At 36.3% G+C, this 121,896-nt stretch overlaps 1 protein-coding gene across 6 annotated transcripts; it reads left to right on the top strand.

Annotated features, from left to right (window-relative positions):
• The first annotated feature begins 681 nt into the window (after window positions 1-681).
• TINAG (tubulointerstitial nephritis antigen) lies at window positions 682-95,841 on the top strand. 6 transcript variants are annotated; one of them, XM_032650362.1, is made up of 11 exons: window positions 682-729; window positions 1,416-1,724; window positions 9,879-9,942; window positions 10,558-10,647; window positions 16,600-16,714; window positions 34,949-35,072; window positions 38,595-38,745; window positions 41,030-41,210; window positions 42,717-42,762; window positions 58,224-58,347; window positions 61,450-62,782. In XM_032650362.1, the coding sequence occupies exons 1-11, from the start codon at window positions 711-713 to the stop codon at window positions 61,730-61,732; spliced, it is 1,506 nt and encodes a 501-aa protein (XP_032506253.1). In that variant the 5' UTR covers window positions 682-710; the 3' UTR covers window positions 61,733-62,782. The 6 variants fall into 6 exon arrangements, with proteins under 6 accessions (XP_032506253.1, XP_032506255.1, XP_032506256.1 ...); XM_032650364.1 differs by lacking the exon at window positions 682-729 and adding an exon at window positions 733-808; XM_032650365.1 differs by lacking the exons at window positions 682-729; window positions 61,450-62,782 and adding exons at window positions 80,191-80,236; window positions 95,203-95,841 and having other exon boundaries at window positions 1,262-1,724.
• The last annotated feature ends 26,055 nt before the right edge of the window (window positions 95,842-121,896 follow it).

Genomic DNA, 121,896 nt, shown 5'->3' with positions numbered 1-121,896 from the left:
GTCAATGGGAATCGATGTTAGTGATGGTCGGTGGGACTGGAGACAGTATTTTGCAGTAGTTTAGTGACGCAGCTGGTGGCAAGGAAGTGGAGCCAGCAGTTTGGGGATTGGAGAGACAGTGGGATTATGGGAATTGACACCATGATGATGTAAAAGTAAAATGACAAAAGATAAAGAGACTTGCACTGGTTTATAGCCTGAGAGGAAGGTGCCAGAAGAAAGGGAAACAATGAAAATAGAAGTGTGAGTCAAATAATTTACAGAGCAAAGTTGGGGAACAAGTTTGAATGGTTGGCAATATGGATTAACCTTGGAGAGGAAGGCACTCATTTTATAGGAAAATAACTGAGGACCAGAGAAGAAAATTGTGAGCCCAAGATCATAAAGCCAATTCAGCAGTAAGCTCAGGGACAAGAGTCCAGGTTTTCTGATCATCAAGAGAAGTCCTTTCCTCTAGGCAACCTGGCCACTCTTGCTGAATCATCGTCTGCTGGTTATTTATCCACAACCCAAAGGGAGTTATTATAGTTAATGAATAAATACGGTATAGCAAACTGCACAGCTTTACAGAAACACGAAAGACATCTTGACATTTGAGTTTCCTTCACAACTGCCCCCTACCCGCACCCCCCCGCCCAAGCTCTTTAGCACACAGGATTGACTTTTCTTGACTATAAACTGCTTTTCAGATACTGCCGATTCCTGCATTGATGTCAAGTAGAGATTCAGGTAGAGAAAACTAAGGTCACCATCAGGGAATTTCTAGCTGAATTAGCCTCCACTAAGCCTTGAAATCAAAATGCTTCTGGTAGGTGACTGGGGTACACATGGAAAAATCAAGCCAGTGTGTGACTGGGCATATGTTATTGTTATGACAGATCCTAGCAGACAACCTCAGGAGAGACTGGATTTTAGTTGCAGTGCAAGTAGGTGATGAAAATTTGTTTTTGACTTTTGAATTCCCTACACTTTGCCATAATTTGGGTCATGTGTATTCCAGAGAGGTTTTTTGATTTAAGAATCTAGATTATTTTGGAAGCAAGCAATATTCAATATATCATCTATACCTAAGAGTTTTAGGTATTTATTTTCATGGCGATGAACATTTTTTCTCATTATATTAAATATAAAATTTAAACGTTGGAGGAATGACAATGGTCTATTTCTAACACTTACCTTATCTTGAGCAAACATTGAAATTCTTGATTAATGTTTAACTACAAGAAATACACTCAGTTCAAGTAAAGGATCAGTTTCAGGATTCAGGCTGAGTTGTCTTGATGATTAGAATTCAGGCTCTAAGGAGAAGCCCCAAGGCCAAGGATATTGAATATAATAGCAAGTGGGAGCCACACCTGACCTCTGGAGAATGTGGACTGGATATAAGATTTTAATCCTTTCTTATCTCACCACAGAAATTTGGATGGAGAGACAGTATTTATCTCAAAGAGAAGTGCACCGAGGAGCTAATTTCACTAGGAATCACACCATTTTGGAAGGTACTCGATTCAAAAGAGCCATTTTCACAGGGCAATACTGTAGAAGTTTTGGTTGTTGTGAAGACAGAGATGATGTCTGTGTGACTCAGTTCTATGAGACAAATGCACTGTGTTACTGTGATAAATTCTGTGAAAGGGAGAATTCTGATTGCTGTCCTGATTACAAGTCATTTTGCCGTGAAAAGAAGGAATGGCCTCCTCACACAAAGCCTTGGTATCCAGAAGGTAGGCTTTGGGAATGTGTTCAAACGTTATTCTGGTTCATAACAAGATCTGTCCAACTTTCTTTTTCTTTCTCTTTCTCTTTCCTCCCTCCCTCCCTCCCTCCCTCCCTCCCTTCCTTCCTCCCTTCCTTTTTTAAGTTGAAATGAAAAATGAATATTTCGATCACCAGAATAAATTTCTCAGGATTGTTAACGTGCTTTGGTTTAGATGCCGGGTACACACATCAGACTAGAGCCTTCAGGAAAGTTCTGCTGTGACAGCCACGAAGGCTGGTCTAGATTCTGTTCTGAATACTCACTCAACTTATATGAAAGTTACTTAAAATTCTTTATTTCTCTTTTTTTGTAAAATGTATTGACAAGAAAAATATCGCTCACGCTTTTTTGAGTGTAACCTCTTAGAGAATCTCATCAAGTTCACAAGCCTGATCCTCTGCAGATTTATGTAACAGTTTACTTACTATTTCATGAGACTATTGGACCTTGTAGCATTAGAACCTATGTTATAGCAATGTCATTTAAACCAGCGCAAAGGCAAAATGAAGTTGGCCACCCTCTCTGCCTAAGTAATACCAAATAGAGTCACGATGTGTGTTTTTGTTTTGTTTCATTTTGCCAATCTGTTTCATTTTGCCAAGCTTTTATTAAAAACAAGAGTGCTCCATATAAGGTAGTTTTAAAAGTCTAAGACTGAGCAAATAAATACAAATAATTCATAAGGAGAATGGTGGTATTTCCTGTATTGGTCTAATTATTGTAAAATGGCTATAGAATCTGAGCAATCGATTTATCCAAAATTTGCCAAAAACACAAAATAAAATTCTATTGCTCCACTTATACAGGCAGAAGTGCAGGTTTCCTCGGAGCTATGTCACATGACTTTAAATGGGTGATGGTGAGTGGGGATTACAATTAGAAGACAATGTAGGATAAGCTAGGATTTGGTATCCTTCTAGCAAGGTCCAGATGCTGACTGTTGCCTTCATTCTCAGTAATGTCATCTTGTTTGTAAAATTGAGGAAGTACTCCTTAAAACGCACACATATTATAAGCTTTTAGGTATAGGATGGATAAACAAGGTCCTACTGTATAGTACAGGGAATTATATTCAATGTTCTGTGATAAGCCATATGGAAAAGAATATGAAAAAGAATATATATATGCATAACTGAATCACTTTGCTGTACAGCAGAAATTAACACAACATTGTAAATCAACTAATTTCAATTTAAAAAAATAATGCCAGGCCTTTGTCTTTACCAGTAAACAGTTCAGCAAACATTTATTTCACCCTAAAAAGTGGCAGATAGTCTCTTAGAAATGGCAGACCTAGCCATTCATCAAAAAAATATTCATTGACTACCTCCACCAGGCCAGTCATTGTGCTTTTGCTGGGGGCAACCATGGGGAAGAAAAAAGACAAGACATTAACCTCATGGAAGTGACAGTCAAGTTATATGTGGGGGTTATAAGATATTTAACAAATTCACCGTACAAGCGCAAATTGTGTTAAATTCTCCGAAGGAAACGCTTAGGGTGCGGTGAGAAAGTATGCCAGAATATAACATTAACATGTAAAATAATGCATAACATTAGCTTGGGTGGGAGACTTGAGGAGTGAGGTGACCTGAAGAAGGGCCAACAGAATGGGATCTGGGAGCCAGGAGCTTGGTGCTGCCTAGGAATTGGATGGAGGCCACCACTTCCAGAGAGTCATGATCAGTGGAGGGTTGGGGGTGACATAAGATGAGGTTTGAGAGGTGAGTAGAGGTCAGATTTTACCAGGATTTATAGGCCACATCAAGAGTTTAGGATTTTATCCTGTTATGAGAACTCATTGAGAGATGTTAAGTATGAATAGGGTCAGCTTCCTGGAAGTTGAGGATAAATATTATGGATCAGCTGTGGTGCTTTTGATGTGATGAAACGTATTTGAGCTTTTCTTATTTGAATCATGTAACCCATTTGGAAAAGAAATTGCTGCTTCTTCAATGTCCATTTTTGCTTGAAAGCTAGGATTTTGCTAAGACTTTAATTTAGGGTCATGTTTTAGGTAGAACTTATGTTCCCAGCATAGTTTTTATTCCATTCATGATGGAGGGAAGCAATTCATCAGTTTATTTAGTAGCAAATGTTCACAGTAAACTATATTTGCACTCATGAAGGTGATTTTTTTCTTTTGTTTTATCTTCCTTATGAAAGTAGCTGGTTAAAAGAAAATAGCACTACACAATATTTAAAAATTGTACAAAATTAACTAAAATAAATAGAAAATGATATACTATTTATACTATATTTTTTTGCCATATAAAGAGACTTTCCTCTGAGATGCTAGTAAAGCATCACTGACTTGTTAAATATTTTTCAGTCATTCACTGATTTATTAAATTTTTTCAGTTATCTACTTGCATGGTATTGTCTAGTTCATTCACTAATTTATTAAATATTTTTCAAGTATCTAGTTACACGTTATTGTCTAGTCTCTTATACTGCATTTCTTTTTCAACCTGGGACTTAAAACTATGTATATTATATTAAGGTTTAAAAATATAAATGTGTCAAAAAATAAATAAATAGATATGTACCTTTTGTGTAAATTGGTTTGTACATGTGAGTAAACATCTTCCTTCTGGGTTTTGTCCCATCTCTGCTGGTTACTTCCAGTCATTGGAGGATTTCAAATGTCAGATACAGAAAACAAGTGATAGAGTTTGAAACAGAACCAGAGTGGTTTTTCCAGACAGAATCTCTTGTAGCAGATCTTAATAAAAGAGTCTAGTGGACCATGTGCTGTGAACAGACCTAAGCTAATTTGATTACACACAACTCTTATGTTCACATTGGTAAAAAATGGATGTAAACCACTGACACATTTGAATTGAATGAGGATTATTTATCCCTTCATGACCTCCTTAACCACATTACAATGAAGATAAATCACAGTCCAAATTCTGCCGTGCATACTGTTGCAAAAATATATACTGGTAAGGAGATATACACTAATCCATAAACCTCTGTAAGCTCCATGAAGTCTCAGGTCCCCATCCTGTTAGATGTTCCCACATCTACCTTGCTTGAAAAATTTACTGGAGTTTTCCCATGTGATAATATTACAGAGGGTGTCAGGTTATGATAAATCCTCCTACCCAGTGGCTGGACACAGGACCTTGTAAAGGTCAATCCTAGGGCACCAGGTCTAAGAGTGAAGGCTTTTGACCTTAAGAGATACATAAAAACTGTGGAGTATGAGAGTGGGATGTGATTTTTAAGTGTTTTAGCTAATCTACATCAATTTATTGCTGTTAATTTAACCGATAAAAGCTGATTACTTATATCCATTATGCTGATTAATAAGCCACTAATTTTGCCAGTGAAAGCCCATTTCTGATACTCATTATACTGCTCCTCTAGTGTTCATTAAAAGATGGATAATGGAACCCCTTGTAGCAGCTTACCTGGAGTCTGGCCTTTCAGGATCAGTGTTACTGACCGCCCCTGGGATGCTGACTCCTGATTAGGGCAGGCAACTCCCTTCCCTGAAGTGACATTGAGACCAGCACATTTATTAGAACACTTTATGATGAAGATATTTTAAAATGTTACATCATATTGTCATCTTTTCTCAAATCAAGAGATGGATTTCACTTTCCAAATATCTGATTTGCCACATTTTTGTATTAATGGCTGTTAAAGTTGCAAAACTCCTTTAATTTCAACAACCATTACTATCATCTCTCTATCATCTATCTATCTATCTATCTATCTATCTATCTATCTATCTATCTATCATGTCAAGGTGTAATCAGTTTGATTAACTCACTCTGAAGTGCTTTATACATTTTTCCTTGAGGAAATAAAGCCACCAGGAATTTTCTCATCTCTCCATCATCATAATTTTCAAAGTACCCCCATATTGGTTACTGTTTCCATGGAGTAGATTCCTCCTCTTGAGCTCTAAATCCCACTGTCTCTTTTGTGTGTGTGTGTATGTGTGTGTGTGTGTGTGTGTGTGTGTGTGTGTGTGTGTGAATATATCATTTATTCAAATGATGTATGGACACTGTATTAGTTTCCTATTGCTATGACAAATTGTCACAACACAAAATAATTATTTTACAGTTCTGGAAGCTGGAAGTTTGAAATGGGTCTCACTGGAAGAAAGTCAAGCTGTCAGCAGGGCTGCATTCCTTCTGGAGGGTCTAGGGGAGAATCCCTCTCCTTGCCTTTTCCAGTTTCTAGAGGCTGTCTGAATTTCTTGGCTCATGTCTCCTTCCTCACTCTTTTTTTTTTTTTTAACATCTTTATTGGAGTATAATTGCTTTACAATGGTGTATTAACTTCTGCTTTATAACAAAGTGAATCAGTTATACATATACATATGTTCTCATATCTCTTCCCTCTTGCGTCTCCCTCCTTCCCACCCTTCCTATCCCACCCCTCCAGGTGGTCACAAAGCATAGAGCTGATCTCCCTGTGCTATGCAGCTGCCTCCCACTAGCTATCTATTTTATGTTTGGTAGTGTATATATGTCCATGCCACTCTCTCACTTTGTCACAGCTTACCCTTCCCCCTCCCCATATTCTCAAGTGCATTCTCTAGTAGGTCTGTGTCTTTGTTCCCACTGTCTCTTATCTTTTCAAAATCTCCATCCTTACAATTGTCCCTCCCTCCCTCCCTCCCTCCCTCTCCTCTTCTCTCCTCTCTCCTCTCCCTCTTTCTCTCCTAAAGCATCGTTTCTCCCTTTCTCTCCTGGATCAATCAATTTACAAAACTACTGATTTACAAAAAAATTTTTTTTAACTCCCCCAATTTTTCTGCTACCTTTAAACATCAATCATGTTCTCAAATTAGCATTTTAAAAGAAATATTTTTCATTCAAAGCTAGTAGAATCCAAAAGAGGATTCAGGCATTGCTTGGGAGATGGTGCTAGACAGCATCAAAGGTTAATTTCTAACCCTGACTCTGTTTCCATGATGAGGTGGTACCTAACATGGGAACCAAAGTTACAGTCTATGCACTAGGGTGACACAGAATAACTCATTCATTCAACTGCTGGTGAATATAAATTGGTAAAATCATTCTGAAAAGAAAAAAAAAATGACGATATGAATTAAATGCCTTAAAGATGTCCAAACATCAATTTGGACCCAGAATTTCCACTTCTAGGGACTTTCCCCAAGGAAATAACTAAGAAAGTGAGCAAACATCATTTACAAGATATTCTCTTGCAGGAGGTTAGTAGGTAGTTGTAACTCCCAACTTTGAAAAAGCCCTCCCTCAACTCCATGTCCTTAACCAACGATTACCCCATTTCCTTCTTTCCTTTAATGGCAAAAATATCTGAAGGAAACATTTCACTTCCTGATTCCAAGCCTCTCATCAGCTCATTCTTACAAGATCTTGTTTCCTGCTACTTTACTACTGAGCTCTGTCTTGGCAGGGTTATTGAAGACTTCCATGTTTCCAAATGCAATATTAAGATGTCTGTTCTTTTCTTGATCCCTCAGTGGTACTCTGTGTAGGTGACCACTTTTGCTTGTTTGGAATACTTTCTTCTCTTACTTTTCAAGACTCTACCCTCAACTGAATTCCCTTCTTCCTCATAGGTCACTCCTTCCCTGTTTCCTCTTCCGAATGTTAGCTACAGAGTTTGAGCTCAGTCCTGGACGTCTTTCTCTTACCTACAAACCCTCTCTCAAGCAGCCTCTTATGTAGTCTCAAGGCTTTAAAGATATGTATGTTGCTGGCTCTCAAATTCATTCTCCAATCATGACTTAACTCTGAATTTCCATTACTACTCTACTTGATATTCTCCATTAGGATGGCTAACCTAGACTTAATCTAAATCTAAAATATGCAAAACAGAACTCTTGCTTTCTTGCCGTAAGCCTGTTCCTTATTTCAATATTAGCTTCACTGCCTCTCTATGGTTCAGGCCAAAATCCTACTGAGACATCCTTGATTCCTCTTTTTCCTCATTCTCCAAACTCAATCCAAGAGCTAGTCCCATTTGCTTTGCCTCCAAATTATGTTCATCCACTTCTCTCCATCCTCATCAGTATCATGGAAAGCCTTTAGCCAGCAGAACAGGAGTGATGAGGACAAAGATTATGGAAGAGAGATTTTGGGTAAGGTCTTATAGGTCATTGTAAGAAGTTTGGTCTTATTTTAAATTTGATGGGGAATAACTTGAGGATTTTAAGCAAGGAGTGACACAATGTAGATTTTAAAAGATCTCTCTAAATGCTATTCAGGGGATGAGCGATACACTGGAGTGGGGAAGAGTGGAGGAAGGGAGTGGACTGAGTTTCTGTATTGTGTAGAAGTTGATGCTTCACTTTGTTAGCACCTTGGCCAAACTCAGATGAACAGATTATGGTGTTTGTTCAAGAGGCCAACTCTCAAGTGAGATTACAGCAAACGTTGTTTCTTATAGTCAACTCTGACTTGATATTAAGGAGGGAAGACCAAGAAATGGAACTTTTGCTAACACTAGACATAGTATTAATGATCTTGGGTGGGAACGGTGATAAAATTCTCTTTACTTCAAAATTAATAGCTGGGGGACAGGTTAGAGAAGGGACATCCTGTTTTTCATTAGGACCTTTGTGATTTCTCGTCCCTTTATCTATATAACTGGTATGCTGGACAAGCAACATTCATTGGTTTTGATTAAAAACCAGGTTTGATAACATATATATGTATAACTGAATCACTTTGCTGTACAGCAGAAATTAACCCAACATTGTAAATCAACTATACTTCAGTATAAATTTTTAAAAATCAGCTTTGATTTTGCCCCTCATCTCCTTTAGAACTAGTCAAAGAAGTACTTCCCTTGACTTTGAATAAAACTTGAATTGTTACATGAATTTTCTGTTGCTTTCCTAGGTAGTAAAAATTCCGGGGTCTTTGTAAGTTACAAACATAGAAATTCATTTACAAAAAGTGTTTAATCCTGGGTAGTAATTGAAACTCTGAACTTGATTTAAAGTTAAATCTTTCCCCTCCCCTGTGGTCCAGGAGAGAGGTGGTTTCCTTCTCTCTTCTTGTGAGAGTGGAATGTCAAAAATCCATGGAAAAGAGGTGGATAGATGCAAATACAAGGAGATTTTTAGATTCATTAAGCAAAAGATTGAACTGTGAGAACACAGTGCATGCCGAAGAGGAGCATTTGTAAAATATTTCCTGTGAAACAATTTTTGGAAAAATCGGAGGATAGCTAATTTGTAAGTGTCTTTTGTGACATTGTGGCTGGTGGTTAAGCCAGGTCCCTTGGAATGCTTTCTAAACATGTAGATTTCCTCCTATGATTGTATGAATAAAAAGTTAGAATTCATTTTATTTAACTGAGGGCCATTGTTGTGATCTATCAGTGACATGTCTCCGTCAAAAAAGTTTTCACATGACAAAGGAGCGAATTTTTCTACTTTTGCTAATTCAGCATGAATTTAAATTTGTGTAAGTTATATTTTCAAAAGGGATTTAATTTGTAGCCAGGGTATTATTTTCACCGTATCTTACTGATTGGTTTTCATATAATGATAATTCACCATTCATCTCTTTGGAGTAGTTTATAGAGTCTGGTAAAATAGCAATGAGTTTTGGTTAATGGTTGAGAAACATTTGGACTTGGAACACAAAGGACTACAACCGTATAAACTTTTCTCCTGATCTAAATTTTGAAGAAAAAGTAGAGTTTATCTTTGTAAGGTGGATTCACTGAAATAGCTTTATATTTTGGTCCAACACTTTGAGCTCTTTCCTCTAAGCATATGTAATTAATCATATTTACATATGAGAGTTGATTAGATTTTTAAGATAAGAAATTCCATAAATTAATTCAAACACTGTTTTACTGCTTACTTACTTGAATACATTATTTTTTTGAGTGTGTTTAGTGATCAATACCTCAGTAATCTAGTTATTATGCTTTACAAATCCTCTCAGTTGGAACAAATACACAATGTAAAGATAGAAGCTTATGGAACAAGCCCATAAGAATTTGATATACAAACCTTGACACAAACCCTATGTGGATTTCCTTCAGATGGGCACCAAATTTTTTTGCATATTTGAAAAAACTAAATACAATTTTAATTTACTTATTATTCAATTTAGAATTTTGATTTGTTTACATGGTATGTTGACAGGTTGCCACAGAGATGGTCAACGTTATGAAGAAGGATCAGTAATTAAAGAAAACTGCAATTCCTGGTAATGAATTTAAGTGGCACAAAACTGTCTGTGTATGTTTTCCTCAAAGGAACATTTGTGAAACAAAGCATATATTTAAATACAGATAGAATCATAAGTCATAAGATATCACATACCCATAGTTTTTATAAGCATATTTAATTTTAATAAATGTTTAAAAGCTAATCATGAATATTTCTTTTAACGTTTGAGTTTGGTGTTTGTGACAGTGGCCTGCTTTCACAAACCTCTTAATTTTAAACATTCTGATATACTACAGGAAAATCACGTGTTCTTGAACACAGTAACTATATATAAAACAAAGCTGCCTTGAAATTGATTATCCTGCAAAAAATTTACAATTACAAATGTGTCGAATCTACTGTCTCCATTGTCTTATGTTTTCAAACGTCAATGACTGGGTGATCATTTCATTTATTAATTGCCTGAAGTGGAAGATACTGAGTGGTAGCTAATGCACGTGTTGTGATTTACTTTTGCCAAGAATTAAAGTCATATGGTTAACATTAGTCAAAAATATCTTTTATGCCTTAAAAAGGTGCAACTCTGGTTACTGATTTTATAAGTATACTCCCTAAAGACCAGGCCACTTTCATAACTTTTGTATCTTTACAGCACATGCTCAGGACAGCAATGGAAATGTTCCCAGCATGTATGCCTTGTTCAACCAGGATTAATTGAACATGTCAATAAAGGAGACTATGGGTGAGAGAAATCTTGCTTTCTAGGCTTTTTGGCACCTCCCCCCCTCATTGCCCCTCAGGTTTCAAACAATGTGTTTCCTATCATTTCCTTCTAAAAATGATCATTCTTTCAAAAACAAAAAAAAGAGTGGGTGAGAAATGGGGAGGGTGGTAGAACGGCATGTGAAATTGGAATGAACAGAGGTGAACATTAAATGATTAAAAATTAAAAGGCACAAAGAGGAAATATAGAGCATGTTCTTAAATTGTTTAGGAAGGAGCAGTGTCAAGGTGTGAGTGAGGCTAGTAGGGGGAGCTTTAGTTTAAATAAGTATTCAGGCAAAATCAGGAAGTAGGCAAACAGGTTCATTCATGTTCATCATCTTTCCTTCCAGTGCTGCCCTGATCCAGCCAATCATATGCTCATCTAACCTGGGTAGACTCCGACCTTCAGAAAGTAGTATTTTATCTCGATGATCCCCCAAACGACCAGTCCATCTAGACAGCGTCATCGACATGACTGATATCTAGCCAATTTCACTCACGGCTGAGTAAAAAGACTGGTTGAGCCATTTTACTTTGCTAATAAACAGAAGCTTGAACTGATTGACACTTAAAGGAAGTAACTGTTTGATGCTGTCTGATAGATTAATAAATTAAGTCACTTTTCCACTTACATAGAGGGAATTAGGTGTAGGTGCTGACACTGGCTTTCTTTACTGAACTGAAGGGAGAAGGGATGGGCCAGCTGTTTTCTGCTTCAGGATTTCTCCACTGTCACTGATCAAATTTCTATACACCCTTGAAAACATTTTCTACCTTCAGGAAAAGATTTCACGTGAGAAGACCTACTGTCAAGCAACTATAAAAGTGAAGTCATCCTGAAATGCATTTTTAAAACATAGACATATCACTTCTTGCTACACCTAAGACATATGTTTCCCAGGACAGTGGGGACACTAATTTTCGATGCACCCAGAGTATTTTCTTGGAAGACACAAAAGACACTTGGAAGTCACATTTGTTGATATTAATATTCTTAAACCATTCTCAACTCCTCTGTGTGTATGTGTTTTGACAATATTTTAGGTGATAATATGATGACATTTTAAGTATTTCTAGGGAAAAACAATTATTTTCTATGGCTAAGTGATATTTAAATCATTAAAAGGACATGAGAGTATGTGTCATCATGAGAGATTATCTGAATCAGGTTCCTAAAAGGATTCAAATGCTTGAGCTAACAAGCACACACTTCCAAGAAGCCAAGATAAGCAGCCAAGCTTTCCACTGTCACAGTACCCAGGAGAAACCACAGTCTAAAGCAATGTGGAAAGAAAGTCACATAAGAGTACAGATCCAGGGCTTCCCTGGTGGCGCAGTGGTTGAGAGTCTGCCTGCCAATGCAGGGGACACGGGTTCGTGCCCCGGTCTGGGAAGATCCCACATGCCGCGGAGCGGCTGGGCCTGTGAACCATGGTCGCTGAGCCTGCGCGTCTGGAGCCTGTGCTCCGCAACGGGAGAGGCCACAGCGGTGAGAGGCCCGCGTACCGCAAAAAAAAAAAAAAAAAAAAAAAAGAGTACAGATCTGGTGGGAATGCTGCCTTCCTTGGAAGGAAGAATTTTCTTTCCATCATTTGTTTATTCTGAGAGTACTCTAGGTCAATTTAAGAGGCACAGGATTTGCCTTTTAGTAGCAAACATAGATGACTTGAAGAAAAAAAAAGGTAAAGTAAAATTGCAGCAAAAGAAAATATACTCAGATCAAAGAAAAAAGTTAAGTAAAAGAGACAAAGTATGAAGAAAAGGAGTAAAACTAAAATTATTTATCAGGGAACAACAGGAGGGAGTGTAGAAAGTCCTTGAATTTAAAAGAAAGTTCTAGGGCTTCCCTGGTGGCGCAGTGGTTTAGAGTCCGCCTGCCGATGCAGGGGACACGGGTTCGTGCCCTGGTTCGGGAAGATCCCACATGCCGCGGAGTGGCTGGGCCCGTGAGCCATGGCCGCTGAGCCTGCGCATCCGGAGCCTGTGCTCCGCAACGGGGAGAGGCCACAGCAGTGAGAGGCCCGCATAACGCAAAAAAAAAAAGAAAGTTCTAATTCTCAGATATTCACTGTTCCTGATGTTCAAGTTGTTTTCATGTATGAAAACAGAGTCATATTATAGCATTCAATGTCTATTTTAAGCGCTTTTGAAAGTAGCCTACATACAAATATATACAGCCTTTGCTTTAAAACATTTATTTCTGGCATCTTGGTAGTATTTAGATCCAAATCTTTATTCATTCTGCATAGCCCACTTCCGTGCTTATTTATTCCCTATATTATGTTGTAATGCAATTAATATTAACAAAACATGTGTTTCCCTTTTGGCACTACTGAGGATACAAATAAATAATTTCTTAGAGGAATTTACAATCTAGCTGAGGAATCCACATATCATAACTCTGTAAAAGGATTTCTAGTGATAGGGCAGTTATAAGTGGCAAATTAGTAGCACAAATAATAATCAGCAAGTTAGTGGAACAAAGGGAGAGAGAGAACAGTCTCAGTTTATCTGATGCTGTGAAACAAACCACTTCAGAATTTAGCGCCCTGAAAGCACAAGCTTTTTATTTGTTCATACTGGCAATTTGGGATGGACTTAGCTGAGGCTTTTTTCCTGGTCTCTCCTGGGGTTACTCATGTGTCCACAGACATCTAGGGCCTCAGCTGGGGCTGCATTGTCCAGGTGGCCCCCTGCCCATGTCTGGTGGTTGGTGCTGGTTGTTGGGGGGCCCATGTGTCTCCAGCAGGACAGCCTTGGTTTCTTCACATAATGACAGTGTTCAAGCAGGACATGAGTGGAGGATGGAAATGGCTCAAGTGAGGCCAAAGCTTGAAATTTGCACATTGTCAATCTCACTGCATTCTACTGGACAAAGCAAGTTACCAGGCCAGCTCACATTCAACGGTTGGAAAAATGGACTCCATCTCTTGATGGAAAGAGCTACAAAGAATTTGTACCCATTTTTAATCCATCCTATCTCTAACCCTGATTTTTCTTATGAACTCAAAGTCTATAGACTATCTATTGAATAAGTTGACTCTGATTTCTCAAAGTCAAAAATAACCCAAACCAAAAGGACTAACCTTTTGACTTGTCCTTGGTTACTGGCATCCCCCGCTACCATGTCAACTAAGCCAGAAAATCTGAAGTTAGTTTGAGGCTTCTTTCCTCTTCACTCTCAGTCACTAGACTCTTGTAATCCCCACAAAGTTTACTTTAGAAATGTATTTCCTTTATTCTTATGCTATATTCTAGTGCATTTCTTTATCAAGCCTAGTTTGAAATGACCTGACTTTACTCTGTTTCCAGTCTGACTAAATTCCAACCAATTCTTTATACTTTCATGGTTATCCTTCTGAAACAAAGCTTTGATTCTGCCACTCAGGTTCTTAAAAAGTCTTCAGTGACACTCCATTGCTTTAGAATATAATTTTACTCCTCAGCATAAATAACAATCTGTTCCAAATGCTTTACTGCCTCATCTTTTACACTCTTTCCAGCCCCTGTCTCTCTGCTCGCTCTCAGAGTTTAAGTGTTCTACTTATCTGCTATTCCCTAAATGTTATTCCAAATTTCAAACCTGCTTTGCTCCAGAGTTGCCTTTATTTAGAATAAATTATCTATTTCCTCACATCTGGCTGTCTAATTCATTCTCATCCTTCCAGGCTGAGCACTAAAAAGTCACTTTCTGTAAAAAAATTCTTCTAACTCCTTCAGGAAGAGTTATGTTTCAGTCCTCTACTCTGATCAGATTTTGACCTACCGCTAATAAATTATACATACTGAAGTCATTTCTCTTTTGTAGGCTTTTTTAGAGTATGAGCTTTCTGAAGGTAGAGAAATTTATTTCTGTGTCCCCAGTGTTTACTGAAGAATGTGATAGATAAATTAAGAATGTTCAGGAAATGCTAACTTGGGTTAAAAGGAAAGTGATGACAGACATAGAGGACAGACTGGTTGTTGCCAAGGGAGAGGTGGGGTAGGAGAAGGATGGATTGGGAGTTTGGGACTAGCAGATGCAAACTAGTATATATAGGATGGATAAACAGCAAGGTCCTACTGTATAGCACAGGAACTATATTCAATATCCTGTGATAAAGCATAATGGAAAAGAATATGAAAGAGAATATATATATATGGATATATAACTGAATCACTTTGCTGTACAGCAGAAATTAACACAACATTGTAAATCAACTATACTTCAATTAAAAAAAGAATTGATGAGCCTAGGTCAAAAAGGATGATGCAGAGCAGTGGTGCTATTCATGCTTTTCTGAGCATAAATTATAGTAAATCATACATGTAACTTTATGACCTAGTACACACACACACACACACACACACACGCATACTTGTACATATACTTAAATGTATATAAATAGTACTTACCCTCACTCTGTCCTATAAACTCTAATATTTCCTATTGTTTCTCTTATATTCTATTTTATCTTTTAAAATACTGATCCCTATTCACTAAATTGAATGATTAATTAAATGGCCCCAAAATGTCTCAATGTTTGAAAACTACTAGTGTAGGGCACCAAAAACATATTTTACTGTTGCGTGATTTTGCCTAAGGCTGATCCTGGTGGTCTCTTAAATAAACCTGCAATGTCTAATATATTCAAAAGTTTCTTTATTGAAATTCCCTGAATGATGGAGATCACATTTAAAAATTGTGGCTCAAAGTTGCTTCAAGTTTTATGAACTAACAGATCTTGTAAAAGAAAAGAATTAACTTGCCAGGCATATTATTTTATTTTATTATTATTTTTTTTTGCGGTACGTGGGCCTTTCACTGTTGTGGCCTCTCCCGTCGCGGAGCACAGGCTCCGGACGCGCAGGCTCAGCAGACGTGGCTCACGGGCCCAGCCACTCCACAGCATGTGAGATCTTCGTGGACCGGGGCACGAACCCGTGTCCTCTGCATCACCAGGCGGACTCTCAACCACTGCGCCACCAGGGAAGCCCACCAGGCTTGTTACTGAAAATTGAGTCATATCTTCAATCATTCATAAGAGCCTTTCACACTGTAAACAATTTTGGTGATAAACACAACATGATAGAGTTTAGATTTGCCTTAAGTACTGAAAATATATTGTCCTTAAGTTGTAGCTAATTCAAACAAACAATGATTAAATTACTTTCATTTTTCTCATTTTTCATCTCCTATCATCTCTTAAGGAATTGTTATCTTGAAATCTCATCATTAGGTTTTGAAAATAAAGCTTACTTTTTTATGTAAGGGCACAAAATATGTCTAAAAAAAAGGTACTTTTTTGTTATCTAATTTTACATCAGTTGAATTTATATTATATTAATAATGACTAATATTATTGAGCATTTACCACAAATTAACTCATTTAATATATAATAGAATATTTCAATAAAATGTTTCAATAAAATTAATTAGTGTTGCTGTAATCTTTTTAAGTATAACTATTTTATCCTCAATTTTTCATGGATACTTGTTTTTACATGGTCAGCTTCTTTTCAAATCTAAATTATAAATAAAACAGATTTCCCAATTTAACCTATAAGTACATTTCTGAACATTCAAGCTTCTTTCTAAAATACATTTAATGACATTTAGAAGAAACTGCATATATTGGCCTTATTATCACTAAAATCCCTTTACTGTATGTGGAGATTCAATATTCTTAAATTTAGTCTATATTAATGCAGCCTTAGGTTCCTCATTTGAGACACTAAAATAATTGATATAGATCTACTTTAAGAAGAGTGATATGCTTCCCTATTAATCAATAATGCATCATTAATATAATGAATATCTAGCTTTCAGTAACAGTTCCAATTTTGTCAGATTTGTTTCTATATAATTTCAGAAATATAAATGAACATGCAATGATAAAAGTGACATCATGTAACCTGTACCCATGTTTCTCTTTCATTTGTAAGGCAGATGGACAGCCCAGAACTACAGCCAGTTCTGGGGAATGACTTTGGAGGAGGGTTTCAAATATCGCCTTGGCACCATGCCACCCAGCCCCTTGCTTCTGAGTATGAATGAAGTGGCAGTAAGTATCCTCTCTGTTTGACTCCTGTATGTGTGTGTGTGTATAAGTGTGTTCATAGGTGCATATAAAGCAATTTTAAATAACTAAAATAGTGAGTTTAGTGCTTTCCGAGATAATTTTGTCATATAAATTAAAAAAAACCTTTCCCCAAAATGGTTGTTACATACCCCCCAAATTTTCATGTGGACTTTGAAATTTCACTAATACTAATTAGATATAGTTTCCTCTCTTCAGGAATGATTGTGCTCATTTACATTGCTAATCATTGCAGAGAAATTCATGTTTCTGATGATTGGCTTGTCGGTGACCCAATGCTTAAGCAAGTCATTAGTTGTCTTTAATTTTCTTTTTCTAAGTAAACTTAGTTATTTTGTGAATTCATCAAAACAGAGTTTTGACAGCTCTTGGGTACTCCATTATGAAATGAAGATAAAATAAATGCCAGTAACTGCAGACAGGTATGCTATGATGACTAGCAGAAGTTTATCCTCAAAAATCCTCACATTTTCCATTTAAAGAACACCTTCAAATTTCCCTGATGAGCTGGCAAACTCCTTCATGAAATTGCCATGTTTCATAACACCCTCATGTTTCTAATACTATTGTATTGGTTTTCCCTTTCATTTTCAAGTGGTGTTATCTTCTGATAATATGTACCTTGCATAAAGAATCTTCCACCTGTCTAGTTATCACAGATGTCTAACTTAGAGCTGCAGTTTTACCATCCCATTTGTGGTGTCTCTCAGTTGAGATTTTTATTGTATTCAAGGCCTGCTACAAATGCCCAAGGCATTTGTATCATTTTTTTTTTTTTGTTCAGATTCCACATATAAGTGATATCATATGATATTTGTCTTTCTCTGTCTGACTTACTTCAAAAACAAACTTTTGGTTACCAAAGGGGAAGGGTGGGAGGGAGGAATAAATTAGGAGTTTGGGATTAACATATACACACTACTATATACAAAAATAGATTGTCAACAAAGACCTACTGTATAGCACAGGGAACTATACTCAGTATTCTGTAATAACCTATATGGGAAAGAATCTGAAAAAGAATGGGTATGTGTATATGGATAAATGAATCACTTTGCTGTATACCTGAAACTAACACAGCACTGTAAATTAACTATACTCCAATATAAACTAAAAATTAAATTTAAAAAAATGTCCAGGGCAGAGAGGGGTTCCCTGGCTGCTGGAGAACTGGCTCTTCCCTCTGCAATGAAGGTGTCAGGTCCTGGCTGCCCGGAAGCTCTCAGCATCTCAGAGCAAGCAGGGCTGTTATTTATGCTGTTGGATGAGTTGTAAATCCACAAGTTCCTCATTAAATGTTCAATGCGCTTAGCTTTCAAAAGATGTAATCCCCTGACTTATTATTCCAGTTCAAATTCCAGTAGCAGGACTTGCTAAATTATAACTAGTATCAGAAAAGATCATAATAGCTGCCATGTATTGAGTAGTTGTGCCCCAATCACTCTTATCAGCACTTTCATACATTATCTCATCTAATTCCCAGCTTGATGTAGTGGGTACTGTAATTCTCCACATTTTAAAGACAAGAACATTGACACAGAGAGAGGCCAAGTCACATGGAGATGGAGAGGAGAGAAAAGCCACCATAGAATTACTTAAATGGCAGAGTCAGGACTTTAAAAGATCTGCCCCCAAACGGTTCCTAGACTTCTGGTATAATCAGTTAGCTTTGGCCAGTTCAGGTTCAAAACAGCAAAAAGTCTTTTAATCTTGGAGCCGGAACTAACTTTATGAAATGATCAGCTTAGATATATTTTTGGATTTTTTCCACAATCATTGAGACATAACATCTTTAGAGGTGTGGCTCATATTCATAGCTTTTATTGACTTACTTATAAGATCAATTGGAAAAGAGTTATTTTTTCTGGCTGTTTACTTTTTCAATTTTGTCCTTATCTATCTGGAAAAAAGGAGACAGAAGTGTTTAGGAAAATAATAAATTCACCCTCTTTATAAGGATTACTCTTTCTCTTGCTTTTAGTGAAGGTCCCAGTTAGCCAAATACTCATTTGGGTGTCAATATACATTTTTTCTTGATTCTTTCTAACATTTCCTTTTGAAGCTCTATTTTTTTTTGCAATTTAGAGTATTTTATATTATAGAGAAAATGAGGTATGTTTCTTTCCCAGGTTGCCACTCACTGTAGCATAGAAAAAGGCAATCTAATTCTAAATCATTTATTGGCTCCTAGGGATTTGTTTGCATAAAAGTGACTATGGTGATATTTAAATGAAAAATCTTAATGACTAGTACTCTGGGAGAATTTAAATTACCTAGTGCTATGAATTAATGTAATAAAGTAGCTAAGTAATTCCAGGAAAGCAATAAGGAAAATTTGGCTGATCTGTAAGACTTCTGCTACACACAAGGACATAGCTTCCCATTTCTAAGGCACAGTAGCTTCAGGGCTGAGGTCCTTTCAAAAAGTTTGTGAGTGTTTCCCTGGTGGCGCAGTGGTTGAGAGTCCGCCTGCCGATGCAGGGGACGCGGGTTCGTGCCCCGGTCCGGGAAGATCCCACATGACGCGAAGCGGCTGGGGCCGTGAGCCATGGCCGCTGAGCCTGCGCGTCCGGAGCCTGTGCTCCGCAGCGGGAGAGGCCACAACAGTGAGAGGCCCGCGTACAGCAAAAAAAAAAAAAAGTTTCTGAGTGTTGGAGTTGTCCTTATACCTGGTCAGAAGATATCAGAAAATCAGAAATACAACAAGAACTTCAATGAAGAATGTGGGGTCTATATGAACTAAGTTAAACTGGTAGCCACAGGAAGAGCTTAAAAAATAGATTAATTCTTTGCCTGGTGACTACATAGAAAATACCCTCAATACATCAAATTGCCTCTGAAGAGTGAAAATGAATTCTTTTGTGTGGGTATGCTTCTGGATAACTCCCTCCCCCCCAACTGTCCCCCAATTTTTTAAAATACCATTTTCAACATAGGATGGTATATATATATACACTTAGGGTAGGCAGTTGCCAACAGTGGGAATGATTTTTCTGAGAAAATTCACTGCATCCCCAGCCTAAAACACCTCCCTTTCCTTGAGCCCATTACCTGGATGAGAACAGAGATTCACCAAATTCTTTATCTTGGGTAGGAAAGATGAGCCATGAGTCATTCCCAGTTCCTGGGAAAGCTCTCCTTTAGCTGGTTCCCTGGCTACCTTGCTTGACTTCAGTCACTAGTCCCATAATGTGTCTGCTGAACGTACATTAGAAGAATATCAACAGGTCTTATACAAAGAGTTCCATGATTATATAAATATGAAAAAATCTGTTTAATCTGGATGAATTAGTTCAATTCAAATGATTTTTTGTGGAGTGTGATTCATAATAATGAGGAATAGAAATATGTTGATCATGGGAGGTTAGAAAAAACTAACTTAAGGATTTTGGGAGCCTTTCCTGGATGGCAATCCTATGTGAAGGCAGACAAAAGGAAACAAAAACTTACTGTTTTCTCTGGGTACAAGCAGACTGGATGAGAGGAAGTGAGAAAAAGGGAAAGAAAGAAGGCCAAGAGGGTCCTGCCTAGACCATGCAGCTTATTGTTTTCTATGAAGATTCTCTTCACCCACTTTAAAATTATGTCTAGTGTCAGGTCAAAAATGCCAGCTGACCAATCTTTGCCTAACTTTTCCCTAAAAGCGTTTTCTTGAGATTGTTCAAAGCAATGTCTTGATTGGACAGCTCTGTTCCAAATTGTTGTACACTAAATATGTTAAGAATGATTAGACGATTCTCTGTCAGTCCATTGAGACTGTGTATTTGCTTGCATAGATTCACAACGGGACTGATGTAGCTCCCTACAGGAACTTTAAATACTGCCACTTGAGCCTTTTGTCTCCTTATGGTACAAAACAGGTGATTACACGGTTAAAATCTTATTTCAATATTTCTCAACATTTGTGCCATGGACCACCAATCCTGCAAGATTTGGAATAAAGGTGTCCTATCTGTGGTCAAATACACTTGTGAAATGGTGTATTGTATCTTTCTTCCGAAGAGGCACACTATTCACTAGTATATTGAGGACACTAAGAACTCTTCCTCCAATGACCTTTTTTCCACCCCGTGTTTCCTAAACTCATGACATCAGAGAACCTTTTCTTCTTTGTTTGTTTATAATGACTGTTAATACTTCCCAAGATTTAGATTCCACAGAACACACTTTAGGAGCTGCTAACATAAGCTAAAATATTGAAAGAAAAGTGCTGGAGAGAGCAGAAGTATATTCAGGGCTAAAACAGAACTTAATGCCTCAGAAAGAAAACAATTATTATGACTGTATGCAAAATTGGCATGGGCTGAGGTCCTTTGGAGCCAGCAGAAGCATCACAGTTGAAGTCTGTTAATAGGCACATGTAGGCAGTGCGTTTAGTCACGTGGCCCCATTTCACATACCGAGATGGACATGAGATCTGCATCCTGTGTGCTTGGCTCTTAGTCTGGCTGAAATGATGGCAGCAGTGGTACCCAGTTCACAGGGCTGTAAGAAGTCCATGAAATGATGAATAAGGAGTATTTTAGCACACAGACTGTATAGTAGAGCATTAATGAAATGTTATTATATAATATACAAAGTGGTTCTTTCTCCCTCGGATTAAGCTTGGGAAACTAGCAAGTTTCTGAAATAGGTAAATTTTGTAAGAGCTAAATTACCCAGAACTTAATCATTTGGAGGATTTTCTTTCATAAAGAAAGGTGTAGCTCTGGGTTTATTGGCCCTGACAGAGATTATATATTTTTGATAACCTGAAAGTTCTACTATGCTCCTAAATCAAATCAAATCAAATCATGTCAAATCAAATCTAATCAAAGCAACCGTTCTGTACCTGATTATTTTTCCAGGAATTTAAATTTGGGAGATAACTTCAAGAGGCTTCCCTGTGTTATATTATATTATAAATATTGCAAACATTTTGAATAAAACATACTATTTTCAAACAGAGATAGGGAAATTCAGAGTTCATTTTTTTACTTGGCTTAGTTAAAAAATATGTTTTTAGTAGTTTTGTTGTTCATTTCCCAGGGAGAACAATAAAGTTAACAAAGCTATCACAGATAAATATCACATCTTAGGTGGAGCTATCAATATTTAGAAATTATTAAAACATTAAGAAGGCTGGTATAGCATTTAAAACCTGTAGCTTTACTATATTATACAGTATCAGATTGATGTATGTAAAAATGTTCTAAATTTTTTTTTGTCAGCCTCATAGTTTACTAGTACATCTTTTCTCAGTCACCCAATACAGAAGATTTTAGTGTGTCTAAGTTGGCATTACCAACAAAGAAAAAATAACATCTTTTTCTATTGTTTTTTGGAAGTTAAAGTAAAATTGTATTTTATGTGTTATGTAATAACTTTTAAAACCAATGATCATTGAGACGAGAAAGGGAAATTTATTTCATTGTCTGGATACTTTATCATTATTTAGATAAGACATGGTATTTGATTGACTGGATCTATTTCTCTAGGAAGAATTTGTTTTTTTCTCTCTGAAATATATTTTAGTGATAGTAAGTACTGAGGGATGAAAGGTACCTTTGGAAAAAATCAGAGTGACTACTACCAGTTTTTGTTTTTACCTCTCATAGGTTATTGAAATTTTTTATTTGATTAGTTTTAATTTAATTATGTAATTAAAATTTAATTTAATTAACTAACCTACCTGAACAAACATCTACTTAATATCAATAATGTGTGTCACCCGTGTAAAGCATCTTGTAGAAACCAAAACACTGATTAGAAAAGTGAAAAACACAGTTCTATAGTTATATTCTTAATATATTATTGAACAAAAATGACTATTCTTTTCCATAAAATTGATGTTTAGCTCCACACATATGAACATGAGGCAAATGGCGTCAGGCTTTTATAATAATTGTATAGCATAGAGTAGGTGCCACTGATGCTGCAAAAGAGCATCACAGCCAGATGTTATGGTGGATTCTGTTTAAGTACATACTTCACTCAGCTCATTTCAGAATCTCCTCTGCTCAGTGGGTAAAGAACCAGGGACAGAATGATTTGTCTCTGAATTAAGAGTCTTAAAATTCAAATAGCATTGAAGCATTTCCTCATGTCTCCTCCAGGCTCTCTCCTTTCTTTCTCTCCTTCTCCAAATAGAACCTCAAACCCTTCAGCAAAGTTTAGGAAATACGCACTGTCCTCACTCCTTATCCAGCTGAACTTGTGGCAGAATGAATGTCTCATCTGTCAAATCAGTTTCCGAGTTGTCAGTTTATTTTCTTTACTAAGGTTTGATGCATAGCACTGTGATGTAATTGAGCATGACTTGACCAATGCCATGGGGCTGAATTGATCACTGCAGGACATATCTTCAAAAAGAAATGTGAAGATTCATTTTTTCCCTTCTCTGGGAACAAAAATTTGGGGCTGTTAAAAGGTAGATTCCTGAGGTGATTTGGTGTGTTGATATAGGGAGCCTGCGTGTTGATATCTGTTCACCAGTGCCGAATAGAAATGCAGAGACAGAGTTTTGGGTGAAGTAGAAAAGAATAGCTTCATTGCTTTGTCAGGCAAAGGGGGCCACAGCGGGCTAATGCCCTCAAAACCGTGTGTCCCGCCCTGGAGGGGGCAGTGAGGAGTCTTACAGTGTTCAAGAAGCAGGGCGTGGTCAGTTTGTAGACATTCTTCTCATTGGTTGGTGGTGAGGTAATTGGGAGTCAGCATTATCAACCTTCCAGCTCCAACCGGTCTGCAGTCTAAGTGCTTGTGGGCAGCATACAGTTAACTTCTTCCACGTGGTAAGGGTTTCAGTATCTGCAAAACAGCTCAAAGGACATGGCTCAGAATATTATCTCTAGTCCTTGAGAAAGAACTAAAGGTCCTTGACTTAGTTTAATGGTTAAAGTATTCTTATTTTGTCTTACTTGACTGTTTCCGTTTCTTTCTGCATTTTCTCACCTCTCTGATTAAATTTATTCTTTGACTAAAGTTTTTCTAGAGACAAAAGGCAGGCAGAGGACATGGGTGTGGGTCTATTTTGGAAGGCCTCATATTGTCTGGCTTGGTTACATGGACTCTCCAAATTTGGGTCTATCTAGTTCATACTGTGGTTCTTGCCAAAGTGCGTTCCATGAAACACTAGTCCTCTGATCAGCTTCACAATAAAACTGATGTGAAATCAAAGGAAAGTAAGTAAAATACTTTGCATTGGGTCATGCACATTAAAAATCACAAACATTATTTTCATTTCTTAGAGACTCTCAGCAGCACTTAGGTAGTTTATAAAAACTACTGCATTGAGGACAAAAATCTATTTAATTGTTAAAAACAGTTTCTCAGAACTGTTTGATTAATCAGCTCCTCCTTTTGTAATTATCTATTACAATTTCTCAGAACTAGTGTTCTAATGAAGTCGTTTTAGGAAATATCAGTTCATCAATCTCCAGAGGCATATTTTCTTCACTTTTTTACAACTCTAAAATTGGGAGGCTTCTTACATTTGATGATGTCCTGGGTTCAATGAAATATGGTATTGCCCTACTATAGCATCTTTTTTTTTTTTTCTTTTGGGAATGATTTCTTTTTTATTTCTTTTTTATTTTTAACATCTTTATTGGAATATAATTGCTTTACAATGGTGTGTTAGTTTCTGCTTTATAACAAAGTGAATCAGTTATACATATATGTATGTTCCCATACTCTTCCCTCTTGTGTCTCCCTCCCTCCCACCCTCCCTATCCAACCCCTCTAGGTGGTCACAAAGCACCGAGCTGATCTCCCTGTGCTATGTGGCTGCTTCCCACTAGCTATCTATTTTACGTTTGGTAGTGTATATATGTCCATGCCACTCTCTCACTTTGTAACAGCTTACCCTTCCCCCTCCCCATATCCTCAAGTCCATTCTCTAGTAGGTCTGTGTCTTTATTCCTGTCTTACCCCTAGGCTCTTCATGACATTTTTTTTTGAATTCCATATATATGTGTTAGCATACGGTATTTGTCTTTCTCCTTCTGACTTACATCACTCTGTATGACAGAATCTAGGTCCATCCACCTCATTACAAATAGCTCAATTTCATTTCTTTTCATGGCTGAGTAATATTCCATTGTATATATGTGCCACATCTTCTTTATCCATTCATCCGATGATGGACCCTTAGGTTGTTTTCATCTCCTGGCTATTGTAGATAGAGCTGCAATGAACATTTTGGTACATGACTCTTTTTGAATTATGGTTTTCTCAGGGTATATGCCCAGTACTGGGTTTGCTGGGTCATATGGCAGTTCTATTTGTAGTTTTTTAAGGAATCTCCCTACTGTTCTCCATAGTGGCTGTACCAATTCACATTCCCACCAGCAGTGCAAGAGTGTTCCCTTTTCTCCACACCCTCTCCAGCATTTATGGTTTCTAGATTTTATGATGATGCCATTCTGACAGGTGTGAGATGATATCACATTGCAGTTTTGATATGCATTGCCCTAATGATTAATGATGTTGAGCATTCTTTCATGTGTTTGTTGGCAGTTTGTATACCTTCTTTGGAGAAATGTCTATTTAGGTCTTCAGCCCATTTTTGGATTGGGTTGTTTGTTTTTTTGTTATTGAGCTGCATGAGCTGCTTGTAAATTTTGGAGATTAATCCTTTGTCAGTTGCTTCATTTGCAAATATTTTTTCCCATTCTGAGGGTTGTCTTTTGGATTTGTTTATGGTTTCCTGTGCTGTGCAAAAGCTTTGTAGTTTCATTAGGTCCCATTTGTTTATTTTTGTTTTTATTTCCATTTCTCTAGGAGGTGGGTCAAAAAGGATCTTGCTGTGATTTATGTCATAGAGTGTCCTGCCTATGTTTTTCTCTAAGAGTTTGATAGTTTCTGGCCTTACATTTAGGTCTTTAATCCATTTTGAGCTTATTTTTGTGTATGGTGTTAGGGAGGGATCTAATCTCATATTTTTTCATGTACCTGTCCAGTTTTCCCAGCACCACTTATTGAAGAGGCTGTCCATTCTCTACTGTACATTCCTGCCTCCTTTATCAAAGACAAGGTGACCATATGTGCGTGGGTTTATCTCTGGGCTTTCTATCCTGTTCCATTGATCTATATTTCTGTTTTTGTGCCAGTACCATACTGTCTTGATTACTGTAGCTTTGCAGTGTAGTCTGAAGTCAGGGAGCCTGATTCCTCCAGCTCCTTTTTCCTTCTCAAGATTGCTTTGGCTATTCGGGGTCTTTTGTGTTTCCATACAAATTATGAAATTTTTTGTTCTAGTTCTGTGAAAAATGCCAGTGATAGTTTGATAGGGATTGCATTGAATCTGTAGATTGCTTTGGGTAGTAGAGTCATTTTCACAATGTTGATTCTTCCAATCCAAGAACATGGTATATCTCTCCATCTATTTGTATCACCTTTAATTACTTTCATCAGTGTCTTATAATTTTCTGCATACAGGTCTTTTGTCTCCTTAGGTAGGTTTATTCCTAGATATTTTATTCTTTTTGTTGCATTGGTAAATGGGAGTGTTTTCTTGATTTCAATTTCAGATTTTTCATCATTAGTGTATAGGAATGCCAGAGATTTCTGTGCATGAATTTTGTATCCTGCTACTTTACCAAATTCATTGATTAGTAGTTTTCTGGTAGCATCTTTAGGATTCTCTATGTATAGTATCATGTCATCTGCAAACAGTGACAGCTTTACATCTTATTTTCCGATTTGGATTCATTTATTTTCTTTTCTTCTCTGATTGCTGTCGCTAAAACTTCCAAAACTATGTTGAATAAGAGTGGTGAGAATGGGCAACCTTATCTTCTTCCTGATCTTAGTGGAAATGCTTTCAGTTTTTCACCATTGAGGATGATGTTGGCTGTGGGTTTGTCATATATGGCCTTTATTATGTTGAGGAAAGTTCCCTCTATGCCTACTTCCTGGAGGGTTTTTATCATAAATGCGCATTGAATTTTGTCAAAAGCTTTCTTTACATCTATTGAGATGACCATATGGTTTTTCTCCTTCAATTAGTTAATACGGTGTATTACATTGATTGATTTGCGTATATTGAAGAAGCCTTCCATTCCTGGGATAAACCCCACTTGATCATAGTGTATGATTCTTTTAATGTGCTGTTGGATTCTGTTTGCTAGTATTTTGTTGAGGATTTCTGCAACTATGTTCATCAGTGATATTGGCCTGTAGTTTTCTTTCTTTGTTACATCTTTTGTTTTGATATCAGAGTGATGGTGGCCTCGTAGAATGAGTTTGAGTGTGTTCCTCCCTCTGCTATATTTTGGAAGAGTTTGAGAAATATAGTTGTTAGCTCTTCTCTAAATGTTTGATAGAATTCGCCTGTGAAGCCATCTGGTCCTGGACTTTTGTTTGTTGGAAGATTTTTAATCACAGTTTCAATTTCGGTGCGTGTGATTGGTCTGTTCATATTTTCTATTTCTTCCTGATTCAGTCTTGGCATGTTGTGCATTTCTAAGAATTTGTCCATTTCTTCCAGGTTGTCCATTTTGTTGGCATAGAGTTGCTTGTAGTAATCTCTCATGATCCTTTGTATTTCTGCAGTGTCAGTTGTTACTTCTCCTTTCAATTTCTAATTCTATTGATTTGAGTCTTCTCCCTTTTTTTCTTGATGAGTCTAGCTAATGGTTTATCAATTTTGTTTATCTTCTCAAACAACCAGCTTTTAGTTTTATTGATCTTTGCTATCATTTCCTTCATTTCTTTTTCATTTTTTTCTGATCTGACCTTTATGATTTCTTTCCTTCTGTTAACTTTGGGGTTTTTTTTTGTTCTTCTTTCTCTAATTCCTTTAGGTGCAAGGTTAGGTTGTTTATTCGAGATGTTTCCTGTTTCTTAAGGTAGGATTGTATTGCTATAAACTTCGCTCTTAGAACTGCTTTTGCTGCATCTCATAGGTTTTGGGTTGTCTTGTCTCCATTGTCATTTGTTTCTAGGTATTTCTTGATTTCCTCTTTGATTTCTTCAGTGATCACTTGGTTATTAAGTCGTGTATGGTTTAGCCTCCATGTGTTTGTATTTTTTACAGATCTTTTCCTGTAATTGATATCTAGTCTCATAGCGTTGTGGTCAGAAAAGATACTTGATACAATTTCAATTTTCTTAAATTTACCAAGGCTTGATTTGTGACCCAAGATATGATCTATCCTGGAGAATGTTCCATGAGTACTTGAGAATAAAGTGTATTCTGCTGTTTTTGGATGGAATGTCCTATAAATATCAATTAAGTCCTTCTTGTTTAATGTATCATTTAAAGCTTGTGTTTCCTTATTTATTTTCATTTTGGAAGATCTTTCCATGGGTGAAAGTGGGGTTTTAAAGTCCCCTACTATGAATGTGTTACTGTCGATTTTCCCTTTCATGGCTGTTAGTATTTGCCTTATGTATTGAGGTGCTCCTATGTTGGGTGCATAAATATTTACAATTGTTATATCTTCTTCTTGGATTGATCCCTTGATCATTATGTGGTGTCCTTCTTTGTCTCTTCTAATAGCCTTTATTTTAAAGTCTATTTTTTCTGATATGAGAATTGCTACTCCAGCTTTCTTTTGGTTTCCATTTGCATGGAATATCTTTTTCCATCCCCTCACTTTCAGTCTGTATGTGTCTCTAGGTCTGAAGTGGGTCTCTTGTAGACATCATATATATGGGTCTTTTTTTGGTATCCATTCAGCCAATCTGTGTCTTTTGGTGGGAGCATTTAATCCATTTACATTTAAGGTAATTATTGATATGTATGTTCCTATTCCCATTTTCTTAATTGTTTTGTGTTTGTTATTGTAGGTCTTTTCCTTCTCTTGTGTTTCTTGCCTAGAGAAGATCCTTTAGCATTTTTTGTAAAGGTGGTTTTGTGGTGCTGAACTCTCTTAGATTTTGCTTGTTTGTAAAGGTTTTAATTTCTCCATCAAATCTGAAAGAGATCCTTGCTGGGTAGAGTAAACTTGGTTGTAGGTTTTTCTCCTTCATTACTTTAAATATGTCCTGCCAGTCCCTCTGGCTTGCAGAGTTTCTGCTGAAAGGTCAGCTGTTAACCTTATGGGGATTCCCTTGTGTGTTATTTGTTGTTTTCCCCTTGCTGCTTTTAATATGTTTTCTTTGAAGTTAATTTTTGACAGTTTGATTAATATGTGTCTTGGCATGTTTCTCCTTGGATTCATCCTGTATGGGACTCTGTGCTTCCTGGACTTGATTAACTATTTCCTTTCCCATATTAGGGAAGTTTTCAACTATAATCTCTTCAAATATTTTCTCAGTCCCTTTCTTTTTCTCTTCTTCTTCTGGAACCCCTATAATTCGAATGTTGGTGCGTTTAATATTGTCTCAGAGGTCTCTGAGACTGTCCTCAGTTCTTTTCATTCTTTTTTCTTTATTCTGCTCTGCAGTGGTTATTTCCACTATTCTATCTTCCAGGTCACTTATCCGTTCTTCTACCTCAGTTATTCTGCTATTGATCTCTTCTAGAGTATTTTTAATTTCATTTATTGTATTTTTCATCATTGCTTCTTTCATCTTTAGTTCTTCTAGGTTGTTGTTAAACGTTTTTTGCATTTTCTCTATTCTATTTCCAAGATATTGGATCATCTTTACTATCATTATTCTGAATTATTTTTCAGGTAGACTGCCTATTTCCTCTTCATTTGTTAGGTCTGGTGGGTTTTTATCTTGCTTCTTCATCTGCTGTGTGTTTTTCTGTCTTCTCATTTTGCTTATCGTATTGTGTTTGGGGTCTCCTTTTTGCAGGCTGCAGGTTCATAGTTCCCGTTGTTTTTGGTGTCTGTCCCCAGTGGCTAAGGTTGGTTCAGTGGGTTGTGTAGGCTTCCTGGTGGAGGGGGCTAGTGCCTGTGTTCTTGTGGATGAGACTGGATCTTGTCTTTCTGGTAGGCAGGTCCATGTCTGGTGGTGTGTTTTGAGGTGTCTGTGGACTTATTATGATTTTAGGCAGTCTCTCTGCTAATGGGTGGGGTTGTGTTCCTGTCTTGCTAGTTGTTTGGCATAGGGTGTCCAGCACTGTAGCTTGCTGGTCGTTGAGTGAGGCTGGGTGTTGGTGTTGAGATGGAGATCTCTGGGTGATTTTTGCCGTTTGATATTATGTGGTGCTGGGAGGTCTCTTGTGGACCAGTGTCCTGAAGTTAGCTCTCCCACCTCAGAGGCACAACACTGACTCCTGGCTGCAGCACCAAGAGCCTTTCATCCACATGGCTCAGAAAAAAGGGAGAAAAAGTATAAAGAAAGAAAGAAAGAAAGAGGATAAAAAAAATATAAAATAAAGTAAGGTAAAATAAAATAAAGTTATTAAAATGAAAAAATAATTACTCAGAAAGAAATTTTTTTAAAAAGTAGAAGACAAAACAAAACAAAACAAAACAAAAAACGGACAGATAGAACCCTAGGACAAATGGTGAAAGAAAAGCTATACAGACAAAATCTCACCCAGAAGCATACACATACACACTCACAAAAAGGGGAAAAGGGGAAAAAATCATAAATCTTGCTCTCAAAGTCCACCTCCTCAATTTGGGATGATTTCTTGTCTATTCAGGTATTCTACAGATGCAGTGTATATCAAGTTGATTGTGGAGATTTAATCCGCTGCTCCTGAGACTGCTGGGAGAGATTTCCCTGTCTCTTCTTTGTTCGCACAACTCCCGGGGTTCAGCTTTGGATTTGGCCCCGCCTCTGCGTGTAGGTCACTGGAGGGCGTCTGTTCTTCTCAGACAGGATGGGGTTAAAGGAGCCGCTGATTTGGGGCTCCGGCTCACTCAGGCCAGGGGGAGGGAGGTGTACGGAATGCAGGGCGAGCCTGCAGCGGCAAAGGCCTGGCAATCTCTCCACTTTGCCTTCCGCACCCCTGTGGCTGTGCTCTCCTCCACGGCTCCGAAGCTCCCCCCCTCTGCTATCCGCAGTCTCCACCCGCGAAGGGGTTTCTAGTGTGTGGAAACCTTTCCTCCTTCACGGCTCCCTCCCACTGGTGCAGGTCCTGTCCCTATTCTTTTGTCTCTGTTTATTCTTTTTTCTTTTGCCCTACCCAGGTACGTGGGGAGTTTCTTGCCTTTTGGGAGGTCTGAGGTCTTCTGCCAGCGTTCAGTAGGTGTTCTGTAGGAATTGTTCCACGTGTAGACGTATTTCTGATGTATTTGTGGGGAGGAAGGTGATCTCTATGTCTTACTCTTCCACCATCTTCCCCCTCTCTCCTACCATAGCATCTTTAATGTCAGTTCTGCATGCTGTTTTAGCTTTGATTGGGCTCATCAGAGAGTGACAAAAGTCCAAAATGATAGTGACTTAAATAGAAATTGATTTCTTACCAACAAAACTGGAGGTGGATGTTAGAATTGCACTCCTTGGTGTTGGATACCCAGGCTTCTTCCTCCTTGTTCTATTTTCCAGAGCCTTTATATCCGAGGTCATATAATGGTTCAAGAAGCTGCTGCATGTCCATCTATACCCAAATTACTGCCAACAGGAAAATTTTTAAAAAGATCAATAAAAAGGAGTAAAATCAAGTGCCAAACGTCTCTTAAGGAAGAGTTCTCAGAAGCTGCCAGTGACACTTGTACTTACACTCCATGGGTCAGAATTTAGTAATGTGGCCACACCTGGGATCCAAGGCAGACCAGGAAATATAGTCATTTTTCTGAGCTTGCAGGTACTGAGCTAAAATTATCACTACAAATAAAAGGAAAACCTATTCAAACCAGGAGCCCTGGAGAACTGGCACCACCAGCCATAGCGTGGTCACTGATTATTGATATGTACAAGAAATTAGATTGTTAAAAAAACAGTAACTAGCAAATTATCAAAGCATAACTCTTTCAGAGTTAAGACATCAAGGCAAATATTATTGAAGATGAAAAATTCATTTTGCTGTTAACAATGAAAAAGTTAGCCTTTTCCCCACCAATATCAAGTACCTTAGAAGACATTTCTTAGTATGTATGGCCACTGACCTTGGATTGTGAAGGTCAGAAGAGAATGATGTTCTCTGTTGCCTTCTTCTGATTCTCAGGTCACTCATTATCCAAGTTTAAGAGGGAGTAAATGCAACTAGGGATGAAGGGAGTGATTCACTGAGTAGATATTGTGTAGATATGGGCATTTTTTTTTTTTGTGGTACGCAGGCCTCTCACTGTTGTGGCCTCTCCCATTGCAGAGCACAGGCTCCGGACACGCAGGCTCAGTGACCATGACTCATGGGCCTAGCCACTCCGTGGCATGTGGGATCTTCCCAGACCTGGGCACAAACCCGTGTCCTCTGCATTGGCAGGCGGACTCTCAACCACTGTGCCACCAGGGAAGCCCCTATATGGGCTTTTAATAAGAATGTCCTGAATGTCCAGAATTTGATTGGTTTGCTCTCAAGCTGTTCTGTGACTAAGTTTCCATTACTTTTAGAGATTTTGATTCGATTAAAATGCACGAATTATTATAAAAAATTCTCCAGTGTTCACCATTGAATTTAATTCTTACATTTATTCACAGTATCTTTAATATCTAAATTGAAACATTAAAGCAGGGAGACTATTCAAGTTTGACTAGTATTAATTTTGAAATAGAATTAGATTATGACTGAAATTTTTCAACGGAAATAATTTAAAATGCCCATATTTAATAGTGTAAAACTTTTTAAAATTAAATTTCTATCTTAAGCCAATATCATTTTGGAATTTTTGTCTCTGTCAGCTGACTCGCTTGACATTTTTGCTTTATGAAGCTATCCTTTGACCAAAAAAAAAAAAAAAAATCATTTATTGAAGCCAGACTTCTATTACCAATTCCTAAAAGCTGTTATTCTGTGGTGTTTACTTTTATTTATAAGCCCTTAAAAACACTCTTACTTTATAAGGGAATGAAATAATTATGGAGTAATGAGATGTAAAATTTGCCCTGAGCTTATTATATCAGATCATCTGGTATCATAAGGTAAATAAAATTGCAAGGTAATATGTGCTTACTGGGCCTCAAATCCTATGGGTTTATTTTTAGGAAACACAATATTAATTAATTGGTAAAAATCATGACAGAGCCAACAGGTGAGCTTCATGAATTGACCTGGTTTAGTGGGTTGGTAAATATGTTTTCAATGAATATGGCACTTTTCCTGTTGTTTTTCTATTGCCTAATCTTATGGAGAAGGATTATCCATTCATAGATTTTTATTTTTAAACAATAAATCATAAGAAAACAAGTGCATGCTGTCATTATAGTTTAATTTAATGTGCCTTTGGGAGGAAAATGATATTTTAAAGTGATTAAATCTACCAGTTAGATATGTATCTCCTCAGTATTATCAGATATTTATGGAATACCTCCATGTGCAAAGTTCTCTGGTCAACTTTGGAATGGGGACATCAGATTCTGAATAGCTTAATCCTGATGAGGTCTGTCTGAAGTCATAGTTATCTCTTTACTGCTTCCACAGAGCAGAACGGAAATATCCTAGTTCTGCTATTAAATTAGAATTATAAAGTAATAAATTAAAATAACAGTGACACTCTAGCTATTTTTCTGGAACATGAGGCAACTTAATGCTATAAATTCCTAAAAGCACACTGATTAGCCAATAATAATACAATTGGAAAATATGAGTAATGTATAGGGTACGTGTATCTCTGTCCCAGGTAGAAAGGCTCCTTTGGAGAATTAGTCTATGTTTCTGAAACTATCTACTCAGAGCAGTAAATTTATTCTGCTCCAATTCTATGGCCAATCTGATGGCACAGGAATCTAAAATCACCTGAATTTCTATGATACTGTTCTTTAAGTTCTCATGTAGATACCCTACCATGATCTGCTTAAAGATCTGGCACTTTTCTTCTATCACCTAAATAGCAGTGTTTTTAGTAATGAAACTCAGGATTTAATCACTTTCTTATCATATGATAATAGTTTTTTGAGTCAAAACTGAACTCTTTCACTGAAATTCGAATTTATAAATATTTTGGATGGATATCTTTTCAAGCAGAAGTGTACATTTTAAATTTTCCTTTATTCTCTTAAGTTGTTTTATACTTGTCAGAAGTAATTTTGCAGGGCAAGATATTGGATCAGTAGCCTGACTTGTTCAATGAACAATCATAAAAATTTTCAGTAGACATTTTACTTCTGTTGCAAAGTATCCATTTATTTCTGATAAAGTGGCTAAATGATGACTGAAACACAGTGTTAAGAAATCTAATATCTGGGTCTGGTCTCAGGGGTATTTCTTATTTAAGTGAGAGGACTTAGTATGTCATTTAACTTTTAGAGGTTTGTTTCCTCATTCGTAAAATAGAGTAAATAATATTTTCCCTGATTATATCACATAACGCTATTGAGAAAATAAAACACTTTAAAAACGTTAAAGCACTCTCAAAAATTATGTGTGTGTGAATGTATGTGTAGGCATAAGTGATAGAAAATTAAGAAACACATCCTTATTTTGTTGGAATACTGATTATTTATGGAAGTAAAACTTAGTCTTTAGGAGTTTGAAAGAAAAAAACCAGGTTATAGGGCTTTAGACTTTCTTTGAGTGACATGAACAGAGCAAGGTCCATAGGTTTAATTTGCCTTCTTGGAAAGAGAGCAGCTGAAACTGTCAGGACCTAACATAGACTCTGAAGACATCTTGGCATTCATTGTATGTTTGACATTACATGATTTCTGAAGTTCTTTTTATTCTTCAAGGATTTTATAGCTATCCATCAATTTATCCCAGTTTTGTTTCCCAATAGCTGGTACAAAATTGGTGTTTCTTGGGGCTCCAAGTGAGTTAATGCATATTTGTCACAAATGCATTGTTTCCAAATTAATTTCACATCCGAAGTGCACACACTCTCCAATGTAGGAGGGATATAAAAGTAAACATTGTTTATGAGGCCAAATTTAAATAACATCATGTGGTCTTCCACAGGGATGACCAAAACTCTGATTCAAGATGACAGAAACAATGGCCGAAATTATTGCACCATATGGTACCACATTCTATGTTTGTTCTTACGATTTTGTACTATATATATTATGATTCCCCACATTGAATTGCCATTTTTAAACATAGAGTGAAATAGATATCTTACACAAATAACTCTTTTCAGGGATGTCATTCAGAAAATTGAATGTACAAAATAAAAAACAGTGACAAACATTTTAAAAGGGCATGGTGTTTTCTCATAATGGTTTTTGGAATATATTTGAAAAACGCTGACACCTCTGCCTCTACTTCTTCTTTAGGCTTCTTTACCTGAAACAACTGATCTTCCAGAATTCTTTATTGCTTCTTACAAATGGCCTGGATGGACCCATGGCCCATTGGATCAAAAAAATTGTGCTGCATCCTGGGCTTTTTCTACTGCAAGTAATAAAATCATTTTAATTACTTCCTTATAAATCTCCCTTTGACTCTAGATCTTGACATAGTCATTAAAAGGGTTTTTAATGTAGAATAGTTAAATATTAACATTTGGTCAATTTAAAATCTTACTCTGGCCAGAGAAAGCAGCCTGAAAATGATATAAAAATATGTTTTTACTCTGAAAATTGGCGTTTATTTTTAGCATCTAATTTTAAATAGAGAGTAGATCAAAAGAGCAGCAAAGAAGTTACCAAAATTTATTTGTTCTTTGAGAGTTAAGGCCAGATAATAAGAGTATAAAGTTCCTCTTTACCTATAGTACCATCTGTAATCCTAATATGCATATCACACAGACATATAATTCTTATGTTCTTTTTTCTTGATAAGATCTGCAAGAATATATTTAATTATTAAACTAGTAGATTTGATGTAAAGTAAGAATTCAGAACTAGTAGTAATGGATTAAATGGGTTTTATCTCATTTTAGATAAAAGCAACTATGTAGATTCTGACTCTAAAGTGATATAGTTGATCTTCTAATAAGAGTAGTTTCCAAATTAGGGTTGCTGTTGCTTCCACTGTGTGAGGAATACATACCTCTGTTGCAGCAACTTTCATATATTTTCACAAGTCCAGTAAATCGATATTCAGGTTAATCCCAAGATTTGGTCTCCAAATTATCCTCAAAAGCGTGTTGGTTGTATTACAGCAATTAAGCCTAATATGACATTGATTGTCTACTATCAAAGATCAGTTTCATAAAACTGTGGTCTAGGCTTAAAAATAATTCCAAAAGAGTGCTCAAAAGACTAAGTACTGAAAGCATCATGAAATAAGTTCATAAGCTCTGGAGGGTTGCACTCCTTGGCACAGAGGAGTGCTGATCTTTTGTCTAAATATCATCACTTCATAGCATGAGCTAGTTCGTTCTAGAAAAGATACATTTGGCTGAACTCACTTCTGGAGCATCTCCATCTGTAACGTCTACACTAATGCCTACTCCCCAAGTATAAATGTTCTCTTGACCTCTTTGAGCCCTATTCTAGTTGGGTGGGGACAGATTTAATCATATAAATCATTTGTCATTTTATGTTCATGTGCTTAATGTATTACACCTCTTAGGGGTTATATAAGAATTTTACTTTAAGTTAGACCAGTATTTCTGAACATGTCTTAATAAAGACATTGGTGGTAAAATACTGAAAGTAATTTACTAGGCTGATTTGGCCTGTGTACTCTGGTATCCCCAGGTCACAGCCCCATAGATGGCCTCAGCACAGGGCTAAGTCTGGATTTGTCCCTCTACCTAACAGATGACACAGTTTTGTATCCTGTGTATTCAATACATCAAATCAGGCTGATGCTATTTTTTTTTAATGTGTTAAGTAAAGAAGAGAATATTCTAGGGTCTCTTAAAAACCTAGAAAATTGTCAGGAAGTTGTAGTTAAAATAAGAAAAGTCTTTCAAAGAAGCTAAAAACTATAAAATGGGATAAATACAATTTAAAAATATACACACATATAAAAATATTGTTATGCAGCCAAATACAACTCAAGCAAGATGTCAGAAGTTAATAGGTGAAGGAGTTTGAAATGGTGAGGGCAATACATACTGCAGAGCAAACTTGGAGACAGAATAAAATAAGCAGGGAAAATAATAGTGTGAGTCTTGGAGGTAAAGCCCAATGAAAGTTTTCAGAGAGAGAGTGGAAAGCAATTTGCTGAACTGAGTCATTCTTAAATCTTCTGACCTTTTCCAAGTATTTCAAGTGAATTTGGATTAAACCTTCACTGAGATTCAGAAATGTCTGTAAAAAAGCAATGTATTGAAGATAATCACAATTTAAACCCTCATCCTTTAGTTGAAATCTACAGCTTCATGGGGCTGGAGGGGATGTTAGAGGTCCCCTTTTCCAAGGCTTTGGTTTTGTAAAAGAGGCACAAAGAGGGGAAGTGACCTGAACAAAGTGAAAGGCGAGAAGTCTCGGAAGTGATCCCAGAAGCCAGGCTTCTGACTCCTTCGGTATTATTTGTGAAAGTCTTTTCTGAAACAAGAATAGTTACACTAACATTTAAAAAATATACTTGATTCTGAACGCTTGTACTGAAAGTTGAAGCATCAAAGAATTTCTATTTTCTTTTATGAAACAGGGAATTATTTTCTTGAGACTAAGAGAGATGGTGGTACAATGGCATTTGCTCTTATGAAATGTACCTAGCACAAAATAGATGGGAATTGAGAAGGAAGTAGGAGGATATAGATTCAACACACACTGAGTGTCTAAAATGTGCCAGCAATTACACTATAGAATTGTACATATGCTGTAGTTACATAAAAAACATGTATATGCAGAAATACATATGTAAAGGAATTATTTTTAAATGAATTATTTTAGAATAATTCTAAACTAGCATCTTGAGGGGTTTCAGTACACAGATAATTTTGATGAATGAAAACAATAACTTCTGAGAAAAGTGCATAGATAGAAGGAAGGTTATGACTTTGTTGCCTTTCATCAAAAGTAAGAGATTAAGAACAAGACTATATCAGGTCTCCAACAACAACAAAAAATCTGTACGAGAATATCACTGACTCCAATTTTCTTGTGATCTCAACACACATATTATCATGGTAGCATGATCAAAATGCTCACATAGTAGTTTTCTGCCACTGGTTGATTAATTTCCCTAGTCTATTATTCTATGAGGACAGTATGATGACTCTTTTGGTTTTTGTTCATTGTTGCAATTTCTACTGCTTAGTCCTGTGCCTGTCACCTAGTAGGTGGTCAACAAATGTGTGTTGGGGAAAGGAACAAACTGATTAACAACAACCATGCTAGGGAATTATTTAAACAAATAGAGGGTTCAATCACAAAAGGTATATATATATAAAACAAGGTGAATTCCACGTCTACTAAGATAAGATTAGGATCATAATGTTCAAGAAAATTGTAAGCATAAAAATGTGCTATGTAGCTTTTTGATAGTTTATAATGTAGATTCATGTTAGTCTCAATTAGTTTAAAAAACAAAGATTTAATTTATTCCAATACATCAGATTAACATGGATGAATTTCCAATTAATATTTCTATGATCAGTTTTTCTGATTTCCTGAGTTTAGTTACATTCACTTCAAAAATATATTTTAAGCCATGATTATATGTTTTAGGTACAGGAGATATAAATGTAAGATATAGCTCTTGCCCTCAAGGAGTTTCACTTGGCAAATTTCTTAATGAAAAATTCAGAAGTATATAGAACATGAAAGGAACAAGGAACTAGAGAAGTCTGTGAAGTTGGTAAGACAATGAAGCAATGCCAAAACTGGACAAAAACTGTAACTGAAATGATGACACAGTTGAATTTGTTGGAATACACAGACATGTTCATCACATTTAGCCTTGATTTTTAGTTACATTAAGTTTCCAAGACTAGCTTAAGATTCAAACAAAAAGCGCTATGTAAATTCTTGGCAATACCATGTGTCACTTGACTATTAATCAATATTCTCTTTGAAACAGGTGTAGCAGCTGACCGCATAGCGATTCAGTCCAAAGGTCGATACACAGCCAACCTATCCCCTCAGAATTTGATCTCTTGCTGTGGCAAGAACCACTATGGATGCAACAGTGGAAGCATCGATAGGGCTTGGTGGTACCTGAGAAAACGTGGGTAAATAGCTGCCCAACACATGTCTCTAGGATTATTAAGAGTGTGGCTTAGGTTAGAATAAGAAAACATATATATTAAAGTTTTCCAAAAAATTTACAAATATATATGCTGCATCTACATAAACACATGGATTATATTTAAATATATACTATATTTGGTATCTATTGAGATTATAAGCTATTGGAAACAATTGTTTGAAGAATGTATATATTTCTAGCTAAATTAATGAAGAGTCAAGTAAGCATTGTCTTCTTGTGGCTCTGACCCAAATGGTTCTACTGAGTCGCCACGGAGGGAGGAGAGTAGTTGATATTGCTGATACCTCTCTTGAGAACTTTAGTTCCCCAAGTAGATGAATAGATAATCCCAGGTAAGAATTAGGTTAAGAATCAGAGGAATAACATAAAAACATCCTGTATAGTTGCCACAACTCATGAACATCATTGTCACTATCCATCCCATCTGATGAGAAGAGGCAGGTTGCATTTCTTTATGCTTATGTAGTCTGATACTCACACAGCATCCTCGTGTCACCTATAAGAACTAATCTACTTAAAAGCTGAGATATCTCTCTAAGGAAACTGCAGCTGATAACTAGTAGTAGACGTATGTGCTGCCCCTGTGTTCTTTCCTCCTCCACTGAGTGATCTTTGTCTGCTACAGAGAAGTTAGGTGCTATGAGAGAGTGGGTGTTAGGAATTTTATATAAAGTCCTTTAAAAGGTTTTTCTTATGTTTTGCCTAATAAGATGGTGTTTAGAATGGACAACTTGGGCTAATACCTTCCTGGTGTAGTAGTGCTTGGTTGGCCTCTGTTTTGTACTATAATAAAAATTAAAGCCTTTTAGGAGCTTAAAAATATAACAGCATGAGAGTCAGTGAAATCTTATTGTATTAGTCTGGTCAGGTTAACATAACAAAATGTCATAGACTGTGTGGCCTGAACAACAGGCACTTGTTTCCCACAGTTCTGGAGACTGAGAAGCCCAAGACTGGGGTGTTAGTTCAGTTCCTGGTGAGAACCCTCCTCCTGGCTTGTCTTCTCGTCATGTCCTCATCTGGCAGAGAGAGAGCTCTAGTGTCTTTTCCTGTTATAAGGGCACTGATCCCAGCATGAGGGCCCCACCCTTATGACTTCATTTAAAGCTAATTTTCTCTCAAAGACCCCCATCTCCTCATACCATCACATGGCAGTTAGGGCTTCAACACATGAATTTGGGCTGACACACTTCAATCCATAGTCCTCATTATCCCCAAGTTGAGACCTTTTTTGGAAATGGCTTTGTTTTCATTGTGCTCCTTTGTTCAGATTCTCTTACTTTGTTGAACACTTGAATTTTCTTGAGGCAATTCTACCAGATAATTCCATGGCCAGCTCAACATTGACTATCCATAAAATCAATTCCATTGTTTTATTTTCCTTACTACCTGCTTCTATATTCAATGAATTATGTTAGATTTGGATCCAAATAATTTGTACTTTTCAATGTTCAATTTCAAAATAAGAAATCAAAATTATTTTATTGTTTGTATAATGTATATATCTCATAACTTTCTACCTTATTAACTTTAATACTATATTAGTATATACAATTCCTTCTAAAGTATCATGAACTACAGACACATAATAATTGAAGTCTTATGAGCAGGTGTTTATAACTTAATAAAAATGTAAAAAAAAACCCTTAATTCTAAAACTTACATAATTTATCAGAATATTACATCTGAGTATGATAAAGTTCATTCTCTTTCACATTAAATTTGGCTCTTCTACATTATCATTATAGATGCAGACTTAAGGAGTCCTTCCCCTATTAATATTACCACAGATTTAATTGATGAACAATTTTCATCTTTGGAAAATTCTATTCAGTAGATAAATTTATTTATTATAATGGATTTAAGCAAGATTTTAAAATATTAAAAAAATGATATAAATGAACTTATTTATAAAACAGAAACAGACTCACAGATTTAGAGAAGGAATTTATGGTTACCGGCGGAAAGGGGTACAGGGGAGGGATATATTGGGAGTTTGGGATTGACATGTACACACTGCTATATTTAAAATAAAATGCCTTTCCATGAAAAAAAATTATAATGAAGAAATAGGAATGGAGTGGGGAATAGTTAATATGATTGAATGACTATGTTCAATGTCATTAAACTTGCATGTACGTAGCCAGAATAATTTACAAATGTTTTATTCAGTAAAATTGCATATAGATAGGTAATTATGGCATTTTCCTAAGTATTATTTTGACATCTTTGCTTATTCCTCATAGACTGGTATCCCATGCATGCTATCCACTTTTCAAGGATCAAAATGCTACCAATAATGGCTGTGCCATGACAAGTAGGTCTGATGGACGGGGAAAGCGACATGCCACCAAGCCCTGTCCCAACAGCATCGAGAAATCCAATAGGATCTACCAATGTTCTCCTCCATACAGGGTCTCTTCCAATGTAAGTCTGAATCGCAAGAATTAGAAAGGGTTAACTTTCTCAAAAATATATACTACTGTCATTAAAACTATTTAAAAACTAGTATATTCTAAAATAATGCTATGCTTTCAGGTATAATTTTTGATATTCTTAAGATGTCTATTAATGACCTCCAATTTGGGTATAATTTTTGATCTTTGTAGTATTAGCAGTCCAAATGATTGCCTTAAATTCAAAAATGCCCATGGAAATAAAGTTTTATAATTTTATGTATATATATGTATATATATACATACATATATATATATAAATACTTGACAGATAAAGGCTACAGCAAAACCTTTTTCACTGACTTTTTTGTGATAGTAGCTCATTTTATCAATCTTTTGCCTTACTCCACAGAATAATTGAAATGGACAGTCATAATGGAAAAAAAGATTCTCTTGGATTCCAGTTTATCATGTTAAAAGCCTAGGAAAAGTGTACTCCATTGTATCAGTATCACCAAGACATTCTCATTTTCAGAATATTTGAAACTTCAATGGCTTCCAGATACCTATAGAATACAGTTTGACATTCTTACCATGACATACAGGGCTTCATGATTTGGTTCTGACGTACTGCTTTCACAGATTCATTTCCCACCAGGTTCTAACCCACCCCCCCACCTGCCCATAATGCTCCTGGTAAGTTGACCTGCTGTCTGCTCCCCAGATGCACCATGACCTTCATGCTTCTCTACTTAGCCAGGTGATGATTCCTCTCACCCAAATGGTTATCCCACCTACTTCCATGTCAAGGAAGTAGGTCAAAACTTCATCTTCTTTGAGAAGATTTTCCTTGACTCCTAGGCAGAACCAATGTCCCTTTCTTGTTTGCATCCATGGCACTTTGTGCTTGTCTCTGTAATAAAACTTAGTATCTCATAATGCAATTAGTTTTGTTAGTGCCTGTCTATTCCACCAAAATGCAAATATCTTCAGGACAGAGGCAAGGTCAATATTTTTTTCTGTCCTAGTTTCTTGTCTTTACTCTGATCAATGTGCTCACATTTATATGAATAAATGAATGAATGACCTGCCTCTTTCCTAAGGGTTGCATTACACAGGGGACAACAACAGAGAAATATTTGTATGCTAAAACTGAGGAACCTCACTATCTTCTGGGATCGCTTTTGTGATCCTAAGAATGGAGATGACACTAATCTCTACTGATAAACAGAGTTTTAACTGAATTATTTTTCCTTTGTGACCATAAACATCTTTGTATTTTTCTTCATTCCAAAATTATTGTCAGTGGTAAGAGTCATTGAAACGTGTGTGTGTCTTGTCTTTAGCAAGTTCATCAATGTGGCAATTCACATGTGAGTATTTCAAAAGGTGATTAAGAGTAAACTGCAAGTGGTCAAGGCACACTGGGTTGCATAATTCCTAAACTGATTGTACAGTACCTAACATTACACACCAAACAATAGGTTTAGTGTGCTCTGATAACAGAAATGGTGCTCACTGATTTTTTTTCTTCCAGGAAACTGAGATAATGAAAGAAATCATGCAAAATGGACCAGTTCAAGGTAAGCTTGGATGAAATATGGTTGTGTCTTATTTATTCCTTTAATAAACAACATTATTACATTTTATCTCCTGTATAAAGAGCTTAATAAATGATAGAAATTTTTAACTTTTAGATTACTCTTAAGAATTCAGTGGTTGTAAGACCAAAGTAATTATAGGAGATCCACTCACCTAATAACCTAATTAGTTGACCTTTTATTTGAAGAAGATAAACTCATTCATACATTGAATTCTTAAACGAATGTTAATGACACATTGGATGAAAGTCTGCTAAGTGTATCCAAAGTGGTCATGGATCCAAAAGACATTCGAACAGGAAATACTAACTGATAGAGTTCATTTAATTGTTTACTTATATTTAGGACTCATACATAATGTTAGAAATTTCCTCACTTCGGTTTAAGTGGATTAAGTAATGGATTGAAAAAAAAATCAAGGTTTAGCAGTAGAAACAAAGTGGACACTTTAATTTTTCTATAAACTCAAAAGAAATCGAATAAGCCAGTATAATTTTTGTGTTTTATAACATGCATTCCATTTTGATCAATTTTGTAAATGTGTTATGTATGGTAAACTAACAGTAAGTAAGGAAATAATATACTGACTTTCTGTCCATTGATTTTGATATGAAGATATTATTTCTGATACATAGTTCCTCTGCTTACCTATTTGATTTGATTTTGCACCAATGGCATGAATAAAAATAGGTTCACAGTGTATATTTTCTATGCTAAACGTTGCCTTGAAATTCTTGGAAAAACAAAACCAGTGAGGCCTAAAATAGAAATTCAGGGTGTGAATACTGAAAGGCCCATAATATAGTATCAATGCAGTGGAATTGGTAAATAAATAAATTAAAGAATTTGGTTAAACATAACAAAATTAAATTGAAAACATCTGATATATACCCAAGGAGCTATTGGCCAAAATGTATTTTTGTTTTTCTGAATGCTGGCCTAATTAGTATTGGTTCAACATTTGCAGGAACCACAGATTTTAAAACTGTGATGGAAAGATTTTTATTGATCTTTATCATCACTTAACATTTATTGGAAAACCAAAACTTACTCTAATCATGCCCTGAATTTAACTTTTAAAATCCTGGAACAATACACAAAAACTGAAACAAATAAAGAGAATTTTTTTTCCTCCTTACAGTTGTGTAATTTTTGAAAGCTGGTAAAATAACAGGGAAATTCATGTGTAATTTAAATATATGCTTCGTTAAGTGGAGTTTGTGTGACAAATTTGAAGGAACACAGGCATTTGAAGTCAAGGCTGAATTTGAAATTCCAGTTTTGACATTTTCAACTTAAATGACTTTGGTCAAGTTATTTAAACCTCTCTGAATTTACAATCGTGATATTACTGTTTCAAGTTTCTCTCTCTCTCTTTCTTTTAATCAGTCAAAAGAAACTTGCATCATAATGATTTAAAATTGAGAACACCTTAGGTTTATTTTATGGTCAAATATATAAGTGTTCATGAATTTTACATAATGAATCAAAAATAAAGAAATAAAATTTGTAAATAATAATGTTGAAATTCAGATTATTCAACATCTATGTAACAAATGTTTGCTGAGAACCTCCCTCCTGCCAACCTGAGCCAGGATCATGAGATAGAGCTCACCATCCTACCCTCAGGTGTGTCATAATTCTGTGTAATAAGTTTGCTGCTATTCTCCAGAAGTATAATTGCACTACAGTAGTTTATGTACTTATATGTTGATGGGTTCATCAAGTCTATTTTGGTGTCAGACTCAAGGAAGGATCTGTCTTCAAGTTAATTGTCATGGTGTCTCACTCATGTTTCTTTTGTTTACAGTGGTATTTTTCCACATTGAAGAGTATATTTTATTCACAGTGCTTAGAATTGAGAAAAGCTAATGGAGTCAATGATTCTATGGAAGAGAAAACCAATAGCAATATTTCACACTTTTATAAATGCTGGTTGCTTCATCTTGCTGTCAATGCAACATAGTTGTCTACATATTTTTGCCTGGGCTAATGTACAGGACTTTCTCCTGCTTGGTACAAAAGAATGTAAAAGGCAATAGAATTCTGAATAAATAATACCATGTGCACTCTTCTGAAATCTATAGAATTAAACATAAGTTTATGTACTGGAAAGAGAACAAAAGAAAAGATCTGCATAGCGTACAGTTATATAAATTTTTGAAATCCTATGGAAAGGTGTTTTAAAGTAAATAAAGAAGATTTAACCTCTTTTGAGAATATTTAGACAGCAACAGAAAAGGCATGAAACATTAATAAATGAAATAAAAAATGGAATCAAAAGTAATATTTGACTTTGGAAGAGAAGCTTCATTTTAGTATCTATCAAAAATTTTCTTATTTTATTTAAAATGTACATCAAACTAAGACAAGCATTGTGCACAGTTGTCAAGGTATACTTAACTAGCCCAACTAAAAATATTTTCAATTCAAGTCTTTGAAAGGAGAAGTTTAAAGTGTTCACCCTGAATTGCCCAAGCCCTTCAATAAAACAGCACACAATACAGAAAAAAATAATCTAGGTGAGGGAAGGAAGGAGAGTTTTATAAAGTATAAGCTCTTTCTTTCTAAGCAATACACTATTGGCTTAGTTCTTCAGAGCTGGAGGGATGCAATCTTGTCAGAGTATTCTTTTGCCAAGGGTTTGCTTTTTATTCAAACTCACCAAGGAAAGTTTTGTATTCACTTCCAAGGATGAAGAACAATTATTTTACACCCTGTTTGCTAGGTTCACCCTTTGCTGCTACTTAATTGGAATTTAAAGAGACTTGTGGAGAAGCCCAAGAAGCCCAAGAAATAGTGATCATCAGTCAAGGGTAGTGGGCTTCTTGCAAGGTCTCAGTTCCTGGTAATTGTGCTTCTGTCAATTAAAAATAGATGGCGGGTGGTTCAAGATGGCAGAGTAGAAGGACATGCTCTCACTCCCTCTTGTGAGAACACCAGAATCACAACTAACTGCTGAACAATCATCAACAGGAAGACACTGGAATTCACCAGAAAAGATACCCCACATCCAAAGACAAAGAAGAAGACACAATGAGATGGTAGGAGAGGCACAATCACAATAAAAGCAAATCCCATAACTGCTGGGTGGGTGACTCACAAAGTGGGGAACACTTATACTACAGAAGTGCACACACTGGAGTGAAGGTTCTGAGCCTCACGTCAAGCTTCCCAACCTGGGGTTCCAGAAATGGGAGGAGGAATTCCTAGAGAATCAGACTTTGAAGGCTAGTGGGATTTGACTGCAGGACTTCGACAGGACCTGGGGGAAACAGAGACTCTACTCTTGGAGGACACACATAAAGTAGTGTGTGCATCAGGACCCAGCGAAAGGAGAAGTGACCCTGGGGGAGACTGAACCAGAACTACCTGCTAATGTTGGAGGGTCTCCTGCAGAGGTGGGGGTGGCTCTGTCTCACCATGAGGGCAAGGACAATGGCAGCAGAAGTTCTGGAAGTACTCCTTAGCATGAGCCCTCACAGAGTCTGCCATTAGCCCCAAAAAAGAGCCCGGGTAGGCTCCAGTATTGGGTTGCCTCGAGCCAAACAAACAACAGGGAGGGAAACCAGCCCCACCCATGAGCAGTCAAGTGGATTAAGGTTTTACTAAGCTCTCACCAACAGAGAAACAGCCAGCTCTACCCACCACCAGTCCTTCCTATCAGGAAACATGCACAAGACTCTTAGATAGCCTCATCCAACAGAGAGCAGACAGCAGAAGCAAGAAGAACTACAATCCTGTAGCCTGTGGAGTAAAAACCACATTCACAGAAAGATAGACAGGATGTAAAGGCAGAGGACTATGTACCAGATGAAGGAACAAGATAAAACCCCATAAAAACAACTATATGAAGTGGAGATAAGCAATCTTCCAGAAAAAGAATTCAGAATAATGATAGTGAAGATGATCCAGGACCTCGGAAAAAGAATGGAGGCAAAGATGGAGAAGATGCAAGAAATGTTAAACAAAGATCTAGAAGAATAAAGAACAAACAAACAAAAATGGACAATACAATAACTGAAATGAAAAATACACTAGAAAGAATCAATAGCAGAATAACTGAGGCAGAAGAATGGATAAGTGACCTGAAAGACAGAATGGTGGAATTCACTGCTGTGGAACAAAATAAAGAAAAAAGAATGAAAAGAAATGAAGACAGCCTAAGAGACCTCTGGGACAACATTAAACGCAACAACATTAGCATTATAAGGTTCCCAGAAAGAGAATAGAGAGAGAAAGCTCCCAAGAAAATATTTGAAGAGCTTATAGTTTAAAATTTCCCTAACATGGGAAAGAAAAGAGCCATCCAAGTCTGGGAAGTTCAGAGAGTCCCATGCAGGATAAACTAAAGGAGAAACACGCTGAGACACATAATAATCAAATTGGCAAAACTTAAAGGCAAAGAAAAATTATTGAAAGCAGCAAGGGAAAAACAACAAATAACATATAAGGGAATTCCCATACGGTTAGCAGCTGATTTCTCAGCAGAAACTCTTCAAGTCAGAAGGGAGTGGCATGACGTACATAAAGTGATGAAAGGGAAGAACTTACAAACACGATTACTCTACCTGGCAAGGATCTCATTCAGATTCAATGGAGAAATCAAAAGCTTTACAGACAAGAAAAGCTAAGGCAATTCAGCACCATCAAACCAGCTCTACAACAAATGCTAAAGGAACTTCTCTAAGTGGGAAACACAACAGAAGAAAAGGACCTACAAAAACAAACCCAAAACAATTAAGAAAATGGTAATAGGAACATACATATTGATAATTACCTTAAACGTGAAAGGGTTAAATGCTCCATCCAAAAGACACAAGCTTGCTGAATGGATACAAAAACAAGACCCATATATATGTTATCTACAAGAGACCCACTTCAGACTTAGGGACACATACAGACTGAAAGTGAGGGGATGGAAAAATATATTCCCTGCAAATGGAAGTCAAAAGAAAGCTGTAGTAGCAATACTCAGATAAAATAGACTTTAAAATAAAGAATATTACAAGGGACAAGGAAGGACACTACATAATGATCAAGGGATCAATCCAAGAAGAAGATATAAAAATTATAAATATATATGCACGCAACATAGGAGCACCTCAATAAATAAGGCAACTGCTAACAGATATAAAAGAGGAAATTGACAGTAACACAATAATAGTGGGGGGCTTTAACACCTCACTTACACCAATGGACAGATCATCCAAACGGAAAATTAATAAGGAAACACAAGCTTTAAATGACACAATAGACCAGATGGATTTAATTCATATTTATAGGACATTCCATCCAAAAACAGCAGGTTACACTTTCTTCTCAAGTGCGTACGGAACATTCTCCAGGATAGACCACATCTTGGGTCATAAATCAAGCCTCAGTAAATTTAAGAAAATTGAAATCATATCAAGCATCTTTTATGACCACAATGTTATGAGATTAGAAATCAATGACAGGGGAAAAAATGTAAAAAACACAAACACATGGAGGCTAAACAATACGTTACTAAATAACCAAAAGATCACTGAAGAAATCAAAGAGGAAATTGAAAAATACCTAGAGACAAATGACAATGGAAACACGATGATCCAAAACTTTAGGGATGCAGCAAAAACAGTTCTAAAAGGGAAGTTATACCTATACAATCCTACCTCAAGAAACAAGAAAAATCTCAAATAAACAACCTAACATTACACCTAAAGGAACTAGAGAAAGAAGAATAAACAAAGCGCAAAGTTAGCAGAAGGAAAGGAATCATAAAGATCAGAGCAGAAATAAATGAAATAGAAACAAAGAAAACAAAAGCAAAGATCAATAAAACTAAAAGCTTATTCTTTGAGAAGATAAACAAAATTGATAAACTTTTAGCCAGACTCACCAAGAAAAAGAGGGAGAGGATTCAAATCAATAAAACTGGAAATGAAAAAGGAGAAGTTACAACAGACACTGCAGAAATACAGAGCATTCTAAGAGACTACTACAAGCAACTCTATGCCAATAAAATGGACAACCAGGAAGAAATGGACAAATTCTAGAAAGGTATAACCTTCCAAGACTGAACCAGGAAGAAATAGAAAATATGAACAGATCAATCACAAGTAATGAAATTGAAACTATGATTAAAAATCTTCCAACAAACAAAAGTCCAGGACCAGATGGCTGCAAAGGTGAATTCTATCAAACATTTAGAGGAGAGCTAACACCCATCCTCCTCAAACTCTTCCAAAAAATTCCAGAGGAAGGAACACTCTCAAACTTATTCTATGAGGCCGCCATCACCCTGATACCAAAACCAGACAAAGATACTATAAAAAAAGAAAATTACAGACCAATGTCACTTATGAATATAGATGCATAAATCCTCAACAAAATACTTGCAAACAGAATCCAACCACATATTAAAAGGATTATACACCATGGTCAAGTGGGATTTATCCCAGGGATGCGATTCTTCAATATACGCAAATCAATCAATGTAATATGCATATTAACAAATTGAAGAATAAAAACCATATTATCATCTCAGTAGATGCAGAAAAAGCTTTTGACAAAGTTCAGCAACATTTATGATAAAAACTCTCTAGAAAGTGGGCATAGAGGAAACCTACCTCAACATAATAAAGGCCATATATGGCAAACCCACAGCGAGCATCATACTCAATGGTGAAAAATTGAAAGCATTTCTTCTAAGATTAGGAACAAGACAAGAATGTCCACTCTCACCACTATTATTCAACATAGTTTTGGAAGTCCTAGCCATGGCAATCAGAGAAGAAAAAGAAATGAAAGGAATACAAATTGGAAAAGAAGAAGTAAAGTGTCACTGTTTGCAGATGACATGGTAGTATACATAGAGAATCCTAAAGATGCCACAGAAAACTACTAGAGCTAATCAATGAATTTGGTAAGGTTGCAGGATACAAAATTAATGCACAAAAATCTCTTGCATTCCTATATATTAATGATGAAAAATGTGAAAGAGAAATTAAGGAAACACTCCCATTTACCATTGCAACAAAAGAATAAAATACGTAGGAATAAACCACCTAGGGAGACAAAATACCTGTATGCAGAAAACTATAAGACACTGCCTAAAGAATTTAAAGTTGATACCAGTAGATGGAGAGATATACGATATTCGTGGTTTGGAAGAATGAATATTGTGAAAATGACTATACTACCCAAAGCAATCTACAGATTCAATGCAATCCCTATCAAATTACCAAAGGCATTTTTTTTTACAGAACTTGAACAGAAAATTTAAAATTTGTATGGAGAAACAAAAGATCCCAAATAGCCAATGCAGTCTTGAGAGAAAAAAAGCAGAGCTAGAGAAATCAGACTCCCTGACTTCAGACTATAGTACAAAGCTACATTAATCAAGACAATATGGTACTGGCACAAAAACAGAATATAGATCAATGGAACAGGATTGAAAGCCCAGAGATAAACCCATGCACCAAGGTCAACTAATCTATTACAAAGTAGGCAAGGATATACAATGGAGAAAAGACAGTCTCTTCAATAAGTGGTGCTGGGAAAACTGGACAGCTACATGTAAAAGAATGAAGTTAGAGTACTCCTTAGCACCATATACAAAAATAAACTCAAAATGGATTCAAGACCTAAATGTAAGATGAGACACTATAAAACTCTTAGAGGAAAACATAGGAAGAACACTCTTTGACATAAATCACAGCAAGATATTTTTTGATCCACCTGCCAGAGTAATGGAAATAAAACCAAAAATAAACAAATGAGACCTAATGAAACTTAAAAGCTTTTTGCACAACGAAGGAAAACATAAACAAGATGAAAAGACAACCCTCAGAATGGGAGATAATGTTTGCAAACGAATCAATGGACAAAGGATTAATATCCAAAATATATAAACAGCACATGCAGCTCAATATTTAAAAAGAAAACCTAATCCAAAAATGGGCAGAAGACCTAAATAGACATTTTCTCCAAAGAAGACATACAGATGGCCTGAAGCACATGAAAAGTTGCTCAACATCACTAATTATTAGAGAAATGCAAATCAAAATTACAATTAGGTATCACCTCACACCGGTTAGAAAAGGCATCATTGGAAAACCTACAAACAACAAATGCTGGAGAGGGTGTGGAGAAAAGGGAACCCTCTTGCACTGTTGGTGGGAAGGTAAATTGATACAGCCACTATGGAGAACAGTATGAAGGTTGCTTAAAAAACTAAAATAGAATTACCATATGACCCAGCACCCAGAGAAAACTGTAGTTCAAAAAGACACATACACCCCAATGTTCATTGCCGCACTATTTACAATAGCCAGGTCATGAAAGCAACCTAAATGCCCATTGACAGATGAATGGATAAAGAAGATGTTGTAAATATATAGAATGGAATATTACTCAGCCATAAAAAGGAACGAAATTTGGTCATTTGTTGAGACTTGGATGGATCTAGAGACTGTCATACAGAGTGAAGTAAGTTAGAAAGAGAAAAACAAATATCATATATTAACGCATATATGTGGAACTTAGAAAAATTGTACAGATGAACTGGTTTGCAGGGCAGAAATTGAGACACAGATGTAGAGAACAAACATATGGACACCAAGGGTGGGAAAGCCGTGGAGGGTGGGGTGTGTGTGATTAATTGGGTGATTGGGATTGAGATGTATACACTGATGTGTATAAAATTGATGACTAATAAGAACCTGCTATATAAAAAAATAAATAAAAGAAAATTCAAAATAAAATAAAATGTGTGCAAGAGGAAAAAAAAATGATGGTGGGGTGAGGAGTCAAGGTGGTGGTGTGGGAAGATGCAGAGTTAGTGTCTCCTCACAACTAGTGTCTCGTCGTAACTAGTCTGCCGGTCACTGGTCAGGGATTCTGACCCCCAGGGAGATGGGAGGACTTCCAAAATGAACCGGTAGGACGTAGGGGGACCGTAGGTGGAGGAGAAATAGAGGCCAGACAAGATCAGCCTGCCTGAGGCCAGAGAGATCAGGAGAAGCAGGTGGGATGGACTCTCTGGGAAGAGCGGGAGAGGAGCTGAGGGCAATCACCTGGTCCATTTGGGTAGTGAAGCCTGCTGAGTTCTGAATCCGCTTCCCCCACCCCCATCCAAAGCCCCATCCAGGCCTCTTGGAGATCAGGAGAGTCAGGTGAGAAAGGCCCTGCAGGGGAAGAAGAGGACAATTGCCTGGCCCACTTGGGCATGGGGAGCCTGCTGAGCTCCTTGCCCAGTCCCTTTCCCTCGAAACTCCCCTTCCCTCACCCTCCCCCACCAGCTGGGGGCATAGGAGGGAGGCTGGGGAGATCAGGAGAGGCAGGCGGGAGGGGCCCTTCCAGACCCCAGATCAGAGGAGCAGGAGAGGAGAGGAGAGCATTTGTCCTGCCCTCTCGAGCCCAGGAAGCCTGCTAGCACCCCAGGTCAGGTTCCCTCCCCCGAGACTGTACTGGGTAGCATGCCTGGGCCCCTTTTTTTCCTTGAACATAAGCCCCACCCCCCACATCTCCCAGGGCCTTTTCCAGCCCTGTAGGTCTTGAGCATTGGCCCCGCCCAATACCCAAACCTCACCCTTGCTTAGGCCACACTTTCCACAGCCAAGGCCTTTCTCCCCCCACCAGTTTTTGTTTTTCCATTCCCTCCTCCTCTTTTTTTTTATTGTGGTACTGATGTAACTTCCAATTATTGATTCATCTATATTTTTATTTTAAAGTTTTTCAAACATACCTATTGTTTCCGATTGTAATTTTATACTTTGTTATTTCTCTTGCTCTCTCTTTTTTTTTTTTTTTTTTTGCCACACCACACAACTTGCAGGATCTTGTTTTATGACCCTGTGGTTGGGGAGAAGCTCCTGTGGTGGGAGCTCCAAGTCTGAACTACTGGACTAACAGAGAACCTCTGATCCCAGGGAATATTCATTGGAGAGAGTTCTCACAGAGTACCTCATTTCAGCACCAAGACCCAGCTCTACCCAACAGCCTAGAAACTCCAGTGCTGGAAGCTTCAGACCAAATAGGCAGTAAGACAGAAACACAATCACACTCATTAAAAAAAAAAAAAGAAAAAAAATTAGATGGCAAAAAAATATGTCACAGATGAAGGAGCAAGGTAAAAACCTATAAGACCAAGTAAATGAAGAGAAATAGGCAATCTACCTGAAAAATAATTCAAAGTAATGATAATAAAGACGATCCAGAATCTCAGAAATAGAATGGAAGCATGGATTGAGAAAATACAAGAAATGCTTAACAAAGATCTAGAAGAACTAATGAACAAACAAACAAATGTGAACAACACAATAACTGAAATGAAAAATACACCAGAAGGAATCAATAATAGAACAATGGAGGCAGAAGAACAAATAAGTGAGCTGGAAGACAAAATGGTGGAAATAACTGCCAAGGAGCAGAATAAAGTAAAAAGAATGAAGACAAGCTCAGAGACCTCTGGGACAACACTAAATGCACTGACATTTGAATTATAGGGGTCCCAGAAGAAGAGAAAAAGAAAGGGTCTGAGAAAATATTTGAAGAGATTATACTGGAAAACTTCCTTAACATGGGAAAGGAAATAGTCACCCAAGTCCAGGAAGCACACAGAGTTACATAAAGGATAAACCCTAGGAAAAACACAGCAAGACATACATTAATCAAACTAGCAAAAATTAAATTCCAAGAAAAAATATTAAAAATGACAAGGGAAAAACAAAAATTAACATACAAAGGAATCCCCATAAGGATAACAGCTGATTTTTCAGTGGAAACTCTGCAGGCCAGAAGGGAGTGGCAAGATATACTTAAAGTGATGAAAGAGAAAAATCTACAACCAAGATTACTCTATCCAGCAAGGGTCTCCTTCAGATTTGATAGAGAAGTCAAAAGCTTTTCAGACAAACAAAAGCTAAGAGAATTCAGCACCATCAAACCAGCTTTACAATAAATGATAAAGAAACTTCTCTAAGCAGAAAACACAAGAGAAGAAAAATACCCACAAAAACAAACCCCAAACAATGAAGAAAATTGTAATAGTAACATACATACCGATAATAACCTTGAATGTAAATGGATTAAATGTCCCAACCAAAAGACACAGACGGGCTGAAGGGATACAAAAACAAAACCCATATATATGCTGTCTACAAGAGACCCACTGCAGACCTAGGAACACATACAGACTGAAAGTGAAGGGATGGAAAAAGATATTCCATGCAAATGGAAATCAAAAGAAAGCTGGAATAGCAACACTCATATCAGATAAAATAGAGTTTAAAATAAAGACTGTTACAAGAGATAAGGAGGGAAACTACATAATGATCAAAGGATCAATCCAAGAAGATATAACAATTATAAATATTTATGCACCCAACATAGGAGCACCCCAATGCATAAGGCAAATGCTAACAACCATGAAAGAAGAAATCGACAGTAACACAATAATAGTAGGGGGCATTAACACCCCACTTACACCAATGGACAGATCATCCAAACAGAAAATAAATAAGGAAACACAAGCTTTAAATGACACAATAGACCAGATAGAACTAATAGATATTTATAGAACATTCCACTCAAAAGTGTCAGAATACACTTTCTTCTCAAGTGAACATGGAACATTCTCCAAGATGGATCATATCTTGGGTCAAAACTCAAGCCTCAGAAAATTTAAGAAAATTGAAATCATATCAAGCATCTTTTCTGACTACAACTTTATGAGATTGGAAATCAATTGCAGGAAAAAAACTGTAAAAAAACCAAATACCTGGAGGCTAAATAGTGCACTACTAAATAACCAAGAGATCACTGAAGAAATCAAAGAAGAAATTTTAAAAATACATAGAAACAAATGACAATGAAAACATGATGACCCAAAACCTATGGGACGCAGCAAAAGCAGTTCTATGAGGGAAGTTTATAGCAATTCAATCTCACCTCAAGAAACAAGAAAAATCACAAATAAACAATGTAACCCTACACTTAAAACAACTAGGGAAAGAAGAACAAAGAAAATCCAAAGTCAAGAGAAGGGAAGAACAGAGATCAGAGCAAAAATAAATGAAATAGAAACAAAGAAAACAATAGCAAAGATCAATAAAACTAAAAGCTCGTTCTTTGAGAAGATAAACAAAATTGATAGACCCTTAGCCAGACTCATTAAGAAAAAAAGGGAGAGGATGCAAATCAATAAAATTAGAAATGAAAAAGGGGAAATCACTACTGACACTGTAGAAATCAAAGGATTATAAGAGACTACTATAAAGAACTATATGCCAATAAAATGGACAACCATGGAGAAATGGACAAGTTCTTGGAAAGATACAATTTTCCAAGACTGAACCAGGAAGAATTAGAAAATATAAACAGACCAATAACAAGTAATGAAATTGAAACCATAATTAAAAATCTTCCAACAAACAAAAATCCAAGACCAGATGGCTTCACAGGCAAATTCTATCAAATATTTAGGGATGAGCTAACAGTGACACTTCTCAAACTCTTCCAAAAAATTGCACAGGGAGAACCACTCCCAAGTCCATTCAATGAAGCCACCATCACCCTGACACTAAAACCAGAAGAAGATATCACAAAAAAGAAAATTATAGACCAATATCACTGATGAACATAGATGCAAAAATCCTCAACAAAATACTAGCAAACAGAATCCAACAGCACATTAAAAGGATCATACACCATGATCAAGTGGAATTTATCCCTGGGATGCAAGGATTCTTCAATAGACACAAGTCAATCAATGTGATACACCACATTAACAAATTAAGGAATAAAAACCATATGATCATCTCAATAGATGCAGAAAAAGCTTTTGACTAAATTCAATACCATTTATGATAAAAACTCTCTAGAAAGTGAGCATAGAGGGAACCTACCTCAACATAATAAAGGCCATATATGGCAAACCCACAGTGAGCATCATACTCAATGGTGAAAAACTGAAAGTATTTCCACTAGGATCAGGAACAAGCCAAGGATGTCCACTCTCACCACTATTATTCAACATAGTTTTGGAAGTCCCAGCCATGGCAATCAGAGAAGAAAAAGAAATAAAAGGAATACAAATTGGAAAAGAGGAATTAAAACTGTCACTATTTGCTGATGACATGATACTATACAGAGAAAATCCTAAAGATGCCCCCAGAAAACTACTAGAACTAATCAATGAATTTGGTAAGGTTGCAGGATACAAAATTAATGCACAGAAATCTCTGCCATTCCTATACACCAACAATGAAAAATCAGAAAGAGAAATTAGGGAAACACTCCCATTTACCATTGCAACAGAAAGAATAAAATACCTAGGAATAAACCTGCTTAAGGAGGCAAAAGACTTGTACTCAGAAAACTATAGAACATTGATGAAAGAAATCAAAGATGACATAAACAGATGGAGAAATATACCATGTTCTTGGATTGGAGGAATCAATATTGTGAAAATGACTATACTACCCAAAGCAATCTACAGATTCAATGCAATCCTTATCAAAGTACCAATGGCATTCTTCACAGAATTAGAACAAAAAAATCTTACAATTCATATGGAAACAGAAAAGACCACAAATTGCCAAAGCAATCTTGACAAAGAAAAACGGAGCTGGAGGAATCAGGCTCTCTGACTTCAAACTATACCACAAAGCTACAGTAATCAAGACAATATGGTACTGGCTGAAAAACATAAATATAGATCAATGGTACAGGATAGACTGCCCAAAGATAAACCCACACACATATGGACACCTAATTTATGACAAAGGAGGCAAGAACATACAATGGAGAAAAGACAGCCTATTCAATAAGTGGTGCTGGGAAAACTGGACAGCTACATGTAAAAGAATGAAATTAGAACACCACCTAACACCATACACAAAAATAAACTCCAAATGGATTAAAGACTTAAATGTAAGACTGGACACTATAAAACTTTTAGAGGAAAACAGGAAAAACCCTCTTTGACATAAACCACAGCAAGATCTTTTTTGACCCACCTCCTAGAGTAATGGAAATAAAAACAAAAATAAACAAATGGAACGTCATTAAACTTAAAAGCTTTTGCACAGCAAAGGAAACCATAAACAAGACAAAAAGAAAAACGTCAGAATGGGAGAAAATATTTGCAACTGAGGCAACTGGCAAAAGATTAATTTCCAAAATATACAAACAGCTCATGGAGCTCAATATCAAAAAACCAAACAATCCAGTTAAAAAGTGGGCAGAAGACTTACATAGACATTTCACCAAGGAAGACATACAGATATCCATGAGGCACATGAAAAGATGCTAATCACTAATTATTAGAGAAATGCAAATCAAAACTACAATGAGGTATCATCTCACACCAGTCAGAATGGCCATTATCAAAAAAGCTAGAAAGAATAAGTGCTGGAATGAGTGTGGTGAAAAGGGAACACTCCTACACTGTTGGTGGGAATGTAAATTGATACAACCACTATGGTAAACAGTATGGGGGTTCCTTAAAAAAGTAAAAATAGAACTACCATATGACCAGCAATCTCACTGCTGGGTATATACCCTGAGTAAACCATAATTCAAAAGGAGACATGCACCACAATGTTCATTGCAGCACTATTTACAATGGCTAAGACATGGAGCCAACATAGATGTCCATCAACAGATGAATGGATGAAGAAGATGTGGCACATATATACAAAGGAATATTATTCAGCCATAAAAAGAAATGAAATTGAGTTATTTGTAGTGAGGTGGATGGACCTAGAGTCTGTCATACAAAGTGAAGTAAGTCAGAAAGAGAAAAACAAATACTGTATGGTAATACATATATATGGAATCTAAAAAAAAAAAAAAATGGTACTGACGAACTTAGTTGTAGGACAGGGACAAAGAGGTAGACATAGAGAATGGACTTGATGACATGGGGTGGGAGGGCAAAGCTGGGGTGAAGTGAGAGTAGCATCGACATATATACACTACTGAATATAAAATAGTTGGCTGGTGGGAAGTAGCAGCATAGCACAGGGAGATCAGCTCAGTGCTTTGCCATGACTTAGAGGGGTGGGATAGGGAGGATGGAAGGGAGGGTCAAGAGGGAGGGCATATGGAGACATGTGTATGTATATGGCTGATACAATTTTTTTGTGCAACAGAAACTAACATGGTATTGTGAAGCAATTATACTCCAACAAAGATTTATTAAAAAAATAGATGGCATTCTAAAAGTATAATGTGACCTTAAGTAATATTCTAAGTAGCTAAAAGTTATTTTTATAAGAGAACAAGAAAATATTGCAGCCAATTAAGTAGGAAAGAAAATTAGGCTGAATTGCAAAATTCCTTCTTAGATTCTACCCCTGGCAATTTTCTCATTGACTGTTCTGTGAGAATTTCTGGAAGTGTTTAAAGATAATGGTTTAAAACTGTGTCATTTATCCTGTTGTGTTGTATTTTAGCCATAATGCAAGTCCATGAGGATTTCTTTAATTATAAGAAAGGGATATATAGACATGTTACCGGCACAAATGAAGAATCAGAAAAATATCAAAAGCTTCATACACATGCAGTCAAACTCACTGGGTAAGTCACTTTCTTAAAAATCTTCATTGAATGCTTTTGGAAAATAAAACTGAAAATAAGAGTATGTAGTGTGCATTTAGGTTCTGGAGTTCCTCTTGGTATGAGAGCTTCTCATACAAATTAAAAATTATAAAAGGATTGACATTAGTTTAGTCAGTATTTTAAAGTCTGGTGGAAAAGTAACTCAATATTTTGGGAAAGGTAATTCTGTCTCTCACTTACTTGGGAATCCATCCTAAGAATCTGTTCTATGGGTAAGGGACATTGATTACTGGAATAGATTCTGCATATGGAATAATCGAGGAAAGGGTACAAAACCACGGTGTATCAGGGTTTGGGGAGAAGGTTTTGGATGGAATAACAAATGGTAGAGATTAAGCAAGAAGAGAGGGTAGGGTCACCTTTCATTCAATGTAAGATTACTTTTTATATTTATGTGAGAATTGTAGAAATGAAATTTATCAAATTTGTAGGTCAAATACATTCAGCTCTGCAAGAGCAAGAAAGAGGTTCAAAATTTGGTTGCATTTCAAGAGTAAGTCATCTCACAAATAGACATTACTCAGAGAGTGTTGTCCTTGGGGACCACTTTTTCAATCTCATTCTGACTGTGCCCGGTCTCCAAGCTTTCCCATGTCTCATTCCACTTCAGATGAAATGCTTACTGTCCCACTCTTCAGGTGATGATCTCAAAAATTTTCCTTTTATCTTGAATCACCAATAATGTGACCTTGTGCTCTTACCTTGCATTGTATTTCACCAAAGAAATTCAAACAATCAGGAAACAGCTCCCAGCATCACACACTCTTCCCATAAGTACTCCTCCCTTTCTTCCCACTTTTCACAGTTGAACCTTCTCTGATCCTATCTAAACCCCTCTTGCTATAGTGTAGACCTCAACCTCTCTCCATATTCAAGAATATTCAGAGGCAATTTTCCCGTTTTCTTCTCTGTAATCAATTTTATTTTTCCCACCATACAAATGTGCCATTATTTCTCAGATATTATGAAAAACAAACAAAACAACAAAAAAATTTTCTCTCCTCTTCACTTCCTCTACATTCCTTTTATGTTCTTTCCATACAGTAAATTCTTAGCGAGACTCGTCTGTACTCACTTTCTTCACTTTTTCTCTGCCCATTTTTTCTTAAACCTCTCCAGTCATTTTTTTTTACTTTCTTCCTCCTCTTCACAACAGTACCTGGGTCAAGGTTCTCAGCGACATCCCCATTGTTATATTCATCTGTCAGAATACACACCTACCTGTCCTCTCCTTCTGGATTTTCCTCACTGCCATGACTTTTCAAGGTTCTTTGCTCTTCTTTTTCCTTTTTCTGTACTTCCATACTGCATGTTGGAGAGCCCCAGACTGAGGTCTTAGTCCCTTCTCCCCTCACTTATTTCCTGGTGAAGTCATCGGTCTCTGAGCTCATCCTGGCTTTGAGTCCCATCGAACCCTGACACTGGTTGAATTTATATCTCCAGCCCAGACCTGATCCTGACCTCCAGACTCATCCATTCCAAGGTCTCCTGGACACCTCCACCTGGGTACCTAGTGGATGGCTCACATTCAGTGCTTCCAGAACGGAACCCCTGATCTCCCCCTTTACGCTTACTACACAGCATCTACCGTCTCCTTCTTAGCTGATGACCATACCATCCTTCCATGTGCTCTCACTGGAAACCTTAGAATCATCCTTTATTCTCCTTGCCACTCACTCTTAAGATGTTGGAAACTCCGTTGGTTCTTTTAACTTATATCCAGAATCCAACCACTTTTCACCATCTAAATTATCTCCACCCTTGCCTGAACCACCATTACCCATCATTTTGTACATGGGTTACTGGAGAAGCTTCTAACAGCTCCTTTTGCATTTAAGTTTGCTCTGGACAGTCTATTCTCAACAGAGAAATTAGTGTGTTCTTTTAGAGCATTAATCAGATTTCATCACTCCTTTGATCAGAACCCTACAATAGAAAGTAAGAAAGTGATCTGATCTCAATTTCTGTTCACCTGTACCTTGTTCTTCCTGATCTCCTGCTCCATTATGTTTCAGACACCCACACCCAGAGTCTTTCCCTGTGCCTACACTGATCCTGTATCAGACATCTGATTCCTTAGTGTCTGTGTCTCCATCTAGTCTTTGCACAGATCTCATCTTCTCAGCGTGGCATCCCTGACTGTCCTATTTACTACTGCCACCTGACTTCTGCTTCAGCACCTCTGATCCCCCTCACCTGATCTATTTAAAATTGTTTCCATAACAATGATCACTTTCTAACATACTAATTTAATTAGCTTTTGATGATTGTGTATTGTCTGTCTCCCTTACTAGAACGAAGCTCCTTGAGAGCAGGTGTCTATATTATTGGCTGAAGTAGCCAAAGCATACAATTCTGGTCCTTCATACACCTCATGCTTCTTCTATTCAAATAATGAATTTTTTTTTTTTAGCATACTCTATACTAGTTCTAGCCCGATACTCATCTTTCAATGAGGCAGTTGCTCAGCTTCAATTGATTTGTAATTCTTGGACCCACACTCATCTGATCAACTCTGCCCCTATTTCTCAGCCCAGAGAGCTTTGTGGGACTCAAAATAAACGCCCTCCAGTGGCCTTTGCTGCTATGTGCTACCCTTTGCCTTTCCTTTTTGCTTCACCTTCATCTTTCAACCATTGCCCCTGGTGGCTTGGCCAGGACTTGGGCAGCCCAGTGGGCTCCCAGTGTGACTTCTTCTTCAGCTGATCCCCCCAGGGTAGGATGGGGAGGGACTGACAGTCTGTTCACCTAGCCTTGCTCATGGCTTTTGCTATAAACAGCTTGAGGGAGTAGTTCTGGATTGTCCCACATACTTTTAAAGGGAAAAAATTCCTATTCAGGTCTAGAGGGGGAGGGAGAGGGTTGCGGTGAGTCTTGTTCTCAGAATCTACTTTTGCTTTGATACAGAACAAAATGTGATTTTTTCCATTATTCCTCAAAGTTGTTTATTGTTTTTTGGGGGGTGGATTGTGGCTGTTTGCCTGGTTTACTAAAGATAGAAAGAAGGTACTACTGAGGTTTTAAAACTTGTTTCGTTTTATTTTGTTTTCCCCTTCTTAGCTGTTCAGTGACTTTTCAGGAAGGCAAATGGAATAAGAATGCCTTTGTACTGCCACTGGAACTGGGAATTCAGTGCCACCTGAGTTCTGTTTTCCTTCAGTTTGAAAGTTATATTTCTTCTAAACCCCTCCTTCCTATGTATGTTTCATTATCAATTGTTGTTTTCTCTAGTAATATCCATGATTTGGAAAAAATTTTTCCCACACACTTGGTAATTGAAATAATTTTTCCTATCATTCAGAGAACTCTGGAAATGGCAACATTGATGTGGTGCCTTCCTTGATTTATCAGAACTGATCCTTTATCATCTCTATCATGTATTTAAACACGCTGGTCATGTTTTCTTCATTCTACTTCTAAATTTATTCATGTTGAGGTTGAACAAATTATGAATGTGTTTCTATTTAATCACTCTGCACTGTTTGTATATTTTCTGTGTACAGTGTGTCAGTTGCAGTAATGTGTTCACTTTTATAAACTCTTAGAAGATTGAGACATTTATAAAATTACCTCACATGTGTGACAATTAACAAGGTTAATTCTGCTAGTAGGCAAGCAACTTCTGGAGAATTTGTTTATTTTTCAGAAATATTTTAGGTCCCCTAGGCATTGTTAAATGCCCTGGAGCAGTAGATTTTAATTCATTTCTCTATTAGTAATTCCTGATTTGGTAATTACTGTATTTAGAAAATGAATGCATCAGTGAATTAGAGAGGAATCAAATAGCCCAAGTAAGTTAATGTTCCTTATCAGAGAGCTTAATGTACTTCATAGAAGTACTTTACAAATTTATCGCAACAAATTCTATTTGCTGTCCATTCTGTTAAAGGCAAAGTTATTAGATTTAACTTACTTGAACAAATAAATTTAAACTTCTATTGAATGCTCATCACTGGGGAATACAAGGAGGACTAATATATAGTCCTGCTCTTAAGGAGTTTAGGGAATAACATAGAGACATTCACAACTGCTTCTGGCATATATTTCCATACATATAGGGTTTTACATATATAAAACACAGAATAGTGATAGGTAGATATACATTTGTAATGCCTTTCTTTGTTCCTCATAATTTTAGTTCACTCCTCTCTCTTCTCTTTCCATAACCTCTGTCTACCCCCGTTATGGATACTGAAGTCATAAAAGCATTTAATTGAATTAAAAATGCCAGATGTTTTGAAACATGGCATTATTTTATATACCAATAATAAGAATAAAATATTACCAATTATACTAAACAACTCCATTGATTGTTAGATTGATTTCAATTTTTGAGATGCTAAAATGTGGGGAAAAAAGAGTGTCATATAATAAAAAAATATGATATATAAGATTTTCATCGTGGCCAATGTTCTTTATGTTATGGTTCTATTCCACATCTCTTTATACATTGCAGTTCATCTTGTGTCCCTGTCCACCAAATGTTCTGAGCTTTCTTGAAACCCTCACTCGGAAGTTTATAAAGAAATGCATTAAAGCCATTTACTTTTGTATATGATTCCAGGAATTACCACTATGACAAATGAAAAAAAAAAAATACTAGCAGTCAGACATTTTAGAAAATTAAGGGAAATAATGGGGATAAATCACTGTCAATCCTGCTTGTATCACAGAATTTTATTGAGGATTGAGTCTATCTTTACAGAAGAGAACAATAAAATCATTTTAGGACATATTTTTGCCATCATTCGATAATGTTTTATGTGAAAGTTTATTTATTCAGCAAACATTTATTGAGTACCTCTATCTTCCAGATGTGGTTTTAGAAGTAGGGATACATCAGGAAACAAAATAGACACAGATCCTGGTCTTCATCAAATTTATATTCTACAAATTGATATATAGCTGTTAGGCAAATACAATAGTATTTTATAAAAGGCCAGAGTTTTGGTGCTAAAGTTTGGGTGTGTGTGTCTGGTGTCAAAAATATCAAATTTTTAATGCATAAGTATTGAGTAGTGACTCAGAGAGAGAGAAGACAAACAACTGGGAAATGGAGGCCAAAAGGAAAGTAAACATTAAAACAGTCTGAGAAGAACAGAGGAAAGAATAACAAAAATGTTTTCAAGTAGATTATGAATGAGAATTGCAGTTTTTTTTTTTTTTTTTTTTTTTGCAGTACGTGGGCCTCTCACTGTTGTGGCCTCTCCCGTTGTGGAGCACAGGCTCCGCACGTGCAGGCTCAGCGGCCAGGGCTCACGGGCCCAGCCGCTCCGCGGCATGTGGGATCTTCCCGGACCGGGGCACGAACCCGCGTCCCCTGCATCGGCAGGCGGACTCTCAACCACTGCGCCACCAGGGAAGCCCTGCAGTTTTTTTTAATTAAACCAAACACCCCAAAATAAATTTAAAATGTTGCAAAGTGATAGAAACTGGGCATGTTTCCAATAAATGACTGTGAAGACATTTATTTGGTTTGAGTAAATCATTAAGGATTCAAGTCAGAGATTTCTGTAAACTGTGATGCAAACCCATAATGTGACTTAAAATTGGGCACAAATAGAATGAATTATATATTTCTCTTTTCTATATATTCAACAAAAATTCAAAGAAAACCCATGTTGTTCCTGGTGCTGTGCTGAGTAGTAGGCATGGTGAGAAAAAAAAAAAGTCCTTGCCGTCACAGTGCAACTAGATATTAACCCAAAACACACAAAAATGTAAAGTTATGCCACATTTCAAAAAGGCAAGGTAGAAAGTGGTAAGAGGATGTTTAATACTTGATCTAGGGACTTCCCGGGTGGTGCAGTGGGTAAGACTCTGTGCTCCCAATGCAGGGGGCCCAGGTTTGATCCCTGGTCAGGGAACTAGACCCCACACGCATGCTGCAACTGAGTTCACATACCACAACCAAGGAGCCCACATGCCACAACTAAGGAGCCTGCCTAACACAATTAAGACGTGGTACAACCAAATAAATATAAATAAATAAATAAAAGAAAAAAAGTACTTGATCTAGACTTGAGGATCCACCAAATGTCCTTGAGGAAGAAAAGTATGAGCTGAGATTTATAGGTTGCTTAGCAGCAGGCAAAGGGAGCAGCTTGTGTAAAGGCCCTGTGGTCAGAAGGATACAAAACACTATATGAATGTAAAGAATGCTGTGTTTGCTGAATCTTGGAAGGCAAGGACTTGTAGACCAGTTTACAGAATTTAGTCAAGGATGTTAAGTATTTCACTAAGGATCTTAAGAGCAAAGGGAAGCCACTGAAGAGATTTAAATAGGAAAGTGGCATGATCTTTCTTTGTATTTTTTAAAAGATTGCTTTAACTATAAAGAATGTGATATAAAAGGCAAATGGTGGTAATTCTAGTAGAAGACAACAGCCTGGACCTGGTAAGATAGTGAAAGAGTTAGGGAGATATGGGTGGATCATGAAATATTTAAAGAGAAAAGCTGGAAGAAGGGATATGGATTTGGAATCGAGGTGGACAACAAAGTGGGGAAGGCATTCACTATTGGGTCTGGTAATTTCAAGATGTCTTTGAGACATAAAAATGCCGATAGATGTCAGAGAAGACAGGTAGATATACTGATCTCAAGGTCATAGTAGAGACAAGGGTTGAAGATGGATGGTACTGAACAGAATAAGAAAAAAAGAAAGACTGATTGAGGTTAAGCCATGGGAAAATCCAGTATTTCATGACTGGCTAGAAAATGATGAGTCTACAAAAAGAAGGAGAGACCAGTGAGGTTTTTTTTTTTTTATTTTAATTTATTTATTTTAAAATTTTATTTATTTATTTATACAGCAGGTTCTTATTAGTTATCTATTTTATACATATTAGTGTATATATGTCAATCCCAATCTCCCAATTCATCCCAAAAGTGGCTAGTGTAAGATTTCGAGAAAACTGGGAAACTGTAAGGTTGGGATCCAGAGTCTGTGAAGACATTGGTCTTAGAGAAAGACTGAGTTACAAGTCTATTTTATCAGGAGAGGAGGAAGAGAGGAGGTTAAATAAAACTTTTAGCATTTAACGTAGTGGTAGGTTGAGGAAAATTCCTATCAGATTTCTTCTTTTTTATAATCTCCAGAAAGCAGGAGGTAAGGTTATCTGTAGAGGGAAGAGGTGGTGGGAGGATACATGATCAGAAATTTGAGAATAGAGGTGGTTTGCAATCGTCCTCTGGATGTTTAGGTGAGGGAGTTGCCCCAGGAACCTACCTACAGGAATTGCCTCGTGTTGCTAATGGCACCATTCTGCCCTCTTGTATGTGCTTTCTGCAGTTGTAGTCAGCCACTTGGGTGGATGCAAAGAGAAGTGGGCAGTTGAGTTCATACAAGATGGACAGTTTTCCAGATGGGTGCAATGAGGAGTCAGAAAAACAAGGGGTTTAGGGTATGAGTATTGACCTAAGTGTTGCTGAGATGGTGAAAGCTTAATAAACCTGATGAAAAGAGAGGGTTGATGGATTCAAAGAAAATAGAAAAATCATTGGACTAGAGACCACGGTGATTCTAATCGCTGTGATTTTTATGATTGTCTAACTTATTTTTCTTACTTTTTAGATTTTTAATCTTTTTATTGTTTATGAGAGAAAAGTAATCATGTAATAATGAGGTAATATTTTAAAGATTATGAATACAGTGGTAGAGAGTGACTAAGTCATAATTTTATATGTTAGTGCCTAATTATCTTGTAATATTCATTGTCTGCTTTTAGATCCTAAATGTTTGATACCGGTCTATCTATCATCTATGTATGTATGTATCTATGTATCTATCATCTATCTATCTATCCATTTAAAGATAGTTGCCCCCAGAGACTATAAAAATAATGCTTTGTCTTGTAATAACCTATGATGGAAGAGAATTAAAAAAAGAATATATATAAGTGGCCATCAACAGAGGAATGGATAAAGATGATGTGGTACATATATACAAAGTAATATTAGCCATAAAAAAGAACAAAATAATGCCATCTGCAGCAACAAATGAACCTAGACATCGCCATACTGAGTGAAGTAAGTCAGACACAGACAAATATCATATGATATCGCTTATATGTGGAATCTAATAAAAGGGTACAAATGAATTTATTTACAAAATAGAAGTAGAGTTATGAATGCAGAAAACAAACTTATGGTTACCAGGGGATGGGAGGAAGGGATAAATTGGGAGATTGGGACTGACATATAAACACTACCATATATAAAATAGATAAATAATAAGAACCTGCTGTATATGTACAGCATTCTCTGTAATGGCCTATGTGGGAAAAGAATCTAAAAAAAAAAGAAGAGTGGATATATGTATATGTATAACTGATTCACTTTGCTGTACACCTGAAACTAACAGAACAAGGTAAATCAATATGCCAATAAAAATTTTTTAAAATATTTTAGGCTTGGCAAGGCATAAATTCCTCCTGCAAATAAACTCTGTCATTAGAACTCCAGAGAAGCCACAGATAATAAGTAAATGAATTAGATGTGGCCAAGTCCCAATAAAACTTTATTTACAAAAATAAGTGCCACTCTAGGCTCATAGTTTGTCAAAAACTGATACAAAATCAATCATAGCTCTTCTTAGTTACTAATAAGTAGCATAAAATCAGGAAAATGACTTACAACTGTGAATATTGTACTTTTTTTCATATATATTCTCTGATTTTGTTTGCTTGTAGGTTTTTGATTTCTCTTGTTTGCCTTTGTTCTTCATATATTGTAGTGAAAGAATGCTAAACAAAAAAGAATAAGTTTCACATTATGGTTTTTCTACTTATTAAATTTGGTTTGAATAACGTAAAAAAAGAATTTATATATTTATATATATGTGTGTGTAACTGAATCACTTTACTGTACTAATACAACATTGCAAATCAACTATATTTCAATAACAATTTAAAAAATAATGCTTCAGATTTAAATTTCTCATATATTTTCCCCATATTGTCTAAACATATAAACAGCAAGGACTCCAGGAGCGTAAATCATTTTTTAGTGAGATTATAAATTATTTAACATAGCTTTATTGGGGCCACCCCTTGTTTTCCCCCATTCATCTTTTTTTCCTTCTTCTTTTCTGAATAACCACTAGTGGTAAGCCTGAAATTTCATGCTATGTTATGTTTAACCCTTGGCAAATTGATAAGTTCTAAGCAGAAGTTTTAATTAGAGGTTTTTAATGCATGGTGAAGTCCAAGACAGTAGAATAAACCTTTCAACTACACTTATTTAGAAAATGAAAATAAATATGTGATAATTAGTATAGACAATGCAAAAACATTTAATTTGGGTCTTGGGGTGCACTGGCTTGAATAACACTAGCTGCTAAAATAAGTAAACTCAAAATATTTAATAATTCAAATATCTTAAAGTTTATTTCTTATTCATATACTAGTTCAAGATGGGCGATCCTAGATTTGGGGTCGCTTTCTTCCATATGGTTTCAGGGACTCCAAGCTCTTTCTACCTTGTTGCTCTGCCATCTCTTAGGGTCACATGTTTTGATTTTATTCTGCCTCTGGAAAATGAAGAAGAGGATGAGCAGGGCTTCTTAAATTCACTTCTTTTAAAGCCTTGACTCAGAAATGGCACTTACAAGTCCATTCACATTCATTTGGCTAAAACTCATTCACATGCCTCTACCCAGCTGCAAATGCGGCTGGGAAGTATAAAAGATTTGGCAGTGACATTATAACATGAGAACAAATAGAGCTATAGTTTGGAGCAGAATTCCAAATTTGCATAAATTTTAAAGAGAAAAAAAAAAAACAGAGACACAAATTTGAGTTTGTGGAGAGCTGACTTGATCTACATTTCCCAAGCCCTCTGTGATTGTGTTCAGTTTTTAGAGAATCTTCATTGGGAAATTCTAAGAATTACTGCTTTACAGGATTGAATCAATTAATAAATGCATTTGGTACCAACTATATCCATAATCACTGAAGTAGTACTGTCACACAATCCTCCTGTTCAAAAAACCTTATAAGGTGGGAATTAGTATTCCATTTTACTAGAAATAAGAGACGGAGTGTTTTAGAAAACTTTTAAAGTTCTTCTGACTTCAAAATAACTCTTTTAACCATACTACATTTCTATATAAATATTATATATATAGATACACACACACACGTATATATAGGAACAAGGAAGGTCCAGTGTCAAGATTCACTCAATGTTTATTTATCACCTAGGTTTTCTCAAGAAACTGCTATATTTTTTCTTTTAGTAAAAGTGTCCTTAGGGTAAAAATAAATATATCCCTTTTTTCCTATTTAAAAATTCTATTCTCACTTGCTTTGACCACACATCTTTAATCTGCACATAAAGACCTTTGCCTAATTTTTCAATTAGAAACTTTTTTTTCAGTATGTAATATGTGTCAATCATGTAGTGTGCTAGACATTAAGAATACCAATAGCAAAGATATCCTGCTCCTGTTTTCAAGCAAGTGGGAGAGAGAGATAGAAAGGTGGGGGAGAGGCAGAGAAGGAGACAGAGCGGGACAGAGGGGAACAAGCAGTGCTGATGCACAATGTCTTAAGCGTGGAGATGGAAATAGGATAGGAATTTAAATTGAGTAGTGAGGGTGTGAGTCATATAGAAAGGCACATAACTCCAATTCTGGGGCCAGAGAAGACTTGTGGGAAGAGGTAGCACCTGCTGTGGAGGTGAGTAAAGCAGGTAGGAATTATTAAAGGCACATGGCAAGAGAAGAGCATGTCCCAGGAAAAGTGAGCAGCAAATGGACAGTCTCACAGTGAGAGAGAATATTACCTACTTAAGGAATTGGAAAGGGTAAATAGGTTGAGTGTAGAGTGAGGAGGAATCTAGTGAAAACTGAGACTAAGTGGTAGCCCAGTCTTGGGGTATTCTGCTATTAATGATAATTTACTAACCTGTCCTGGGGCCTCACCTGGTCTGACTGCTTCAGCATCTCTGGGTTTGCCCTCGCCCCCTGTCCTCCATCATCTCTGTATGAATTTATATGCCTTCACAACGACATTGTTTGGCTTACAGTGAAAGGTCCAAGTGTCCAGGTGGCATTTCTCTACCTCCTATCCTGTGATGTTCAGTTCAGTTCAGTCTCCTAGTTCTGGGTCATTCTACTTTGAGATGTGGGTAAATTTGAGAGCAGAAACTGTCACCAAAGAATAGAAATGGGATCTCAATAGACTAGGTCCACTGTACAGTTTCTGCTATAAAGAAAGTAGTACATACTGAATAACATTCAAAAAGGAAAAGTAATCTTTCTTCCCCTGACACATCGTGGCAGACCTGAGCTCTGGGAAACCATGTTCATACACTGGGCTGGCCTGGAAGAGTTGTTGATCTAGTAGTGAGAACAGCCCTGTAAATATACAATGTGAGAGGAGGTGAGCTCAGGGTCTCTCTCCTCTGCCATCTTGACTGATCTACAAGAATTAAAACAAACAAACAAACAAAAAACCCATATAATGTAAGTGCATTGGTTTTACACAGATGGAATCAAAGTGTTAGAGAGCATAGAGGAGGGGAACCTCACCTAAGAGCATGCAGGTGCATTAGAGAACGTACAAGTCAGGACTAAAGTAGGAAATGACCCTGGAGTAAAGGTTACTAGGATGTTAATTAAGCCTTTGCATTTCCTCTACTGTGAACTTATTATTCTTGCTCTTTATTTGCTTTTCTAACAGAGTCTTCGTTTTTAAGACTAAACCCCAGTTTATTGTTGGCCTCATAAATTTATTTTTAATGATTTTGACCTGGGCAATACTTTAACTTTTATTCTAAATTTTTAAAGTTCTATTTCTAAAGTAATTAAGTCAAAGATCTACCTGGAAGATATTTGGGTGATGATGTGTGGTGATGATCTAATTTTTTCCTCCAGACTCTGAGCTAAAAGCATCAAGACCACATAATGAATAATCCGTTCCTTCCTTACTCTTTGAAATGCATTTTTTATAGCTTATTAAATTCTTACATAAATTTATTAAGGTTTGATTCTGAGGTGCTCTGTTCAAAATACACACTGTCTATCATTCAATTTCTACCACTTTATTTTAATATTACATGGTATTCACATTGCTGCATTGCTCTCATTTTTTCAATGTTTATCTAGTTATTTTCCTAATGAGATTAAAACAAACAAACTCAGGGCAACTTAATTGTAACTTGAATGTTTTATTTATAAAGAAGATAACATAAACTTTCTTACTTTTTAAAGACTATTATTAAGTATACTGCACTTATTTTTCTTTAGAGAAATGCTATTTTTCAAGGATTTCATTTTTATAAAACTTTTTTTCTCTTCCCTATATCCTAAGATTTCTATATCTTTATTAAATGCAACTTCTAAATATGAAGCTATTTGACTGCTAAACTGTTATTTTATTTCACTTTCATTACCAGGTTGAGGTATTTTAGTAGTAAATACTATTAAAAATAAAAGAAGTATTAAAAGGATAATTTAATTAAATTGATTAAAGAATATACTACTTTTCAAACTTAAAATATCTTAACCATCTAAGATCTGTAAAGGACCCGGATTTTATCTACCCAATAACCTAATGTAAAAGAAGAGGATATAGTGATAGAGATTTTCCAGAGATTCCCATGCTGTCTAGTTGCAGAATCGATGCTAAGCTCAAGCCGCTTCAATACTAATCTTGTTTAGTAGACCCCTGGGACACAACACAGTGTTACGAGTATGTGTGTTGAAGTCAGACAATCTATATCAAAAATCTCTTGCTGCCATTTACTGAGATGTGTTTAGCTTTTTATAACCTGGGGATAAAATGATGCTTGTGCGGAATAAATGGGATCATGCATACACAGAACTTGTATGCTTGATGTATGGAAGCATTCAGTAAATATTTACTGTTATTAATAATAATATAAAAAATTATGGCTTCCAGTTATTGGGAAAGTATACTTTACTTTCTTGCTAAGATGAGTTTTAATGTCTGTAGATACTTAAGATTTGGGGGGCCTGTGTGATGGAGCATTATTAGTCCCTGGTACAGGGTTATCTTCGAAATTCAGCTTAATACATTACTTTTGGTGATTCTGTTTTAAAAGCGAATACCTTCTGTAGTAGGTGTTGTCCTTAAAATTTCAAATATGATAGAATTCACAATGGAGGTTAGGTAAAGGATATGCTTGTGAATTTCCTGATGTGTGGTGGTGTTGGGGGGATATCGGGAATAGGAAGTAGAGTGGCTTCTGACTTCTTTTGTCAGGAAGAAATGTGGATTGGTTGTCCCTTGAAAGAGAGAGCACTTTCAGGATAATCACAGCACATTTTTAGAAAGTATATAATAAAGCTTACCATGTTGGAATCTAAGATCGGGATTTTATCTTACGCTCCAGGAAACATAATCTACAGGACAATTCTGATGAGTGAATGAACTGGGAGATTTTCTTAAAAGGCGTGTGTTGCTATGGTGATTTATAATGTCTCCTTTGAACAGAAACATGTAGGATATGACGGACTCCTTCAATATGACCAAAGAGAAGGTAGGGCCAAGTCTATGTTACCCTAAAAGGGAAAGGTTGCAGAAAAAATGAATTTCACAGATGATGAATGAGTACTATTTGTGATACTAAGTGACAAATTTGATTTACTTTGATCCTCAAAATAAATGTAACAAATATTATTCTTTTCCATCCTCATGATTCTAATCATTAGGGTCATTACATTTTTGGATATAAATGAGTTGGTTGGATGTGATGAATGCAACCCTGATTGGAATATTGTTATCATGACCAAGCTGTTCTGCCTGCCCCACACTTTTTCATTTTAGTCCATCTTGTTCACCATCACCAGCTTTATCTTTCTATGGTTGCCTAGAATCCTTCCCCTTCCAAACCTCCTGTATGAAGACACAAAAGGTAAACCCTGGCATTATCTCTTTCTCTTCTCTCAGGTGTGCCCCTTTCTTCTTGGTATCTTCTGCAAATTAGTCAAGGCTGATCATGCCCTTCCTCTTCACAGCTGGAAATGACTCCATCCATTTCTATCTTCTCCTGGTCCTACTTTTTGTCACTAATGTTATAGGTTGCTCCTTAGATACTAGTGACAATTTAGTCACTTACCATATAATTTTGAACTGTTACTTAACCTCTTGGGGCTTTAGTTGCCTTATCTATGAAGCAAAGAAATTGGATTAAAGTCAGATTAATTTGGGGAACTGTATGGTCTTGACTATTCAACTCTGTCATTTGTAGATATAGATAATTTATAGAAGAATGAGCTTGACTGTTCCATAACTGAGTCACTTTGCTGTACATCTGAAACTAACACAGCATTGTAAATCAACTATTCTTCAATTAAAAAAAAATAACTAAAAAACAAACAAACAGGCTGTGGGCCAGATTTAGCCTGTGAGTCATATATTCCAACCCCTGAAGTCTCCTTTCAGTGCTAAGATTTTATAAGAAAATAGAAAGCCATTTCTATTCCTAATATCAAAGGGCTGAAGTTTTCCCTCATGGTGTGTCATCATTAGATATTACCCTAGTTCTTTGTCATTGACGATGATGGACAGTTTGGGTTCTGCAATCTCTCTCCAGTATATTTCACATGGTGTGGACATCTTAACACATATTCTGGGATACTTCTCCCAGTTTCACAGCAGATCATTCTGACCAGAACATAAACTGGGTACAACCTTGTCATCAATTTCCTCCATAATCCTTTTTATAGGTCAAATTAAATGTGACAGTATACTCAGCAATCTTTTTGCTTCCTGAAATATTAAGAGAGGGTAGTGTAAGCAATATGTCAGCAGTTCAATAAACAGTGTTGTTTGGATGATTAATAAGTGAGGAGCGCACAGTACACACAATCTTCTCTGACATTTTCATGCAAAATAATTATCTTTCAGAAATCTCCATCTACTTCTTCAATCAATGATAAAGTTTGTAGCTCCTTGGCAGAATGCATCAATAAAAGTACCCAGTCTTAGATTCAGTGCACCCTGGCTTAATGTACATTTCGTTTCAGTAGAAAGTGAAGGGGAATGGGTAAGACCCTCATTTTATTTTGCTTTCCCATGCTGTCTATTTTCATTCATCTCTGATCTAGCATTAATTAGCACTTTGTGATGGCTCTCGTCATATTCAACACTGCCACGCTCACCAAGCCTGAGTATTTTTTTGAATAAAGTTACTAAGTGTCTCTGCTAGAACATTCATAAGACAAAAAAAGCCTGTGTATCTCTGCTTCATTATTACTGCAGTTATCTTTCAAATCTTTGTGTTAAAGGGACCTAATCATCTATCTGCTGTCTCACCTTTAGAAGTAAAGTCCTATATCCAGAGTAGTCATATCACTGTTATTGACTTGAAACTCATCTGGTGGTTTCTTTATACTTGTATCCTATCTGACTTTCATTTCCTTAATAAGAAGGGTTGGAGTTTCATATCAGTCTCTCTTATGTATCTGTTCCCTGTTTTCCTCCAAAATTTCCTGTTCTAGTTGTCTGTACTGCATCAAGTTTCTTTACATGTCCACCGTTTAGAAACTTTGCTTTTTATCTGTCTGGATCTATATTCACTAATATGGAATTGGTCTGCCCAGAAAACATGAGTTTGAATTCCTCTTGTCAGTCTATTGGGTACATGCTGTGACCCCAGAAGTAACAGATCACCAGAAGCATTGCAACATTTTGATCTAGATGATTGGGCTACAGTGTAATATGCCTACCATCAATATAAAGTAATTTTTTTTCTTCTTGTAACTCCAAATTCTTAGCTGGAGGTGAGATCTGCTTTAAAGAAGTTGATTCCTAAGCAAATATGATCCTGACATGTGAGTTAGAAATAATTGTTCTTGTCACAGAAGAATTCCTCACTCTGCAGAAAGTCTCTTTCACAATTATTTCTAATTATCAGCTTTCCTTGGTTCCTTCAGTGGTTTACCTGTCAGAAACCCTGAAAATCCATGAATTTAAAGGTTTATATGCAGAACCACTCAAAAGAAGATGAAGCAACTCTGTAATTAGTCTTGGTGATGATCAATCAACCTGGTCATCAGGAACACATCTCTCTATAGTGTGAAGTGTACCCCAAGATTTGCCGCATTTGATGTACCTCCCTACTCATTCAACCTTGAAATCCTGCAGTTAACCTTGACTCCTTCTTCTTCCTTTCAGTCAAAATAAATTAGCCAATAAATTCCTCCGTTTTATCTCCAAAATAGCTCTCAAATCTGTGCCTTCCTTTTCATTCCCACTGCCAGTGTACTTGCTCAAAAAATATCTATGGAGGGTTTCCTGTGTGATAGTCACTATCCCAGATGTTGGAGACACAACTGTTAAAAGAATCAACATTTGCTTGAGAGAATTTACATTCTTATTCAGCATTTCATTATGTCTTGCTTTAATGAAAATATTCATCTTAATCTTTCAATCTCCTCCCCCTTGGAATCTATCCCTATGCTAACACCAGAGTTGCCTCTGTGAAAAACTATCTGGATCATGTCACGTCCCATATGTGGATGACTCTTTACCATCACTTTATAAATGCCAAGCTCGGTAGCCTTGAGTGCTCTTTACGGGCTGAGCCAAATCTCCTTTTCTAAATTTATTTCCAGCCACTCCCACCTCTGTTCTCCAGTCACACTGAACCAAGTGCTGCTCTAAGAATAGGCTGAGATGAGGTTTTCATGGCTCTCTTGTGACTTTGCACTTACTGTACCTACAATTCTACACTCCCATTTCCACCTGAAGAATTTCTACTCCACTCTGTGAAGGCAGTTGTCTTTGCTCTCCACAGTTAATTTCCTCACCTGTAACTCATAGAAAAATTGTGAAACATGCTTTTATAAAGGTAGCAATTATAGAATTCAAATTATTTTTATACTTGTTTGTGTTTTTACTTCCCAACATCATTCCCATTAGATTATCAGCTTCTTGAAGGTAGAAGATACATTTTCTTTGTACTAAAGAGTAGTTTGCTGAATAAAGGCAGAAATAAATGGGTGAAGTACACAAGAGATGCTGTACTTTCATTATTAAAAGGGATACTTATAGGAATATCAATGTTACTTTAAGAAAATTGTATATTCACTTTTCTCTTATTTACCATGTCTAATACGACCACATTGTATAAATTGACCTCAATGGCAAAATCAAACAAAACCAAGGAAGAGAAAAATAAATATCATTTAAAGTCTTATACAAAGTACTTATTCAGTTCCAATTGTTTTACTATCTAGGCAGAGCTTAAAATAGGGTTTTAAGAGGTCTAGTATTGTTTAGCACCGTTGTCTGAAAAGAACAACATCCTTTTCAAAGGACCTTAGCCATACAAAATCTTACATCATTCTTTAAAGTTTACTTTGCAGAATTTATGGTATCTCCAAGAAAAACGTTTAATATTATGCAAAAAGTAGTGTTTCCAGAACTACCTAAAAATGAGCATATAAGAATAATCCAGAAGGAAGAGCTTAGGTGATCATGTGCTTGAAGTGAGAGATGTAGCAATAGACTCAGTGTAGGAACCATCGCTCCTCAGGCATCATCAGGTAATATGGCAATGAGCTGCGAGCTGCCTGGAGTTTTCCAATACCAGCATTTCCCCAGGAGTCACTAAATTGTAAGGAAAAGGAGCATTAATGTGTCTTAACAAATAGTGGAAATGATTTAATTTAATGAGGTAGAAAAAAATGAAAAGAATAGTATAAGTTCATAGGCAATTGAATCCCTCAAGGCAAGAACAGCTGCTCTTAAGGTCTCTCCAGCTGGTGAACCTGTAGTACAGTAGTTTTATTTTTTTAAATTAATTAATTTATTTATTTTTGGCTGTGTTGGGTCTTTGTTGCTGTGCGTGAGCTTTCTCTAGTTGTGGTGAGCAGGGTCTACTCTTTGTTGCGGTGGCTTCTCTTTTGCAGAGCACAAGTTCTAGAGCACAGGCTCAGTAGTTGTGACACATGGGCTTAGTTGCTCTGCAGCATGTGGGATCTTCCTGGAACCAGGGATCAAACCCATGTCCCCTGCATTGGCCGACGGATTCTTAACCACTGCACCACCAGGGAGTCCCTGTACAGTTGTTTTAGATGAACAAGTTTAAGGAAACAATCTCGGCAGAAGACGGCTAAGGTTCTGGTTCGTCTAAACAAATGTTTTTGAATAGTCCTAAATGAAGAGGTGTAATGGAAGGAAAGAAGTGTGTACATAGGCTTAGAGCAAGTATGACTGTAATGTAAATCCTCATGTCCTCAAAGACACCCACTGCCTGACAAGAAGGTATTTGTGAAAATATATACATATTTCTAAAATTTTCAACCTATTGGTACAATCAATACCACAATTCAGGAAAGTATATATATGGGAAAAATGCCCTTCTTAGGTCAAAAATAGAGGGACTCTCTCTGTAAATGAATAATAGTAGTCTTCTTGTTTTGTACTAGTTAACATTTATCTTTGTTTGGATAAAGGTTTTAATTACATGAATTCACTCTTAAGCCAATGAAAAATTACCTGTGGTCAAGTGATTTTTCCCAGTTGTTCAGAACCTGGGGTATTTAGAAAATAACCCACTCACCTATTTTTCTACAACACTCCTTTGCGACTTTATGGGATATTTGATTACCATCTGAGGAACAGTCTACTGAAGATAGAGGAAACAAAAGATAGCTGAAGGTCGCAGTGCAAACATTAGACCCTCTGATGGATGAAACTTGCTTGTCATTTGACACAGAGGTTGTAACATAGGGGAACTGAACATTAGCTTCTGTGATGAGCTGTGGTATTTTCTTTCCAACTGAATTTTGCATAAAGGTCCACATCCTTTGTTTATAATTTTTTTCACAAGCATCCAAGCCCCTGAAACTATCAGCTTCAGCAGACTTATTTTCCTTTTCCTCCCTCACCTTTATTTGAAGACTTGAATAACTTTTTCTGTCCATTTTGAGAATGTTTATAATAATTTTAATGCTGGCATTCTCCCTGGGTTAAAAATGGTGCTCAAAATAATGCATCTTAAGGTTATAATAAACAGCAGCACTTCCTGAAAAGAAATTTATAGCAACTCCAAAGAGTTGATAGATTTGCAAGATAGTAATGCTATTATATCATTAAAAATATTATTTAGATAATCATAACAAAATATATAGGAACATATGAAAAATATGACCATTTGAACAAAAGTGATAGTTCGTGTTTCCTAGATATCTCCAAAATAAAGTAGTTTAGTCCACTTTTAACTTATTTGATAATACTACAATAAGAAAAATTATACAACTACATTCTGAAGTGCCTCTCCTCCTTTGTGAGGAAATGTTTCCTTAGAATTACAATTGACCCTTGAACAATGCTAGGGTTAAGGGCCACTGACCCACATATTTGGAATCCTGCATGTAACTTTTTTAACTCCATAGTCCTCATCCACGGATTCAACCAACTGCAGACCCTATAGTACTGTAATATGTATTTAGTTAAAGAAACCCCTGTATAAGTGGACCTGCACAATTCAAACCCATATTGTTCAAGGGTCCACTGTAGTTAGTCTTTGATCTGCTGTTAATGGAATTATGTGTAGTCATCATTTTGGTAAATCTTAACCCTATATGCACTTGTGGATCTTGCCCCAAAACAATGTCTCAATATTTCTGAAAGTGCCTCGTAGTATCTAAAATGGACTTAATAATAAATGCAATACTTACTTCATAGTGTATTTTGCCTGTATGTCTTCCAATTCCCTCTGTTATACTACTTTGTCTTCCCATGCACCATTCTCAATGCGGTGGAGCCCAGGAAGTTAGAAATATCTTACAAAGTGGGAAAGAAACCTTTATCCACTTTTGGTATTACCCTCTATTTGATTATCATTAAAGTGTTTTATGGAATATACAGTTTTTAGTGAAATAACTCTATCAGATTTTAATAACAAGTCTGACTTGCTTCTCCCCCAACCCCAAACTTAGCTGAGTTCAGTGTGGAGCTAAGTTTGGATGTATCTGAGTGGCTGGGAACAAATCATACTCTCAATGGCTCTTCCTCACTTTTGATGAGGGCTTAATTACTGGATTGAGCTTGTCATGTCTGAATACCTCTTTCTTGATTGGGAGTTCTTTCTTATGAGGCTCCTTAGTGCCTCAAGCAAGATGGATCTCAACTTCTCACCATGTCTGGTGGGATCTCAGATATGGGGATCCTCTCCTGCCTGTATTGTTTTGGAGTCATACGATTCCTTAAATTTTTCTGATTTAGTCTTGTATTGATATTTTGTATTTCATGTAAATAGCTAAAGTAACTAGTGTTCAGACTTCCTGAAAGGAAGTTTGCTTGAGTGGTACAGGCTTCCTGAAATTGTCATAAAAGCCATGAGTAAAAAATGAGCAACTCAAGGTTTCAGATATGGTCACTGCTTGAAGTACATAATGACCTTAGAAGATTTGGGGGCACATAGTATGACTGGTAAATTTTTTCAATGGTGATAGCTTTTTTAGAAAAGTTACAAGGAGGTAGGTACAATTACAAAACTGCAAAATGATTTTGAAAACTGAACCAGTTTGAACTTACATGTTAAAGCGGCTAGAATATTTGAAACCCTAAAGTGTTTCAGTCCACTGCTCTGTGCATAGATAACTAAAAAAGACATGGCAATCAGTGCAATTACCAGTCCTAGTCTCCATCAGGAATAAACTAAAGAAAAATTGTTCTTTAGTGTTTTCCTATTTCCCAAATCACTTTTTTCTTCCCTCACTCTCATACCAAAGGATCCAAATGCATTATTGCATACTCTCTTGAATGCCCCAAGATCCTTACAATAAACCTGTCATCTTTAAGCAATACTTCTATGCTGTGGTGCCATCATTCTATTTTATACCCTATGAAAAACAGCTTTCTGGCAAATGAATATGTTGAAAATATTTGAACCACAAATTTGTACCTCTTCCAGAATGTTCTTTAATACAATGGCATACCACTCTGATGTTGAGATTTGGGGTATTAGGAATGAATTGAAGTGGGCAGGATTATTTTCTCATAATCCAGCAAAGTGCATGAAAGTGGTGATCAGTATACTTTCTCCACATAAAACTGATGTCATTCAGGACACACTGTAGTTGGGGACTGTATATTTACAAGAGAGTCAATATGGCATGTTAAAAACATGAAATTTGGAATGCTGGCTCAACAACATTCTGTGATCTTGAACAGGTCTTGATATTTCGTTAGTAAATAGAACATGTTAGTAACATCTATGTCACTGGGTTTAGTCAAGAGAAAAGAAATGAGGTATTGTAGGCTTGTATATTTTATGAACTGTTATCTGCTACATTGAGAATGGCTCAGTACTGAGAATATAGTATTTGATCTCCATATGTACATGTACATATAGAAATGCCACATTAGGCATACAGCCATTTTCTAGAATAATATATGCATATGAATATTTTTACATAAATGCTCTTTTCTACAACAGTTATCTTAATTTACATTATGTTTTTTATCAGTAGTCTCGGAGATTTTTAGCAGAGTTTCAGAAGGTGAGATATGAAGAGGGGAGGCATCTTTAAGTACTTCAAAACCCCTGCATCCCCGCTGCCCTAAGACTTATATCTTTTGGTCAAAGAGTTTGATTTCAAGCCATTTGGACATAGATGAGTATATTCTGAAGAAGTCAATGAAGTTTTGGTTAAAACAAAAATGATACATGCACATTTCTGTAGGCAATGATGACAGTTCCATAATAAAACATAGTGAGGCAAAGAGAAAAGAAAAGATATAATTCTGATAATAATTTGAATTTTATCAAGATGCAACTCAAACATTTTAAATCATGTTTTTTATTGTTATTTTTAGATGGGGCACACTGAGAGGAGCAAAAGGGCGGAAAGAAAAATTTTGGGTATGTAATGCTTTTCAATTAAATTTCTACTGTGAAGTGAGTATTTTAGAATCATCTGTATTCCCAGCTTTGTATAATTTAGTCATATCCTAAGTCACTGTAATATAATTTGTAATACTGGTATTTTCTCCAACAGAAAATCCATTATAATCATTTATATTATAGTAACATTTTACAACTCCTCTTATCTCAAATTGTAACAGATGAATCAGTATTATTTTTCAAAATGAGAATCAACAGAATAACTTTTGCTCTATTATCACCTATATTAAAATTAAAGAAATGATTAGAGTTCTCACATATGTGTCAATCAACTTTGTATTCTTACATTATTTTTGCTATGGGTGATGCTTTTGTAATGTTAGTATCAAATATATATAGTTTTGTTTTTGCCAACTATAGCTAACACATGATTCTTTACTGAGAAAAAACTAATATCTAGTCTAAAAAAATAATAGAACTTATATGTAAGAAAGTTTGAAGAAGATTGGAATATATTATCTCAAATATTCAGTTGATTACAATAAAGAAAATTATCCCAGGTCCTTATATTATATACCTTTTTTCCCCCAGAAATAAAGTTTAGGTAATGATATTCATCATAGAATTTGAACTTGAATGTATGCATTACAGGGCATATTATAACTTATAAAACACTAAATATTAGGGCATGTGCTCACTCAAGTGGCTCTTGTTAATTAGATTTCTCCACAAGGCACTCACAAAAATCAATCACCCAAGTATGTGGTCACCACTCGTATTTGTCTTGTTGACATATGGAGGTGTTATGCTTTTGAGTAGAATGATGTTTCTTTGTATTTGAACTGAGCTTTCTTAAGTATCATTTTCCTTATTAAAATAGCTTGAGATAGTCAATAAAATTAGTGTTCAATAGTTAACATTTATGATATGTGAAAGAGAATATATTATTTGAGCCTCCTGGAATATTTCTGAATGCAGAATAATGTGAGTAGTTAAGGGTGGGGGGACGGCAGAGTGAAATCATCTACAGCATTGCCAAACCCGGGGTAGGAGAAGCCTGAAAAGAGCCTGAAACACACACATGGTAGGTACAGCCCTGAAATATTTGAAACCAGGTGCAATTAAGTTTAACCAAAACTTTTCTCTAGCCCTGATCCTACTCAGTTCTTTACTAAATTGAGGGGATTAGTCCCTTACCATATCTCTCTAGGAGAAGAAAAGACTAACCTTCTTTGGAAAATAATCTCAGTGTCAATCTCTATGTAGTTCGCCCTCCATATCTGAGGGTTCTGCATCCACAGATTCAACCAACTGTGGATCAAAAATATTTTTAAAATTCCAGAAATTTCCAAAAGGCAAAACTTGTATTTGCTGTACACGGGCAACTATTTACATATCACTTTGCATTTGCAACTATTTACATAACGTTTACATTGCATTAGGTATTATAAGTAACCCGGAGATGGTTTAAAGCATACGAGAGGATGTGTGTAGGTTACATGCAAATATTATGCCATTTTAAATAAGGGACTTGTCAACTAAAAAAATTGCACAATGTGAGGGTTGTGAGTTAAGTTTTATTTGGGGCAAAATAGGGACTATAGCTCAGGAGACAGCATCTCAGATAGCTCTGAAGAACTGCTCAGAAGAGATAGGGAAGAGGTCTGTATATATATATGATTTTAGTGACAGGGGAATACATGTAATCAAGCATACATTTTTGCAGAAGGTTGCTGCTAGTTTCATGAAGGTTACTGCTAGTCACAAGAAGCAGATGTCACCGTTCAGGATTTTAGTGCTTTTCTATATATGAGAAGATGCAAGAATTTGGACTCATAAAATCTTCTTCTGAAAATATCTAATTATCTAAAGGCCTGTTCTGCCAGTTTTTCCCAGAGCACAGTGTGCCTCATTCCTGATCTCCACCCTGAGCTCCTTTCAGGTGTGTTGAAGCTCAGAGACTGAAGTGGCTAATGACTTTATCCTTGTAGAGGCAGATGTCAGGTGTCAGTTTTTAGTTGGCAGACTTGAGCATCTGTGGATTTTGGTGCAGTGAGAGAGGGGTCCCCTGGAACCAATCCCCCACCGATACCAAGGGACAACTGTAATTATTATGACAAAGTATGCAGCATGCATTTAAACATTTTGAGACGTGTAGCAGAAAAATGTGACCAATAACCAAGGGAAAAAACTATCAATAGAAGCAATAGATGTAATAACCATTGTAAAATTTTTTTAAAATATGAATGAAAAGATAGAGAATTTCAACAAATGATTTCAACACACAAAAAGAAAAGAATTATTGTAGGTGTGAGTGCAATGTCTGAAATTAAGAACTCACCGTATGGGTTAAATAGCAGGCAGAATTAGATATCTTAAATAAATGCAATAAAATATATCCAACTTGCAGTACACAGAGGAAAATATAATGAAAAATCCAGAACACTGGGAAGAGACGGATGGGACACAATCAAATGTTTTAACATACATGTAGCTGTATTCTCAGAAGGATGAGAGAGAGAATGAAGCAGAACCAATATTTGAAGAACTGATGACCAAAAGTTTTCCAAAATAGAAAGACACCAACCTAACTTCGGAAGCTCAATAAACTCTAAGTAAGAGAAACTAGAATTTTATATCCAGTGGCAACTTTCTTCAGAGAAGGAAAATCAGAAACATTTTCATTCAAACAAAAGCTAAGATAACACAGCATCAAAAATATAAAGCAAAAGTTACAGAAGAAAAGGGAAAGACAAATCCACAATTTTGTTGTATATTTCAACACATCCTACTTATTATTTCATAGAGTAAGCAGCTAAAATATAGGTAAAGATATAGAAGATTTAAAAAAACCTATTAGCTAGCTTTATGTAATTAAAATTCATAGAATACTAGATACAACTATTAATGAATATACATTCTTTTAGTGCATATGGAATAGTTGCCAAAGTTGACCATATGCTGGGTCATAAGGTAAGTTCAACAAACTGAAAGGATTGAAATTTTACAGAGTGTGCTATGTCAAAACTTGTGTTACTTAGCTAAAGCAGTACTTAATGTAATAGAAGATGCATGTATTTGAAAAAAAGAAAGGTTAAAATCAATGCATATATTAAAAAAGGAAAAGTTGAAAATAATAATCCAGTAAACTAGATAAAGAACTCAGACCTCCAAAAAATAGAATGAAGGGAGTGAAAAGGAGAAGGGCAGAAATCAATGGAAAAAAATGGACATACAATAGAGAATATCAAGAGGGCAAAGATATGATTCTTTGAAAAGATTAAATTCCTAGGAAGAATCATAAAGAAACCAAGAGAGGAAAAAAATTTAACATAGAAATGAAAAAAGAGGACTTTCTTCAGTTTCAATAGATATTAAATAGGTAATATAAGAGACTATGCAAGCATTATGCCAATATATTTGAAAATATAGATGAAATGAATAAACTCCTTGGAAAGCAAAGCATCAAAACTCACACAAGGTGAAAATAGAAAAGTCTAGTTATAATACTATTTGAAAAGCTGATTCTGTATTAAAAAGAAACTCTTACAGAAAACACCAGTCTCTAATTGCTTCACTGGTAAATCCTTCCAAACATTTAAAGGACAAATGAAATCAATTTTATGTCAATATCTTTTAGGAAATAGAGAAAAAACAGTTCCCAACACACTTCATGAACCAGCATAAGACCAATACCAAAACTTGACAGGGACAACACAAGAAAGGAAAACTACTGGGCAATATCTCTTATGGACACAGAATTCTACACAAAATATTACATCTGTAAAATATATTAAAAGGACAATATACTATGATCAAGTGAGGTTTATTGCAGGACTGCAAAGTTAGTTTTACATGTAAAAGCAATGAATATAGTTCCTCTACATGCCAGACTAAAGATGGAAAAATAAACATGATTATCTTAAGTTGTACAGAAGATGCAATAATAACAGTTTTTTTTTGCCACCTGCCCCCTCATAGGTACTCTCATAAATCCTTTCCAAACATGGTAACTTCAAGATCATTAGGAGAAAACAATTTCTGATTTCTAGACTCTCTTCTACAGGGCTCACATGATTAGCTTAGGCAGAATAATCTCCCTTTTAATTAACTCACAGTCAGTTAATTGGGAATTTGAATCACATCTTCAAAATCTGTTCAACTTTGTGAGATAACATAACCTAATCACAAAAGTGATATCCCATTATATCCTCAGGTCCTTCCCACACTCAAATGGAAAGGATTATATGGGGAAAATACACCAGGGAGGAGGAATTTGGAGGTCATTTTAGAATTCTGCTGACCAAAGAAGTCATTTATGATCTAAAACCTCTGAAAATTGGGAGTAGAACCTGCCTTCCTTCACCTTATAAATTTTATCCACAAAAACCTTATAGCTAACATCATAATTAATGGTAAAATACTGAATGCTTTTCCCTTATTACTGAAAAATAAAACATTCATTGTCAACATTTTTATCAAAATTTTACTGAAGGTTCCACCTAGTGCAGTAAAACAAACAAAAAATAAAGGGGGGTGTGGAAAGAAATATAACTGATGTTACTTGCAGATAACATGATTATGAATATGGAAAATCAAAAATATATATATATATATATATAAATAAACTATTAGAAACAGTAAGCATATTTAACAAGCTTTCTTGATATTAGAAAAATATAAGAAACAAATTATAGTTCTATATAGTAACAAGAAAAAATGGGGAATTAAAAATAAACATGACCTAAAATGATGTAACCAGATGAGTCCCTCCCATCAGGAAACTTCAACAAGCCTCTTAGATAGCCTTATCCACCAGAGGACAGACAACAGAAGCAAGAAGAATACAATCCTGCAGCCTGTGGAACAAAAACCACATTCACATAAAGATAGAAAAGATGTAGAGGCAGAGGGCTATGTGCCAGATGAAGGAACAAGATAAAACCCCATAAAAACAACAAAATGAAATGGAGATAGGAAATGTTTCAGAAAAAGAATTCAGAATAATGGTAGTGAAGATGATCCAGGACCGTGGGAAAAGAATAGAGACAAAGATCAAGAAGATGCAAGAAATGTTTAACAAGGACCTAGAAGAATTAAAGAACAAACAAACAGAGATGAACAATACAATAACTGAAATGAAAAATACACTAGAAGGAATCAATTGCAGAATAACTGAGGCAGAAGAACGGATAAGTGACCTGGAAGAGAGAATGTTGGAATTCACTGCTGTGGAACAGAATAAAGAAAAAGAATGAAAATAAATGAAGACAGCCTAAGGACCTCTGGGACAACATTAAACATAACAACATTTGCATTACAGGGGTCCCAGAAGGGGAAGAGAGAGAGAAAGGACCTGAGAAAATATTTGAAGAGATTATAGTTTGAAACTTCCCTAACATGGGAAAGGAAATAGCCACCCAAGTCCAGGAAGTGTAGTGAGTCCCATACAGGATAAACACAAGGAGAAACATACTGAGACACATAGTAATCAAATTGACAAAAAATTAAAGGCAAAGAAAAAATTATTGAAAGCAGCAAGGGAAAAATGACAAATAACATACAAGGGAGCTCCCATAAAGTTAACAGCTGATTTCTCAGCAGAAACTCTACAAGCCAGAAGGGAGTGGCATGACATATTTAAAGTGATGAAAGGGAAGAACCTACAACCAGGATTACTCTACCCGGCAAGCATCTCATTCAGATTCAATGGAGAAATCAAAAGCTTTACAGACAAGCAAAAGCTAAGAGAATTCAGAACCACCAAACCAGCTCTACAGCAAATGATAAAGGAACTTCTCTAAGTGGGAAATACAAGAGAAGAAAAAGACCTACAAAAACAAACCCAAAACAATTAAGAAAATGGGAATAGGAACATACATATGGAAAATTACCTTAAATGTAAATGGATTAAATTCTCCAACCAAAAGGCACAGACTCACTGAATGGATACAAAAACAAGACCCATATATATGCTGTCTACAAGAAGCCCACTTCAGACCTAAGGACACACAGAGACTGAAGGTGTGGGGATGGAAAAAGATATTCCATGCAAATGGAAATCAAAAGAAAGCTGGAGTAGAAATACTCATATCAGATAAAATAGACTTTAAAATAAAGAATGGTACAAGAGACAAGAAAGGACACTACATAATGATCAAGGGATCAATCCAAGAAGAAGATATAAAAATTATAAATATATATGCACCCAACATAGGAGAACCTCAATACATAAGTCAACTGCTAACAGCTCTAAAAGAGGAAATCGACAAAACACAAGAATAGTGGGGGACTTTAACACCTAACTTACACCAATGGACAGATCATCCAGACAATTAATAAGGAAACACAAGCTTTAAATGACACAATAGACCAGATGGATTTAATTGATAGTTATAGGACATTCCATCCAAAAATAACAGGTTACACTTTCTTCTCAAGTACACACAGAACATTCTCCAGGATAGATCACATCTTGTGTCACAAGTCAAGCCTCAATAAATTGAAGAAAATTGAAATCATATCAAGCATCTTTTCTGACAACAATGTTATGAGATTAGAAATCAATTACAGGGGAAAAAAACGTAAAAAACTCAAACACATGGAGGCTAAAGAATACGTTACTAAAGAGCCAAGAAATCACTGAAGAAATCAAAGAGGAAATCAAAAAATACCTAGAGGCAAATGACAATGAAAACACAGCAATCCAAAACCTATGGGATGCAGCAAAAGCAGTTCTAAGAGGGAAGCTTACAGCTAGACAAGCCTGCCTCAAGAAACAAGAAAAATCTCAAATAAACAATCTAACATTACACCTAAAGGATCTAGAGAAAGACGAACAAACAGAATCCAAAGTTAGCAGAAGGAAAGAAATCATAAAGATCAGAGCAGAAACAAATGAAATAGAAACAAAGAAAACAATAGCAAAGATCAATAAAACTAAAAGCTGGTTCTTTGAGAAGATAAACAAAATTGATAAACCATTATTAGGCAGACTCATCAAGAAAAAGAGGGAGAGGACCAAAATCAATAAAATTAGAAATGAACAAGAGAAGTTACAACAGACACGACAGAAATACAAAGCATCCTAAGAGACTACTACAAGCAACTCTATGCCAATAAAATGGAGAACCTGGAAGAAATTGACAAATTCTTAGAAAGGTATAACTTTCCAAGACTGAACCAGGAAGAAATAGAAAATATGAACAAATCAATCACAAGTAATGAAACTGAAACTGTGATTAAAAATCTTCCAACAAATAAAAGTCTATGACCAGATGGCTTCACAGGTGAATTATATTAAACATTCAGAGAAGAGCTAACACCTGTCTTTCTCAAACCCTTCCAAAAAATTGCAGAAGAAGGAAAACTCCCAAACTCATTCTATGAGGCCACCATCACCCTGATACCAAAACCAGACAAAGATACTATAAAAAAAGATAATTACAGACCAATGTCACTGATGAATATAGATGCAAAAATCCTTAACAAAATACTAGCAAACAGACTCCAACAACACATTAAAAGGATCATACACCATGATCAAGTGAGATTTATCCCAGAGATGCAAGAATTCTTCAATATATTCAAATCAATCAGTGTGATACACCATATGAACAAATTAAAGAATAAAAACCATATGATCTTCTCAATAGATGCAGAAAAAGCTTTTGACAAAGTTCAACACCCATTTATGATAAAAACGCTCCAGAAAGTGGGCATAGAGGGAAACTACTTCAACATAATAAAGGCCATATATGACAAACCCACAGCAAACATCATTCTCAATGGTGAAAAATTGAAAGCATTTCCTCTAAGATCAGGAACAAGGCAAGAATGTCCAGTCTCACCACTGCTATTCAACATAGTTTTGGAAGTCCTAGCCACAGCAATCAGAGAAGAAAAAGAAATAAAAAGAATACAAATTGGAAAAGAAGAAGTAAAACTGTCAGTATTTGCAGATGACATGATACTATACATAGAGGATCCTAAAGATACCACCAGAAAACTACTAGAGCTAATCAATGGATTTGGTAAATTTGCAGGATACAAAATTAATGCACAGAAATCTCTTGCAATCCTATACACTAATGATGAAAACTCTGAAATAGAAATTAAGGAAACATTCCCATTTACCATTGCAACAGAAAGAATAAAATACCTAGGAATAAACCTACCTAGGGAGACAAAAGACCTGTATGCAGAAAACTATAAGACACTGATGAAAGAAATTAAAGATGATACAAACAGATGGAGAGATATACCATGTTCTTGCGTTAGAAGAATCAATATCGTGAAAATGGCTATACTACCCAAAGCAATCTACAGATTCAATACAATCCCTATCAAATTACCAGTGGCATTTTTTACAGAACTAGAACAAAAAATCTTAAAATTTGTATGGAAACACAAAAGACCCCAAATAGCCAAAGCAGTCTTTAGGGAAAAAAATGGAGTTGGAGGAATCAGACTCCCTGACTTCAGACTATGCTACAAAGCTATAGTAATCAAGACAGTATGGTACTGGCACAAAAACAGAAATATAGATCAATGGAACAGGACAGAAAATCCAGAGATAAACCCACGCTCCTATGGTCAACTAATCTATTACAAAAGAGGCAAGGATATACAATGGAGAAAAGACAGTCTCTTCAATAAGTGGTGCTGGGAAAACTGGACAGCTACATGTGAAAGAATGAAATTAGAACACTCCCTAACACAATACACAAAAATAAACTAAAAATGGATTAGAGACCTAGATGTAAGACTGGGCACTGTAAAACTCTTAGCAGAAAACATAAGAAGAATGCTCTTTGACATAAATCACAGCAAGATATTTTTTGATCCACCTCCTAGAATAATGGAAATAAAAACAAAAATAAACAAATGGGACCTAATGAAACTTCAAAGATTTTGCACAGTAAAGGAAACCATAAACAAGACCAAAAGACAACTCTCAGAATGGGAGAAAATATTTGCAAACGAATCAGTGGACAAAGGATTAATACCCAAAATATATAAACAGCACATGCAGCTCAGTATTAAAAAAAAACAAACAGCCCAATCCAAAAATGGGCAGAAGAGCTAAATAGACATTTCTCCAAAGAAGACATTCAGATGGCCAAGAAGCATATGAAAAGCTGCTCAACATCACTAATTATCAGAGAAATGCAAACAAAATTACAATGAGGTATCACCTCACACCAGTTAGAATGGGCATCATCAGAATATCTACAAACAACAAATGCTGGAGAGGGTGTGGAGAAAAGGGAACCCTCTTGCACTGTTGGTGGGAATGTAAATTGATACAGCCACTATGGAGAACAGTATGGAGATTCCTTAAAAAACTAAAAATAGAATTACCACATGACCCAGCACCCAGAGAAAACCATAGTTCAAAAAGACATATGCACCCCAATGTTCATTGTAGCACTATTTACAATAGCCAGGTCATGGAAGCAAGCTAGATGCTCATTGACAGATGAATGGATAAAGAAGATGTGGTACATATATACAATGGAATATTACTCTGCCTTAAAAAGGAACAAAATTGGGTCATTTGTAGAGACGTGGATGCAACTAGAGACTGTCATACAGAGTGAAGTAAGTCAGAAAGAGAAAAATAAATATCTTATATTAACACATATATGTGGAATGTAGAATTGTGTGAAATTCTTTGGATGGGATATGTCATTTTACTAAGGGTCATAATTACTGTAATTCATAATGAACTTATTGCCTTTTCTTACATGTATTGCATCTAGTTCATAATTATTTCTACTTATATCTATAGCAGTGAGAGAAACACCTTGCTGTCTTTACTTACAGAAATTAAAATTCCAGGAGAGAGAGAGATATTACTCTTCAGGAAATTTCTGATCTGAAAGTAGACCTGACATTACCAAAATAATTCTGATTATATTGCTGTAGTATCTGTAGTGTTAAATTTTGTGTAAGAATTGGGGCTTTTTGTGTTCCAATTCTGAGGATTCAGAGTATTGATGACTACTATAAAGGTCTCAGTTATTATAGCTGAATATACCATCTTTCCTTCCTTTACTTTTGGACCTTTCTATAAATAGGTGATTGTCCTTCTCGTATTATCCTCTATGTCTCTCAAACTCTCTTTCATATTACCTCTCCCTCTTGCTTTCTGGGACTTTGATTAGCTCTTTTAGTTCCCAGATTTTTTTTTTGGCTGCACTGTGCAGCACATGGGATCTTAGTTGCCCAACCAGGGATCAAACCCCTGCCCCCTGCAGTGGAAGTGCAGAGTCTTAACCACTGGACTGCCGGGGAAGTCACTCAACAATATATTTTTTATTTTTGAAAAACTGAGAACAAATTACAGAACTATTTATGAAAGGAAAGTGAAGTACTGTCTCTATTAAATGAAGGTTTAATTTAATAGAGAGGAGGAGATAAGCTGGGAGGAGATAAGCTGAACAGAGTCTCTAGGTCATGGTCTGGCTTTTTAAAGAGTTATACTGAGTTATTCTTTTTAAAGAATATTACTGGGATATTTAGTAGGCAACATCAAAAATGAACCCTAGGGAATACAGAAGTGTATCAGTTTGCTAGGGCTGCTGTAGCACAGTACCAAAAATTGGATGGCTTAGACAAAGTATAGGAAATATCTAGTTAGGGGCATAAGTTGTGACTGTCCTCTGTCCAGTTTCTGCTATACTGCACTCCTGCTACATCTTTGAGGAAAATTTTAGCAAGTTTCCAGGGAAAACATAGCTTTACTTTGAAGTATTAGAATTTTCTGTGTATAATAGTCTTTCCAGTTTTATAAATATTTTGAAGAGAAAGTAATTATTTTTGGCCTATATTTGTTTCTTGGTTTTTTGAAAATACAAGTGACTTAGGTTTAATGACTAATTTTAGCTTAAAGCCTTTTATTAATGTAACCGTTGTGAAGAAAATAACCTTTTTGCTCAATTAAAGTCCTAATACAAAAAAAGAAAAATGATGTAACTAGTTAAAAACCTAGGAAGTACTTCCCTGGTGGTGCAGTGCTTGAGAATCCACCTGCCAATGCAGGGGACATGGGTTCGAGCCCTGGTCTGGGAAGATTCCACATGCCGTGGAGCAACTAAGCCCATGTACCACAACTACTGAGCCTGCACTCTAGAGCCCATGAGCCACAACTACTGAGCCCTCATGCCACAACTACTGAAGCCCGTGTGCCTAGAGCCCATGCTCCACAACAAGAGAAGCCACCACAATAAGAAGCCCGTGCACCACAACGAAGAGTAGCCCCCACATGATGCAACTAGAGAAAAGCCCGTGCACAGCAACGAAGACCCAATGCAGCCAAAAATAAATAAATAAAAACCTAGGGAGTATGTCAATGAAAAATGTGCAAGATTTTTAGTGTTACGAGAAATTAAAGAAGACTTAGCTAAAAGGAGAATTATACCATATTGATGACCTGGAAGTCTCTAGATTAACTTTCCCAAATTGATCTATTAATTTAGTAACATCCAAATCTATGTCCCAGCAGACATTTTTTTTTTTGGAGGGGGAGAGAGGATTATACTGAAAAGATGATTCTAAACTTTAAATGGAAATGCACAAGACCTAGAATACCCAAGATAGTACAGTAAAGAAGAACAAAGTTGGAGGATGTACACTACCAGGTTTCAAGACTATATAAATCTACAGTAATTAAGACAGCATTTAGGGCTTCCCTGGTGGCGCAGTGGTTGAGAGTCTGTCTGCTGCCAATGCAGCGGACGTGGGTTCGTGCCCCAGTCCGGGAAGATCCCACATGCCATGGAGCGGCTGGGCCCGTGAACCATGGCCGCTGAGCCTGCCTGTCTGGAGCCTGTGCTCCGCAACGGGAGAGGCCCCAACAGTGAGAGGCCCGCGTACCAAAAAAAAAAAAAAAAAGACAGCATTTTATTGCCAGCAAATTTGATTTAGCAGCACATTAAAAGAATCATTCAGGGCTTCCCTGGTGGCGCAGTGGATGAGAGTCTGCCTGCTGATGCAGGGGACACAGGTTCGTGCCCCAGTCTGGGAGGATCCCACGTGCTGCAGAGCGGCTGGGCCCGTGAGCCATGGCCATTGAGCCTGCGCGTCCGGAGCCTGTGCTCTGCAACAGGAGAGGCCACAACAGTGAGAGGCCCACGTACTGCAAAAAAAAAAAAAAAAAAAAAGAATCATTCACCATGATCACATGTGATTTATACCTGGTATGCAAGGATGGTTCAACACACATGAATCAATCAATGTGAAACATCACATTAATAGAATGAAAGAAAAAATTATATAGTAATTTTAATAGATTCAGAAAAAACATCTGACAAAATTCTACATTTGTTAATGATAAAAACTCTTAACAAGTATAGAAGGAATGTACCTCATAGATAACATTATACTTAATGGTGAAAAGCTGAAAGCTTTTCCTCTAAGATGAGAAACAAGAAAATGGTGCCCATTCTCACCACTCCTATTCAACATAGTACTAGAAGTCCTTTCCAGAGCCCTCTGGCAAGAAAAAGAAATAAAAACCATCAGAATTGGAAAGGAAGAAGTAAAACTGTCTCTATTTGCAGTTTATATAGGCATACCATGTTTCATTGCACTTCACTTTATTGCACTTTACAAATATTGTTTTTTTTGTTTTGTTTTGTTGTAGAAATTGAAGATCTGTGGCAATAGGCCATATTGAGTAGTCTATTGGCACCATTTTTCCAAAAGCATTTGCTCACTTTGTGTCTCTGTGTCACATTTTGGTAATTCTTGCAATATTTTAAATCTTCTACCAGCAAAAATATTTCAACTTGCTAAATAATCAGATGATGGTAGGCATTTTTTAACAATAAAGTATCCTTAATTAAAGTATGCACATTTTTTTAGATGTCATGCTATTATACACTTAAAAGACTACAGTATAGTGTAAACATAACTTTTATATGCACTGGGAAACCAAAAAATTGATGTGACTCACTTTATTGCGCTATTCATTTTATTGCAGTGTTCTGGAACTGAACCTGCAAAATCTCCAAGGTATACCTGTTTGGAAAATCCTAAAGACTTCACCCAAAAGTTGTTAGATCAAATCAATTAATTCAGTAAAATTACAGGATAACAAAACTAACATACAAAAATCAGTAGCCTTTTTAGACACTAGTAACAGATTATCTGAAAAAGAAATAAAGAAAACAAACAATCCCATGTACAATAGCATCAAAAAAAAAAAAAGAAAAAACTTCGGAATAAACTTAACCAAGGAGGTGAAAGATCTCTACTCTGAAAACTCTAAGACATTGATGAAAGATATCAAAAATGTCACAAATAAATGAAAAGGTATCCTGTGTTCATGAAGGGGAAGAATTAATATTGTTAAAATTTCAATACCACCGAAAACATCTATATCTTCAATGCAATCCCTATCAAGATTCCAATGGCATTTTTTACAGAAATTGAAAAAAAGAATCCTAAAATTTATATGGAAACAAAAAAGACCCCAAGTAGCCAAAGCAGTCCTTTGAAAGAAAAACAAAGCAAGGAGTATCACATTTCCTGATTTCAAGTTATACTATAAATGTATAATGATCAAAACAGTATGATACTGGCATAAAAACAGACAAATAGATTAATGCAACAGAACTGAGAGTCCAGAAATAAAGGTGTAAGTGAAAATTGCTTTTAATCAGAAAGTCAGAAATCTGGGGAGAAGGCAGACTTGTGTCCCCCAAAAACCAACTCCAAAGATTCTTCTTGGCCATGAAAGTTTTAAAGGGAAAAGGGGAAGTAATCTCAGTTAATCATTGGGATAGGGGGTCAGAGTCCTTGCCATCCCCTACTGCCTGCAGGCTTGTCCACTTTTGTGATCTTTTTTTAGTTTCTGTCTTGTTCACACAGTTTGTTCTGGAGATCACTGAAGGGGAAGCTAGGGAAGAGATCTGGTCATCTGTTATTTATTCTTCATTTCTACTTCTTTGATCTATGGGAAGAACCAACAGATTAGGCAAGGTAGTGTGTGATCAAAAGATTTGAAAACTGTGCTTGGGTCAGAGATGAGCAAAGCATGGGGGCAGACTGTTTAAGTTTAGTTAAAATATAGCTTTGCTAAAGTGACAAGAAAAGGGGTTTCCTGCTGAGGACGGTTTCCTGCAAAGAGCTGTTTACATCCCCGTGGGTTTTTTTCCCTACCCTTTTAAATTCATCCATCTCAGTTCATACAGAATAATGTAGTCAAAATATAAATTTGTCCACCTGCACTCCTGCTGGAAGTAACTCAACAACTTGTCATCATTTTCACCATTATTTTCTCAGTATGGATTTCCTCTCCTCCCCTTCTAGCATCATAAACTACCAACCTGCTTGTTTTATGATCTAATTATAACAATTTTATTGCTTCATTTCTCTGCTTCATGCTGCTTCATGCTTTGATATTTATGTTTTTACTGTTTACCTGAATCTCCCTTCCTCAATTTTTTTAATCTGGTTAATTTACTCCTAGGCTTTAATATGTATCACATGTAGTACTTCATGACAACTTCCTGAACCATTCAGATAAATGAGATGCCTCTCTATGTGTATATATCTACCTTAGTACTTGCCTTATGTTGACCATCCTTCATTAGACCATAAGCTCCCTGAACACAGGATACTTTTTATCATGGTTCCTCCCGTGCTTAGCACAGGGCCAGTCACATAATAGACACTCTGTAACTGCAGCGTGTGTCATTTTCTGATGTGGCATTTCAAAGTCTCATATATTATTATTGTACTCTGGGGGAATTCATCAATTCTGGTTATCATGAACATGAGTATATATGCATATTAATGTAATTAATGAATAATATAATTGTTTTGTTCTTCTTTTTAAAATGTGTAGGTTCTTAATAATCACAATCTATAATAAGTCAAAAGCATATAAAGCTACATAAGAGTTCCCTGTAACTTTACAGGTTGGATTAAAAAATATCCAAGTATTATTCAGTTGTTTTTTTTTTTTTCTGCAGATTGCTGCCAATTCCTGGGGAAAGTCCTGGGGAGAGAATGGCTATTTCAGGATTCTTCGAGGAGTAAATGAGTCTGACATTGAAAAGTTGATTATCGCAGCTTGGGGCCAACTGACAAGTTCAGATGAACCATAACAAAGCACTAAATTTCCATAAGGCCAGGCATTCAAGTCACCCTTTAAGTTGAAATTAAGCAACATGACAGTTCTCTGTGACAGTGGAATCTCTGCCTCTTGGCCTTGTTAGTATAACGTGCTTGTTTTCTTGTTTCACCCTGGGCTCTAAGCTTCTGCTTCCTTTATATTACCGAGTATGTAAAAACACTAACAGAGCATGGAGAGTGGCTTCAAATACCTTTCGAGTTCCCTGGCAGTCTTTATTTCCCTCTCCTGACAATGTTCTTTTTGACTTTTATCATTTAACAGTGTGATGGCACTTGTTCTAAACATTCACAGCATTTGTTTGTAGATGTGATCTGGTTTCTCTCTCTTTGACCAATGAGAACTGACAAAAAGCACCGAAAACACCAATTTACCATTGTTACGATTTTTTTCAACCCAATAATGCCTTCTTAATTCAGACCTTGCTTATGTTTTGCCAGAAAGAGATGGAAATAGATGGTTTCCCTCAATAAGCTCACATTTTGGTTCTTTTCATTTGTCTAAGCTGAACTCGCAATCTCAAAAGGTGACTCACTCTCACAGGAAAGAGCTACTCTTTACCCTACTGTGTAATGGCTTGTGAGGTGGGGAAGATGATAAGTAATGAAAAGACTTAGGGGGTGATGCTGACGATGCAAGTTCCGTCCTGATATACACACATACTCCTGTTTTTGGAAGCCAGTGCCCTTTGTGTAAAGTCTATTAAAATGAGCTGCAAAACTGTATCTGGAAAGATCACACATTTACCTCCTCCAAACAGCAACCTGATGCCATGACTCAGAAAGAATAAACACACTTTTATCACAACCATTTCACAGTTCACTGCTTGAGATGCTGAAAAGTAAGCTAAATTGGCACTAATTTGCAACTAATTTTAATTTTAGTTCTCTATAGTCAGAGAGACAAAAATACTATCATCATCCTGGTTGGGAAAGGATACAATCTTTTAATAATTCACTGGCATCTTAAATGGCAAACTAATAAATGAAGAAGCAAAGCTGATCTGTTAGTGAGCATGGTGGATTATAATGACAACGGTGAAATATCCATAGCCTTTGTTTCTGGGCCCTCTATTATCTGGATTTCCAGGGTAGGGCTTTTTTTAATGGGGTTGTGCCCAAAGGTACCCTGGTTAGATAAGCCAGATGTGCTGAAATTGTGAGAAAATAGAGCACAGAAAGGTAAAGTGTTTCCTTAATGATTGTTTTCTCCAGTAATCACTGCAACTTTATCAGAAGAAGGATCTATTCACTTACTTCTCCCCTAGAAACTATACATGAGTCTAATTCACCTTGCTGTGGTTGGCTGATGTGTCCCCAGAGGATTGAGACATAATTTGGGTTTGTCTGTTTGGATTCCCTGAGACAAGGTTTGAGTGGTTTTGGCGGTGAAGGGAACACTGAGAAGGGAGTAGGGCAGTGATTCAGGGCAGCAAAGGCAGACAATGAAAGGCACATTTCCAAGCAAAGCATCAGGCAACTAGTTCTTATGTACTAGGGACTCTCCATATCATCCCTCAGATAAATGCCACCGAAGAAGGAAGCTTATTGGTTGAGGGCTGCTCTTGGGGCCATGAATTTCCTGGCTGTTCTTACCTGGCACAAGGGTGTAAGAAACAGGTTCCAGTGTCAAGAAAAAATCCATAGACAAAGAAAAGCAGTTTCCAGTAGCTGGATGTGAGGTTGATGGTCACTGAAATGGCACAGGTGAGGCAATGTGGGGAGGGCACCAGCAGTGTCTTTGCTACAGGTATTAAGACACTTTTTTCTTTTCTTTTTTTTTTTTTTTGCGATATGCTGGCCTCTCACCACTGTGGCCTCCCCCGTTGCGGAGCACAGGCTCCAGACACGCAGGTCCAGCAGCCATGGATTATGGGCCCAGCTGCTCCGTGGCATGTGGGATCTTCCCGGACTGGGGCACGAACCCGCGTCCCCTGCATCGGCAGGCAGACTCTCAACCACTGCGCCACCAGGGAAGCCCTACACTTTTAAAACATTCTTCAGATGCTGAAGACTGAAGAAGTAATAAATGCTAATGCATAAAAATGCCAGATGGCTAACATTGCTTTTAAAAATACTTAATGGGATTAAGTTGATTCAGTATGTAAATGGACGAAAATTGTTGGAATGAATTTTCACACTGTGGCTTGTGGGTCTAGATTGTAGGCCCAGATTCTGCTGTTTTAAAATTTCCTACTTTTGCAGCCACTATGGAAAACAGTATGGAGGTTACTTAAAAACTAAAAATAGAGCTATCATATGATCCAGCAATCATATCCTAGGCATAGATCTGGAGAAAACTCTTAATTTGAAAAGATAAATGCATCCCAATGTTCATAGCGGCAGTATTCACAATAGCCAAGACATGGAAGCAACCTAAATGTCCACTGACAGATGAATGGATAAAGAAGATCCAGTGTGTGTATACACACACACACACACACACACACACAGGAATATTACTCAGCCCGAATAAAAGAAATAATGCCATTTTCAGCAACATGGATAGACCTAGAGATTATCACACTAAGTGAAGTAAATCAGACAGAGAAAGACAAATATCATATGTTATCACTCATATGTGGAGTCTAAAAAATGATACAAATAAACTTATTTAAAAAACAGAAACAGACTCACAGACATAGAAAACAAACTTATGGTTATCAAAGGACAATGGAGAGGAAGGATAAATTGGGAGTTTGGGTTTAACTGATACACACTACCATGTGTAAAATAGATAAACAACAAGGACTACTGTATAGTACAGGACCTACTATAGAGCATATGTATTCATTATCTTCTAATAAGATATAATAATCAGATTTTTCTCATTTTTACAACTTTAAAGAGCATGTTTGGTTCTATTTCTTATCTAAAGGCCCTGAGTTGACCTTCAAAAAATAGTGATTGGCGTCTTCCTTTGCCCACACTGGGGACTGAGTGGCTATTTGTAGAATGGATTTGACAGATGACTAGACAGTGTCCCCCTGCACTGTGGCTTCTCTTGGCCTGCAGGTGTGCTCTACTCACCTCGGCCTGAACTGAGCAATGGAAAGGATGACACATTTGGTCCATATGTCTTTAGCATTCCAGTCTTTGCTTGCATATATGAAGTCTTATTATTTTGTGTTTAGAGCACAGGAGGGAAGCACTGTCCTTGTGATCACATAATTTAGCCAAGACAATATGTCTCAGATTGAGTGATACTGTGAGCACACAGACCTGGTTTTCTTCCTGTTCAATCCAAAGTATTTGTCATTTATGTGCTCTTCATGGGTTCTAATTGAAACTGATTACTGTTGTCTAGTTTTTCCTGGAAAACTGGGGAAATAGTCCCAATGTAGCACATTGAACAATGCTTCTTTCTTCAGGTGTCATTAGGAAACACACATAAGAAAGAAATAGGAAAGATCTTGAAGACAGGGCTCAGGCCCTTTCTTGCTTCACCATGTTTGAGTCCCATCTCATTGTATCCTAAACAATAAAAAGCCTTCTCCAGGTTTTTAAAATGCATGTTCAAAAATTCTCTTTAAACCCATAAAATGGAATTGTTTGTTAGTTGATATTCAACCAGAAAAAATGGGAACATCTCTAAGTATTTGCGACAGGAGGAGTATAGTGAAAAGACTTGGTTACATAGGTGATGGAGGAGCAGAGAAAGCAATAAAGGATGCTGAGTCAGTCCAGGGATGAGCAAAAGTAGGAAGCTGCCATAAGTCCTAGACTGACAGGACAGAGTGAAGAAGTGGGTTACTGGGATCTGGGGACTGCCATTTTCCTGGTGGTAGCTGGGAGCATGACTGGACTGTCTGGTGGAAGCTGGAGTTATGAAAAGACATGTTGTGGCCAAATTTGCCACCTGAAGCAGAGAGGAAGGGAAAGAAACACTGAGGCTTCTCCCTTGCTCAAACTTTCCGAACTCTCATCAGTGCCCCTCATTGGCTGATCCTGCAGAAAGACAACTGATACAGGAGGTGATGAAATTAGGCTGTCAAGGTCAGCTTCCACACTTTACCAGATACAGAGGAGAATAGGATGAGGGCCAGGAATAAATAATAGGATGAAGAGAAAATACATTTTTGGTTCATTCCATATAGATATTGGAAATTAAGATTGAATAAAGGAATAATTTCTCAATGATCAATTAGCTCACGCTCTCAATACCTTGTTTAATTATATCTTATGTACTATAATGCTTGCTATTATATGTCCTTTTTATTGGTTAAACTCTTTTGACTTATAGGGAATGTATTATAATCTATGTAGGGAAAGATTTTTTTCCCACTTCTTCACAGTAATTTATAGGGACTTTGTATGTTGTTTCACCATGATTGCTTATCAAAAGGATTATGATCTAGGACATTTATTTTTCTTTGGGTGGAGGTTGATTCCATATTAAAAAGGAAAAAAAGGAAAAAGAGAGTGGGTATCATCTCATAAACTACATTTTATGAAATGTTTCACGATAGAGAAGCATCACTCCATCAGGTGCCATTGTATCAGAAAGGAAAGTCCTAAAGGACACACAGACATTCCCTCCCCAGAGTGGTCAATGAAGGAGGGAGAATCAGTCCAGCGCTGTCAGGAATGGGGTGGTTGAATGAAGGGAGGAAAACCTTCTCCACCTTCAGCTGTGAACACTATTGTACATCATTTTGTAAGATATCCAAAGGAAATGTTTAAAAAGTCATTGATGTGTAAACCCAATAAAGTGGGATTTCTCCTGAGAACTGGCAGAAAGAGCCTCATTAGTTAGAAGTAGAGTGTCTGGAAATAACTTTTCCCTCCATCATCTGTTCCCTGGACCCCTGTCTGTAACATCCACTCCCTATGAAACGAGCTAAGTCTGTGTTTCTTCTGAGATTATAAGGAGAAAAAGTGTCAGTTATACAGAATCTAAGATATACCTTGTGTTACATCCACTATTTTAAAGACTCCCAGGTCACAGTTAGGCCACTGGGAAGTCCTAGAGTAGTAGTAACACCTGGCAAAGCCCAGGCTGGCTCAGTTCTCACTCACCTGGCCACGTACTCATTGTGGGGATAAACATGTACAGTTGTACACAATGTACAGCTGTATACAATGTACAGTTGTATATAATGGTTCATTTTATACAACATACAAAACATTGTATACAACTGTACATGTTGTATACAGTGGTTCCATGTGTGTCCACAGCTCCTTTTCTCCTAAAAATCCTCATTAAATAACACATTATCTATTCAATATTTATTACAGTTGTCCCTCAATATCCATGGGGGATTTGTTCCAGGGGCCCCCACAGATAACCAAATCTGCAGATACTCAGGTCCCTTTTATATATAAAATAGCATAGTTCAATGATGAGAGTTGGCGCTCCTTACCCACGGGTTTCACATCTGCAGATTCAACTATATGTATTATCTCACAAATGACTGTTTTATGAAATAGTAAGTATAGACATTTTGTGGTTTTTATATATACATATATTAAATATTATATAATTATATAAATTATATGAGATAAATATATATATAAAACACAAAGTGACTCAAGAAGAAATAAATAGTAAGACAGGAAGCATTAACCATGAAATAAATAAGTTTGGTAAATTTTGCTACATGAAATTTAGAACATTGCTCACCAAAAGACACAATTAACACAATAAGGAAAATGAACAGGTGAGGTACATGAGGAGAAAATATATGCAGCGTATGTAAGCAATAAAAATATATATATATTTGCCCATTTCATATGTTTTCATATTATTAGAAGATATTGGTTTATATTATTCATATTTTTACTAACATTCTTTTAATTTTTCTGGATCTGCATTTATTTCTCACTTTTCCTTCCTAATATTATTTATCCTTTAATATATGCATTCTCTCTTTTTCTTTCTTGAAAAAATTTATCAGAGATTTGTCTATTTCCTTTTCCTTTTCAAAGAAACAGATTTGGGTTTTTTGGTACTCTCTTCTGCGACTTTATTTTCTATAGAGTTAATGATCTCATCTTTGTTATCTTCTTTTTAATTTCTTTGTATTTATTCTGGAATTCTTTTCTAACTTCTTAAAGTAAACCCTTAACTCATTAATTTTGAGGTTTTCTGGTGTTCTAATTTAAGTATTTCTGTACTGTGCTCTCTAAATGATGCCTTTCAGTATAATCACAATTCTGTTTAGCTCTTTATAATTGTAATTACTTAAATGCTAAAAAAAAAAAAAAAAACCCCACACACTTTCTAATTAGTTAAACCTGGAGAAAAGTTGCATCAACTGTATGAGCAGTTATATTTTACTTCTCATGTACTCTCTTAGATCATCTCTATTCAGTATATTTACAAATACAATGTATAAATAATTTAATAGCATAATATATCAACTATGTGATTTGGTAACTCGTGGCACTGATGTACTTTGCATTGTAAGAAACATGTTTTAGTGTTTAGGTCTCTAATATACGTTTGACACTGGAAAATTCACAACAGGCTAGTTCACAGATGTATTTACTTATGAAAGCCATGTTTCCAGGGAGAGCCACTCTCTGTGCCCAGGCCATTAAGTGCTAGTTTTTTCATTTCAAGTGATAACATTCTCTTTTTAAAAACTGCTAGCCATAGATCTCTCCTTTCTTAGCCCACCAGTTTCCTACAGAGACAAAGAAAATAAAGTAGCAGAAAAGTCAAGCAAGCTGTAAATGACTTTCGTATTTAAAAATCTGTTTCTGATTTTGTAGTATGTTGTATTTCTCTTTACAGTATTTAGTGTTTGGCATGTTAAATTCACAGGTATGTTCCCAGTAAAGAGATATTTGTGCAAAGGAAGAAAGTTTTATTCTTACTGTTGCAGTTACTATTGATAATTGCCATTTGCAATCTCTTTAGCATTTAACCAACTCTGTCTAATTTATGCTTTTGATTCATGAATTAATACGGCATGAGATATCTTTCCTTGGAAATAAATATTAATTTAAAACGGAAGTAACTGCATTGTAGAAAAAGCCTCCTTTTGATCATTTGTCAGAATATTTTACATATGCATATGATATGCATATGAACAGTGCTTAAAAGGATTATAGAATAATTAAGATGATGATATAGCTGAAGTAATAAAAATAACAATTTTTTTCTATTTTAATACAGTTTTGAAAGACACCTGTGAATTACAGTTGATTCTTGAACAATGTAGTGGTTAGGGGCTCTGAACTTCTGCAAAGTAAAAAATCTGTGTATAACTTTACAGTCAGCTTTCCACATCCACATCCACGGATGCAACCAACCATGGATCATGTAGTAATTATTGAAGAAAATCCCTGTATAAGTGGACCCAGGCAGTTCAAACCCATGTTGTTCAAGGGGTAACTGTACAGTAAAACTAAGACTCAATCTTCCTTATGAATATTAAATTATCAGGTAAAGCAGCTTTAAGACCTCTGAGAAGTTACTAAATATCTATTACTCTTTGGGGATCATGTTCAACTGAGTTAACACATTAATCAAACCATCATTCATTGAGCCTTTGCTATGTATTGAGTGATAATGACAAGTGCTGTATATAGTCTCCACTTAATTTAGTAGGTGGTACATGCAGTTCCAGAAGATATAATTTTAAAAGGGCAAAGGGACTTTTTTTTTTCTCCTTATCTTTTTTATTTTTATTTATTTACTTATTTATTTTAACATCTTTATTGGGGTATAATTGCTTTACAATGGTGTGTTAGTTTCTGCTTTATAACAAAGTGAATCAGTTATACATATACATATGTTCCCATATGTCTTCCCTCTTGCATCTCCCTCCCTCCCACTCTCCCTATCCCACCCCTCCAGGCTGTCACAAAGCACCGAGCTAATATCCCTGTGCCATGCGGCTGCTTCCCACTAGCTATCTACCTTACTATGTTTGTTAGTGTGTATATGTCCATGACTCTCTCTCGCCCTGTCAAAGCTCACTCTTCCCCCTCCCCATAACCTCAAGTCCATTCTCCAGTAGGTCTGCGTCTTTATTCCTGTCTTACCCCTAGGTTCTTCATGACATTTTTTTTTCTTAAATTCCATATATATGTGTTAGCATACGGTATTTGTCTTTTTCTTTCTGACTTACTTCACTCTGTATGACAGACTCTAGGTCTATCCATCTCATTACAAATAGCTCAATTTCATTTCTTTTTAAGGCTGAGTAATATTCCATTGTATATATGTGCCACATCTTCTTTATCCATTCATCCGATGATGGGCACTTAGGTTGTTTACATCTCTGGGCTATTGTAAATAGAGCTGCAATGAATATTTTGGTACATGACTCTTTTTGAATTTTGGTTTTCTCAGGGTATATGCCCAGTAGTGGGATTGCTGGGTCATATGGTAATTCTATTTGTAGTTTTTTAAGGAACCTCCATACTGTTCTCCATAGTGGCTGAACCAATTCACATTCCCACCAGCAGTGCAAGAGTGTTCCCTTTTCTCCACACCCTCTCCAGCATTTATTGTTTCTAGATTTTTTGATGATGGCCATTCTGACTGGTGTGAGATGATATCTCATTGTAGTTTTGATTGGGTACAGGGACTTTTAATGACAGAATACCTTTCTCCTCATCTTAAGGTGGTGTCAGGTGCAGTGAAGGCAGAGTGGAGGGAATACAGATGGTCCAAACAATTCTTTGAAGCTTTTTTCCCACTCCTGACACCCAATGCTGCAGGTTGCTAAGGGTGGGCATCTTGCCCTCAGAGTAGTTCTGTGTAGGGCCAGTGTCCATATTTTCTGACCCAACCATTAGGATGCCACATCAGATATTTACAAGTGTGCTTAGGGAGATAATGAGATCTTCTATTTGACATCATGACTGCTCTGGAAAATCTATGACCCAAGGATGCTGTGTGTGTATAAAGGCTTCTAGAAAGACAGAATAGACTCTCCTCTAGTTTTCAAATTATCCTCCAAGGACTGCCTGGGGCAGCAGGAGAAAGGAGGGGGTTCCCAATTTCCAGATAGAATCTGAAGGTAAACACACATTGTCTCATTTTAGGAGATGGATATGGAAATCTGCATCTTCCAGGATTCTCTGGGCTTCTTGCAGTGGGAGAGTTTCAACATTCATTTGTTACCTATGGTTTTAATCATCTGATGTTGTCTATGGTGAGAACACAGACACGTGCAAACGTGTGCACACATGCAGACACAGACACATGTGGTCTTTTTGGAACTTTGGAGATAGGAGTCTCTTTCATGTCCAAGCTTGTTATTTAAATAGAAATTTGTCAAGGGTCTGCTCTATATTAGACTGTGCCAGGTACTGCTGATATTTGGGACAAGAAGTCAGACTTAGGCTCTCCTTTCAGAAATGTGTATTTTTAGTCTGAAGTGAAAAAATAGACATCCAATGTATAGTTACAACAAATTATGAGGGATATTTTGACAGAAAATTCCATGTGACTAGAAACTGTAACAGGAGGAATTGGTCTAGTTCAGAGTATTGGCAGCAGAAGGGCTTTTCAGGAGGAATGTTTAGGTTGGTTACTGAAGGAAAAGTAGGAGTAGACTAGAGAAAGTCTGGCCTGGATGGCAGGTGATAATGTTCTAGGGAGGTCCGGAGGCAGGAGCAATCTCAGAGAAGTCAAGGAGAGGTTCTTTTGCAAATGAGTGAGAGGGATTGGCAAGGAGGATGTTAGGAATGTGGGTGACAAGCAGATTGTAAAGGACTGTAGGAATGTTGTTAGGGATCTTTGCCTTTTTCTCCAAAACAATGGGAGGGGAAGGCTATTAAAAGATTAGAAAAGTCACTCTGGCTGCTGGCTGGAGATTGGATTTGAGGAAGGCAAGACCAGAGACAAGGCTACTGCTCAGCTGTTGATTATGAAGCTTGGGACCAGAGATGGCGGTGATTTAGACCAGGAAGTGGAGAAGGGTAATGCCCAGTTTTGCAAAATGTTTGGATTATAAAAGTATCAGGACTTGATTTAAGACCCATTGTGATGAGCTAGAGAGAGGGGATTCAAGAAGTACTCCAAAGGTTTGGGTTATTAAGCAAAGTTAAAGCTCAGGGATTTTCAGGGTGAATTTCCAAGATACCTTTAAGTTGTCCTTGAAATACTGCATTGAAAGAGAAAATTAACGTGCTGGATGTAACTTTTTTCTGTCCCAGCCCATTTGGTACCTAATTCAACAGATCCTTTTGAGTGCCTCCTCTATTGCTGAGTACTGAGAACAGTTACAGAAATATAGGGATAAAAAATGGACATAGTTTTGTAGTTCAAACAGGCTGGAATGAGGGAGAGTAAAGGAGGTAAGGGAAAGGGGATCCATCTGAATAGCCTAAGCATTAAAGACTTTTATGGGGAAGTTATGGGAAACATATTAAAAAATCAGCCAGGTGAATAAAGGAGGGAAGAGAATTTTAGGATAAGAAAATAATCTGTGCAAAAGGGAGTCATGAATATTCTTGATGTGAGAAAATAGCTGAAAGAAAAATAAACTGGGCAGAGTATAGTGGGGTGGGGTGTGATGTGATGAGGGGTAGACCAAGGTAATTTTGGAGAAGCAGCAAATCCATGTGGACTAAGATGGCCATGGTACAGAACTTAGGTTTTTTAATCTCAGTGCAGTGGGAAGGCATTGAGCAACCATTTTCACTTTAACTGCTGTATGGAAAATGGGTTGAAGAAAAATCAAGATGAAGAAAGAGAACCAGTAAGCAAGCTTTTGCAGTGGAACAGATGAGAGGTAGTAGATGCTCAGATCAGGGCAGTAACTGAGGACTGGGAGATAACGAGAAGTAGGAAGAAAAAGACTTGCCCATGTGATTAAAGAAGACTTTTATCGTTCTTTTAAATTGAAGTATAGTTGTTTTACAATGTTGTGTTAATTACTGCTGTACAGCAAAGTGATTCAGTTATACACACACACGTGCACACACACGCACACTCACACATATATTCTCTTTTTTATATTCTTTTCCATGGTGGTTTATCATAGGATGTTGAATATAGTTCTCTGCGCTATACAGTAGGACTTTGTTGTTTATCTGTTCTATGTATAAAAGCTTACATCTGCAAACCCCAACCTCCCACTCCATCCCTCCCCCAACCTCCTCTCCCTTGGCAACCACCAGTCTGTTCTCTATGTCCATGATTCTGTTTCTGTTTCATAGATAGGTTCATTTGTGTTGTATTTTAGATTCCACATATAAGTGATATCATATGATATTTGTCTTTCTCTTTCTGACCTACTTAGTATGATAATCTCTAGTTGCTTCCATGTTGCTGTAAATAGCATTATTTCATTCTTTTTTATGGCTGAGAATTATATATATGTATTGTACATATATACAATATATTCCATTGTATATATGTACCACATCTTCGTTATCCATTCATCTGTCAATGGACTTTTAGGTTGTTTCCATGTCTTGGCTATTGTGAATAGTGCTGCTATGAACATAGGGGTGCATTATCTTTTAGAATTATAGTTTTGTCTGGATATATGCCCAGGAGTGGGATTGCTGGATCATATGGTAATTCTATTTTTAGTTTTCTGAGGAACTTCCATGCTGTTTTCCACAGTGGTTGCACCAACTTACATTTAGGGAAGACTTTTAGATCTTTCCCTGAGAAGCTGGGTTGATGGTCATGTCATTCACTGAGATGTGGAAGAATCAGAAAAAGCAGTTTTGAGATAAAACCAAGAGTTCACGCTTGAACATACTAAATTGATATGACTCCAAGTCTCCCACAGTCCTAAAGTGACGTAGAGAGAGCAAAAGTCTCCTAGGTACCAGACAGGGACAAAGAAATAGCAAGAGTGGCCTCTAAGTTTGGATGAATTGGACAAAATGAAATGGACTGGAGATTGACAGTGAGATGGACATCTCAGTGGTTGGAGGGATGGTCCTGCCCAAGACCAGACAGGAGAATGAGCATCACATCAGCACGTGCCAGTATAGACAGACACCGATGATGAGGTCCAAATACCCTTCTTCCCTCCTCTCACTACACAATGCTCCAAGGAAGGCTAAATAGGTCCTGGGAATTAGCTACCTCCCAGAAAGCAATCAGGGAAGAGAAAAATCCTCAGTTAACTAAGTTTGAAATAGAAATGACTATGTATACCAAGAATTGATTAATATGACATTATTTGCCCATAATATTGGATGGGCAATTAAAATAGAAATTAAGCAATATTACAAAAATACTAAAAAAGTTCTATATGTATATATGCATGTGTATGTATATGTGTGTGTATACATACAGAATGTGTGTGTGTCGGTATGTATAATGTATACTCTCTTCATAGTTAATTAGAACTTTTTTGAGAGAGAAAGTTTTGTATCCTCAGTTGTGCTTAATGTAATTGTTGTTCCAAACAGATGTTTGGTATATGCTTGCTGATGAATAGAAAACATTTTAGAGTGCAGACAATTAAAAAAAGAACATGCAAAATTTTGTTGAATATCCCAGTGGCCATGTTTAGTATCTGCAATGTCCATAGAATGAGATAATTCTGATTAATCAAAATCCCAAGAAAACAAGAAACCAACAAAAATTGGGTTTTAATAAGTTGAGTTTCATATGATGCAAATACACAGAAAATTTTTACTAAAATTTAGATGGTTCTTTCCTTGGCTACATATACAAATGTTCTCTATTGAATGAAACTCTATGTATCTTTTTGAAATCTGAGCAAGAATAAAAAGTGTAAAACTGACCTCTTCTGCTATTTTTGGTCCAATAAATGCTAAATCAACTCTAAAAATTTGATTTGAAAAGGAAAAAAAAAAAAAAAAAAAAACCAAGCTTCTGAAACTCAATGTTTCTTCATTCATATAAAAACAAGTAAAATAGTAGAACAGTGTGAGTTCTGCCTTTTGACTTTGTAATGCTCTTTATGAAACCTAATTTAGACTTGGGGAAAATTATATCATCACCAGAACTAGTTTTGTACTTAAAGCATTAATGAGAAATGAAGGACTTTTCAGTGATGTATAAAGAAAAGATCCTTAGAAATGGGGGTGAAATAAAAGATGAAAAGACTTTGACTTTGTCTGTGTGGGGGAATTGAAAGATCATGCAAAGAAGGCATTATTTATTGTGTTAATTACCTAGCAGGATCATCAAAATTCTTCTCCAGGAAATTCCCAGCACCACTCTCTTCTGTTCTTCCACTTTTATTTTTGAAAATGTATTTAAACTTCTGAATAGGTTTTGTGGTTTGAGCCACTCAGGAATTAGTAAAGCAGATAGTGCAAACATACAAAATAATTGTGGGTATTTTCCAAATATATGAAATATTATGCTGCCCCTATATTATTATAATTTGAACTCTGTTGATGAACTATTTTAAAACCCAACTGAGAATGATGAGCAGAGAAATTAAATATCATTTTTAATGGTAATTCAAATAATTATGTGTAGCTATTTCTTAAGGAAGCAATCACCAATGCACTGATCCTCTGTACTAATATATTCTAATGTATAACACATGAAAATGGGAAAACTGTTTTAAAAACTTTGGTACAAAATATTTACATCTTCCTCCTGCAGAATTAAACATGGCCACAGTACTGTACATTTGCGGGGGGTGGGGGCTGTTCTTAAATTAAACTTAGATCATTAAATAATGCCATCAAAATAAATTTTCCTTTATTGTTGGAAACTGACCACATGAAATTTTTGTTTTCAAAAAATAGAAGGCCATCTCAAATTAGAATCAGATGGATAGAACATTTATTGATTCATATAACCGGGGAAAAATAGAGATGGAACCAGTCAATGGGTCAACAGGATCCAGAGCCTAAATGGTGAGCTCACCATTCTTTATCTCATATCTTCATTGTTCTCTTCTTCTCTACCTCTTGGGCTTTGACCTTATCACATACCATTTTAAAAATGAGCAAACTTTATCTGCATAGCAAGGGAAGCAGTCACTGGTGGTTTTAGGCTGATATCATCTTAACTAAGTGACTCCACAGAAGTGGTTCTCATAGTTGCTGATGCTGGACCAGCAGCATCAGCAACACCTAGGAACTTGTTAGAAATGCAAATGCCATGGTCACATCCCAGACCTACTGACTCAGAAACTCTGGACCTGGGCTTTCCATCCTCAATCTGTGCCTTAACATACTGTCCAGTTAATACTGAAGTATGCTAAATTTTGAGAGAAGCATTGTCCTGAAGGAAAGAAAGACTGTCTCTTTCAGTGTACATGAGTCTCAGGGAGGGACTCATTGACTTAGTATCAATTATATCTCAAACTCTTAGATGCATGACTAGAGTCAATGATGTAGAAAACTGTAGTGAGCTTGACTGAAGTATATGTTTGCACCCTTGGCCAGGGAAATGAGATTCTGTGTATGAAAGCCCTTCCAGAATCACACAGGAGAAGCACAGGAAGAGAATATCTCCCCAAACAGCAGAGTGCTGTTACCTAATAAAGATGGAAAGGATGCAAAGGTGAAGGAAACACAGAAGATTGGTATCTTGTAATAACCTATAATGAAAAATAATATATATATATATATATATATATATATATATATATATATATATACACATATCTGAATCACTTTGCTGGACACCAGAACATTGTAAATCAACTATATTTCAATAAAAAAATTAGAAAGCAAGATATGGAAGATGGTTTTAAAATATAAGATTGGATCTTCTTCTCCAATTCAAAGATGACCACAGTTTAATATCTATCTCATACATTTCCTAGAAAAATCCTACAGAACAAGAACATATGCTATCAATTCCATCTTATCCATATTCTTGGGAAGAATGAGTCATGTATTATCAGTTTTACCTGTTGCCACTGTGGAAAAATACAACATATAAAATTTAAGTGATTTTTTTCAATGTTATTCATCAAATGATGGAGTCAAAACTAGACTACAGTGTATAAATGGGCAAGTCAGGAAAAATACTCTGCTTGTCAGATGTTGCAGATATACTAGCAAAATAAGATTTTGCTGATATAATCTCATGGTTACAATATCTGGATGATAACATTTTCCCCTTTTTCTGGTTATTTACCTTTTTGTAGCTCAAACCCATCTGTAAGAAAGAGAGAAAAAATGAGATACATATTAGACTAATTAGCCAAAACAAAATAGTATATCTTTATTGTTGAAGAATGGCTTCTAAAACAAGCTACCTGGAAATAATGGCATTTGATAAAGTTTTACAAATAAAATATGAAAGCTCGGAAACCTATATTAAAGGAAAGCAAATAAAGTTTAACATTGTGCCTTGAGTCTATGGAAAGTTCAGCTCTAAAAGTGTAGAAAGCAGCATGCTTCATTAACCATATCACTGTCAAACAGATTTTTTTCAACTAATCCCAGAGATACTTTGACTCTTTGAAGAACATAATTTTAGAAGTTTACTTTGATTTCATTTCCAAACAACTACAACTAAAACATGTGAACACCGTTAACTTTACAGTTTTTAAATTAAACTTTCTTCAGAACTTTTTCCCAAGGAAATACCTGAGAACCAAAGAACTATGGGTGATCTGTATAGTGGATGGTTAGTGTTTAATTTTTTTTCTTTTTGTTCTAGATATGTCTACAAATAAGAGTGATATTTTTGCAGAGGTGTGGTGACCATCTGTCATTCAGAGATGTCTAAAATCTTTTAAACATGTGTCCACATTTCCATAGCCCTATTGAATGCTGCCTCCCCAAGATAGAATGCATCTAGTTGTCTTCCCCAGCTTCCCTCCCACTAGGGTCAGACAGACGATCTACCTTCCTCCAGTGAAACAAAACCTCCCAAAATTCTGGTTTGGAGTTGAGCCAAGTGAAGAAACAGGCTCAACATGGAAAATGAACTTTGTTGGCTCTTGTTTCTGGTTGACAATAGGGACAGACTCCTAACCAAGCCAGTTCAGCATGGTGTTTCTGGGACTGGCAGTGGGTAATGTGACAGCATCTCAAATTAAGAATCTCTACTGTGGCAGAGCTATTGTTCTGACATCATTAGTGTCTAAAGCCAACTTCTCAGGCCAGTTCTGGAGTCGGAGATGTTCTGACATTGGAGTTCAGAGCCTAATAATTCTTGGAGCTTCTAATGTGGATCCATAAATTATCTTTTGCTTAAACTAGCTAAGATGGATTTTATTGGCAGAAACTAAGAATTCAGAAAAATATGAAGAAACAAGGCATTCTGGAAAATGATGGCATGTTTAACTGCATCTTAATCTGATTATTTATTTTCAGTTTTTCCAATACTCTGTAAATGTTCCAATTAATTATGGTATTGATTTTATAAGCTGACTATCAAAAGAGATGCCAAGGTGATTCATATGTTTTCCAGTGTATCCTACTACTGGAAACTTAAGTCCCCTCTACCAAGGAGATGTTTATCTCTTTTGCCTCTTCTGTTGGACTAGTGTGATATGATATCCTTTATATGTTTATTATAGGTATGGATCAAAAAGAACCATGCCAGAAGGAAAAAAAAACCCCAGAACTTTAGCACTATAAGTTTAACATTGCTTTTAAGAGTTAAGAGAAAATAAGATTTTATAAAATACTTGTTTAGGAATTATAAATCTCTATACTATACTCCCTGATATCTACCTTCAAACAAGTCACTTAACCTCCTTGGAATTTAGTGTGCTCTTCTATAAAATGAAGACAATAACTCATTTTTCCTTATTATTTTGGGACATTGTGATGAGAAGTAGCTTTCAAAGTATCAAAAAATAATGTAAATTTCCTTTCGTTTGAGCAATGCATCCTCCATAAAACAAAAGTCTACTTCTCAAAGGAAAAAAAAAGAGAAAATGGATTGTTACTATAGGAAACTGCAGGCAAATACCCCATATTGTTTTGAAATGTAAATATTTTTATGAAGGCAAGGGAACATTATCTATTTCAAACAGAAGAAAAGGAATTATTTTGAAATGTATTTAAATGTAAGAACTGATTAGAGCAAAATTAATTAGCTTATGAGAAAAAAACCTTTGGGAGTTCTTTAAATACTCCTATTTGATTTCAATTTTGAGGTCTTGAGCTAAAAGATTAAAAACTGCCAATCAACAATCTTCCATTTGTTGCTTTATTATTCTGCCATGAAGATAACATTTTTTTCAGGATTATACTTGATTCCAGGTAACTTCTGTTTAGGGATAAAATTAATCTAAAAGAATGAGAATCCCCCAGATTAATTGTGGGCTTACATATCAAAAAACTTGGTTTCACTTAAAAAGAAATTGAAATAACTTTAGTTAGAATTTATTGTGAGTCAGTCTTGGGAGTAAAGAGTGGATCAGAGAAAATGGGAATAGAGAAAAAGAGAGGAACTATAAAGCATTCATTCCTCTATGTTTCTTAAAATACTTTAGATCAAAGAGAAAATTCTACTATACAAATAAAAAAAATTGAAAGTTAAATTTTATTAATTCTAAATTTAAAATTCGGGTTCCTTAAGTCTCATAAAGAATGGAAACTCTAATGAAAAGTAGAAAAAAGAGATAAAAAGAAGTGACAGGAGATAAGGAAGAAATAAAAAGATACTCAAAAAGGGTAAGAAAAGAAAGGACCCAAAGTGAAGGAAAGGGAGTAAGTGAGGAAGGAAAAGAAACATGGTGAGTGGACAGGGAGATGTGTAGTCTCACATTGTCTGCTGCTCAGCACCCCCAAAACCCCAGTAGCTTAACTATTTGACTATTCTTGCCTCCACCCCCTCCCACCTCCACTCATTTCTGTGTCTTTGACTCATCTGGCTGATTATATTTTGCCAACTCAAATTGTAATTCATGGTGTGACTACAGGATTAAATATCTGAAATTGAGTCTGTTTCAAACAAATCTGAATCTATCCCCCAAATATATTCATTCTCCTTATTCCCTAACCTTAAGGACTTCATCTGAATATTTAAATACATCCTTTTAAAGAGGCAGTATGGGAAAGGGGGTAGCTAGGAACTCTATCAGCAACCAATGGATATTTAACTTTAGCAAATATTGATGGTCTGGGTGAAATTGATTTGGGCCGTTCTTATTAAAAAAAGTTTACACCTATTGACAAACCATTATACTGTGATGCATTTCAGCATTATATTTTGTATAGTATCAAATATAATTCTGTTGTTTACTGAGATAACCTATGTTAATGCATAGGCTATATAGCTTCACCTATTCCCATTTGCCATCTCTTGTTTGTTCCCATGGAAACATGAACACTTAATGGAAAAGCATGTAAAGGGATGTATAAACTCACACTGCTTCTCACTGCCTCATCTTATTTCTCATCTGTCCATGTGCCAAGATGGAAGACCCTTTTCTTCTTTTTTTAGCCATTGGGCAGATTTCTTCCCACATTCTCTGTGGTCCATCCCTCAAATCCAGTTCTGATCTCTCTACTCTCGAACTTCTTTCACCAAGTGCTTATTGGATGTTGAGAATTTTTTCATGTATGATCATCAAAGCTATTGGTCTGTATGCTTTGTCTGGCTTTAGTATCAGGCTGATACTGGCCTCATAAAATGTAAGGACATTTAGGGCTAGAAAAGAATCAAATTCAATGTTGCTCCTAAAGGAAAAGAAAAACAGCAGAAAGTCTCGTAGAAAAACTGAACAGGAAGCAGCTGGCCGCTTACAGAAGTTTTCACCTACCTTCCAAATACAGCTTCTTTCCTTTATTCCATCTCTTCTACAGTTTGATACAAAGATTTCCTGGGGATGGATACACTTAAGACTATATTTATTTAGGCATATAGGCTTTTTATGTTCCTGGTAAGAAAGAAATTGTATGTATTGGCGATGATAAGTTTTTCTTTTTCTGTGTTAAAAAATTGCCTTTCTAGCTTTGTAAAACCAGAAATAGTTTAATAAATGCTATTAACATTCATACAAAATATTCTCCATTTTATGTAATGGGGCAGACACCATGCATTAGAGAACACGACTACATGGACATTGATTACCCATAAATGTGAGGAGACAAAACAGCATGGGGTCCAATTTGCACTTTGATGAAGTTCTGTTTCTCACAGGACTCAGGATTTATATGGAGCTAAAAGGGTCTGCATAGTTGTTGGTAAGACCTTTGCACAAAGGGATGAAGTGAAGGTAGTTAGCACCCTGAAGCCCAGGGAAACCTCAATCAGGCCCATAAATACTAATCACCACAGCTCTAGCAATCACAAACACTGGAAGAGAAAAGATGGCTGATTCCCAGTGAAAAGCACACAGCAGTGTTGAAAGCCAGTGATGATTTGAACAGCCTGTTATCAAAGCACAGCCCACTCACCAAATTAAATCATTTTTCATAGAATAGTATGAGAAAGTTCCCACATTTTTCTGATATCATTTTGAGACAGAGGAATCACTGAAATAATTTGTCTAAACATGTTCCCAATGGTAGGCAAAAAAGCTCTAATCAGCTCCCCTTCACAATTTAGAATAAAGCATGTGTAAGTGTGCCATGGATTGGATTACATTAGGGCTGATCTGACAACTCTGTTCACTAATAATATAATGGAATTTTTTTTTTCTTTTGATCTCATTGAACTACAGAGATCTCCTCTGGCTTGGTTTGTGCCTCCTGAACACAGCTGAAGATAATTTTAACAAGGGACAATTAAAACATTCCATTTGACTTCAAAGAGTGCCAGAAGGATTAACAAATTTTGTGAGCTGAAGCTAAAGAAAATCTTAGATTGGTACCCAGGACGTTCCTCAGCATCATGTGGTCTAGTTATTATTACTTCTTTTTAATAGTAATAGTCATGGCAATTATTATAAGTAGCTTATTATGTTTTCCTGATTAATAGAGCAAACATTATGTTAAGTGACCTAGGGGCTTTATATACACTATCTCTCTTTTAATTCTCCCCAAATCCTCTTCTTTAATGATACTTATTTTACTGGTGAAAAAAATGGGGCTAAGTAATTTGGCAAAGTTATATGCCTCCCATGTGACAGGTCAGGATTTGTACCTGGGTTTGCTTTACTCTAAATCCCATGAAATTGATCACCTTGTTATACTTCATGAGAAAGCAGGGAGCTCTATTTAGATCCTTTGTACTACAAGGGTTCAGTATGATTTTACATCTTGATTATTTTTCCTAATAGCTCTCCATACATACGTACCGCTTAAATATAAATATTAAGAGGTGATTCACTTAGGAGCTCATACAGACCACATTACTGGCTTATAAATCACTTGGACTCTGCTCATCTAAACTATTGCTCACATATACCACTAATGAAACATTTAAGTGCATACAGAGAATCTGCAATACTGCAATATCCTCTCTCGTCATCCATCCATTCATCCATTCGTTCATCCCTCTCCCACCCCCTCACAAGAAATCCTATGTGCAAAGCATCTTGCTATGCAGTGAGGAGCTTGTGTATTGTAAAGTCCCTAACTCTCTCCTCCAGGAGCTGGTACTACAGTGAGAGAGATAAATGCTACACCGAATAGCGGTCACGCCAGCGCCACGGAGCAATCCGTTATTTAAAATCGAAACTTACTCTACCTCTCACTACGTTTGTTCCAAGATGAGTGGCAAAATTTGCATCAGTGAAAGAAGAAATCTCCCTAGGGCTCTTTTTCCCACCCAGAGGCTGGTGAAGGAAGGGGAACAGAAATGTCTCTGCCGATTCTTCTTTGCTGTTAAAGGAAGAGATGGTCCCTTTGCTAGAGGAGACATGAAAGTCTTCGGATCTACAAAAATAAACTCTGCACACGTTAGGTGGTAAAGAGCTAAATTACTCAGCCCAATAACAGGAAAGGGAAAGAGTTTTGTAGCAGACCCCATGGTTGCTAAGGTCTAGGAAAGCAGAGCTGCCAGGAGAGGACTGAAAGTGGGAGGGGAGAGCAAAGTGCTGACGTCAGCCCTCCATTTCCCTAAAGCATCGTCGAGTCAGCTCACATAATGCCCTGTGGGCATTGTTGATATTCTCTTTTAGGAGGGTGGGTGAAAGAGGAGGATTGTGAAAAAGTGACCAGTTCTCCACTTTCAGTCTCTCCACTGAAAAGAGGGAGAGAGGATGAGATACACAAGGGGCTAGGAGGTCACCAGCAAGAGACACTGGGCAGAAGAAACTGTGAGAGAACATGCCCTGGGTAACTACGCAGAGCTCTTACACATTCAGTTATTAGACTGAATGTGGGGTGACAAACAAACCAAATTTTACATTTTAAGGGACAAGTTGTCCTCTAAATACATACACAAGTCACAGAGAGAAATGAGAGAGATAAATAAGGTACCACATGAGGGGAGCACAAAAGAAGGTCATGTTCTTTAGACTCAGCTGAGATATTTCTAGAAGCTGTGGTCTATGCCAGGTTACACGAGATTGGAGGAATCCTGGTAGACCTCTTGTCCATGTCCAGGAGTTGTCTTCAACTGGAGGGGACAGGGCACAACCACAGGATGACAAGTCCTTTACTCACTGGGTAATGGGACTTGGTAAATGGCATATCCTGGGTTGAAATTTGAGTCTCACTGATTATAAAACTCATGTCTTCAGAAGACACTTTGCTGCTTCTCAACTGTCGTAGTGCACAAGTGCCTCATTTTACACCTTTAAAGCAAGGGTTGACGTGGGGTGCAGAGAGAGGATTAGAGGAATCCAGGAACTGGGGTGGAAGAACAAAACTACATCTTCACTTTCACTAACATCTCACTCAAAGTTAGCAGTTTCATTAATTTTGAATATAGGCAACAAACCACAGTAGAATTAGCAATATCAGTGACTTTAACATCAGAAACAGTGTAGTATTTTTCTGGCATATTAAAGTTATTGCAGTACTTCAAAAATATCATTTACACTCGTCATTTCTTTAAAAATATGGCATTATTAGACATCTCACCAGATATTGCTATTTAATAGGTTAATAAAGAAACATGCATTATTATATCACATTTTTATTTTAATAATAGGATTTCAATATAACTAGCTTCCTTGTAACACTCTGCATTTAAAAATATTATTCTGGGAAGGGGTTCATGGACTCCATCAGAATGCTAAAGGGGTCTATGACACAAAAGGTTGAACTTGAGGTCTAAGGCATTTTTAATTGGAATGAGTAACTCAGGAGAGAGAAGGCTATATAATAATCCTCATTATAATTTTCTTCTAGTAGAGAAAGGGAGAGAGGGTAGAATGAGGGAACATTGAGTCTTTTTTTTTTTTAACTTTTTATTTTATATTGGATTATAGTTGATTAACAATGCTATGTTAGTTTCAGGTGTACAGCAAAGTGATTCAGCCATACATATACATGAATCTAAAAAAATGTTGAGTCTTAGGTCAGAAGTTCAGATTCATAAATGTCATGATAATGGAGGGGCCAGGGCAGGCGTGGATGGGACCCAGTGCTGCATTCTGCCACTGGTGGGGAAAAATGTCCATCAAAGTCAGGAGGTACCAAGGGATTGCACAGAGGTTTCAGACCTAAACTAGCTTATCTTCACTTATATGCCTAGTAATGGTCCCCAGTAATTTTGTATTTTCCTTTAATATCAAAATGTAATATGAGTATTTATCTTCACCATGAAAAATGACTGCAGAGTTTGATTCTTTTTAATGAAAATAAATATTTGTTTTATGGAATTTGAAGACAGAATGTATCTTGATTCATATTCATTTATCCTTGATAAAATTGCTGCTTTCTTTGAAATACTTCTAATTTGAGCACATTTATGAGGAAATTGGAAGCTTTCACAGTTTGAAGACACTTTGTAGGTCTGTCAGGGATGCAGCAGTAGTAGAAAGACAGTGATTTGACACATCTGACTGCTTATATACACAGCATCAGTAGTGAACCACATACTATTTGAGTAAGACTTTGTAATTTAAATTATAATTACATTTTTCAGATACAGATTTAATGCCCTGCTTGTAAAAAAGTTGGGTCACGACATGAGTTTAAATTAGTAAAATCTGCCAAAAATTCATTATGTTTTAAGGTAAATCATACATTTAACAAATCATTACATGATTTTATTATTATATATTATATAGTATATTTATTACATTATGAATAATGGTCCAGGAAATTATTATACTGTCTATTCTTCAAAAATGCCTTATTGCTATTCCACCTTTTTCAGGAAAACCTTTTTTTAAAATGTCATTTTCTGGTTTCCCTTCTATTTTTGTCTAATGAAATCTGCTTATCCTAAAAGATGCAATGTCAAAGTCGCTCAGCAAGCCTGCCCTGCTTCCCATTGATCAAGGGGCCCCTCCCTCTGCTGTACATCACCTCTAATCATATCCTATCTTATGTTATGGTAACTGACGTAAATTGACAAATCTCTTCTCCTTTTGTAAACTCTTTTGAGGCTAAGATAAATGTCCTATACTTCTTTGATTCTCTTATGGTGTCTTCCATATAATAACCCTCAAAAATATTTACTACTTGAATGAATGGGTTATTATTGTTTTAATAATTAAATAATGAATTGTTAAATCAAGTTATTAAATACACTTTTATAGTTTTTAAACTACTCATTTAAACGCTACAGCAGTGATCAATGTTTCATGTGTCTGGAATAGGTTGGATTTGCATAGAAAGACTCCTTTTGCCTGACTGGTTATTTCTGAGATTCAGCTGCAACCAGATAGGTTCTCCCAGCTTGCTTCCAGGAATATTAAAAAAACAAAAAAAAAATGCTGAGTGGGGTATCAAAAAATGGAGTACATCTAGCCAACTTGTGTTATGTTATCTTTTAGAAGATTTTTTGTAATTTATTCAGGACATCTTTTTTTTTCATTTTTCAGTACACAATTTATTGGCGTTAAGTACATTCACAATGTTGTAAACTCTCACCATTATCTATTTTTTAAATGTCTTCATCACCCCAAACAGAAACTCTGTTGACCATAAGCAATAACTCCCCATTCCCTACCCACACCCTCAACCCTTGGCAACCTCTAATCTACTTCTGTCTGTATTAATCTACCTAGATATTTCATGTCAGTGGAATTATGCAATATTTGTCCTTTTGTGTCTGGCTTATTTCACTTAGCCTAATTTTTGTTTAGGACTTTTGTAAAAGCTGTTAATTTTAGGTAGAAAATACTAATACTATTTTCTCCATGCATCTAGATATTGCAGAGATATTTCCACTTCATAGTTCTTCTTTTGTAGAAAAAGGGTTACTTCTTTGCCTATATGTATACTCTTAGTGTATGTTGATGTCTTTACAAACAATAAAATTATACATCTGTACCTTTAGTGTTCATGGCAGTTAGAAAGTATGTAACCTGTTACTCATAACTCAAATTCAAAAGTTAGTTCATAATACTTAACCTTAAAAGTCAGAAGTACAGCAATGTAACAAGCATTACCTTACACCAGACATTTTCTAAACATAAGAACAGTGACCAGAAATTTACCCTTTCACTGACTGCTTAGATATGAGTTAATGCTGACTCTGTTATGGATTCTGAGGAAGTGTCAGTTAACATGATAACCTTCCTCAGTTGATGCCTTACTTCATGTTCAGTGTTTGAAATGTAAATTATGAGCCTTCTGCAACCATACCCAGAATAATTTATTTATTGGAAAAGAAGCATGAGACATTTTTACATCAAATTGAGACAAAAAGTATACATTGCTCAATAAGAATTTTAACGTTAAAAAGACTGAGTTCTGCCATATTTTTTGCTTCTTCTTGGTTATGTGATCCTGGACAAACAAGTCATTTAATATCTCTGGGTCTCTGTTTATTCTTCTGTAAAATGGAGCAAACTGTAACCAATCTGGTAAATTCACAGAGCTGAGTATCAGATCATGTAACAGGCATGGAAAATGTTATGAATTATATTTCCTTGACAGTTTTAAGGTGATCTTCATTTCTTCACTGTCATGTGTACAGACCAGGTGGTAAGAAACATGTCGGTATATTCAAGACATGGGATAAAGCTAACAGTTCAGATAACCTTCACTCTTTGATTAAAACTGTGACTCATTAAAATTTCAGAATCGACAGTGATGAAACAAAGCTACCTGCTTTAAATGTTAGAGCAGAATTGCCTCAGGGGATTATTGAATAGAGTGGATAAGCTAGTTGCTCTCTAAATTTTTCTCCAAGTCTGGTTTCTATTATTCTTGCCAAGGATTGTTAAAATACTTGCATTTTCTGCATGTGAAGCTTTTAATCTTCCAATGCCTTTAAAAACTGGTAATCAAAATAAGGGATGCTAGAATCTGTAACTGCAATTAAATATGTATTTATGGTAAGACTTCTGGGTTTTTTAGGGAACCGTAAGCATGCCTATATCCAATCAAAACAATTATCCTACAAAGTGTATCAAGGTGCCAATGTTTGTTCAAGTAGTAATTTTACAGGCGGTCAGGTCTGGAATCTGACAGGGACTAGAAATCACAGCTTCTGGTAGAAAATGTGGACAATTCCTTGTAGGCATGTGTTTAGTAATGAAAAGTATGGATGCTTGAGTTCTAGCCACCACTCTGCCACTTACTAGCTCTGTGGTCTCTAAGCCATAGTTTCCTTAGTAAAATGGGCATAATAACAGTAAAGAGGATTAATAAGGCATATTGGTTTGTGATTATTTTGTCTTCTAATGTCTTCATCTGGTTTTGGTATTAGGTAGTTATATAGGGGTATTCATATGTTCTGTTTCTTTTGGGATCAGTTTCAGAAATTTGTGTCTTTCTAAGGATTTGTTCATATCTTTTAAGTTGACAATTTTATTGGTATAAAGTAGCTCATAATATTTCCTTATTATCCTTGTAATATTTCCTCATTATTCATTTTTTCAGCTCCCATAGCCATGTGGCTTCATTCATTCTTGATATTATGCCTATATTTTTTATGATAAATCTATGCAGGTTTATAAATTTTAAATGTTTAAAAAACATTTATATTTTATTGATTTTTCTATATTGTCATTTTCTATGTAAGTTACTTTCATTCTTATCTTTATTTGCTTCCTTCCACATATTTTGGATTTAACTTTACACTTTTCTATCTTCTTAATGTAGAAGCATAATCTGTGATTTTAGAACTCTGTTGTTTTCGTATAAAAGCATTTAGTGCTATATTTTTTTTTTCTAAACACCTGTCAATACATCCTATCGCTTGTGTTCTGTGGAGTTTTAATTTTCCTTTGGTTTGAAATCATTTTTAATTTCCTTTGTTTTATCATCTTTGACCCATGGCTCACTTAGGTCCACGCATTCTCTCATCCTGTACACAGATCCTCATAAAATAAGGCGCTTAAATGTATTCTTATTGAGGTATAACTGACGTATAACATTATATTAGCTTCACGTGTACAGCATAATGATTCAATAATTGTACACATTGTGAAATGATCACCACAATAAGTCTAGTTAACGTCTGTCACCATACATAGTTACAAAATTCTTTTTTTGTGATGAGAGCTTTTAAGGTCTACTTTCTTAGCAACTTTTAAAGTTCTCAAATAAAATATCTTCCATCTAAAATGGGAGTCAGTGAAGTGTAGCTCCAGATGGACTTTCGGCTGCTGTTGAAAGCACAGCAAGTCTGACAACCTGTTTTGGAAATTTTTGCTTGCGTCTGATGCAAGAACTACTTGACTCTGGCT

The sequence above is a fragment of the Phocoena sinus genome, chromosome 11 (assembly GCF_008692025.1).
Source record: "Phocoena sinus isolate mPhoSin1 chromosome 11, mPhoSin1.pri, whole genome shotgun sequence".
Taxonomy (NCBI): domain Eukaryota; kingdom Metazoa; phylum Chordata; class Mammalia; order Artiodactyla; family Phocoenidae; genus Phocoena; species Phocoena sinus.
This window is presented reverse-complemented; position numbering and strand designations above follow the sequence as displayed.

Excerpts from the sequence above, each read along its gene's own strand:
- TINAG (XM_032650361.1), top strand. The coding sequence starts at position 1,370 with ATGTGGACTGGATATAAGATTTTAATCCTTTCTTATCTCACCACAGAA. Across the intron at positions 1,725-9,878 it reads AAAGCCTTGGTATCCAGAAG|GTTGCCACAGAGATGGTCAA; the intron begins GTAGGCTTTGGG and ends GTATGTTGACAG. Across the intron at positions 42,763-58,223 it reads GCAAAATGGACCAGTTCAAG|CCATAATGCAAGTCCATGAG; the intron begins GTAAGCTTGGAT and ends GTTGTATTTTAG.